This window comes from Saimiri boliviensis, chromosome 20 (genome assembly GCF_048565385.1).
Source record: "Saimiri boliviensis isolate mSaiBol1 chromosome 20, mSaiBol1.pri, whole genome shotgun sequence".
Lineage (NCBI taxonomy): Eukaryota > Metazoa > Chordata > Mammalia > Primates > Cebidae > Saimiri > Saimiri boliviensis.
In genome coordinates, this window is record NC_133468.1 from 19,617,383 (window position 1) to 19,761,561 (window position 144,179).

A 144,179-nucleotide genomic window follows, 5' to 3' on the forward strand; every position below is an offset into this window, starting at 1 on the left:
CCAAATTAAACTCTATGGAACAAGACTAGAATTGGAACTGATGTCAACTTACAGTTTCTCACACAGAGAAATGTCAAAAATGTCAAGACCCTGAGAGACAAACACTGGGGAACTATTCCATACTGAAGCTAAAGCAACATGGCGACAAACACGAGTCACTTGGACTACACAGACCTGTAAAGGACAACTGGGACAACTGATGAAACCTAAATAGGATCCTACAGAATTGAATGGTAATTTCTTCATATGATTACACTATGGGGTATGTAGATGTGTATCCTTATTTTTAGAAAATATACACTGAGATGTATACACTAAGTGGGTTATGAAGCATCGTCTTCAACCTACTCTTAAATAGTGCAGGAAAAAAAATAGTACACATATATAGTGTGCATGTAGAAAGAAAGAAAATGATAGGATAATGTCACTAAATGCTGACAACTGGGAAATCTAGAAAGGGAAAAATAGGCATTCTTTATGCTATCATGGCAACTTTTAAGACTTAAATTTTTAAATGAAGTTTTTTACAAACGACGTTCTTGGCTGGGTGCGGTGGCTCACACCTGTAATCCCAGCACTTTGGGAGACTGAGGCAGGCAGATCATGAGGTCAGGAAGTTGAGACCATCCTGGCCAACATAATACAACGCCGTCTCTACTAAAAATAAGAAAATTAGATGGGAATGGTGGTGCACGCCTGTCGTCTTGGCTACTCGGGAGACTGAGGCAGGAAAATTGCTTTAACTAGGGAGTTGGAGATTGCAGTGAGCTGAGATGGTGCCACTGTATACTCCAGCCTGGGTGACAGAGCAAGACTGCCTCAAAAAAAAAAAAAAAAAAAAAAAAAAAGGACATTCATTATAATTAATATACAACAAATTCCAAGTGAAAAAAATAAGTTCCAAGAATTACTGTTATTCTTTGTGTAACGAAAGGGTGGATGTCCTTAGGATAAAATCCCTTAAAAAAAAAAAAAAAAAAGAAAGGGCAGATTATCTGGACACGTGTTTTGTGATTACATTCTTCTCTATGGTGTGCTTCTAGAAACATATGCATGGAACTGATCGACATTGATTTCTTCCACAGATGAAAAATAGGTGGCTAGAGAAGAATAACACTTTTTACTCTCTGAAACTTAATTTTGCACTACACGAAATGTAGTAACTTAAAATGTAAAAAAAAATCCTTTAATTCAGTGGTTGCCAAATACAATCCCTGACTGGCAACCTTAGAACCACCTGGGAAACATTTAAAAATAAATTAGTAGGCCTTAATTCCCAAAACTATTTCAGTTAGCCCAGGACTCAGGTATCAGTAAAATTTCCCCAGTTAATTTCTTTAGCCTACTCAACGTGAAGAATAAGAACTTCATTATGATCCAGGCCAGGGGCAAAGGCTCATGCCTATAGTTCGAGCACTTTGGGAGACTGAGGCAGGTGAATTGCTTGAGGCCAAGAGTTTGAGATCAGCCTAGCCAACATGGCAAAACCTCACCTCTACTAAAAATACAAAAATCAGCTGGGTGTGGTGGCAGGCGCCTATAATCCCAGCTACTTGAGGGGCTGAGGGGAGAATCACTTGAACCTGTAAGGTGGAGACGGCAGTGAACTGAGAATGCACCCCTCTACTCTAGCCTGGGCAACACAGAGAAACCCTGTCTCAAAAAAAAAAAATTTATGATGATCCACTTCCACTTAAAAGAATAGTAAATATATTTTCCCTTCCTTGAGATTTTTTAAATAACATTTTCTTTTCTCTTGGTTACTTTACTGTAAGAAGTACAGTGTATAATATGCAGAACATACAAAATATGTTAATCGACTGTTTAATAAGACTTCTGGTCAACAGGTTTTTACTAATTATTTGGGGTGTCAAAAGTTACAGTAAATTTTAGACTGTGCAAGGTTGATGCCCCCCCCAAACCCACACTGTTCAAGGGTCATTGTATAAGGTAAGATTATATAGCTATTGATTTTTAGTTAAAAAAATCAGTTGGCGGCCGGGCGCGGTGGCTCAAGCCTGTAATCCCAGCACTTTGGGAGGCCGAGGCGGGTGGATCACGAGGTCAAGAGATCGAGACCATCCTGGTCAACATGGTGAAACCCCGTCTCTACTAAAAATACAAAAAATTAGCCGGGCATGGTGGCGCGTGCCTGTAATCCCAGCTACTCGGGAGGCTGAGGCAGGAGAATTGCCTGAACCCAGGAGGCGGAGGTTGCGGTGAGCCGAGATCGCGCCATTGCACTCCAGCCTGGGTAACAAGAGCGAAACTCCGTCTCAAAAAAAAAAAAAAAAAAAATCAGTTGGCACAAATAGATACAGTATCTTTAACATTCTAGAATCGGGTGGTAAGGTCACAATCTGGATCAAGTGTTAATTTTCCTGTGTTTTATTTCAATATAAACTATGTTCTTTTGTATGTATCAGATGTTACATCATAAGGATGTAATTTTTAAAAATTAAAGCAACAATGCCTGGCACGGTGGCTCAAGCCTGTAATCCCAGCACTTTGGGAGGCCGAGGTGGGTGGATCACGAGGTCAAGAGATCGAGACCATCCTGGTCAACATGGTGAAACCCCGTCTCTATTAAAAATACAAAAAATTAGCTGGGCATGGTGGCATGTGCCTGTAATCCCAGCTACTCAGGAGGCTGAGGCAGGAGAATTGCCTGAACCCAGGAGGCGGAGGTTGCGGTGAGCCGAGATCGCGCCATTGCACTCCAGCCTGGGTAACGAGCGAAACTCTGTCTCAAAAAAAAAAAAAATAAAATTAAAGCAACAAAAGAACAATTAGAAGTTTGGTCCTTACATTTAAAAAAAGAAGTAAATACAAGCAAACTAAGCGTTACATGCCAGCAGTACATATTTATTATTCATGAATGGTCAAAAGACTTACAAGGCCTGTTATTATGAGTATAACCACACATATGAAACATCACTTAGCAACATGGAATGAAAAGGACAGGTATATATTCATATTAAAAAAATACACGTTTGCATTCAATGTTTGCCTACAAAAAAAATACATGTACACACACTCTTTCAAGTGCTCCCCATAAACTGCTATAAAAGCAGGAGGCATCAAGCTGTAGAAGTTCCAATATACATAACATGTTGAAATATCTCAAGCATAAAAACTGTACGTAACTTGCAAAAATAAAGTTCCTTTCTTCAAACATTTTGATCTGAGCTCAAGCAAAGCAAATAATGAACACCAATGATTTTTATACTATTTCACACAATTTAAAATAATCAACGTGAAAAGGTCAACAGCTCCAAAAATCCTGAAAATATGGAAGTTATGAGAATGAACAATGCATTTCATATTAAAAGTATACAGCAGATCTGCTTCATCCTGGCTCTCAAATATTTAAGGATCATAATTTACTATACTCAAACTCCAAGTTTAGCCAGAACAAACAAAATGATAAAAAGAAAAATTACTGCAAACAGGGCATCATTGCCCTTTAGTTTCTTTAGACAATTTCACTAGTGCAAGAGCATCATTTACCTGAAAGATCCTAAGAGTCACAATTAAAGTACTCATACAAAACTATTTCCTTTGTTCTTTAAAAAGTGCCACATACTATGCTTTTCATTTAAAAAAAAAAAAAAAAAAAAAAACGAACACAAATAAACTAATGAAAGACTGTTTGTCTCCATCTCTTATCGACGAGGAAGGGCCAAAGTGATTCTTTGATTCCAATTCGAAATGGTGTTCGCTGGCCAATGCCCAAGGTCTCTAATTTAGAGCAGTCAAGCTGAGCATTTTTTGGACGTTGTGCTCCTAGGACAGGGCTGTCAGTAATCTTTAAAGAAAGATAAACACCAAAAAATAAAAAGTAAGTGAAGGACTATATTCTGAGTGTTTAGTCCCCCTCTGCCCCGCCCCACCTTCCACACATACACACACATTTTTGTTTTTGTTTTTGTTTTTTTGAGATGGAGTTTCACTCTTGTTACCCAGGCTGGAGTGCAATGGCGCCATCTTGGCTCACCACACCTCAAGGGTTCAGGCAATTCTCCTGCCTCAGCCTCCTGAGTAGCTGGGATTACAGACACGTGCCACCATGCCCAGCTAATTTTTTGTATTTTTAGTGGAGACGGGGGTTTCACTGCGTTGACCAGGATGGTCTCAATCTCCTGATCTCATGATCCACCCGCCTCAGCCTCCCAAAGTGCTGGGATTACAGGCGTGAGCCACGGTGCCCGGCCATATATATATATTTTTAAACAGAGATAAGATCTCCCTCCATTGCCCAGGCTGGTCTCAAACTCCTGGGCTCAAGGGATCCTCCTGCCTCAGCCTCCTAAAGCATTGGGATTACAGGCATGAACCTTTGCGGTTGGCCATTTTGAAGTTTTATATTTGCTACTTATTTTTGCTCTTATTGTAAGAAATCCGAGTTGATCATTCCTAGAAAAATAAACCAAATGCCTGTCACAATCAAGACAATAATACATTTTCTACTCATGATCTTCCCTACAGATGATAATTTAGAGAAAAGTAGCACTATGAACGGCCAGTAAGTCTACAAGCAAAGTTCACTTTGATTAGTACTGAGAAATAAAGTTATCTAACACATCAATAATATATACTATAGCGATGGATCTAAAGGTTTTTTAAAACCACGTACTTACAGGTCTTAAGTGACTGCTGGGGAGGTTGAAGGCATCTGCAATTGCACATGCCATTTCATACTTAGTCATCTGCTCATTGCCAGACCAGTGAAAAGTTCCCTTAATTGATGGATCCTAAGAACAATGACACAATAAATTCAATAGTTTCAACTTTTTGAGTTAAGTAGAATAATGGGTTTGACAAAAAAAAAAACTTATTTAAAATAAGGTCCAGGAACTAAAATGCAGCCTTCTTTTTCTGGAAGGCTCCCCTCCAGATATCTAAAATCAGATTCCCACCAATGTTCTCAGCAAAAGACAAAAGAGCAATTTCTAGAATTTAAACCTTAAAAATTTTTTAAATAAAAAAAAAGCTCCCATTTTACTTAGTGGGAATATCAAAAATTAGATATGAAAACACAGTCCAAGTTAATAAGTATTTCTAATTCTCCTAAGCTAAAACAAAAACTTAACAGAACCGGCCGGGCGTGGTGGCTCAAGCCTGTAATCCCAGCACTTTGGGAGGCCGAGGCAGGTGGATCATGAGGTCGAGAGATCAAGACCATCCTAGTCAACATGGTGAAACCCTGTCTCTACTAAAAATACAAAAAATTAGCTGGGCATGGTGGCGTGTGCCTGTAATCCCAGCTACTCACGAAGCTGAGGCAGGAGAATTGCCTGAACCCAGGAGGCGGAGGTTACGGTGAGCCGAGATCGCGCCATTGCACTCCGGCCTGGGTAACAAGAGCGAAACTCCGTGTCTCAAAGAAAAAAAAAACCTAACAGAACCATTTTTCAAGATGAGCTAATTAAACTTTCTTAAATATTATGGTGGTATATATTAAAAACCGTAATTCTCATCCATTAAAAAACTGTGGTCATACTATTATTAATACTGTAAACTATATCAGTCTAACCTTTCTTTGTACGGATATTATATTTAATACCAACTTTTTCAAATGTGCTGGGATTACAGGTGTGAGCCACCATGCCCAGCCCCAAGAAGAGCACCTTCTTAAAAGATATTAGGTGTAGTTGATTAAAGTTTTCCACCACTTTTCAATAAAAGAAATGATGGGGTCTATAGTACATAAGAAATAAATTCAAATAGAAGAGCATAATATTTTTATTCTTCATGAATATAGTGTACTATATGTAAACTACTTTTGTTTGGTGTCCTGGTTTTAAAAAAACACTTAGTTTTCACTCATTAACACTCCATATATAGCTATAAAGTTAAAGCATGGAAAAGACAAACTGGACCTTCATTAAAATAGGACTCAGGAATCTTTCTCACCAGCATTCTTTTCTCTGCTAGCTGCCGGCACACAGTGGCCACATCTTTGACATGTGTGGGGAACCTCTGCTGCCAGTGATCCATGTTTGCTGACTTATTGCTGAACTGCACTTTATCAAACATAACAGTCACAGCACTTTCTTCGAGCTTTTCAACTTCCCCATACAGAATAGGAATCCTCAAAACAGCAGCTCCTAGAGAAGAATAAAAGCAAATATTTTAAAGCTGACTGTTCTTAAATTTTGATGTAAGATACAAGTATGTGGATTTAAATAATATCAAAGTAGAAATCTTGCCTTTTAATTAAATATACCAAAATGACACAGTTCACTTGTGATAATGCAATGTTAAAAATAGTCAAGGCCAGGGGCAGTGTGGCTCATGCCTATAATTTGGGAAGCCAAGGCAGAAGGATCACTTGAGGCCAGGAGTTCAAGATCAGCCCAGGCATCATAGCAAAACTCCATCTTTACAAAAAATTAAAAAGAAAATTAGCTGGCTATGGTGGCACATGCCTGTAGTTTCAGCTACCTGGGAGGCTGAGTGAGGCAAGAGAATCTCTTGAGCTCAGAAGTTCCAGGCAACAATGAGCTATAATTTCAACAGTCAAAGGCTGAGTGTGGTGGGGCTCATGCCTGTAATCCCAGCCCTTGGGAGGCCAAGGAAGGAGGACTACTTGAGCCCAGGAGTTCAAGACCAGCCTGGGTAACATAGTGAGACCTCCTCTCTACAAAATATAAAAAAAATTAGCCATTCATGGTGGGAGGATTGCTTAAGCCCAGGAGGTCAAGGCTGTGTTTACCATACTGCACTCCAGCCCAGGCAGCAGAGACCCTGTTTAAGAAAACAAAAGTCTGTAATCCCAGCACTTTGGGAGGCCGAGGCGGGTGGATCACGAGGTCGAGAGATCGAGACCATCTTGGTCAACATAGTGAAACCCCGTCTCTACTAAAAATACAAAAAACTAGCTGGGCGTGGTGGCGCGTGCCTGTAATCCCAGCTACTTAGGAGGCTGAGGCAGGAGAATTGCCTGAGCCCAGGAGGCGGAGGTTGCGGTGAGCCGAGATCGCGCCATTGCACTCCAGCCTGGGTAACGAGAGCGAAACTCCGTCTCAAAAAAAAAAAAAAAAAAAAAAAAGAAAACAAAAGTCAAAACCACATTTGTTAAGTATCTTCTGTCATTTAGACTAGTTTTATATATATATAAATCCTATATTATTATGATCATTGAAAACAAAACCTATCATGACAAACACAACGAATAGTCTTTGACTGAATGCTAGATTAAAAAATAAAAGCAATAAAGGACAGTTTTGGGATGAGAAAATTCCTCAATAGATTTGTATTTGATTATAATCATACTAATGTTCAGTTTCCAATGTGTGATAACTGCACTGTAATTACGTAAAGAACATTCTTGTTGTTAGACTATATAAGGTGAAGTATTTGGAGATGAAATTCAACTCATTATCAATGGGTCTGGCAAAAACATGCGTATAAAACAAATGAGGCAAAACATTAACAATTTGTGAATCTATGTGAAGGGTATATGAGTGTTCACATTAGTTTTACAACCACTCATTATTATTTAGATTTTATAATGGTCCCTGCTGATGGGATAGTTAACACTTTAACTGCAAGTCAAGCATTTTCTTTTCAATTATATGACAAGAGAACACAGATATTGCTATGGGTTAAATGTTTTTGTCCTCTCCCAAAATTCATGTGGAGAAGGTGGGGCCTTTTGGGAGGTATTTAGGCAGTCATCAGGGCTCTGCTCTCATGAATAGATTCATACCATTATAAAAGGGCTTGAAGGAAAGAGTGCAACCCTTTCTGCTCTTCTACCATGTAAGAATACAGCATTCCTCCCTTTCAGAGGATCGGAAAGAAGATCCTCACCTGATCTTGGACTTCTCAGCCTCTAGAAATGTTTGAAATAAATTTCTGTTCTTTATAAATTACTGAGTTGTTGATATTGTTGTAGCAGCATGAAATGAACTAAAACAAAGGTATTCAAGGAGATTTCAACAGAATAATTTATAATTCAAGAAGACTTTTTAAAAAACTAAATGTCCATTAGTAAGGTATTCTATACTAGGGCTGCTTCTCAAGGCCATAGTACAGTCTAAGGCAGCAGTTTTATACAGGAGATCATTAAATTAAGTACTATGCAGCCACTGATAGAAGTAAGATACCCCAGAGCAGGCTCCACTCGTACTGAAATGCAGAGATGTTGGCGGGGGGCGGGGAAAACAGGTTATGAAACAACATGCATACATTTTTTGACAACATACAAAAATGCTTCCACACTTAACCACATTTGGTGTTTCTCTCTCTAAGGCAGCATTTATGAGAACTTTGCTTCTTTTTTTTTTTTTTTTTTTTTTTTTTTTGAGACGGAGTTTCGCTCTTGTTACCCAGGCTGGAGTGCAATGGCGTGATCTCGGCTCACCGCAACCTCCGCCTCCTGGGTTCAGGCAATTCTCCTGCCTCAGCCTCCTGAGAAGCTGGGATTACAGGCACGCGCCACCATGCCCAGCTAATTTTTTGTATTTTTAGTAGAGACGGAGTTTCACCATGTTGACCAGGATGGTCTTGATCTCTTGACCTCGTGATCCGCCCGCCTCGGCCTCCCAAAGTGCTGGGATTACAGGCTTGAGCCACCGCGCCTGGCGAGAACTATGCTTCTTAATAATTTTAAATTTTTTCTAAGGAGTGTATACTTTTTACATATGGAGATGTGTATTATACATAAACTCACATAAAAGAAAAAAGAAACTACGCATATAACAGAATCGTGATACATACAACATACATTACAGGACACAGGTAACAGAATAACATACATATAACAGAATATCTCACTCTAAGAGAAATTATATTGCCCTGTTTTTTGAAAACAAGTTAAACAAACTTACATTATCTGACTTGTTTTCTATGTGTAAAGAAGGGTATGTAAACACTGATAGTGGAAACTGTCTTAAAGTAGTTATCGCTCAGAATGTTTTATTCTTCTCATTATATTCCAATTTTTCTTTAATGATTCGTATTCATTGACATTTTAAATTTAAAAACATTTATATGTATATGTATAAATGATTTCTGAAGTCCTCAAAAATAATAAGGGGCTGAAGAGATTATGTCTTACCTAGATTGTTCTCCAGGACAGCCTTTTCTCCATCTAATTTTGTTTTGCCATACAAATTTAGTGGAGCTGGTATGTCTTCCTCTCTGTAAGGTGGATTTGTTCCATCAAATACATAATCTGAGCTAATGTAGATGAGAAATGCTCCAACAGCAGCTACAAAAAAAGAAGACAAATCTATTAAATTTTTACATTACGTTAGTCTTTCATGGAATTCAGAATGGTTTTTCATGACATATAAAAATAAATAACCATCTACAAAACTTTAATCTTTAAAAACTCAGCGATCACTTAATATTTTATGAAAATTTTATAAAGTCATCATTACCTGCTTCCTTTGCTAAATTCCCAGAAGCATCCACATTAAGTTGAGAGGCAGCATCTGGCTGATTTTCTACAACATCTGGTCTTCTCTCTGCTGCACAATGTACTATAACATGGGGCTGGAAGTTAAGCATTGACGTATTTTTAACTCAAAATAAAATAAAAAAGGAATTACAGCCTTCTTAGAGTAAGTTAATTCAGAGAAAAATGTGCATTAAATCAACATTCCTTCAACTAAGAATAAATCATTGTAATTTCAAATGTAGTTTTGTCATGCTGCTTCTTTTCCCTGCAAGGTTCAAACTTAAAATATTTATAGGCACTGAAAAGAGTAATTTCATAATATGTAGACAAAAACCAGAAAAAAACCTGTCAACAACTGTATTTCTATTCTGGTGTGATGGCTCATGCATGTTATCATAACAGCTGACGTGGGAGACTGCTTGAGGCCAGGAGTTCCAGATTAAGACTGGGCAACACAGTGGTACCCTATCTCTACAAAAAAATAAATACATTAACCAGGCATGGTGGCATGAGCCTGTAGTTTTAACTGTTGCGGAGGCTGAGGCAGGAGGATCACTTGAGCTCAAGAGTTCAAAGCTACAGTGAGCTGTGATCCATCTACCATATTCCAGCCTGGGGGACGGAGTGAGACCCTGCCTGAAAAGTTAAAAACCGTGTTTCTAGACTGGGTGTGGTGGCTCACACCTGTAATCCCAGGACTTTGGGAGGCCAAGGTGGGTGGACTTGAAGTCAGGAGATGGCGACCAGCCTGGCCAACATGGTGAAACCCGATCTCTACTAAAAATACAACAATTAGTCAGGCATGGTGGCGCATGCCTATAGTCTCAGGTACTCGAGAGGCTGAGGCAGGAGAATTGCTTGAACCAGAGAGGCAGAGACTGCAGTGAGCTCAGATTGTACCACGTACCACTGCACTCCAGCGTAGGCAAGAGAGCAAGACTATGCCTCAAAAAAAACAAAAACAAAACAAAAGTGTTCCTATATCAAAACAAATTTTATCCCCTAATTTGGATAGGAGGAAAGAGCTATCATTTACACAATTAACATGATTTAAATATCTGATAAATCCATGTCAAAGGGAGAACAGTATCAGTGATATCAATAACCTCTCTGAGCCTGCTTTCTCAGCTCTAAAATGAAAATACTATTTTGCAGTGTTGTAAGGTTTAGAATAACATTTGAAAACCATTTGCAGAGAAAGTATTACTTAGAAGGCACTCTATAAACATAAGTTTTTTATAAAATGCTTCATATTTTTCTTTGTCAACATGTCAAAATTTAACTTTAAGGATTACATATACCATGTGAAGCTAAATGAAAAAAATGCACGATACACTGCTACTGCAGAACAGGTTAGAGCTTTCAAGCACAGTAATTTCCTTGAGAACAAGGATATTTTCTATATCACCCAGATAACTCTTAATATTGTTCATGATATGTTAAAATAACCTAAATAATACCTGAAAATCATGAATGATGTGATGAACTGCATTAGAATCCAATAGGTTAACCTGTTCAAATTTTGGTCTTGCCCTTCTAAAACCACAGCCAACAGCATGCCAATTATTCTGCTGAAATTCTTTGTGTACAGCTCTGCCAAGAAGCCCAGTGGCACCAGTAACCAGAACCCTCCTATTGGGGATGTTAACTTCCTCCTAAAAGGTGAAGGGGGAAAGAGTTACTAACTTTGAAAATAGTTTTCTCAAATAAATTAGTCACCATCATTGTTCCCTAAATTTCCTAATTCTATGTATTTTGATTCATGTTTCATATCTGCAAGCTAATTCTTTAAAGTTAAGTTAGGGCCGGGTACCAGGGCTCATGCCTGTAATCCCAGCACTTTGGGAAGGCGAGGCAGGCAGATTCTGTTGAGCCCCAGAGCTTGAGACCAGCCTAAGCAACATAGTGAGACCCCAGCTCAATTTAAAAAAAAAAAAAAAAGGTAAAAATATACTTTGTAATAAAAGAGCAAATTTTTTAAATTAAAAAAATAGGCAGAAAACACAATTTAAAAGTGTAATAAATAAAGTTAGAACAATAATTAATCAAACCACATAACAAACTGCATCCCTTAAGAAAAAGTTTTTACCAGGCATGGTTGCTCATGCCTGTAATCCCAGCACTTTGGGAGGCTGAGTCAGGTGGATCACTTGAACCCAGGAGTTTGAGACCAGGTGGGGCAACATGATGCAACCTCGTCCTTATAAAAAAAAAAAAAAAAAAAAAAAATTAGCTGAGTTACAGGTGGTGTATGCCTGTATTCCTAACTACTTGGGAGGCTGAGTTGGGAGGATCGCTTGAGCCCAGGGGGTCGAGGCTGTGATAAGCAAAGATCACAACATGTATTCCAGTCTGGGGAACAGAACAAAACTCTTGTCCAAGAAAGAAGAAAAAGAAAACTTTTTTTTAATTAAAAAAAGTTATAATACTCTTACCCAAGGAAAAGAACATAAAATGATATGCAAGGAATTTTGTAGATTTATATTTCCCATGTTAACAAAAACATCTTATTTTTATAATAATGCCCAAATGAGTAATAAACAGCAACGTTTTTATACTTTTTCTCCAAGTACCTCAACAGTAAATAACATTACATGCTTTAGTTTACAAAACTTCACAATTTGTCTTGCTCCTAGAGAGATGATTGAAGGTACTCTGAGTCTCTAGAGAGAAGTTTGTTTTAAGTTTACTTATTTTAAGGCCTGATTAGTATTTGGGTCATATCTGCCAATATATTTATAAGTTGACAATTTTGATCTTCAGCTTTTAATCCCAAATGTTCTTTCAAATCTCAATGACTTATCACATTTTGATGGACCCAAGGAATTAATCAACCTTTCAAAGGAATTGATGAGGAGAAAAAAAAAAACTTGGTCCTTACACACTTAAATGTTTTCCAAGTTTAACCAAATTGGTAAATGTTCCTTAGTTAACCCTAAAATTACCTATCTAGAATAGTAATTGGCAGGGCACAGTGGCTTACGCCTGCAATCCCAGCACTTTGGGAGGTCGAGGTGAGCTGATCACCTGAGGTCAGGAGTTCAAGCCCAGCCTGGCCAACACTGTAAAACCCCATCTCTACTAAAAATATTAAAAATATTAGCCAGGTGTGGTAGCGGATGCCTGTAATTCCAGCTACTTGGAAGGTTGGGGCAGGAAAATCACTTCAACTCGGGAGGCAGTGAATCAAGATCGTGCCACTGCACTCCAGCCTCCGTGAGAAGAATGAGAAGACTCCGTCACAAATAAATAAATAAACAAATAAATAAACACATGATTTAAAAAAAAAAGTACTAAGCTGATCTGTGCTGCCACTGTGAAACAAATTCTTACACACAGAAATGCAAAAGAACCACTATTTAGGAAACAATTTAAAATTTCATGTTTCCAAGCATAGTCCCAAAAATGTCCCTTCTTCCCAAGATGAGTAACACCAAGTTTCCAACCAGGCTCTTGAATAAAGTCAACTTTCACTATTAAAAACAAACCAGTAATTTTATTTCAAGAGTTATTATAATCACCTAATTCAAAGCTGTCAAAAACTTTAAATACATATACAATAAAGACCGTATAAAGACCTTATAAAGCACTTAGCTCAATTAAATTACTCAGCAGAATACATACTTTTTTTTTTTTTTTTTTACAAAGACACCAAAATCAGGTATTTCTAGCATATGAAAAAACCTAAAATGGGCCGGGCGCGGTGGCTCAAGCCTGTAATCCCAGCACTTTGGGAGGCCGAGGCGGGTGGATCACGAGGTCAAGAGATCGAGACCATCCTGGTCAACATGGTGAAACCCCGTCTCTACTAAAAAAAAATACAAAAAATTAGCTGGGCATGGTGGCACGTGCCTGAAATCCCAGCTACTCAGGAGGCTGAGGCAGGAGAATTGCCTGAACCCAGGAGGCGGAGGTTGCGGTGAGCCGAGATCGCGCCATTGCACTCCAGCCTGGGTAACAAGAGCGAAACTCCGTCTCAAAAAAAAAAAAAAAAAAGAAAAAACCTAAAATGAAAAGACTAACAGGGAAAGTTCATATAAAGGTAAATTCTTAGGATTCTTTTTCCTTAGTTCAATCAATTTCAAGACATTTTAAAAGTTGAAAGCAATTTCATTCAGGCTCTGTTGCAAAACTTGGCTTTAAACCAATTGATCCATGAAAAACAAGGATTTCAGCCAGCAAAATATTTTCTTTGAAGTCTGGCAAGAAGAGAAAACATGCCAAGTCTAGTACAGATACAGGCAGAAAAAACAATTTACACAGGATAAATACTGTGAAGATTCCTGAAAAAAATACTACAAAAGAGAGATAATTTGGTTTCTTCCGAGTTTCTCACTTTTTACTTCAGTCTAGGGAAGCAAAGGAAAGGTAACAGTTCCTAAGGTCAGTGGTTCTCAGGCTTCACTGTGGGTGTGGATCAGAATCAGCTGGAGGGCTTTTAGATCAGGAAGGTCAGGGGTGGGACTTGATAATTTGCTTTCCTAACAAGTTCGCAAGTGATGCTGATCATCATGATTAGGAGACTGCACTTAGAGGGCCAGTATAATCTCAAACTCCAGGCAAGTTCAAAGCTTTCACAAATATCTGTTTCTCTCATTCAAACAAAACAAAAAGTGCCATCTACCTTTCTCAAAATGACAACAATATGTTTCCCCCTTAAAAAAGAAAACTAGAAATAGAAGCCAAAGCATTACATAATCCACAAAGGTTACTAAACAGGGAATTAAGATCTGTGTACTTCACTGATTCCGTGAAATACAAACTTGTTCCTTCATTTTAACATCTCTGTTAAATAAAAAAATATATAAATCTTATGAATTGTCATAGTTTGGCAAAATTTTTTGCTGTCTTACTGCAACTTAAATAAGAACCCAGATGATCTTATTACAGAGCTTCTTGGAGTTGATGCAGTATTAAGCATAAAGAACCAGGCTCTTTTGGGAATATAACACACTTAAAAAAGGAAGTAGAGGGGCTGGGCGCGGTGGCTCAAGCCTGTAATCCCAGCACTTTGGGAGGCCAAGGCGGGTGGATCACAAGGTTAAGAGATCGAGACCATCCTGGTCAACATGGTGAAACCCTGTCTCTACTAAAAAAAAAAAATACAAAAAATTAGCTGGGCATAGTGGTACGTGCCTGTAATCCCAGCTACTCAGGAGGCTGAGGCAGGAGAATTGCCTGAACCCAGGAGGCAGAGGTTGCAGTGAGCCGAGATCGCGCCATTGCATTCCTGCCTGGGTAACAAAGGCGAAACTCTGTCTCCAAAAGAAAAAGAAAAAAAAAAAAAGGAAGTAGAGTTGCAGGAAGAAATGCAACTTTATACCCTTATACCCTGGGGTTACTATGTTAGGCCCCTAGAAGAAAATATAAAACAGTGTACAGTACCCAGCAGTCAGATGTCAATGCTCAAGACTTTTCTTAAACAGTGAGGATCTGAAGTACAAGCACTTACTGAAATGGAAGTGATACTACACAACATTCTACTTGAAAACTAACATGTTATTTAAGTATATAATCATAGTTGTTTTTGTTTTTTAAAACAGCAGTTTGAGGCCAGGCTGGGTAGCTCATGCCTGTAATCCCAGCACTCTAAGAGGCCCAAGTGGGCAGATCACCTGAGGTCAGGAGTTCAACACCAGCCTGCCCAACATGGCGAAACCCCATTTCTACTAAAAATACAAAAATTAGTCGGGCATGGTGGTTGGTGCCTATAATCCCAGCTACTTGGGAGGCTGAAGAAGGAAAATCACTTGAACCAGGGAGGAATAGGTTGCAGTGAGCAGAGATGGAGCCTCTGCACTCCAGCCTGGGCCACAGAGCATAAAAACAAGCAAACAGCAGCTCGTTAGTAGAATAGATATTATTTCCAAAGTAAGTAAAAAGAAGTCCAGAATGTTAAAGGTTTTGTCTACAGTAAAAGAGGAGAAGCTAGAACCAGAACCTGAGTCTTTTTGTTTCTCTGGTCAAGTCAAATACACTGCATTTTGTTTCACTCCTTTGAACTAATATTTGGTTTCACGAATGAATCAAGTTTTATCTGTTCTGCCACAAACTGGTGTTAAGAAGTTATTCTATCTCTATTGATCTAATTCCTCATTGGTAAATGGGGGAGGCACTTAGACAAAATGACTAAGGCTCTTTCAGCTTTTAAGTTCTACATTTCTAACATTTTCCACATTATCCCTATCACAAGGAGTCAGTTTTGTACTTAAATAAGGTAACTTACCTCTGAGTATGCATTACTCAAATTAAAAAGATGCCAAACAAATATGCTTTCTGGTTCGTTCTTTAGAAAAAGAAATATCTCTCTAAAACCTATCTTGGACCTTCACTCCATAAATTACTTCAGTTGTGCACAACAAAGAAATGTCTAAACACTTTAAGAAACTCAGAATCAAAGAAAAAAATGCTAAATGCTATCTAGTTCACTCAAGGCACAATAAAGGGTTCATAATACTTTGTCTGCCTGAAGTCTACTTTTTCTCAATTTTTATTATATGGGGGAAAGTAGATCTAACATCAGTTTAAGTTACTCTAAACATATCTGCCTCTTAGTGTCTAAACTTTGAAGCATGGAATTCAACCACTCCAAGGGACCCGATTTATGGACACCAAAAAAAAAAAAAAAATCTTGAAAAATTAAGTACATATAAATAATCGTGAGGCTCCTGTTTCATTATCCTATCTAATCTAATAATACCAAATTGTACAGAAAATGGGAGATATATGGCCCTGTCAAAACGGTCTAACACAGTACTCTGGGACAGTGATTTCCACTTTAGCACATTTGCATTAATGTCTACTAAATATGTTCTAGAAAAGTAAAGAATGGACTACTACTAATATGTGGAGGGGGGTCGTCTTAAATTTCAGTGGTAAAAATGTACGCTGCTGTTTTCGAAACTTTAAAACTTGGCACAGTTTCATGTTTATTTTTTAATTCCCCAGAAACAGACCTTTAAGTAAACATTCCTGGGCTTTACTTTTTAAGATTTTCTGACTACTCAGGTGAGATTGGTCTAACTCCTACTGTGACCCTACTGTGCCCCACAGACAGTAATACTAACAGGAACTACACTCTAGGCTGCTTTTCTAAACTTAACCGTGAGACAGTTCTCCTTCACACGAGTCAGTGAGCTTTAATTCCCCAGGTTTGGAGAGAGCAGTAAGTCTGTACCAAGCTCAACGTTGTTTCATTTTTAATGAAGAAAAACAAGAAAAGCTATTTTCATTTTTTCTGCCCCCACCCTCTCAGCTATTTTGATTTTTATACTGAACTTCTATTTGTGAAAGATTAAGCTTTATATGCACATGTACACATACTAATGCATACATATAAATGTAAACATACAATATTTAACATGCACTCGGCACCGTCTGCAGGACCTAGGAATATAGAGGTTTAATAGACGATTTATCCTAACTTTACCCTCAAAGACCCAAAGTGATATGAAAACCTTAAGTACATTTGGAATCATGAAAACTTTACATTAACAAAAACAGCCATCTCCTATATTCTTTCTTCTTTCCAAAAGACACGTTCTGGGTATTAGCAGTGTTCTTATCCCCAGGGATAGATACGTTCTGTGGACAGATTAATGCTGGAGGCCCTTAAGTGTAATGAAGCAGGATGGGGCGCGGGTCATCCTACGAGTACCAGATAGATCTTCCAAACATACAATCTTCCTTCAGGCAAACTCCGTAGTGATTCAAAGCCCGAGACAGTCACACAAACCTGTATCTAAATCCCGGGCTCCAACCTTACGGAATGAACGTGGGCCGATGTCTATGCCTGTTTTCTCATCTACAAAATGAGGCAGTAACAGTTCTCTCTCACAGTGGAGAATTAAAGTCATGCCCGTCAAGTGCTTAACGGTGTTGAGAACTTAAAAGTTCAATAACCTGTCATCTCCTGCACTGCTATTTGTGAGAAGTCACCTCTTCCTGTTCTCAAACCAGCGAACTTGTAGATCGAAAAATACGAACCAAAGATGCAGAAGAAACGGGGAAAGACAAAATCAAAACAGAAACAACTCTGAAACACCTCTTCGTCCTCCGGAGCAGAGACAGAACTCGAAAGTAAAACCTGCCCCTACTTGCTTCCTGCCGCAGCGGCTGGAAGAGAAAACACGAGACCCCTGTGCGCCGAGATAAACAAACTCGGCGGCGCCGCCCTCGGAGCCCGGGCAGGGAGGGTGGCGGTGAGCGCACTCCCGGCCGGAGGCTCCGACCTGGGCGGGACACGCCCGGAAAGCCACCCGAGCCCCGGAGGCTCGTCCCCCTCGGCGACCCCGCTCCCACCGGAGACGCCAGGGCCGACTCCCTCACCTCCACCAGCCGGCAGCTCCCGGGAACAAAGTGTATAGAGAGCTCTTTCTCCCGCCCCACCATGCCCGCCGTCTTCACGCCGCAGCCTCAGCGGCCGCCACCTCCTCCACCCCAGGATCAACGCGGGCCGCAACTCAGACGCCCTCGGCCCGCCTCCCCTAGGCCCAGAACGACCCCGCTCGCCGCTTCCGGCTTCCGCCGCCACAGTCGCGCCCGCTGATTGGCCACGCTCCGCCGACGCCCAGAAAGAGGGCGGGCACGCGCGGTCCGCCCCCAGCCCACGCGCCTGTGCTTAAAGCCCTGCACAAAAGAAAGGCCCTGACCTTAGGCGGTGGGTTCAGGTTTTGTTTCGGAGATTTTTGCGTGCTTTTTCTTCTACTTTTTTTCCCTCTTTTTAACTCGAGTCGGGAAAAGATTGAACTGGCTCGCCTTGAGTTTCAAGTTTGCAAACTGCGCATTGCATGATCAGCTGAGCAATATATAAAGTAGAATAAAAAGCATTTTAAAGTCCTGGGGAAGCGGGGCGGAGGTGGGTGAGCACAATGGACTCTTCTCTAGAGCCCTATTTGTGGATTTTGGAAGATTCAGTAAAAGACAAGGAATGAAAATAAGAGGGTTGGCGTCTGAGCCATTTGTCTCCCTGGGATGCTTTTAAAAAGCCAACAAACCTATGTGTGAAATTTCAAAAATGTAAAACTATTTTTAACTAATTAAAAATAAGGTGTGGGGGAGAGGAAGAGGAACTACTTAGGTACCTCTCCAAAACGGAGTTTCTTGGACTTTACCGTAATTACAGAATGAGAAACTGGTAGGAGAGCCCAGGGTCCGACTTCTTAATGGGTTTAAACCCAGTCAAGCCCACCGTTTGAGAAACATAGCCTCGGGGATTGCAGGATTGGGCCCCGCCACAGAGAATTAAAGCCAGCGGCAAGTCATCCTGGGCATTCTCCCACCTTTTAAAAGTAAACCAGCACTAAGTGCTGATGCCGACTTATTTCCTTTCCAGTTCAAAACCGCAAAAAGTCCCCAGCCGGGCAGGACGCCTTTGAAATTTAGGCAGAAAGTAAACCCTGGCACAGGCCGTGTAGTTTTGTCAACTTTGCACCGAACAGCCCAAGGGTTCTTGTCTACCCAGGACAGCAAGCTCTAAACGTCGCCCACAAACATGACTACTGCTTGGATTTTCCTAGGCCTTTCCCCGTCTCCTAATCCCTTTTTATTTTCAAACTAAAGACTAAGCAGTCTTTTCTAAAGAAGTTTTTTCATGTCAGAACCCCGTGACTTTCCTTCCTCCCCAATCCCCAACAAAAACTCATTTTCTTATTCGTGTAAATATAAGTTTCTGTAGAGCAGTAGTCGAAGACACCTGGGCTCTCTTATTTTTCGTTTTTTGTTTTTTGTTTTTTAATACAGGGTATTACTGTTCATCAGTTTAGCATTATTTAGGGAATCCTTGAGGACTGCCCCAGCGCTAAACAAACATAATACTGAGACAACAAAGAAGAGGGCGGGGGAGGGCCCGGGGGAGCAGCCAAGATCATCTTAATATTCCTTTCTTAAAAACTGGGAATCCGGTTTAAAGTTTCTTGTCGCAACGCGTGATCCAATCTTACCTTTCTATGAGGAAAAAGAAAATTAATTCTTCAACGTGAAGGTTTAAGGGCAAGCATATACAATTAGCATTCTGATTCTCAGAGCCTTGTCTTGAGGAACAGAAAGAGTTTAACTTGGCTACTTTTGAGAATCTGGTATGATACTTCCCCATAAAAGTTGGGTACAGTTCTAGGGGCATATGTTTGGATATGGTTTTAAATTATTTTCTTTAATGATGGTAGGTTCTATGTAAATCAAACGCCATTCTTACATAGACAATATACAACTCGGTGTGATGGCTAAGTCTATATACATTTTAAAAGAGCAGCTTGAAACTAAAAGTTATGTTGGCGGATTCAATTCATACAAAGACAAAGAACATCTGGAACACACAGATAAAATCCTTATTTATGTAGAAACTTTTTATATCTAATTGCATTTAAAATGATAAATGAAATTGCAATTCTGTCTTGCATTTTATTTTTGTCAGCTAATGAGACTTAGCTCTTCAAAACCTGGTTCTCTAGGTCAGTAGCTAAAGTTGGCTTTTTCCTTCCGAGTCCCGAGGTTATGTTTTAAGGAAATGAATGACACCCCTTTCTAATTTCTTTACACACCAATTCTGTTTTTAGCAGTCGTTCACTGGAATGCTTTTAAAGCATCTCTTACTCTAGAATGCTTTATTTCTTGAATTGCTAGTTCTTACCTGCTCCATGTCCTCTGGCATTTCAGGCATGATTCCAGAATTCTTTCAGGAGAGAAGATACGGGATGGGTCTTAGCCTCTGCCTTCTCTTGCTGGGTCTTTGTCCGCTTCTGCCTGCAGAGAGCGCAGGCACGTCAAAACGTGAGGCGCAGCTTCACTTGACCTTATAAATTAGCATTTTGATTCCGATCCCGGAATCTCGTGCAGTTTTCCACATGGCAGTAAGCTGGTAGCTGATTCCCCGTGGTAGTCTCGAAAATACCCAATGAGAAGTTTCATGCTTAATTGCCAGTCAAACCTGGGTCTATTAGCAAAACTACTTGGTAAAACTAACTACTTAACAAAAACAAAAACAAAACCCCAGCAACTTCCTGTCAAGATTTGTTGCAGTTTTCTCTTGAAGAAAAGTGAGCCACACTTTGGGAAAGCACATAGATCATGCAGTTAATTCCTGTTCTAAAAGTCACAGTTTTTTTTTTTTTTTTCTTATTTTAGTTACACCTTATTGCAACAGATTATGTTTAGTAAAATTCTCCAATGCTTTCCCTTCCCAGTGCTTTTTAATTATTTCAAAGGCAGCACTCAGAAAGTAAAATGCAAGGGGTCATATCCATTAATACTATGCTGCTCTCTGAGAAAATGGTAGATGGAGTAGCCTTAAGTTTCACAAAGCATTAAGGACTTCTAGATAAGTGATTTCCAAACCTGCCTGCACCACAGAACCTAAAAAACGAAATCATTCTCTAGGAGCGAAGCCCAGTAATCTGTTTTCAAACACTTTCAAGGGTGATGAATGTGCCCAGTGAGCTTTGCACCATTGGATTACGGCTCTGTACCAATTTAAGAACATCAAAAATTGCCATTCGAATTGAACTAAAAAAATCATCTAACTTTCAATGTTATATGCACTTAGAGCACACAGCACATAGTAAACTCTTAAGAGGCATTCAGAGAAATCTATTAATATAAATTATGAAGAATTTTTTGGTGTGTGTTTGCATTTGTGAACAAATGTAAACCTGAAAAAGCCAGTCCTTCAAGATGGATCCCAAGTGGCTTTATTTTTATTGTTTAAAGACAGGGGCTCCCTCCGTCATCCAGGCTGGAGAGCACTGGTGCCATCATGGCTCACTGCAGCCTCAAACTCCTGGGCCTCCCAAGCAGTTAAGACTACAAACATGCACAACCACAACCAGCTAAATAAAAAAAAATTTTTTTTTTAGAGACAGGATCTTGCTATGTTGCCCAGGCTGGTCTGAACTTCTGGGGTCAAGTGATCCTCCTGCCTTGGCCTCCCAAAGTGCTGGGATTACAGGCATGAGCAATCAACCACTGTAACTGGGCATAAATTATTTTAAAATATGTATTTATTTGTACATAAATTCTTTTCTTTTTGCTTTTTTTTTTTTTTTTTTTTTTTTTTGAGCCAGAGTCTCACTCTGTTGCCCAGTCTGGAGTGGAGTGCGGTGATCTTAGCTCACTGCAACCTCCACCTCCGGAGTTATAGCAATTCTCCTGCCTTAGCCTCCCGAGTAGCTAGGACTACAGGCATGCACCCAGCTAATGTTTTGTATTTTTAGTAGAGATGGGGTTTCCCCATGTTGGTCAGGCTGGTCTCGAACCACTGACTTCAAGTGATTAGCCTGCCTCGGCCTCCCAAAGTGCTGCTGGGATTACAGGTGTGAGCCATTGCCCCCGGCCCATAAAAAAGTTCTTTAGTGGTAATTTCTGAGATTTTGGTGCACCCATCCCCCGAGCAATGCACACTGTTTTCAATGTGTAGTCTTTTATCCCTCACCCCTCTCCTACGCTTTCCTCCGAGTTCCCAAAGTTCATTGTTTTATTCTTATGGGCATAAATTTTAAATAGAGTCAAGTGGCCATTTGCTGACTAGGGGTCTGTATCTTTGCAGCTTTGGGACTCTCAGAATTTACGTGAACCAACCAATCATAGCTCACCAGCCTCAGCCAATCAGGACTCAGTTGCATTGACCAATCAGAACTAAGTGCTTTTCAATCCTTTAGTTATGGAAAGGGGCCTGATTGGGAAACCTGGTAGGAACTTTTGCTACAAGACTCTGAGCTTTCCCTTTGTTCTGTGGAATACACCTTTGTTTACACTGAAAGCTCTGCCTCCCCAGTTTGTACAGTGCCCACCCGAATAGGCGCTATCCTCTAAATTCATCTTCACATTTAAATTAGTACTTTAAAAATTAGCATTGTCAAGATCTGAAAGCTAGAAATAGAAATCTTAGAATATATAGACCTAAAAGCAAATGAATATTTCTTATCTACAATAGCGACATCAAAACTATATAATTTATCAAAATTGATGAGTAAATATTCATCAAAATTAAAATGATCATCAAAAGGCACCATTAGAAAATGAATAAACTGCCGGGCGCGGTGGCTCAAGCCTGTAATCCCAGCACTTTGGGAGGCCGAGGCGGGTGGATCACGAGGTCGAGAGATCGAGACCAACCTGGTCAACATGGTGAAACCCCGTCTCTACTAAAAATACAAAAAAATTAGCTGGGCATGGTGGCACGTGCCTGTAATCCCAGCTACTCAGGAGGCTGAGGCAGGAGAATTGCCTGAACCTAGGAGGCGGAGGTTGCGGTGAGCCGAGATCGCGCCATTGCACTCCAGCCTGGGTAACAAGAGCGAAACTCCGTCTCAAAAAAAAAAAAAAAAAAGAAAAGAAAATGAATAAACTTCAGATTGGGAGGGGAAATCTATCTATGTGAAAAGGACTAATATTCAGAACAATTAACTCCTACAACTCAGTAATTTGAAGAAAACAAGTTTTAAAAAATGGTTAGGCCGGGCGCGGTGGCTCAAGCCTGTAATCCCAGCACTTTGGGAGGCCGAGGCGGGTGGATCACGAGGTCGAGAGATCGAGACCATCCTGGTCAACATGGTGAAACCCCGTCTCTACTAAAAATACAAAAAATTAGCTGGGCATGGTGGCGTGTGCCTGTAATCCCAGCTACTCAGGAGGCTGAGGCAGGAGAATTGCCTGAACCCAGGAGGCGGAGGTTGCGGTGAGCCGAGATCGCGCCATTGCACTCCAGCCTGGGCAACGAGAGCGAAACTCCGTCTCAAAATAATAATAATAATAATAATAATAATAATAATAATAATTGTTTCTCTCAAAAAAGAGAACTGATTTTAAATAATTCAAATCAGTGGGCTCTATGTGTATAATTATTCATTATTATATGTTAAAGATAGAGTTTGCCTTTCACTCCTTTTCTTAAAAACTACAAAGTTCCAATTGATAAAGTGGTAACAGATTGGAAAATGGATGAACGTTACTGTGGCTAGAGATGAAGAGGCAAGGTATTGACCACACTCGCTTTGTGATGGGAGCATAGATGACTCCTAATTTAAAGGACTAACAAATAAGCTAGAGTTGGAGTATCAAGTAAAACCATCCTAAGGATAGATGTCTTGGGGTCCAGCTGCACCCACAAATAGGTTCTGGGGTCTTGTTTCATATTGTCACCACCTTTGTGGTCCTCCCCACCCTGTTTTAGGGGGTGTTCACATAGAAGTCATGAACAGCAGCAAGATGAGGCTCTGGAAGAAGGAGACTGAGGAAGGAGGCAGGGCATCCTGATCTCTGAAGGATCATCTCGTTAGCCATGTGAAACATGAACAAGTATTCAAGGTTAAAAGCTATTGTAGATATATAGGGCATGAGCTGGACTAGATAGGGCATTCAGTTCCCAAACCCAGTGTGATGTTTAATTTTTATACATCAACTTGACTAGATCATGGGCTGACCACGGGCATTATTTCAGGGAGTGTCTGTGAGAGGGGTTTTTGAATGAGGTTAATATTTGAATATCGTGGATACACTAAAGCTGATTTAGGGTCCATTGAGGGCTGAGTAGAACAAAAAACAGAGGAAGGGAGAATTAATCCCTTCATCCTGACTGAGCTCTAACCTCAGCCTTTTGCTACCATGAACGGAGACTTAAACCCTCTGCTCTGCTGGTTTTTAGGCCTTCAAGCTTGTACTGAACTACACCACCTGCTTTCCTGGGTCTCCAGCTTGCAAATGGCAGGTTGCAAGCCCTCTCAGTCTTCATAGTCATGTCAGCCAATTCCTCATACTAAATAGTTGATTTTCTATGTGTCTCTTACTGGTTCTGTTTCTCTGGAGAATCATGACTAATAAAGATTTTGGCACTGAGAGTGATTCTAGAGGGACAGAATGTTAAGGATGAGTTTCCTGATGGTTTCAGGGTTTCTGGAATTGGTTCTGTAATCTTATTAAAGATGTTAATGATTCTTTACAGTAGTAGAGTGAGCACGGAGTGCATAGCATTATCTGGCAATAGAAATACCCAAAATATTTGCATTGAGTACTCCTAATCAACCAGTTATAAAAGGCAAGAAGCTGGCTAACTATGTATATGATTTTTTTTTTTTGGAAAATTGTTGATGGGTATTATGAAACCTTTGTTCTTGTCTTCTTAGTCTAAAATAACTTAAAGAAGAGACACACAGCAAAGAAGATGCAGCATAAAGCAATTCATTGCAAAGGAGAAAGAATATTTTGAAAGTTAACGGTACAAAAGATAGTACATGCTTAGAGAGAGGATTCAGAGCAGGCTGATGATAAGGATGAAACAGCAAAGACTAGCACTAGGGAGATTCCCTTTCTTGGGTGGGGGTCTTACATGATTATTCATAAGTGGGTGGGAAGAGGTGTTACTAGTAAGCATGTTCTGGGTGGTCCTCTGGATGCACAAGAGCAGTAGCTGTACATGCTTTTTCATATATCGCATGTCTCATTAGCATCTTAAATCTGCACCCAGGGCTGGGTTTTTTACTATTATAATGAGCAAAGGGTCAGTTTGAGGACAGGTGAAATCAAAATGTGCATGCTGTCTACAGGGAAATTTCCTACTGGAGATAGCTTTGCTTGAATTAGCTTGACTAAATGTGAATGTTGGGGCTTATTTTGCTGAAGTATAGTAAGCCACAGTTGCTGCATACCAAAGGCATGTGTACTTCCTTGACTACCTATCCTGCCTCATAATGAGTATAATGAGGACAGTTGGTTGTTTCTAATGTCACTGGATAAAGTGGTACAAGAAAAGGTGAGTTTAGGGATTTCCATTCCCAGCTTAAGTGCTCCATAAATAATCTGAAAGCTTCTATGTGCACCCTGAAGAAGACCCATTGCCTGTGGCAGCAGAGCTGAGACTACTGAAAATCAAACACAGAATCTCATTCTGTGACTGACTGAATTACAACAGAAATTAAAATTCCAGCCTTGCAGAGTGACTATTGTTAAAATGAGGGCACTTATTGGGGGAAAAAAATGGGATTCTGTAAATTTGGATTGGGACATGTGGGAAGACCTTGATGAAGCTGAAGACATTAAGCTCCTAAATTCTGATGAGTCTTCTTTACTAGTGGAGAGGTTTCCCAAACCCAGTGGAAGCAGCTTCTCCATTTCCAGTGATAGTACCCCCCCAAGCCTGTCTGAAATGATTAACACTGCATTGCCTGAGGAAACTGTAATGGCCTCCCTTGAGGCAGTTGCTATGCAAGACAATGTTGATTCTCCTCCAGACACACCCTACCATCCTTCTTTGCTTCTAGACCTGAAACTAGACAGGAATAAAGTGTTACCCATGAAGAGATGTGCTGTACTCCAAAGAGTGACTCAAAGTCTCTAATTTATATAGACAAAAATCTGGAACACATGTGGGAATGGATAATAAAGATGTGGGAAAATGTTGGAAGGAACAAAAAGTTGGATCAGGTCAAATTTATTGACATGGGCTCACTAAGCAAAGATTCTGCATTTAACCTTGCAGCTTGGGGAGTTAGAAAGGGTGCTCACCGTTTTATTGCTTGCTGAAACATGAAAAAGATGAATTAGAAGTGCTGGACATGCCTTGGTTTAATCTAGAGGATGGGATTAAAAGGTTTAGGAATATTGGAAAATTTGATTTTTTATTTAAGAACTACTCACCCACACTGGGAATGTCAAGAAAGCATACCTTTCACCAATACTATGAGAAATAAATTTGTGAGGAGAACTCCAGCATCTTTTTCAGAGCTCTGTGATTGCTCTTATCTGCAGGCCAGAGCTCACAGTGGGAATTGGTCACTGAACTGGAAAATCTAAAAGTAATGGATGTAACGGATTCCAGGGTGGCGAGGCTCAGGTAATGGGACTCAAGGTGAAGTGGTTACCACAAGGACAGAGCCAAAGGAACAATCAGAATCATCTGAATTGTGCAGACCTATGCTTTGGTTAGTTGATCATGGTCTTCCTGGAAGTGAAATAGTAAGCCTACTAAAGTCTTATTTGACCTGTATAAGCTGAAAACTTCTAAGTTAAGTGACACAAGTTGAATGAGTCATGAAAACAAAGAATTGTGGTCCCTTAATTCCCGGACTTGAGCCACTTTATAGAGCCAAAATGCTTTAACTGAAGAGGAGGACCTCAAGGGGACCCTGGTCCACAACCAAACGTTCATACTGTTAGTCTTTCTCCTAGTCTTTCTCAAAGGGATGTACAGCCTTTTACCAATGTAGCTGTGCATTAGAAAAAGGAAATAATCAGATCTTTTGTGAACTAGTGGACACTGGCTCTGAAGTGACACTAATTTCAGGAGATCCAAAGTGTTACTGTCAGGGCAGCAGCTTATGGAGGTCAGGTGATTGACAGAGTTTTAGCTTAGTTCCGACTCACAATGGGCCCAGTGAATTCCTGTGGTTGTCCCCCAGTTCTAGAATGTATAATTAGAATATAGTCAGCAGCTGACAGAATCCACACATTGGTTTCCTGACCTATGGAGTGGTGGCTATTATGGTGGAAAAGGCCAAATAGAAGCCACTAGAACTATCTGTACTTAGGAAAATAGTAAACCAAAAGCAATGCTCGTTTCCCATAGGGACTGAAGAGAGAAGCGCCACCATAAATACTTGAAGGAAAGTGGGGTGTCCTACCATAGCTCCATTCAACTCGCCTAGTTAGTAGCCTGAGCAGAAGACAGATGGATCTTGGAGAAAAACAGTGGATTATCACAAACTTAACTAGGTGGTGACTCCAGTTGCAGCTGCTGTACCAGATTTATTGCTTGAGCAAATTTTATTTTATTTATTTTATTTTTTTTTTTGAGACGGAGTTTCACTCTTGTTACCCAGGCTGGAGTGCAATGGCGCGATCTCGGCTCACCGCAACCTCCGCCTCCTGGGCTCAGGCAATTCTCCTGCCTCAGACTCCTGAGTAGCTGGGATTACAGGCACGCGCCACCATGTCCAGCTAATTTTTTGTATTTTTAGTAGAGACGGGGTTTCACCATGTTGACCAGGATGGTCTCGATCTCTCGACCTCGTGATCCACCCGCCTCGGCCTCCCAAAGTGCTGGGATTACAGGCTTGAGCCACTGCGCCCGGCAATGCTTGAGCAAATTAACGCGGCCCCCGTTTCCTGGTATGCAGCTATTGATCTGGCAAAGGCCAATCAAAAGCAGTTTTAGCTGGCAAGCCTAGAAATGTACTTTCACTGTCCTACCTTAGGGTATATCAACTCACCAGCCCTGTCCTTTTTGTTCACGGGAATCTCAATTGCCTTTTCTTTCCACATCACCTTAGCCCATTACACTGGTGACATTTTAGGCTCACTCACTGGACCTAATGAGTGAGAAGCAGCAACTACTCCAGACCTACTGGTAAGACACTTGCATGTCAGAGGTGGGAAGCAAATCCAACAAAAATTCAAAGGCTTTTTTTATGTCTCAGTAAAATTTCTAGAGGTCCAGTGATAAGAGGCATGTTGAAATACCCCTCTTAAGGTAAGTTTTTGAATCTGCTGCTTCTTATAACCAGAAGCAGCACGGCACATGGCAGCCCTCTGGATTTTGGAGGCAAGATTTCATTTGCGTTTGTTAACTCTGGCCCATTTAATGAGTGACTTGAAAAGCTGCTGGTTTTGAGTAGGACTCAGAATAGGAAAAGGTTCTGCAATAGGTCCAGGCTATTGGGTAAGCTGCTTTGTTGCTTGGGACATAGGGACTTGCAGATCCAATCGTATTTGAAGTGTCAGCGGCAGATACAGATGCTGTTGGAACCTTTGGCAGGCCCATATAGATAGATCTCTGTGCAGACTCTTAGTATTTTGAAGAAAGGCCTGTTATCTGATGCAGATAACTACTCTTTTGAGAAGGAGCTCTTGGCCTCCTATTGGGCCTCAGTAGGGACTGAATGCTTACATTGGTCAACTAAGTTACCATGCCACTTGAGCTGGGTGTTATCTGACCCACAAACCATAATACTAGGTATGCACAGCAGGAGTACGTCATCAAAGAAAGTGTTATGTATGTGACTGGGCCCAGGCAGGACCTGAAGGCAAAAGTTAGTTATATGAGGAAGTGACCCAAATGCCCAAGGTCCCTGTTCCTGCCACCTTGCCTTTTTTCTCCTAGGCTCATGAGGAGTTCCTTATGATGAGTTGACAGGAAGAAACAACATGGGCCTAGTTTATAGACGGTTCTGTGTGATATGCAGGCATCATCTGAAAGTGGATAGCTACAGGCTAGATGTCCCAGCCCTTCTCTGGGACATCCCTGAAGGACAATGGTGAAGAGAAATCCTCCCAGTGGGCAGAACTGTGGGCAGTGCACCTGGTGGTTCATCTTGTTATTCCATCTTGGTTAAAAGCACAAGTCCTGAAGCATTTTATTATTTATTTATTTACATATTTTTTAGAGATGAGGTATCACTATCTTGCTCAGGCTGGTCTTGAATTCCTCCCTCCTCAGCCTCCCAAAGTGTTGGGATTACAGGTGTGAGCACTGTGCCTAGCCTGTTGAACCATTTTATTTTATTGGATCACTTTTCTAATTTCTACATTTCTTCTGAACTTAATTTTTAAAATTGCATTTTAAATTTCAACCATGTATTAAGATCTAATAAAATAATTATGAAAAGCAATTCTGACTGATAGTTTATGTTGGTTCATCAATGAGGACATATTATAAAAAAGGTAGCTTATAAATATCATACCAATGTGCAAAACAGACATTTTAGAGAAAGATTTGCCACTTTCTAAATGGTATCTTTTGTGATTCTGGGGACAAGGTAGTATAGGTAAGGCAGACACAATAAATACATTTTATATAGAAGCATTAATGTAACTTCATAAAATACAAGTTGAAAAATTAATTGGTTAAATGACTTACTGTATAACTTTATTTCATATTACATAAACATTAAGTGCTCAGTAGACATGCAGATGACAAGCAGTATATGACAAACTATACAGTAATAGTTACATGCAGAGTTTCTTGGATTTTTAGTGTATCTAAGAATTAACTGAAGACTTTGTTAAAAATGCAGGCTTAAAGGCCAAATTTAATACAAATAGGATGGAGCCTAAGAACCTGTAAATTATTAAACAACTAATTAAAGACAGAGAGGTTCCTATGAAGCTAGGCTTGTCCTTATTTCTTATTTGAACTGCACAAGTGGAAGGATAATAGGTAGGACATAGTGAGCATTATTGGAATCAAAGTAGAGGCCAGCATATGGCCAGGTGTTTTAGCCTAGCTAAAGAAGCTCAGACTAGAAAAGACCTCCAGGATCAAGCTGAAAAATCTGGGGATTAGACTCTTGAAATTAAGGTTTCAGAACAGGGGGATAATAATATGATACTGACTTTTAAAGGAATATTGAGTTGATCAGATGCACTGCAAGCTGGAAAGCCAGTGAGAGGGTTCAAAATGAGATGACAAAGGTGAGCATCAGGAAGGTGGTATTTATAAGAAAAAATAAAATGTCAAAAGACACTTTGGTAAAAAATGTTCCTTTCACATACTTAAGGATAGGCAGTTAAAATTAAATACAACATTATAAAATACCCATGTCAAATATAGTAACGATATGAATGAAATAATCTTCAACAGGTTTTTCAGATGTTTACTTCCATGATTCCTGACACTCCACAGGAGCTTAGTAACAGTTCGTATTGCCTAGAAGAATTATTGAAAAGAAGTATTAGTAATCTAGATTAAGATGAATTTATCAATCATTGTAAAGTAAAAACAGGTCTTGTATCTTCTCTAAAGTAGATGAAGCAATATATTCTGTAAGATAATTTTATTCGGCCAGGTGTAGTGGCTTATGCCTATAATCCCAGCACTTTGGGAGGCCAAGGTGGACAGAACATGACGTCAGGAGTTTGAGACCAGCCTGGCCAGCATAGTGAAACCCTGCCTCTACTAAAATACAAAAAATTAGCTGGGCATGGTGGTGTGGGCCTATAATCCCAGCTACTTGGGAGGCAGAGGTTGTAGTGAGCTGAGATCACAGCACTGCACTCCAGCCTGGGTGACTAAGTGAGACTCATCTCAAAAAAAAAAAAAAAAAAAAAAAAGATAATTTTATTTACATTTATCACTTCAACCAATTTTAATTTATTGTGAATGAAAAACATTCACAGTCAAGAAATAAGAAATTTACTTCTCCAAAACTGCAAATTAGGAAATGAGTAAGGACCTAAAAGACATTTAGGTTAAAATGCTAAGGGCATTACACAGGGAGTAATTTGGGGTGTGTAGAGGAGGACAAAATAGTCAAAGCTTCAAGGAAGATATAATTTGACCTAGCCTTGAAGAACAGGCAGAATCCTGATATATAAAAAAGAAAGCATAGGAGGAAAAAAAAAAGTCATTGTACACAACAATCTCAGTAAGAACTGCTTTTATATCAGAAGGTGTCAACAAATTTTCAGTTTGTAAAATGGATGACTTGCTAAATGCTGTGAAAGCAAATCCAAAGGAAGAGGACACTTCTATACATTTATTCATGTCTTACCTTCTTTTAATGGGGTTTTCAGGGCAAAATTTTCTTTACTTTCATAATGAAAAGCCTTTGAAGGATCAAAGCGTTTGATACCTAGGACTTTATTCAATTCATCTTGAAGTTTTTTCTCACTTTGTTTCTTTTTAGCAAGCAGACAGCGAAGTTTTGATACTTCCTAGGTAAGAAAAATAATAGGTAATAAACAATTATTAAAGATTATGTCAGTGAAATGTGTTACCAATGTTGTGAGCAAATTTCAAAGTTGTTTCTGTATTATCACACCCGACAGCAAAAATCACTACTAGACACAGCCTTTAAGACTGAATTACAAAATGAGTTGAAACACCTGTGACCAAGGAGATACAGTCTTTTAAATCTCCTTGCCCCTCTACAGCTACAAAGCTATTTTTCTGATAAAAGTTCAACTCAAAATAAATTGCTGAGATGGACTTTTGGCATGACAGCATGAAAGTTCTGCTGACCTGCTCCCTAGTGAAACTAAAAGTTACAAAATGTTGACCAGTTAAAGCGTCTGAAAATCAGCCTAAGGAAAAAACAGCAAATGAAGAAACATCTATTCAGGAAAACCTGCAAAAATTTGGTGAAAAGGATGAGAGTCTGCAGTATTTAAGCCAAAACTCCTTCCTGTCTTCCCACACCCAGCTTAGCAAGGCAGAGTCCTTGCCAGATGGCTACAGCCAAGAACACACGGCCTTCTTTTCCCCCAACTCCCAGTCAGAGGCTTTCCTCCCAGGAGGAGCAGGACATCGGATTTTCTCATTTTTGTCCCCAGCCACCTGTTGTTGTGGTTACATCTTAGACAAATGCAGTTGTAAGGTCGGGGATCCCTTCCTTTGCTCAGCCCCATTCGTGAAACAGGCTCACTCTGGGCACAGTGTGTTTAAAATGCAGGGCCCCTGATCACCTTTGGCTGATGAGGGGATGGTTCTACACCAGGAGAGGTGAGTTGAGAGGGCCTGAGGCTATTTCTCATCTCTTTCCCACAAGTCCAGTGAAAACTCAGCTCCTAGGGCAGAGATGGCACTCAGAGAGAAAAGTGCCATTGTCCCAATTTCAGCTTTAGTCCTGGCTCAGAGATATTGCTGGAGGGGAAAGAGGCGGAAAAGAGAAGTAGGCCATAAAACAGGTCTACTCCTCATTTCTTCTCAAAGGAACTGACTTCACTTGCAACAGAGCTTGGAGAAGCTGAAACCTAAGGGTGCTCTAAAGCAGGGGTCCCCAACCTCTGGGCTGCAGATGGATACCAGTCTATGGCCTGTTAGGAACCCCGCTGCACAGTAGGAGGCGAGTGGTGAGCCAGGAAGCATAAGCATTACCCACTGAGCTCCCCCTCCTGTTGGATCAGCTGTGGCATTAGATTATCATAGGACTGTGAACTCTATTGTAAACTGCACACATGAGGAATCTAGGTTGCATGCTCCGTATGAGAATCTAATGATTTGAAGTGGAACAGTTTGATCCTGAAACCATCCCTACCAACCCCTGATCTGTGGAAAAACTGTCTTCCATAAAACTGGTCGCTGGTGCCAAAATGGTTGGGGACCACTGAAGAACAGTGGAGGTTACAGAGAGAGAGAATTAGGAGGAAATTTAATATATAGGCTAAACAGTACACTGGTTAGTTTGCAGATGAAAACTAGGGAATAAGACAGCTGGGAGGAGCATTTCTGTAGTCAGAATAAATACCCAGCACTGCTCTCAGATGCAGTTCTTACAAAGGAGTCAGAAGTTGGAATTTATAGAGTAATTTATGCCCCAGGGCACTGTTGAAAATAAAGCAAGGAGTCAGCATCTACTGGAGTTTACAGCCACTATGTTCAGGGAAAGAGAGTAAGGCAGCCCTACCAAAGCAAGTGTCATCCCAGGATAATTGTGGGCATACCTAAAACTGTACCTCCCCCTCAACAGCAACATCAGAGGCGCAACACTGTTGGGGGCTGGAGAGGTAGTGGGATAAGCTTCACTAAAATAATTGAGCCACTTATTAAGCAAACAAGCAAATAAGCCTCAAAAGGAGGGGGAGCTGTGCCCAGAAATGCTATAATATATGATCTAAAAATTTACTTTCCAATAAAACATTACATGGCATGTCAATAAAAAGAAAAGCATAATCTATATATTTGGACAAAAGGAGAAAAAATGCCTTTGAGAGTAATTGGATGTCATGTTTTTCAACCATTAAACAAGGACTGAAAAACTACCTATTGAGCACTATTCTTACTACTACCTGGGTGATGGGACCAGTCATACCCCAAACCTCAGTATCATGCAAGACATCCATATAACAAATAAGAAATCCACATAACCCCACATCTAAAAAATGAAATAATAAAAAAGAAAAAGTTATTGGCCAGGTGTAGTGGCTCAAGCCTGACCTCAGGTGATCTGCCCACCTCAGCCTCCCAAAGTGCTGGGATTATAGGTGTGAGCCACAGTGCCTGGCCCTAAATGAATTTTTAATTGGGTGCTAACTCCATTAACTGGAGCAAGAATAGTCTCTTCAAAAAACAGTGTGGGGACTACATGTCCACATGTTAAAGAATGAAGCTGGATTCTAACCTCACACCACATACAAAATCAACTCAAGATCAATCAACAATCTAAATGTAAGAGCCAAAAAAAAAAAACTTCTTAGAAGAAAACACAGTTAAATCTTCCTGACCTTGAATTTGGCAGAGGAAATAGACACCAAGAAACAAACAAAGGGAAAAAATAGACACACTGGACTTCATATAAGTTTCGTGGGTCAAAGGAATCATCAAGAAAGTGAAAAGACAATGCATAGAATGGGAGAAGGTATTTGCAAATACATAAGAGACTTGTGTCCAGAATCAATGAAGAATTCTTACAACAAAGAGACAAATAATCCAATTTAAAAATAAGCAGAGTCTGAATAGACGTTTCTTTCATGAAGATACACAAACGGCCAGTAAGCACATGAAAAGATGACCGACATCATTACCAATTAAGAAAATGCAAGTCAAGCCGAAATGAGATACCACTTGATATCCACTACAATGACTAGGATAAAGAAGTCAGACAAATGTTTGTAAGGATGTGGAAAAATTGGAACCCTCATACACTACTGGTAGAATACAGAATGGTTTGAGACACTTTTGAATACAGTCTGATCTTTCCAGGGCCATACCACCCTGAAAACACCCAATCTCAACTGAATACAGTCTGATACTTCTTAAAATGATTAAACATAGAGGTATCAAATGATCTGGTGGCTTTCCTCCTATTATTTCTCAGGGAAATAAAAACAAACGTCCACATAAAAACTTGCATATAAATGTTTATGGTAGCATTATTTATAATAGCCAAAATGTATAAACAAGTGCTTATCAACTGACAAATGAATGCAATGTGGTATACCACATAATAAATTATTAATCGATTAAAAACGTACTCTCCATGCTACAACATAAATGAACCTTGAAATTATGCTAATTGACTGAAAGAAGCCAGTAACAAAAGGCCACATATTATTTGAATCCATGAATATGTCACGTCTACAACAGTAAAATCAATAGAGACAGAAAGTAGATTAGTGGTTGCTTAGCGCTGAAAGGTCGGGTAGGATGAGGAGATAGGAGGGTGTTAGGAAAAGGATAACAGGGTTTCATTTTGAGGTGATGAAAATGTCCTAAAATTGACTACGGTGATGGTTGCACAAATCTGTGAGTATACTAACAATCACTGAATTGTCCATTTTCCATGGGTGAATTGTTTAAGATGTCAATTATATCTCAATATATATTAAAAAAATTTAAACGTCCAACTATTTTTGAACACTGCTTGTCTTTATGGTTTTACATCAAGGAGTTTGCAGTTTTGCAAACAGAAATAGATATGTAAAGCTGAATGAATTCTTCCAATTACTCTAGTAATTTACAATATATTAAGAAGGTAGCTGGAAAATATTAGAACATGGAATGCCCATCTGGTCAACACTCCAAAATAAGCCCACTAAAATCACATACCAGTTTTCCTCTATAAACTGCTATTTTTTTCTGATTTTCACTTAAGTATTACCGTTGGAATAACCCCCACTCCAGTATCTTTAATTAAATGAAATGTCGTTTTACAAACCGATTTGAGTTGGCTATTTTCATCTTTCAACTTTACGACATGCTTGATTTTTTGTTTTAAATTCTGATGACCCAATAATTTAGCATATGAATCTCTTATTTCATTTAGCTGTTCCTGAGCTGCACCATGTTCATTCAACAATGCCTGTTTTTCTGCTTCGAAAGCATCTAGTTGTAGCTGAAAAAGATTTTTTAAATAAAGTTAAGACTTAAAACAGCTTGATCTTACTAGTTTCATATAAACCATAAACACTAAAGAAATAAAAAAGGGGTATGTTTACATATTCTCTGAACTCTCCAGAGATGCTCTATGAAAATCTTTTAAACTTTTGTGTTTTTCATTTGAAAGATCATTAAATCAGAGGAAAAGAAACAAGGAAAAAAAGCCAGCTGGCCAGCCTTATCTGTATCAGTTGGATCCCATTATAACCAATACTGTACTTCAATCCAAGTTCCAAGATCAGCATTTATTCTTTTTTCTCTTAAAAGATCAGTGTATTGAAAAACAATGAGTATTTGTGATGAGATAAATCATATCACAAATTAAAATAGGTTAATTATCAAAAGCCCATACCAGGCAAGCTCTCTGTGCCAAACTTTAAGTTCCTCATTACAAAGTTTTTTTGTTAAAACCATAAAAGGTCCACTGAAAACTCTGTCAATTAAATTTGTCAATTATATTTCAATAATGTGGGAAAAAATCATGCATAGTAATTTAATAAAATGTATAAACCTTTAATAGTAAGCTAAACTGGCACCGTAAATGCAGAGCAAAATGATCTTGCAGAAACCCTGAGTCACAGACTGTAACAGGGAAAAAAGTGAATTCCTAAAATAAACACAACTAAGTTTAACTCCTAACTGACAAACCTGGAAAGGTTTTGTTTTATTATACAGCTCTTCGTAAAGGAGACGCCACTTGTTAATTTCTTCAGTTAATTCTGCCATTGTATTTTCTTTTCCAGCTTTTCTGCATAGAAGAATTAAATTGAGAAAAACATAGTTATTTAAAAAATAACATCGTAACTCAGTCACAAGGCACTCCGGTTCTAATAATAGACTACCTTGCTTCTTCATCTTCCAGTTGTTTTCTAAAATCTTCCTCTTGTTGCTTGAGTTGGTTCTGCAAATCAGTTATTTTTTGAAAAGAAGAAACTGTGATTTCTTGAAGTTCTCTTTCTTTTAGTGCTGACTTGGTCTGTAGATCTAGAAGCATCCTTTGGTTTGAGAGAGAAGAGTTCACTAAACATTTTATAGCCATTTTCATTAATTTTTCCTTTTTTTTTTAATTCAAGGAACTCTTCAAGAAGTATCATTTTTTAACTGAGTAAATTCTCAATTTGCAATATAAGACGGACAAAAGCAAGTTACTAGCCGGTTTTCAACTTTAAGTTGTCTTAATTGTTCTAAGGCCATGATTTGTTCTACTTACCTTGCATATTCTTGATTTGAGCTCTCGGTTGCCAATATCTGACCCTGAATATCGTCTGCGTTTTTTCCAGCCTTGGCCATTTTTTCCTGTAATGATGAGTTCTGCAGCTTAAGGTCTTCTATCTCACTGGCTGTTAACGCTTTATAGCTTATTAAAAAGAAAAAAATAAGAGTCAAAGTAGTTTTCTAACTATTGTGTATGATAATCATAACTTATCGGTTTATATTTTATATACTTTAAGGTAAAACTAAAAAGTTTTTACTGTGGTCATGCATTTAACACAGCTAAGATTCAGTGTTCTGAGGTAAGTACTAATGTGTTTACATGGTATCTGCTGAATATTCAAAGAAAAAAAAAATCAAGTGTCAACTATGTGCAGGAAGTATGCATACAGAGATGGAAAAGAAACCAACTATCAAACATGAAAATTATTCAAAATCAAAAAATAAGATGTGAAACCAGAGCTTAATGAGTAAGAAAGGCTGGAGCCAAAGATGGTGGCATCAGAGTCATCATCGCAAGGTACGGCGGGCTTACCTGGGGGAAGGAGGGGAACCGTTAAAGGTGTCTAAGTCGGCTGTGCACAGTGGCTCCTGTCTGTAATCCCAGCACTCTGGGAGGCCAAGGCAGGTGGATCACCTGAGGTTAGGAGTTCAAGGCCAGCCTGACCAACATGGTGAAATCCTGTCTCTACTAAAACACAAAAAATTAGTTGGGCGTGGTGACAGATGCCTCTAATCTCAGCTACTCAGGAGGCTGAGGCAGCAAAATCACTTGAACCAGGGAGTGGAGGTTGCAATGAGCCAAGATCGCGCCATTGCACTCCAGCCTGGGTAACAAGAGTGAAACTCCGTCTCAGAAAATAAATAAATAAATAAATAAATAAATAAATAAATAAATGAAATAAAAAGGTATCTAAGTAAGTTGTAAGTGTGCAGCTCACTCAAGCTATAAGGAAGATTGATTAGGGCAGGGGAAAAATGGAAAGATCAAGAGCTGCTTTGGATAGGTTAATATTTAATATCTACTTGAAGATGTCAAGTAGGTAACTTGATACAATAGGTAGCTATAAAGAAAGGTCTGGTTTGAGGAAATAAATTTTAATGCCATGATCATATGGATAGTGAGTGAAATCCCAGAACAGATAAAAAACCTCCTGAAGTACTATTCTTCAAACTAACAAGGCCAATTCCTTTATAGGATTGATATCAGCAATAAATACATATGTAACTTATATTTATACAATTTATATGTTCTGATACAACAAAAATTATAAATAAAACACACATATAAATTATTTACTTATATATCTTTCATAACATATTACATGTGGAAACAGATCACTGGGGAAACAAGTTGCAATTTAATGAATTAAATTAAACTAGGCAATTGGTTATCCATATGGAAAACCAAAAATGAATTTGATCCCTATATCACTTGCAGAAATCTGTTCTAGGTAGAAAAATGGAAGGTGAAACTTCAAAACTTCTAGAAGAAAACTAGTTGAATACCTTTATACTCATGGGATAGAAAGAAGTTCTTAAATGAGAAGCAAAGTGCCCATATACAGATATATTATTTTAACCATATTGAAATCAAGAATTTCTACTCACTAGAAGAAACCAAAAAGAAAACAAAAACATAAGCCAAACTCTGGCAAAAGATACATGTAACCCATATGGCCGATTTAAAAAAAAAAACAAAAAAACAAAAAAAAAAAACCCCTTCACAAATCAATGAGGTAAATATGATAACGCTACAGATAAATTTTAAAAAGTCATAAACAAGCCTTTTATGGAAAAGGAAAAATGAGTTATCCATAATAAGAAGCCATTTTACACTAAATTCACTGGAAAAATTTAAGAAGTCTAACAAGCTTTGGCGAAGAAGATAATTGGAAACTTATACAACATTAGTGGGAGTGTAGATTCTTAGTCCCATGCGGGAAAGTGATTTGGTATTAAGTTTTAGAGTTGAGCATTCATATACCTTTGGCTTTAGAGAAAATTCTTGACTACATGTATACTAATAGTCACCAAATAACTACTAACAACTAAACAAATGGGAAACAACCCAAATTCCAAAGAATGAATAAATAAATTGTGGTACATTCATATAATAAAATACTCATAGCACTGACTATGAACAAACCATAGTCTCAGACAACACGATTCAATCCTGAAAATACACACAATGCAGAATGAAAAAACAAGTCCCAGGAAACGGCATATACAGATGACATTTTTTTTGAAGGAAAATTACACAATGCATTATTTGCATGGAAATACATGTCATACAATTATAACACACAGGAGAAGAAAGCAAGGAAATAATTAATGTAGGCTTTGGGACAGTGTTATCTGTTCAGTGAAAGCATGAAAATGGGATGGTAGAGGAATTTATATATGGATACTAAGTTGTTAAAAATCTTTTGGCTTACTGGTTGCCTTTTATAGGTTCATGCATATCAGTTTTATCTTCAAGCCTTATAATTTATGGACACATTATGCATTCTTTTGTATTTATTAAATAAACAAAGGAACCTCTCCCCCAAAATGATCTAAAGTACATGTGATAAATAAAAATGTTAACATTAATATACTTGTGGTGTGAGATGCATAGGTATTCATTATGCTGGCCTTTGTAATTTGTAGTTCCACCCAAAATAAATTTTTTATTTAAGGAGAAAATAAGTCGAAGGCATGGAAGGTGAGAAACTGGCTATAGAGAGAATCTTACCTGTCAAGAGAAAGAAAAGGACTGTGAAAAAGAGTAGAATTTTGGGTTAAGAAAGGAATGACTGGTAGTGATAGACAGCTGAAAAAAGGAGATTAAGGTCAAGAGTTTTTAAAACAATTTATGTATTTTATTTATTTATTTTTTTTTGCGACAGTCTTGCTCTGTCACCCAGGCTGGAGCGCAGTGGTGTGATCTTAGCTCAGTGTAGCCTGGAACTACTGGGCTCAGGTGATCCTCCTGCCTCAGACTTCCAAGTAGCTGGGACGATAGGCATTTGCCACCATGCCTGGCTAATTCTTAAATTTTTTTTTTTTTTTAAATAGAAACAAGGTCTCACTGTATTGCCCAGGCTTGTCTCAAACTCCTGGCCTCAAGCAATCCTCCTGCATTGGCCTCCCAAAGCACTGGGATTACCGGTGTGAGCCACAGAGCCCAGCTAATTTTAAAAATAGATGTACTTTAACACATTTTGATATTGAGATTGGAAAAACTCCAGTAAAAAAGGTTTCAAATTATGAGAGAAAAAAGGTAACTGACAGAATGAGGTCACTGAAGGTTAAAAGACCAGGACATTTCATCTGTCATAGGTAGAGCATAAATGTGGGTCTCTATGGATTTAATGAGGAGATAAAACTACTGAATTCTTTATGAAAATGATAACACCAAGAGAGTAAGGCAGAAGCACCAAATGCTTCTAAGTGCATGACTTGATCCTCCCAACTCAGCTTATGGAGTGGCTAGGACTACAGGCATGTGCCACCACACCTGGCTCAGTGCATAAAAGTTGAAGTGGATAGTAAGAAAGGGGTATTTCTATAAAGTGGAATTATAAATATAGTAAGTTTACTAAATGATGCTAAATGCCCACTTATGGTTGGTGATTATGGAATTTAAACTAATACTAATCATACTCTGTGTGACTGGTTTGTTCACAGATTTATGTGGGTAAACACCCGTTTCTGCTCACATCACATATTTTATTTTATTTTTTTTGTTTTAAGGAGAGGAGAGTTTCACAGGCAAGACGTGAAGGGAGAAGATAAAAGGAAGAAGCTCCCCTCTACAAATAAAGAGGGAGTGGGGGCTCCAAAGCCAAAAGAGGAGGTCCCCACCTGCCAGGATACCAGCCAGGAATATATTGCAGAGCTTGGAGGAGGCGGTGTCTGATTTGCACAGGGCTCAGGAGATTGGTTTGACCAGGCATGTATTCACATAGCCTTCAAAAAAAATTGGCCCTCCTACCGTACCCTGTTAACATGCAAATGCAAAGCACCATCAACCCTAGCCTGTTAATATGCAAATGCAGGGCACCAAGGATGTTTGACACACAGAGAGATATGTGGGGCCTGCCATGTTGTCAGGCACATGCTCACATTATATTTAAGAGTGCAGGCACCCAAGAAAAATACCTTTCAAATTCAGCAGTAACATCTTCAAGGCTTTGCACTGTACTGTTGTACTTCTCCTGCAAAAGCAGAGTGGCCTGGTTGTGAGCAGCACTACTTTTCTCCAGTTCAGTCTCCTTCCTAGGAGAAAAAAAAAAGAAAAAAAAGAAATTTACCTTTGAAACTGTGAATCATATAGCTCCTATCTTCAACATTGGATTACCTGCTAAATAGCTCAAATCCTAATTTATGACTTACCTTGAAAAGCATGTTTTTTAATGCGCTTTTCTACTAGTTTCAACTTATCCTTCCTGCTAATTTTACTTTAAAAATTTGGGGGAAAGAAGGTAGAGGACATAAAAGACTATAAAACAAAATCTTAAGATTTTAGTCACTACTAAAGACTGCAAAAGATTACCAGTTAAGGCCTGGTGCGGTGGTTCAAGCCTGTAATCCCAGCACTCTGGGGGGCCGAGGCGGGTGGATCATGAGGTCAAGAGATCGAGACCATCCTGGTCAACATGGTGAAACCCTGTCTCTACTAAAAATACAAAAAATTAGCTGGGCATGGTGGCACGTGCCTGTAATCCCAGCTACTAAGGAGGCTGAGGCAGGAGAATTGCCTGAACCCTGGAGGCGGAGGTTGCGGTGAGCCAAGATCGTGCCATTGTACTCCAGCCTGGGTAACAAGAGTGAAACTCCGTCTCAAAAAAAAAAAAAAAAAGATTACCAGTTAAAAAACATCTGGATTGAATGAAGTTTTATTCTCTGCATTTAGATACTTGAGAAATACTATAAACGATTAAAGATATTTCATTTTAAATTACAGAAGGAATTACAAGATTGTGGATTTCTTTTTTTTTTTTTTTTTTTTTGAGACAGAGTTTCGCTCTTGTTACCCAGGCTGGAGTGCAATGGCGCGATCTCGGCTCGCCACAACCTCCGCCTCCTGGGTTCAGGCAATTCTCCTGCCTCAGCCTCCTGAGTAATTGGGATTATAGGCACGCACCACCATGCCCAGCTAATTTTTTGTATTTTTAGTAGAGACGGGGTTTCACCATGTTGACCAGGTTGGTTTCGATCACTCGACCTCGTGATCCACCCGCCTCGGCCTCCTAAAGTGCTGGGATTACAGGCTTGAGCCACCGCGCCCGGCCGATTTATTCTGATTATATGAATAAGCCACATAATACACTATTACTCAAAGACTCAATAACTTCTTTAATGAATTACTTTGCATAGACAGAATGGATTTTAAGTCATCTTTATAAACATATACTATTAAATCCCGGAGATATTTTGGAAATAATATATTTCCAAAGTGGTGATAAAATTTTTAGATAAGTATATGAGCTTATGAGAGAGCTTTTAAAGAATATGCAGAACTAAAAATTCCAAATAAGCATTGTGTACTTGGGATCTTAGAGATCATCTCATAAAACTTATATCTAATGAAGTAGAAAATGAAAGCAACTAAGATTGTCTTGCTCAGAATCAACCAGCTAGCTAACAAAACTAGCAATAAAAATCCTATCTCTTGACCATTGGCCCACAGTTTGAGTTAGAATAAATAATTATCTCAGCTTTCTTTCATCTCTGAAAATGACATTATCTTAGTTTCTCAAGATTCCTGTTCCCTGAGACTGGCTGTAGCATAGAACACCCTTAATTACAATTCTGTATTGTTCCCCAAAAAGCAGAGGCATGAAAAACTTTGCTGTTCATTTTCATCACAAATCACACGAAAACAGAAAAGAATTTAGTAACTAAAGTATCCAACAAGAGACAGGATACACAGGTGTGAGATATATTACAATAACACAAACTCATCTAGCTCACAGTCCTTTGCCAAAGAGTGTTTTAATGATGAATTCCCAAGGATTTAAGTATTTCATTTGCAATCTGAACTCAAGATTCAAACCAGATGTTTTAACTTAAATAAATGTAGTAGGAGAATTTGTCACTGACCTGTGTTCCTGAACTATGAAACATGAATATGTAGGTTAAGGAATAGATTCTCTTAATAAATAAAAATTTAGCAAATACTGTGGACAAAACGAAATGAAGCAGAACAAAATGAAATACACATACTGGAGAAGGAAACATAATGTGGCAGAAGTTATAAGGAACTAGAGTCAGGGAAGAAAAGTGAGATTCATTCTTTCTACTTTAAACAAGCTTTTTTATTTTTGAGTGTTTCCCAGTCCAAATTATTTTTTTATCCTTTGCTTTTAATCAGTTACTGATTGAGATGGCATCTTGTTATGTTGCCCAGGATAGAGTGCCATGGCTATTAACAGGCACAACCATTGAGCACTATAGCCTCAAACTTCTGGGCTTTAAAGAGTCTCCTGTTTCAGCTTCACGAGTAGCTGGGACTTCAGGCATATGCCATTGTGCCAGCCCATTTTGCATTTTGATTATTATTTCTGAAGTTTTTGGGGTCCCTGAAAAATATGATTAAAAGTGTAACTTACACTATGTAAATGCATAGACAAAAAATGGGAATGCTATTTATTAACAGAAGGGATTCTTTATTTTTTCCCCCCCAAGGTCACTATTTGTTTGTTTGCTTTTTAGACAGAGTCTTGCTCTGTTGCTCAGGCTGAGGTGCAGTGACATGATCATGGCTCATTGCAGCTTTGATCTCCTGGGCTCAAGTGATTCTCCTCCCACAACTTTCTAAGTAGTTGGGACTGTAGGCACACACCACCATGCTCAGCTAGTTTTTATTTTTAATAGAGACAAGGTCTTGCTATATTGCACAGGCTGGCCTCAAACTCCTGAGCTCAAGGAATCTTCCCACCCTGGCATCCCAAAGTGTAGGAATTACAGGTATGAGCCACCAGGTTCAGCCCTGAGTTCATTATTGTTCTAATCCTGATGTCCAATACATTTCAGAAAATATCAGAGTAGTAAAGGAGTGCAAAACTTGTCATTTATTTATTAAAACTCTTTGGCCTTAAAAAAAGGGGGCAATACTTTTAACTTAAAAAAGCGGCTCTCTTACTTGTTTGCATGTACATTTTGTGTACACACTCTGTGTTTACTACTTAATTGTAAAATAACTACTACTTAATTGTAAAATAATTCCAACCTCACACACTCACATGATTGAGAATACTAAGAATATGTACTCGAAACAATTTTTGACATCTAAAGTGATATATAAACATGAGATCCTATTAATACAAACCCTGTCAGCTTTTCTTCTAGGAGTTTTAATTCTTCAGCTCTAGATTTTGTTTCCTCTTCCAATTGCTTGACCAGCCTTTCAGATTGTTCCTCCTTTTGCTGTAATTTATTAAGCTCATCCAGTGCTTGTTTTAGTTCTTCCTCAAAGAGATTCTTCTCTTTAACCATTTCCTCTTGAAAAGAACACAGCTTCTGATGAAGACTAGAAGATAATTCCTATATCCAAAAAGAAAACCACCAAAATAATTTGGAATGGCATTGTGAGGTTGTACTAGGAGACAAAAAGTACAGATAAAGAAGGATGAAACCTAAATTCAAGAGATACCAAGAAACTTAAAACAATAAAGAAACAGCATATTTGTTTTCATAGATTATTTCCTATGCCTTGTAAACATTGTGGCAAATATCATTTTAGGCTTTTTTCTAGGCAATGCATACGCACAAACTTCTTAAATGAAAATTATATTTTACATATATCTGTTTTACAACTGGCTTTGATATTAATATAATTTTCACATATTATATAAAAAGTGCTGTGATTTCCATATTAAATTTTTTAAGCTATACAATATACAAATATAACACCATTGTGAAAAAAACTGTAACATTACAAATGATGTTAATATTATCTTTGACAACTTTCCCCCTTAATTTTACTTTTTCCATTGCAGAAATAGCTACTAGTTTGGAATATATATGTCTTCTTGTCTTTCTCTATACATTTATATACATACATTTTGGGAGGGATATAAATGATATATATACTCTGTTGCTGAAATCTTTTCAGATTACTGTATACAGATCTACTTAATTCCTCGAGCTCTTGCAGGTTGTCCAACACTACAATATTTCACATTAGTGCATGTAAGTACCTGTTGGCTCAACTCTCACCAGTATTTTATATTATCAGATGTTTTAATTTGTGCCAATTTTATAAGTGAAAAAAATATATTTCTACTTCATTGGTTACCACAAAGGTGGAGCCTATTTTATGTTTACGGGCCATCAAAACTTCCCCTTCTCTATTTCTCTCCTAAGCCCATATTTTTTCAGTGGACTTTCTTTTTTTTCAGCGATATGTAAAATGTTCTTTACATAATCTGGATTTTAGAAATTGTTTTGTTTCTTCTGTAATTAGACGCTCTTTTACAAAGCAAGTGTAAATGTTTACATAGCCGAAATAACACAAGAATGAGCCAGAATTTTTTCAAAAAATTATTTCCCTATTTTGCTGTATCTGTTGTCATTTTCCCACATTATTCATAACCCTATGGTGAACATGTAGTGAAAATATGTAGCTAAATCCTCAGCATGTCCACAAGTATATCCTCAACATAAGACTCTAAAAATAGAATTGTTAGATCAAAGGATATACACAATTTAAAGGTATTCAGAGACATAGGGAAATGTATGACACAAAATAAACACTAAAATAAATATGGTAGTAAACTACTTTCTCTTGTTGCAGAAGTGAATTAACTTGTAATTCTTTTTGTTGAAGCTTTTCACGTTCCTGTTGCTCAAGAATAAACTTCTGTTTTAAGTTTTGCATCTCAGCATTTAGATTTTCATTGTGTTCTCTATTCCTGTTGACATGATCTTCTAGAAAGTGTAAAACATGAATACTGGAATTAGATACTAACATTAACATTTAGAAACCCAGAATCCCAGAATATTCCATTATACTGCTTTTAGTATGGTATTCTCAAAGAAAAAAAAAAAAACTGTCAACTTTGTATCATTACTCCATATAATATATATTATGTGCTACATAATAAAACCCACAAATCTTGTTCTGTGTATCTATTGTTTTTTAAATAGCCACCTAGTGGAAAAGTCATGAACTATACAACTGTATGTATTTCAATCAAGACAGGTAATACACTATATTGAAATAAATAGAAAACAAACATTAAAAGAGTGAAATATTCAAAAAGGCAGTACAGGTTTTTTGCCGTTGTATAGCTATATAGCTAATTATATTTAAAATGTTAATGTAGCTAATTATATTTAAAAGGTTGCTTTAGCATAGCAGTATTTTTCCTAAATGTTGTATGTAACACTTATCTGAAGAAAGTAACTATAAAACACTGTAATACCTTTTTCTTTTTCAAGCAGCTGACATTTGGCATTTAGGTCTTCTACTTGTTTAGATAACATAACAGTATTTTCCTCAAGAGACTGCTTAAGGCTTAAAATTTCATGATTCTTCTCTTTCAAATTTTCTTCTAACTGGGTAATATCTAGTTTGTATTTTTCCACTTGATCTGCAGCACAACTACATTAAAATAAATTATCTTAAAAAGCACATCTATTTAGGCACATGGAAAAATAACATAAAAATGATGAAAATTATTCATTATTCAAAAAAATAAGGTTCAATTTAAAGCTACTGCTTATATTACCTAATTTCTCGGATATATTCTAAGAGTTTTTCTGTTTCAGATTTTTCATCGATCTTTTCTTTCTCTATTGAAACACTAAAACAAAAAAGGTATATGTTAATACATTCTAGTTTATTTAATAATCATACATAATACTTATGTACCAGATACGGCTGTATCAGGCAGGCTGACTCCAGAGTCCCAACTCTTAACTATTATTTTACGTGATTTCTCAAATTCACAATTTATATCCAAATAGAAGACTAAAATTTTTAAAGTGAGAAAGTTTTCTGAATACTGACAAAAAAATTATGAAGAGAACAATCATTACAGCATCCCAAGTGTTAAAAATAATTTTTTTGTGTGGTCTTCCTGGTTTCCCCAGCCACCAAACATACTAAATAGCCTTTTGTGTGCCGTAAAGCTTTTGTCCCAGACTACCTGGTATTCAATTACTTATCTATTTCTCTCCTCCAAACCATCCAACGCAAGAAATGGACAAAAGACTAGACACCTTCAAAAGGTGATATGCACATAAAATGGCCAATAAGCACATAAAAAGATGTTCAACATTCATAGTCACACAATTACAGAGGAGATATCACTTCATACTTAGTAAAGAGGCTAAAATCAAACAGACTGACATTAAATGTTGGTGAGAATGTATAAGAACTGAAACTATCAAACATTGCCAGGGGGAGTATAAAAATGGCAAAACTTCCCAGCTCCCATCTTGTGAAGTAAAAAAAAAAAACGGCAAAACCACTTGGAGTTTTTAAAAACATTATACATATATTACCGTATTACTCAAGAATTCTACTCCCAGAAATTTCTAAAAACCTGTTCACAGCTGTCTTTTTTATAATGGCAGAAACTGGCAACAGCCCAAATAATCAAAAGGAGAAGAGTCAACAGATAGAGCTATACTCATAGAGTGAACTCCTACTCAGAAATAAAAAGGGAAAAATTACAGTACATAGAACAGTTTGGATGAATCTTGAAAAATTACTTCAAACAAAAGAAGCCACATATACATGCTCTTTCCCTTTCTCTCTGGCATGTCCTAAAAAAAGGCAAAACTGGCCAGGTATATGGCGGCCCTTGTCTGTAACCCCAGCACTCTGGAAGGCCAGGGTGGTATCACTTGAGTCCAGGAGTTTGAGATAGCCCGAGTAAGATAGCAATGCCCCAACTCTAAAAAAATAAATAACAATGATAACAATAAATAAAACAAAGGCAAAGCTAATTTCTGATGATGTAAGCAAGAAAGTAGTTGTGGGGATGGAGAATATGACACAGGCAGTAGCAGGGGAAAAAGTAGAGGTGCAAAGGAACTTTCTGAAGGGATGAAAACATTCTCTATCTTGTTTGGCAATGGTTATACAGGTGTATACAACTGCTGAAGTCACCAAACTGAATACTAACGATCCATGCATTTTATTATATGTAAATTAAAGCTCAAAATCAAAGGCTAGGATTGTGCATTAATCACAACTTCCTATACCAGTTTCAATCTAATGACCAATAAGATCATGAAACCATTCCTCATATACATATACATAATACAGAGAATGTATAAAGTCATGCATTCATACAACTTTCTAGCATAACATGTTTGTTAATGATTAGGGCTCAATTCTCATTTAAAAAGAGAAATAAGGCAACTGCAGGGAGGCACTAAGATAAGTACTAAGAGAAGGTTGAAGTCTCAGTAAACAATAACTTTCGAAGAGTCAAATCAAGAATTGCTTCCACTTAACAATTTCTTTTCACATTCAGTCACTTACAGTTTTCCCTCCAGTTGGGCTATTTTCCCCTGAGACTCTTTTAGACTCCTTTGGGTGACCTGCAGCTTCATCTCCACGCCTTCTTGCTTAACCATCAGATCCTACACAACAAAGGCATTTGTTTTAGGAAATGAGGAAATTGTTCTGATCCCCAGACCCAGGCACAGCAAACTTGGCAAAGCAGCACTCACCCTCATCTTTGTTTCTCTTTTGTTTCTAAGTTTCATCAGCTCCAAGCTTAGAATTCCGAAATTCTTCTGGTTACCATTTTCCAAAAACTAAGTAAAACAAACATGTTAAAAATTCAGAAATATTTTCTGCTAAGACATATTTAAAATAGACAAATGTTGATTTTTCTACCTATCACTGGGGTTATGTTTTTTATTGCAATATATTTTGGTAGAGAGAACAGTCTTTGACTGACACCATAATTACTGATTGATTTAATTTTTTTAATTTTTTTTAAGAGATCAAGTCTTGCTCTGCCATCCAGGCTGGAGTACAGTGGCATGATCATAGCTCACTGTAACATCAAACTCCTGGGCTCAATAAATCCTCCTGCCTCATCTTCCTGAGTAGGTGGGATCACAGGCATGTACCACCATGCCTAGCTAGTTTTTCAATTTGTTTGTAGAGAGGAGGTCTCAGTATGTTGCCCAGGCTGGTCTCAAATTCCTGGCCTCAAGCAATCCTCCAGCCCTCAGCCTTCCCAAGTGCTGGAAATACAGGCATGAACCATTGCACTGGCCTACTACTATTCTTATACCTCTTTTTCCTTAATGTGACTTGCTGCTTTATTTTTATTTTATTGTTATGAGATAGAGTCTCACTCTGTCACCCAGGCTAGAGTGCCATGTTGCTCAGTGCAACTTTCACCTCCTGGGTTCAAGTGATTCTCATGCCTCAGCCTGCTGAGTAGCTGGAATTATAGGCATGTGCCACCATATCTGGCTAATTTTTGTATTTTTAGTAGAGATGGTGTTTCGCCATGTTAGTCAGGCTAGTCTTAAACTCCTAACATCAAGCGATCCACCCACCTCAGCTTCCCAAAATGCTGGGATTACAGGTATGAGCCACTGTGCCTGGCCTGCTGGTTTATTTTTAAAAGGGTTCTAGGGTGGTCACTTACCTCTATATGCTGGAAAGTCCACTGTAAGACTCTAAAGCAAGTCCCTGAGAAAGGATTTCTTGAAATGTGTCTGCTTAACAAAATGAATCTGAATCACCTGGTATCCCTTTTTTTTTGAGACAGAGACTCGCTCTTTCCCCCAGGCTGGAGCACAATGGTGCTATCTCTGCTCAATGCAACTTCTGCCTCCTGGGTTCAAGTGATTCTCCTGTCTCAACCTCCCGAGTAGCTGGGATTAATGGTGCCCACTAATACGCCTGGCTACGTTTTGCATTTTTAGAGAAAGGGTTTCACCATGATGGTCAGGCTGGTTTCAAACTTTTTTATGAGATGAAGTCTCACTCTTGTTGCCCAGGCTGGTGTGTAATGGCACAATCTCAGCTCACCGCAACTTCTGCCTCCCGGGTTCAAGGGATTCTCCTGCCTCAGCCTCCTGAGTAGCTGGGATTACAGGTACCTGCCACCACGCCCGGCTAATTTTTGTACTTTTTTAGTAGAGATGGGGTTTTGCCATGTTGGCCAGGCTGGTCTCGAACTACTGACCTCAGGTGATCCGCCCGCCTTGGCCTCCCAAAGGGTTGGGATTACAGGCGTGAGCCACTGCCCCCGGCCCTGGTATACTTTGAAATATGCAGAATATAGGGTCTATGCCAGGCCTACTAAATCAGAATCTACCTGGGTGGGGCCTAGGAAGCTGCTTTCTTTCCCAGGCTTGGTTCTAATGCACACTTATTTCCTTTGTAAGCATAGAGCCCCACACATTACAGGCCCTGAATAAATGATCCTTATTAAACTGAACACTGATTTATATTCTTCTTCTGTAACAAGCAGAATGACTGTATTAGGTTCTTTAAGATTAGTATATTAAAGATGATAAACACAATTAAGGTATTAGAAATATTTAATCCATAGATTTACTTATTTCCCATTTCATTCCAGTAAGAACTTGAGATGGAAAATTGTTGTTATGTCATTATTTATTGCAGAGAAAGATCTTTAAAGTAATTTCTATATATTAGTTTTTAAATTTTTATTAATGGTCTTATTTACTGGTGGTGCTTTTGAGGGGTGAAAAAATGTCAGATATTACAACAAAAAGTAACTTGTTTTATTCATAACCACTTAAGTGCCAAGTATCCTAATATAGGCCAGGCATGGTGGCTCATGCCTGTAATCCCAGTGCTTTGGGAGGCCAAGGCGGGTGAATCACCTGAGGTCAGGAGTTTGGAGACCAGCCTGGCTAACATGGTGAAACCCCATGACTACTAAAAATACAAAAATTAGCCTGGCATGGTGGCGTGTGTCTGCTGTCCCTGCTACTGAGGAGGCTGAGGCTGGAGAATCACTTGAACCCGGGAGGCAGAAGTTGCAGTGAGCCAAGACTGTACTACTGTACTCCAGGCTGGGCAACAGTGAGACTCTGTCTCAAAAAAAAAAAAGATATAATTCCTATTTGAAGCAGCTTAATATTTAAGGTATGTTTAATGAAGGAAAAGGGCTAAATTAGAGCCTAGAACTCATAAACATGTTTATATTTATTAAATTGTAAATGTTATAATGAGGCTCAGATACCTTAGATTTTAGTAGTTCATTAATCCTGGTCAATTCAATAAGCTGTTTTTCCAGTGCAGCATTATTTGCAGAGAGAGATGTTTTTTCCCTGAATGCAGCATTTAGCCTTGCTTCCGTCTTTTCCAAATCAGTTTCCAGATCCTGGATCCGCCTGTCCTGAGAACCACGTTCCTGTATAAGAACACGAATCTGGACAAAAAACAAGGTGATAATAAATGATTTGCTGATAGAATGCCAACATAAAGAGATGCTACAAATAATCACCCCTGAAACTTCTGGAAAAATCTCTAATCTTGACATTTTGTAGATATTCTAATTTTACTAGCTGTACATTTTAAGAGCAGAACTTTAATTGCCATAAATTCCAAGTACAATTAAGCTCTTTAGTCACTTTTTTTTTTTTTTTTGAGACGGAGTTTCACTCTTGTTACCCAGGCTAGAGTGCAATGGTGCGATCTCGGCTCACCGCAACCTCCGCCTCCTGGGTTCAGGCAATTCTCCTGTCTCAGCCTCCTGAGTAGCTGGGATTACAGGCATGTGCCACCATGCCCAGCTAATTTTTTTGTATTTTTAGTAGAGACAGGGTTTCACTATGTTGACCGGGATGGTCTCGATCTCCTGACCTCGTGATCCACCCGCCTTGGCCTCCCAAAGTGCTGGGATTACAGGCTTGAGCCATCGCGCCCGGCCCTCTTTATTCACTTTTAAGGTATTTCCTCCTATAATAGTTATTTTCTCTAGCTTCAATTACACAAATTCAAATTGGCTCAAAATGCTAAATATTTTTTTATTTCAAGAAGGCAGAGCTGGGCTTCTGAGGATAATGTACTAGGCACTGGCAAGCCATTATTTTTGCTGCTATTACCAGATTAAAAACAACGAAAACTCCCCAAATCTAGTATTTGTCAACAGAAAATGTGGAAGTCAAAAGATAATGAAATGCTATTTTTAAAATAATATGGAGGAAAACCTGCCACCCTAAAGTTCTATACCGAATGAAGTCACTGGCATACGTTATTAGTTCTAATCCTGGTTCTACCATTCACTTACCAGGTATCTCACGGAGACTCAGTGATTATTCCTGTTAAGTATCAACTCCTACATGTATCCTCAATATAATGATAGCCAACATTATTAGAATAAATACAAAAGAATCAGAGCAACTGTGCAGACATTTGCAGTTACTCTGACACACTCTTGGTCCAAAGCCAACATTGGATTATAATCAAATGGAAGATTTTAATAAATCGAAAGAATATATCCATGAGAAAAAGAGTTGGTCAGCAATGGAAATAGGAAAAAAAAAAAAAAAAAAGGGTTACAGAGAAGCAAAGTTCACAGTGAGCTGCTTAGCACTGCTTGGAAAGTAAATGGGTTCTTTAGGTTAGTACTGTTCAATAGGAATTTCTGTCATGGTGGAAATGCCTTGTCTAGTATAGTAGCTGCTAACCACATGTGGCTATTGAAATGTGATTAGGGCAACTGAGGAACTGAGTTCTTAATTCTATCATATTTAATTTAAATAGTCACATGTGGTAAGTAGCTACCATATGGAATAGCATATTCCATATAGCTCTATGTTATTTCACCATGAGGAAGGCATATACCTACTATTGGGCAGAGCAGTGCATTGAGTTAGCCTGGCTTCACCACACTCTAACCAGCTGGGATTGCATGCTCACTAAGAAATCCTCTAGCTATGTTGTCTTAACGTAAGTAAGCATACAGGAAGAGTGTGAGAGATGGATAGACGTAAATATTTGATCCACATATCTAATTGCAATAAAGTGACATAATGATTTTTAGTTATCAGTTTTTCATTAAGTGGGCTATCTTGAATCTTGGCTTTGCCAGCATTCCACATTAACATGGCCTAGATAGATCTCTGAAACAGTGTAACCAAGCTAAAGAACAGTTTTCCTATAGGCACTGTTCTGGAAGGCATGTTTGTCTCACTGCAGGACTCTCATATTGCACAGAATCCTTGTCTCTTAAATCTGTGCAACTCTCTTTCTATCATATGTCCTTTTCAAGAAGTTGAAAGCACTGCTTACCTCTTTTTCTAATATCTTCAAATCTTTATCATTCTTTTGAGATTCCTTCTGTTTAAAAGTCAAAGAAAACGTATAAGCAAATTTAAATGTCAAGTATCACAGCCAAATTTGTGTTTTAGTTATCAGAAATGATTAAGGGATTGAAACAGTTTCTATTTTAAACATTACACCTGGTCTGCTAAAACGTGTGTAGGTCCCTCATCTGATAAATAAAGGATTCTAAAAATCAAGATATTTCAGGTTTAAAAGTTTTCAACCCAATAAATAAGGATTTTTCTAATCAGCCCAGTGAAAAGAACAGGTGGAACTTCATGAATAAAGCTGACTGCTCCCTCTAATGTTAAACAGCAACACATCTTGATTAGTTAATTATGCTACCTCCAAAAGAATCTTACACAGAGAAATCAACTTAAACTTTGATACCCAAAGAGGAAAACAAATATATAGATGCAAAGAGATAAAAACTGAAATAGCATAAGCTCTGATGCTAATTTCCTCGTTGGCTTTATTCTAAATAAGACATATAATTTTCACAGTATATCTTTTTATATCCAACAGCCTTTCTGACACAAAGGCTAGAAAAAGAACATCTTTGCCATCTAAAAATGCAAGAAAGGCATCAACATCTTGAATGAAATCTGTTTCAGATGTTTCTAAGTGGGGTGGCAGGTGGGCGTGACACCAGTGTCATGTTTATTGATTTCACACTCCATAAAAGGTTTCATGGGGAAGGACCATTTTGGGGACCCATACCAACTTGTATGTAATTTAGTTTTCTAAGGGGCTTTATAAATTTTATAGTTACTTCAAAATTTCAGAACATTTTCTTCAAGTAATTTAAGTCAAACCACTTACACCAAATTCTAAGAAAGGAGTGTCTATAATAGTCCTGCCCGATAAAAATAATGCAAGCCACATATGCATTTAAATTTTTCTAGTAGTGTATTTAAAAAGTAAAAATGTTAATTTTACTTAACCCAATATATCAAATAGATTATTTCAGTATGTCATTAGTATGAAATTATCAATGACATGTTTTATTTTTGTACTAAGTCTTTGAAGTTTTCTTTGTATTCTACACTTACAGCACATCTCAATTCAATGCTAAATTTTCATCAGACACATTTATGTATATTTAATTTTATAAAGCATACAGGAGAAAATAAATTCATATACTCAAATTGTTCCAAAAATATTAAGTGTTCCACTAACGAAATCAAGTATGCCTTTAAATATGCATTAAAATTAAGTAATATTGAAAATTTGGTTCTTTAGTAACACAAGCCACATTTCTACTGCTCAATGCCACATGTAGCTATGCTTCCCTACTGAACAACACAGCTCTATATTACAGAATATAAGGCTTAGCCAACTGCCAAATGAATGAACAACCTAAGTCTAACTTTTTCCAATTCTGAATCTTTTTCACATCAAAATACCTATTAATTTATACAACTCTTTATTTTTGAGACAGATCTTGCTCTGTTGCCCAGGCTGGAGTGCAGTGGTGCAATCTTGGTTCACGGCAACCTCTGCCTCCCTACATTCAAGTGGATTTCCTGCCTCAGCCTCCCAACTAGCTGGGATTACAGGCACCTGACACCATGCACAGCTAATTTTCTTGTATTTTTAGTAGAGATGGGGTTTCACTATATGGGTCAGGCTGGTCTCAAACTCCTGACTCCAAGCAATCCACCCGCTTTGGCCTCCTGAAGTACTGGGATTACAGGTGTGAGCCACCATGCCCAGCTGTCTTTTTTTTTTTTTTTTTTTTTTGAGAGAAGGAGTCTTGCTTTGTCACCAGGCTGGAGTGCAGTAGCAACATCTTGGCTCACCGCAACCTCCACCTCCCAGGCTCAAGTGATTCTCCTGCTTTAGCTTTCCAAGTAGCTGAGACTACAGGTGTGTGCTACCATGCCCAGCTAATTTTTGTATTTTTTAGTAGAGACGGAGTTTCACTATAAGTTGGCCAGGCTGGTCTTGAACTCCTGACCTCAGGTGATTTGTCCACCTTGAATCTCCCAAAGTGCTGGGATTACAGGCATGAGCCACCATGCCTGGCCCTGGCTGTCTTTTAAAAAGTATTATACTGCTGGGTGTGGTGGCCCACATCTCTAATCCCAGCACTTTGGGAGGCAAAGGTGGGCGGATCAACTGAGGTCAGGAATTTAAGACCAGCCAGGCCAACATGGTTAAACCTCATCCCCAGTAAAAATACAAAAATTAGCCGGGCATGGTGGAAAAATGCCTTTAATCCTAGCTACTGGGGAGACTGAGGCAGAAGAATGGCTTGATCCTGTGGGGCAGGGGCTGCAGTGAGCAGAGATCTTGCCACTGTACTCCAGCCTGAGTGAGACTCTATCTCAAAATAAATAAATAAATAAATAAATAAATAAAAGTATTATGCAGCTTACCTGATTATAAACTTATGAAAATAGTAATAGTACCTCTTGCACAAGCTGGAAGACTACTAAGAATTTAATCTCTCAGCACTCCTTAACAGCTTCTCAGTGGCAAACTTCTCCTAAGCATTGGAATTTTTACGTTGGGAGTGGTGGCTTTCACCTGTAATCCCATCAGTTTGGGAGGCTGAGGCAGGTGGATCATCTGAGGTCGGGAGTTTAAGAGCAGCCTGACCAACATATAGAAATCCCGTCTCTACTAAAAATACAAAATTAGCTGAGTGTGGTAGCACACGCCTGTAATCCCAGCTATTGGGAAGGCTGAGGCAAGAGAATCACTTGAACCCAGGAGGCAGAGGTTGCAGTGAGATCATGCCATTGCACTCCAGCCTGGGCAATAAGAGGGAAACTCTGTCTCAAAAAAAAAAAAAAAAAAAAAAACATATATATATATATATATATATATATATATATGTATATGTATATGTATATATGGATGAATTTGTTTCTCCTTTTTCTTCGAAAACACCCTTCCCCAAAAACAAAACAATTCAAATGGTGGTACTTAATAATTCAAAACATCATATAATTTTGAAATGTTTACTAGGTTATAACAAGTTATTTACACAGAAGTGACTGAGAATTGAAGACCATTGTAATTGTGAACTAAGGGCACATTTAAACATAATGACCTAGGCAGAAATATAAAACTTGCTGGAGTTCTAATGATAATTTGTTTCATTAATGTACAGATTTACTTACAGCCTTGATTCATACACTTAACCCATTCTAATCAAACACAGTACTTTCAGGTGTTTTGATGATACAGTTAATAAACTAGCTGGCATACAAAAGCTCCTCACCTTTGATTCTGAAGACTTAACTTTTCTAGCTGAAGCAGGCAAGGTAGTATCTTTGTCAACATTAAGATTTTGTTTAGAATCTGCAGAAAAATGAATTGTACAGATCATGGTTGGTGTTGATATGTTTTAACTACACACAAAACACAATTTCCAATTTTTTTTGTTTTTGTTTTTGATTTTTGAGACAGCCTTAATATCACCCAGCCTGGAATGCAGTAGTGTGATCTTGACCCACTGCAACCTCTGCCTCCTGGGTTGAAGCAATTCTCCCACTTCCCTCCCTAGTAGCTGGGACCACAGGCGAACCCCACCACCCCCGACTAATTTCTTTATTTTTAGTAGAGATGGGGTTTTGCCATGTTGGGCAGGCTGGTCTCGAACTCCTGAACTCAAGTGATCTACCCAACTTGGCCTCCCAGAGTGCTGGGATTACAAGCATGAGCCACCTTGCCTAGCCCCAAATTTCTGATTGCAACTATTGATTAAACAATATACTCTTCTCTTAGTTGTACATTTTCAAATAATTACACAATATTTTTACACATCTAACACCTTTCTCATTTTCCTAATATTCCCTGACAGATCAAGGTAATTACCAAAACGGAAGTTACATGAGTATCTTGCTTAATATTCCTGGTTATATAACAATGTAATAACAGCATTATTCTGTACTTGACTCTTTCATAAATCCATCAAAATTTAAATACAGTTCTAGCTTCCTATTTAAAAAATGCTGTAACATCTTTAAACTTAATTATTGTTATTCATAACTTTAAAACTTAAAAGATCACATGACCATTGTTCTTTGGTGATCTATTACCTTTTTGTTGTTTAAATCTTTGTGATTTCTGAAAGGATACTGGTCCTTTCAATACCTCTGAAGTTTTAACATCATAAGCACCTGGAGATGGTGCACAACCTAGAGGAAATAGAAAACATTAATATATCATCTAATGTTATTTATGATCTTAAGTTAAAGCATGTCATTATAAAGTAAATATCAATGTAAAATGTCATTAAGAAACTACTTCTATTTTATTAATGTAAAAAACTGCATCCATGTGATATTTAAAGAAGGCCTCTATATCTATTCATATTATTATTCTATTCATATTATTATTCTATTTATGAAGAACAATATCATCTTGTCCTTTATATCAATTAGGTCAAAGGAACACAGGCAACTAAGCAAAAGACAGTTTGGAGATGAATATCGTGTATTACAGGCAACAGGGCTTTCTTACTAAGGACTGAATATAGCAAATAAAATACCTGGTGTCAACTCTACTTAGAGTCACAGACGTAACTACCATCGGTTTCTGGAAATAAAGTAATTAAAACTGCCTGTCCCTGAATATTTAGCCTAGAATAAAAATTTACAGTTATATTCCATCTCTGGCTATTATCAACATATTAGACCTACTGATGATGTCAACTGCAATTCAAACACACAGAAGAAAAGCAACCACACTAGAGCAACTACAACTTTTTGAGCACTTACTAAGCCAGGCATTATGCTAAACATTCTACAGATGTTATTTTATTTAATCCTCAGAAGAATCCTATGTGATAATTTACAGATAAAGAATGTGAGGCTTAGAAAATTCAAAAAGCCAATGTTATGCAAAGTAAAAATTGTACTAGACTGTATTTCTATGTTCCAGAACGTTATACTGCATAATTTCACTTAACTGAAGTTCTAAATTTGAAGGCATTTCTGAGTAAATACACATAGCAGACTTGAGATGGGGCTCTTGGAACTTAAAATAGTGAGCCTAAAGCTTTAAAATAATTAAAATACTATGAGCCTAAAGCTGGTTAGGAACAAATAGATTAATATCGTTCTTTGAAAAGCAATTGATTTCCCTCTAGAGTCAAATAAGAAGAGCAAGGAGCTTTGACCATCCCCAGGCAACTACTGCTGTCCCCTAAATGTTTGTCAAATGGTAGAGGCTGGAGTGCAGTGGCGCCATCTTGGCTTACTGCAAACTTTGCCTCCAGCGTTCAAGCAGTTCTCCTGTCCTAGCCTCCCGAGTATCTGGGATTAAAGGCGTGTCTATCACACCCTACTGAGTGCCAGCTCGGTCGGGAGACCTCCACCCAGGCGGCGCTGAAGGTTATGAGAGGCAGACTCCCAGATACAACAGCAGAGTGGATCTATTTGGGTTGCGGGAAGGCCAGCAGCCTACAGCCGAGAGCCTCAGGGGCTGACAGCATTCCAGGCTGAAGGCCACGAGCAGATTCTCATCTACGTATTTATTCTCTCTTAAACAGGTGATTCTTATTAATATACAGGTGTTCTGTATTTACTCATAACTAAAAATATACCAAGTAGGCAGCTATTAACCCGCCTACCACTAAATACAAACTAAAAGGTATTCTCCACAAGGGAGTGAGCGACAGGGGCAGAGGGCAAACTTATTGTTTCTCAACAACACCGACTAATTTATTTTTTGTTTGTTTGTTTTAGTAGAGACGGGGTTTCGGTATGTTGGCCAGGCTGGTCTCGAACTCCTGACCTCAGATGATACGCCTGCCTCGGCCTCCGAAAGTGCTGGACAGGTTAGCATTTTATAAAAAGTAAAAATAGAAAAATCAGCATGACTCATATGCCGCAAAGCATTGTTTTGTGAAACTTTTCTTTCATGTATATGTATGGGTATACCAAAATACATCCTTGGTAGAAATATAAATTTTGAGGTTTTTTTTTTTTTTTTTGAGACGGAGTCTTGCTCTGTCACCCAGGCTGGAATGCAGTGGCGCCATCTCCGCTCACTGCAACCTCCACCTCCCAGCTTCAAGCGATTTTCGTGCCTCAGCCTCTCGAGTAGCTGGGACTACAGGTGCGCACCAGCATGCCTGGCTTATTTTTTTTTTTTAAAGACAGGGTTTCACTATGTTGACCAGCCTGGTCTTGAACTCCTAACCTCAGGTGATCCACCCGCCTCAGCCTCCTAAAGTGCTGAGATTACAGGCGTGAGCCACCACGCCCGGCGCCTGGCTAATTTTTGTATTTTATTTTATTTTAAAGTAGAGATGGGGTTTCGCCATGTTGAAACTCCTGGCCTCAAGTGATCCACCCAAAATGCTGGGATTACCGGTGTGAGCCTCCACACCTGGTGGCCCTTGGGTCTTTTGACTAAGAAATTAAGTATGTACTGATACATTTGCTCATTTGGTCTTCTGTGAGTAGCTGTGAACATTTTCATTCACACGTTGGCTGATGGAAATTAGAGATGTAATGAGTAACCATGAAATACTGTATTGTAGTGGATAAATCATAAGCTTAGATATTTAGCTCTACCACTTAACTGGTTGTGCAATAGTTACAAAACCCGTTTTCTCATCTGTAAAATGAGGTCGGTATCAGTACCTTCCTCACTTGGCTGTTGGAAGAAATAAACAAGATCTAGTAGCACAGTCCCAGCATCTTTAACGATGAGCGCCTACCAAACACTTCTAGGGCTTCCTGGTAACTGTGCTTACACATTGCAGTGTTCAAGAGCACATGATGGGGGCTGGGTTCATATTCCAGGCCTGCCACTTTGGTAGTGTAACACTGAGCAAATTTAAGACTCAGTCTTTTTATCAATAAAATAATGAATAGGATTACCCCTTAGAGTTGGTGGGAAATTAACATAATAATCGATGTAAAGCCTTAGTATGATGCTTGGGGTGTAAGTGGTAAATATCAGCCATAATAACTTCCTTGTTTATGTTTTCAGTAAGTGCTACTACTTTAATTTTACACCCACAGATTGCCTTTATCGATCTTCCTTATTTTATGGTCGAATGGAATAAAAGAAATCCACAAGTTCAGACTAACATTAATACTCCAATGTTTTTATCACTGAGGCCCTCTCGGATTTGAAAATCAAGTAGCTACCAACGCTTCGCATCCTTTCCCTTCGCCCTGCTGTAGTTTCTCCATAACCGCTGTTTATTGACAGTACTCCCCGCTTGAATGTAAGCCCCACGGGGCGCGGACTCTGTTTCACTCACTGCGGTATCCTTAGCATGCTGCTTAGTGCTTGGCATGTAACAGATGCTAAGCGCATAAAAATCAATCAAGTGAACGAACCCCAGCTGGACCCTAAAATCGCCTCCTGCTTGCCTCCCAGGAATGGAACCGAAAGAGGAAAAGGGCGTTAGGGCGCCTCCCGTCCCCCAGCTCCTTACCCCTTACGTACCAGAAGGGTCATTGAATCGTTTCAGGGGCGCCTTAGGAAAGGACATGTTGACGGCCAGCTCCAGACACCGAAAGTCATTGGCACTCCTCCGCAACTGAATGCGGATTATCACAGCCTACCGGCTTCAAATTCAAATCTCCCCACATTCCCCTCCCATCCCGGCGTTGGCCAATTGGAAAGCCAAACCCCTGGGCACACCAATCCTGCACAGGAACTCGAAGAAAGAATGCTGGGTTCTGACGGCGTCGAATCAGCTGGCCTGTGAGTTTAGGCCACCAGCCAATAGGAGACCTCGCCCCACCCATACGCCCAACCCACCCAGTCATTCCCGGCGTTACTCAGCTGTGACCTAGGAACCATATCATTTGCGCAAGCGCATTTCACTCCGTTTGCGCAAGCGCATTTCACTCCGGAGACGGTTGAAAGCGCATTTTTGCGACACTTACGTGACGGTGTGGTGAGTTCCGGTTTCGCTGGTTCCAGTTCTAGCCCATCGTTCGTTGCGTGTGGACTTTTCTGGATTTCAGTTCTTTCAGCTGGGTTCCGCCGGTGCCGTAAATGGTCGTTCAAAGGAAAAAAACGAAGACGGACACCGAGACGCCAGCTTGCTTTCCTGCGCATGTGCGGTGACCGGAGCTAAGGGGCCATACCCTGAGCGTGGGATTCCGCGCGTGCGCTTGGCTCCGCCTGGTGCGGCTGTGGCCGGGAGGCGGCTGGAGTATGTCGGCCCCGTTTGAGGAGCGGAGTGGGGTGGTTCCGTGCGGGACCCCGTGGGGCCAGTGGTACCAGACCCTGGAGGAGGTGTTTATTGAAGTTCAGGTGCCGCCAGGCACGCGCGCCCAGGATATCCAGTGCGGCCTGCAAAGCCGGCATGTGGCGCTGGCGGTGGGCGGCCGCGAGATCCTCAAGGTAGCGGCAGTTCGGGGCTTGTGTTCAGTTTCCTCTTCCCAGCCGCCCCCAGCCCCCGAGTCCTAAAGTTCATGGTTTCCCTGAACGACTGTTGGGTGTCGGGACTACTCCTGTGGCTGGCAGGAAGAGAAAGGATAGATAACATTGACCAGGTTTGGGTCTGGTCGGAGCCTTCCTCTTCAGGGCAGGTGCTGAATTGTGGAAATTTGAGGAGATCGTTTTCCAGCTTAGTTTTCAAACCAAGTCAGACTGCTGCTTCTGCTTTTTCTTTTCTTTTTTTTTTTTTGAGACGGAGTTTCACTCTTGTTACCCAGGCTAGAGTGCAATGGCGCGATCTCGGCTCACCGCAGCCTCAGTCTCCTGGGTTCAGGCAATTCTCCTGCCTCAGCCTCCTGAGTAACTGGGATTACAGGCACGCGCCACCATGCCCAGCTAATTTTTTTGTAATTTTAGTAGAGACGGGGTTTCACCATGTTGACCAGGATGGTCTCGATCTCTTGACCTCGTGATCCACCCGCCTGGGCCTCCCAAAGTGCTGGGATTACAGGCTTGAGCCACCGCGCCCGGCTGCTGCTGCTTTTCTAAGGGGCTTCAGCTGCGGACAGACTAAGTTGCTAAAGGAACAGATATTTCTTCCGGTCACTGAAGACAGGAAGGAAGGTGGCAGGAAGACGACAAGACAGATAAGTTCCCTGCAGTGGAGAGGTTAAGCTCTTGTAGGGGGGAGTATTAATAAATAGGTAAATATAGGAAAGAAAAAAGACACTAGCTATAGGATAACGGGCAGAGGATTCAGAGATGATGTTAGGTGATTAGTTTTCTAATCTAAAAATTTAAAAATCTTGCTTGTTTTTGGAGTGGTCAAGCAGGTGGTAAAGAGATGTGTGCATAAAATTAGTAGTCCCCCTTTTGTTTCTTTTCACCAATACTCTTTGGATCTGGACCCGCTTTTCCTTATTAAGTGAATAGTTAAATTTAATTAACAGTTTGAAATTAGATTTTATTCTTAGGTTAGATGCCCAAGATGTTTGATAGCAGTGTAAGGTGGTGAAGGGAGACTCCTTGTTTCCTGGTTTTGTAAACTTGGGCAAGAGATTGTTCCCTGTCCACAAGATTCGGTAGTTCTAGTACCCTTCTCATAGGATTGTTTTGAGAATAACATGGTATTCATGTATATGAAGAGCTTAGAGTATTCACTGGTGTGTAATAAGTTCATACTATATGTTAGCTATTATTATATATTATAATATGTGGAGGTGCTTTGAATGCCTCCAGATTCCTGTGAAATACATTGATTTACGTCAGCTTGGATCTAAGTGACTTCTGAATTGTTGTACAATTCATAGTTCCCTGAACAATGCTTTTAGATTACAATTTAAATTTAGTAAATCCAGCAACTGTAGGAATTTAGCCGTAACGCTGGGATTTTTGATGTACATCTACATCAGTTTTTTTTTCCACTAGGTTTGACATTTTAAAATGTGGGTTTTTTCTAGTGACATTTCAATTTCACTATCTATGACTTAAATTTGGCAACAAATTAAAACGGATTTGAGCTTATCCCTTCTTGTGGTTAATTTTAATAGTAGAATTAAAGCATTTCAGATATTAATTTCACATTTGGCAGGTGGCCAGTAATCAGTATTGCTGTGTCTTACAAAAATTAAGGAATCCTGATCTTTCTTTAGAGGGCTCTGTGTTCTTTGCCATAGTGAATATTCCATGCAGTATAAACTAGTTTCCATTTTACCTGCTGGGAGAAAATTTAGGGTTGTGCACCTATAAATTTCATGATGAAGTGGTATAAGATGTGGATTAGGTAGGAAAGTAGGTAAACTTAAATGAAATTCTCTATTTTTAGCACCTTGTCTGTTTACTTTTCAGGGCAAACTCTTTGATTCTACAATAGCTGATGAGGGAACATGGACTTTGGGTAAGGGTAATTATTAAATTCATCAGATCTTTTTTAAAACTTAATTTGTCTTGGAATTTACTTTCTTTTTCCCTTTTGTATTAGGTCTTTTTTGTCTTTGTAGCTTTGAAAGATAAAGCAATAGAAATGTGTTGAAAACAATTGTATGTCAAACTTACCTAGTTGGGGGAAAAAAGATTACCTAATGGTTTTTGAAAATAAAAAATTTAATGAGGAACTTTTTGAGACCAGCCTGTCCACAACATTGCAAAACCCTGTCTCTACTAAAAATAAAAAAGTTAGCCAGGCATGATGGTGTGTTCCTGTGATCCCAGCTACTTGGGTGGCTGAGGAATGAGAATCACTTGAACCCAGGAGGTAGAGGTTGCAGTGAGCCGAGATCGGGCCACTGCACTCCAGCCTGGGTGACAGAGTGAGACTGTGTCTCTCATGTGTGCGTGCGTGCACATGCACGCGCACACACACACACACACACAATTTGATGAAGAACTCTAATTTCTTTGTGTTTTTTTCTTTATTTTTAGAAGATAGAAAAATGGTTCGTATTGTTCTTACCAAGACAAAGAGAGATGCAGCAAATTGTTGGACTTCTCTACTAGAATCTGAATATGCAGCTGATCCTTGGGTACAAGACCAAATGCAGAGAAAGCTTACATTAGAGAGATTCCAAAAAGAAGTAAGTCAGATGAAGTGTGTCAGTATGTATAATTAAATATATAAAAATCATTGAATAAATATTTGAGATTAAAACTCAAATGTCATGAAAAGTTACATTTTTTAGAAGAATTTTTTAAGTGAATGGTTAGAAAAATGGCCTTTCTTTTATGGATTTGATTTTTTCAAAATATTTTCTTGAGTGGAATTTATTTGTATTGCTATGATTTGTGAATTTAGGCATACTTTTATGTACATCAGTAATGCATGAATAAACTCTTAATATAGTTGAACCAGTATAGACTTACCTAGTATAAAAAGTGAAAGGCCCCTTCACTACTATTCTCTCCATTTCATGCATCTATCTCATTTTTGTCTTATATGTTGGCTCTTGTTTGTTTTGTTTTTAGCATAAATGGAGGATCACAGGTGTGTATTGTTCTTCATGTTGCTTTTTTATTTAATAATATGCTGTGGGTCTCTTTCCCTTTTTCTTTTTGTATGTCTTTTTCTTTTGGTAAGTATGATATTCAGTAAACTTGTCTAAATAGGAATTGTGTACCCCTTTGTCTAACAATTCACACAAATTATAGTGCTAAAAACAAGAAAGGAAAAAAGTCCATAAATATGTTTTGAATAAATTAAGAGCTAATAAAAATGTATTCATTAGAATATGATTACTTGAGGGATTACTTTAAAAATAGTTTACAAAAGTCAAGAAGTTTAAAAATAAAAGCCTAACTATACCTAACTTTTAGGTATAAAACTCATTCTTTTTACTGCCTCAGAGTATTCTGTAGTTTGGATATGTCATCATTATTTAGCTCTTTGTCTTTGATGTGATTTAGATTTCTTCGTTTTTCTCTATTTTAAACAAAGCTGTGTTTTCATCTCTGTATGTCTTTTTTTTTTTTTTTTTTTTTTTTTTTTTTTTTTTTTGAGATAGATTATTGCTCTGTTACCCAGGCTGGAGTGCAGTGGCGTGATCTCAGCTTACTGTAAGCTCCGCCTCCTTGGTTCAAGAGATTCTCCAACCTCAGCCTCCTGAGTAGCTGGGATTACAGGCTTGTGCCACCATGCCCGTCTAATTTTATTTTTAGTAGAGATGGGGTTTCACCATGTTGGTTAGGCTAGTCTTGAACTCCTAAACTCATGATCTGCCTACCTCGGTCTCCCAAAGTGCTGGGATTACAGGTTTGAGCCACTGCACCTAGCCAGATAATGTGTCTTTATGATAATGGCTTCCAGATGTATATCTGTAGCCTAGACTTTTTTTTCTCAATTTAGGACCTGTATATCCAATTGTCTATTCAGGATTTCCACCTAGCTATCTAATATATATTAAGGTCAACATTTCCAAGTTGAACACTCTCATGTCCTTCCATATTCTTACCTCTAGCCTTCTCATCTCAGTTGATGAAAACTAGTAGTTCAGGTCAAAAACATATTGGGACTCATCCTTGATTCTTACATTTCTCTCATAACCTATACAATGTATTAGGAAATCTTATGGATGCTACCTTCCAAATATGTTTAGAATTTGACCACTTCTCACCACCATCTCTACTACCATGCTGATCTGGGCCACTTCTGATAATCTTGCCAGGATTACTCTAATAACCTTCTAATTGGTCTTCTCACTTTTACCCTTGCCATAGTCTTCCCAAAATAGCAGTCAGAGCAGTTCTTTTAAAATGTAAGTCATATCATGCCACTTCTCAGAATTCTGCACCTCTTGTCTCTATCTCTTAAAGGGCCCTATCTGATCACTTATTCCATTATCTCTCTGACTACTTCCTCCCTTACTGCTCTCTTTCTCAGTGATTCTTCTGTGCCATACTGGCCTGTTTGCTTTTCTTTAAAGAATATGTCAGCCCATCCCTTTGCTGTCCTTCTGACTACAATGCTCTTCTCCCACAGCTTGGCTCACTTTTTTGTTTTCATATCATTGCTCAATGAAGCATGCTTTGATCATCCTATTTAAATATTATACCTTTATTTCCCTTATCCTGTTCAATTTTTTTTTTCTGTATTACCAACTTTTAACAGTCAATCAGGGGTTGGCAAATGACAGCCCTTGGGCCAGATTTGGCCCACTACCTGCTTTGTAGCTTTTCAGTCATACATAGATGCTCATTTGTTTGTATACTGTCTTTCAGACAGTTGACTATTTGTGACAGAGACTATGTGGCCTGCAAAGCCTAAAAATTTACTACCTAGTTCTTTAAAAAGTCTGCCAGCCCCTGTACTTGTTGATTTATGGTTTGTTTCCTCCTGCTAGAATGTTAAGTTCCACTGGAGTAGGGATTTTTGTTATTTTTCACTCTTGAATTCTACATACATCTAATGGTCTTCCAAACAGTAGGAGAGCTCAGCAAATGTTTGTTGGGTAAATAGCCCACCAAAAAGACTAAGGCCTGACATAGTACTTCCCAGGATTGTTATGAGGGTTAAATATCTATGTATGTGTACCTCTTAGAAATTTGTGGGCATATAGAAAGCTATCAAAAAATGCTAGCTATTAAATCTACAGACTTATATTGAAGTATATATGTTTCCCCATATACTTGCCAACATCATAGTAAACATACGATATTCTAAATATTTGTAATTAGGAAAGTTGAAAAATGCCTCATAGTTTTAAATATGATTTTGGTGATAACAGTGAAGTCTGTTATATTTTCATGTATTTATTGATTATTTAGATATCCTTTTTTATCAATTGCCTGCTTGTACTTTTATTTTTCTTTGTAAGTTTTATTTCATTATATGTGTTTTTATATCTTTTAGAATCCTGGTTTTGACTTCAGTGGAGCAGAAATCTCAGGAAACTACACTAAAGGTGGACCAGATTTCTCAAACCTTGAGAAATAACTGCTTTTTCTCCTGCGTTCTGTGGATCCTAGCAGATATTGCCAACTTAATCAGAGGAACGGATTATGTGATGGAAGAAAAATGGGGATGCCTACAGTTAACAAATTACAAAATATATTTTAAAATGGTTCTAAAAATTGGATTGAAACATGATTTATGTAGGAAACATACTATGGGGACTATTCTAGGGATATATGGTAAAGTTTTTTTTGGAGTTGTTTTTGCTTAGCATGAAGTTTTATATGCTGCATTTTACTAATTCCATATTTAACCATATTTTTAATACAAAAGAACATTGGAGTATAGATCATGTGAAATGAAGGGTGCCTTCAGGGGAAATTAACTTTTTCTTTTGATAAATACAATATTCAATAAAATTTTCTAAATAGGAATTGTGTATCCCTTTGCCTGAGTACAACAGTTGACACAAAAAAAGTATAGTGCTAAAAACAATTCTAAGGAAAAAGTACCTAAATGTATTTTAAGTAAATTAAGAATTAATGAAAATTTCTTAATTAGAATATTATTTGAGGAATTACTTTATGTCAAGAAGTTTAAAAATAGTTAAAAGCCTAACAGTAGAAGTGGATTGATAAAAAAGAGAAGTACCTAAGTGAACATGGTAATTAGGTCAGTCCTTTGTGGCAGAAAGTGAAGTAAGGTCACTAATTGTGTATCAGTGGCATCGTTTTGATCTTAAGTGATTTAGGTATATAGGTAGGAATTGTCTATAGACATTTTATTCAATATCCTATTTATGTTCTTTTTATTTCTTGTCCTTTTTAATTCTTGAAAAAATTTTAAATCTTGTTCATGGAAAAGTTACAATTTCTTTCTGAACCATTTGTGAATTAGTTGAAGACATATTGCCTCATTACTGAAAACTATTTGCTTCAGATTACCTTACATGACTACAATGCAGCCATTAAAATCAGAAAATTTGCCTTGACACGTTACTACCCTCTAATCCTCGGACCTTCACTTAATTCACATTGAACTGATTGTCCCAGTAATGTCCATATAGCAAGATGATCCAGTCAGAATCATGCCTTCCATGTAGATATTAGCTATCTTTAGTCTACTTCATTCTGGAACAAGTTCTCATTTTTTCCTTAAGTTTCACAACTTGGTACTTTTGAAGATTACAGGCTAGTTTTGTAGAACACCCCTTATTTTGGATTTCGTCTGATATTTCATGATTACATTCAGGTTATTCACCTTTGGCAGAAATGTGATAGGAGTGCATCCTGTCATGGTTTAATAATTTCAGTTTGTCTCATTTCTGATGGTTTTTCTTTTTTTTTTTTTTTTTTTTTTTGAGACCGAGTTTCACTCTTGTTACCCAGGCTGGAGTGCAATGGCGCGATCTCGGCTCACCGCAACCTCTGCCTCCCGGGTTCAGGCAATTCTCCTGCCTCAGCCTCCTGAGTAGCTGTGATTACAGGCTTGCGCCACCACGCCCAGCTAATTTTTTGTATTTTTAGTAGAGACGGGGTTTCACCATGTTGACCAGGATGGTCTCAATCTCTTGACCTCGTGATCCACCCACCTCAGCCTCCCAAAGTGCTGGGATTACAGGCTTGAGCCACCGCGCCCGGCTTCTGATGGTTTTTCTTAGGTGACCGATTAAGGTAGTATCTGCTAGACTTCTCCATTGTAGTTATTTTTATAATTATTTTTTGAGAAGATAGTTGCAAAATACTATCTTGTTACCAGACTTTAAATTTGTTGTATCTCTATTATATAGACTCACGATTTTCTATTCATTGGGTTAAAAACCTATTCTCAGTACTTTGACGCTCAGATTGTACATTTGGCTGGTATAAGACCATTCTGGGTGGCCTCTGTGTCCTTCTGACATGTTCCCATCATTATTCAATCGTTTGTCACTCTCTGGCATAAGGTATACCAGGCTTCTCATGCTCTCCTTGACTAGCCCAAGAATCAGCTGTTTTTCCGTAGAGCCTGGGTTCTCTTTAGTGGGTAATATTTAAAAACCAATATCTGAGGTAGTGTGCAATTGCTGTTGGTGTGTATATATAATGCATGTCTTTACATCTGTATTTTTGTATCTATGTATATTGAAAACCATGAGTTCACATGTAAGTTATCTCATGGGCTTCATTTTCATTTTTTCCCTTTCCATATTTATAACTCCCTTTAGTAGCGGTGAGAAACCTGATTTCTATTTGATTTTCTGTTATAGATCATCTCCCCACATGAATGTCTTCCTCACCCTGCTTAGGCTTTGCATCCTATGCTAAGCAGGAATGTTCTCACCTGGCCTGGACCCTAACACATCACTCCAGGCCATAGCAGTCCATTCACCCTATGATGCCTGTCTTGCTCATTTTAGGAATGAATTGTTGGGGAAGAAGCTATTTTTCTTTTAATTTGATTCTCTTTGACATTAAAAAAAATTTTATTTTGAGTAAATAAAGTAAAATTAACTTTTTTGGTGTTTAGTTTGGTGAATTGTAAGTATAGATATGTGTAAACATCTCCACAGGATATTGAAGTGTTCAATCACCATAAAAACTCTGATGCTCTCTGTAGTCACACCCTTCTCCCAGCCCCTAAATGGAAACCACTGATCTAATCCCTGTCTCCATGTTATTGTCTGAAAGCATGTCATAAATGGAATCACGTAATTAAGAAAAACATCTTTATTGTAACAGCATACATTTCACCCATTTAAAGTGTAATTCAGTAGCTTTTAGTATATACACAGATAAATGCAACCATTCCCACAATTAGTTTTAGAATGTTTTCATCATCTCAGACAGAAACCGTGTATAGTTTAGCTTTTATCCTTTCTTCATCCCAGGCCATCCATACAACCACTTTTCATCTCATAGATTTTCCTATTCTGGACATTTCACATACATGGAATGATAATATGTGGTCTTTGATTACTAGCTTCTTTCACTTAACATGTCTTAAGAGGTTTGTCTATATTCTAGCATGTATCAGTACATTCATTAGTATGTCTGAATACTTCATTGTATGGCTGTGTCACTTTGTTTATACATTTGTAAGTTGAACATTTTGGGTATTTCTACTTTTTGGCTGTCATGACTAGAGCTGCTATAAACGTGTACAAGTTTTTATGTGCATATGTGTTTTTGTTTATTACCTAGGAGTAGAATTTTTAGGTTATATGATAACTATGTTAATCATTTGAGGACCTGTCAGATTGTTTCCCAAAGCAGCTACATCTTTTTACTTGCCCACCAGCAGTGTAGACAGGTTCCAGTTTCTCTGCATCCTTGTCAATACTTGTTTACCTGACTTTTTAATTTTAGCCATTCTAGTGGATATGAAATTGTATCTCTATGGAGTTTTGGTTTGCTGTTTTCTGATGACTATGTTGAGCGTTCTTTCTTGTGCTTATTGGCTGTTTGGGTATCTTTCTTGAAGCAGTGTTTATTCAAATCCTTTATCCATTTTTTAGTTGTTGTCTTATTGAGTAGTAAGAGTATATATTCTGAGTACAAGTCCCTTATCGGGTGTATGATTTGTAATTTCTCATATTTTAAAAGGAGAAATTCTCCTTTTGTTGATAGTGTCTTCTGAAACACGTTTTTGGTGTCATGTCTAGGAATCTTAACCCCAAGTCATGAGGAATTTTTATTTTGTGTTTTCTTTTTTTGAGACAGACTCTTGCTCTGTTGCCCAGGCTGGAGTGCAGTGGCATGATTTCCGCTTACTGCAACCTCTGTCTGCTGGGTTCAAGTGATTTTCGTGCCTTAAGTCTCCCAAGTAGCTGGGACTACAGGTGTGCACCACCACTCCTTGCTAATTTTTTTTTGTATTTTTAGTAGAAATGGGATTTTACCATATAGGTCAGGCTGGTCTTGAACTCCTGACCTCAAGTGGTCTGCCCGCCTCTGCCTCCAAAGTGCTAGGATTACAGTCATAAGCCACTGTGCCCAGCCTACAGCTTTTTTCTTCTAAAAGTTTAATAATTTTAAGTTCTATATTTAGAGCTGTGATCCACTTTTTTATGTAAGCTGTGAAATTTAGGTAATTTTTTTTTTCATATGGATGTTGAGTTTTAAAATTATTTGTTGAAAAGTTGTCTATTCCCCATTGAGTTGTCATTTCACCATTGTCAAAAATCAGTTGTTATTTATGTGAGTCCGGTTTTGGACTCTATTCCATTGATATACATGTTTATCCTTTCATAAATACCACACTGCCTTGATTATCATAGTTTTATAGTAAGTCTTAAAACTGGGCAGCATGATTTCTTCAACTTTATTCTTTTTCAAAATAGTTTTGGCTAATTTAGTTTCTTTCCCTTCCATATGAAGTTTGGAATTAGCTACTCTGTATCTACCAAAAATCCTACTGGGGTTTTGAATGCAATTTTGTGTCTTCCAATCCGCTAACATTAGGTATCAATATAGGACCTCTTTGATTTCAGTCATCAGCATTTTCTGTTGTTTTCAGCCTATATGCCACAGTGTTCATTTTGGGGAAACTATCGTATTATTTTTGAAACGTGGGGATCCAATTGCACATTGCTAGTATATGCAAACATGTTTGATTGTTTGTTGACCTTGTATCCTGTGTTCTTGCTAAACTTTGTTAGTTTTGGGAGTTATTTTGTTGTTAACTCATTAGTTGTCTACATAAACTACAAATTGGAACAGTTTTATCATTTTTAGTCTGTAGGCCTTTGATTTTTCTTGCCTGATTGCAGTGGCCATCCCAGTCTTGTTCTGGATCTTAGGATTTTGAAAGCATTGTCATTGACCATTAACTATGCAAGCTGTATAGTCTTTTCATCAATTCCCTTTGTCATGTTGAGCAAGTTCCTATCCATTAATTTGTTAGCAGTTTCATGAGTGGATGTTGAATTTTCTATAATCTTTCTGTATCAATTTGGTCGTTTTTTTTTTTTCTCTTTGGACTGTTAATATGATGGATTTTATTGATTCCAGAATTTTGAAACAGCTTATTTTTTCCTCCGAACCCCAAACTTGGTCATGGTACATTATTCAACTTATGTATCTGTATTTTATTTGTTGAGGAGTTTTATGTCTGTGTTTATTTTGGATATTGTGCAATTGTTTTTGGGCTTTTTTCCCCCACCTTGTATTATCTTTATCTTGGTATGGCATCATGTTAATTCTGGTCTTATAAAATGAATTGACAAGTGATTCTTATTTCTGGAAGAGATTTGTAGAATTTGTGTTAAATCTTCAAATGTTTTATGAATTTGCTAGCAAGGTTTTAAACAGTTCAATTTTTAATGAGAATTTATTGAGGTTTTAGTTAAGTTTTGGTAGTGTATACCTTTCAAAGAATTGGTTCATTTCATCTAATCCTTTGTGCATAGTTGTTCATGGTATTTTCTTTGTGCCCTGTGTCCTAATGAGGATCTATACTGTTATCTCTTCTTTAATTCTGAAGATTAGCAATTTCTCTTTGTCAATATTGCTAGAGATTTATCAATTTTACTGCTGTTTTCCAAGAACTAGTTTTTGGTTTTGATTGTTCTCTATTAATTTGTTTACACTTGCATTGATTTTCTGCCTTTTTTTTCTGCCTCCTTTAGGTTTAGTTTGGGCTTTTTTTTTTTTTTTTTTGTAGTCAGGTCTCACTTCATCACCCAGGTTGGAGTAGTGGTGTGATCATAGCTCACTGCAGCCTCAAACCCATGGGATCATGATCCTCCTACCTCAGCCTTCTGGGAAGCTGGGACTATAGTGGTGTGTCACCACACCCCATTAAATTTTCCTAGTTTCTTAAAAGTAGGAGCTTATTGATTCACAACCTTTTTCTTCTAATTTAGTAAAAGGCAGTTGGTTGATATAAATTGCAGCACCAGTATGGCTGCATTCCAAGCACTGTGATATTTTCATTTAGTTTAAAATATTTTTTGAGACTTCCCTGTAGAATCATGATTTAGAAGTGTGTTGTTTAATTTCCAAGTGTTTGGAGGTTTTCTTGCTGTTACTGATTTCTAGATGATGGTCAAAAAATACACTTTGTATGATTTTATCACTTTTAAATTTAAGGTTTAAGACCTACGATGTGGTCTATCTTGGTGAGTGTTCCATGTGTACTTGAAAAGAATGCTTATTCTGCATCTTTGCTAATTTTCTTTTCTTTTTTTTTTTTTTTGAGACGGAGTTTTGCTCTTGTTACCCAGGCTGGAGTGCAATGGCACGATCTCGGCTCACCACAACCTCCGCCTCCTGGGTTCGAGCAATTCTCCTGCCTCAGCCTCCCGAGTAGCTGGGATTACAGGCACGTGCCACCATGCCCAGCTAATTTTTTGTATTTTTAGTAGAGACGGGGTTTCACCACGTTGACCAGGATGGTCTTGATCTCTCGACCTCGTGATCCACCCGCCTCGGCCTCCCAAAGTGCTGGGATTACAGGCTTGAGCCACCGCGCCTGGCTCTTTGCTAATTTTCTATTAATTCTGTAGACTACTGAGAGAGGAATGTTTTAAGTCTCCAACTGTCAATGAAGATTTGTCCACTCCCCTTTTTAATGCTACCACTTTTTGCTTCATGTTTTGTTTTGTTTAGTCTTACCCTGTCACTCAGGCTGGAGCTCAGTGGCTCTGTCATGCTTCACTGCAGCCTCAAACTCCTGGGCTCAGTCTTCTCACCTGAGCCTCCTCAGTAGCTATGACTACAGATGTACATCACCACACCCAGCTAATTTTAAAATTTTTTGGTAGAGATAGGGTCTCCCTATGTTGCGCAGGCTGGTCTTGAACTCTTGGCTTCAAACAATCCTCCTACCTTGGTTTCCCAAAGAGTTGGAATTACAGGCATGAATGAGCCTCTGCACCTGGCCTCTTCATGTATTTTTATCATTATATGTCCCTTGGCAATTTTAATTGCTCCTGTTCTTTGATGAATTAATATAAAAATAGGCTTTTTATTTTTTGGGACAGAGTCTCACTCTGTTGCCCAGGTTGCAGTGCAGTGCCATGATTTTGTCTCACTGCAACCTTTCCGCCTTCCACTTTCAAGCAATTCTCCTGTCTCAGCCTCTGAGTAACTGGGACTACAGGTATGTGGCATGACACCTGGCTGATTTTTGTATTTTTAGTAGAGACAGGTTTTACCATGTTGTTTAGGCTGGTCTCGAACTCGTGGCCTTAAGTGATCCACCCACCTGGGACTCCCAGAGTGCTGGAATTACAGGCATGAGCCACCATGCCCATGTCCGGCATCAAAAATAGGTTTATTTTTTAATTCATCTTATTTGACTCAGATTTACTGTTTCTGGTTTCTGAAAAATAGGTTTCACACTTAAATAATAACACGTTTTATCAGTGTTATTCTATTAGTGTAAAGAAATAGAGTGTTATTCTATGATCATGATGATAGCCCAGAAGTTAATGTGGCCAGAATTTAGTTTTGACTGGAAATTATACAAGCAATTTCATTTAAGTCCAATTAGTCTTCTATTTTCAGAGGTATCTGTACAGAGTGGTTAAGAGCACAGCCTCTGGAGTCAGAACTGCCTGGCTTTGAATCTTACCTCCCAAGTACCAAGTATAGATCAGGGCCAAGTTATTTAGCTTCTCTGTCTCTCTAGCTCATTTGCAAATTGGGATAACCTTATTCAGGTGAGAGGGTTACATGGGATAATTCATAGTACCAGACAGTAAAAATTATCATTGCCAGCCATAAATGTCAGATTGAAAACATGTATTATTTTTAGATAGGATGTCTCATAATTGGAAGTACGTACAAGGTTCAGATAATACCTTTTTTAAAAAGTACTATGAAAAGTTACCAAATAAGTCTAAGGGAAGTCAATTATAAAAGGAGACTTCTTTTATGAACAATTTGTCTTTCATCAGTAATTCCTTGCAATGTCTACTTTATGTCTTATTAGGGCTGGTTGCAGTGGCTCACGCCTGCAATCCCAGCACTTTGGGAGGCCAAGGCAGGCAGATCAAGAGATTGAGACCATCCTGGCCAACATGGTGAAACCCCATCTCTGCTAAAAACACAGAAATTAGCTGGGCGTGGTGGTGCCTGCCTGTAGTCCCAGTTACTCAGGAGGCTGAGGCAGGAGAATCGAATAAATCCAGAGGTTGCAGTGAGTCGAGATCACACCACTGCACTCCAGCCTGGTGACAGAGCAAGACTCTTATCTCAAAAAAAAAAAAAAAAAAAAAAAAAAAAAAAAAAGTCTTGTTAGTTTGAACATGAACAGTTCAAAATCATATTTATTGCTTCAATTCCAATAAGAATTGTAATTGGTCCAAGCAGGGAAACATAACACATTGTGGTTACCTGGCATTAGCAACCACACTGTTGAAATGTTCTATAATTAGGTTAAGAGGGCACAAACTTCAAGTGGGCTGAAACTAAGAGTAAATATGTATTAAGGATAGCATCCATAGCAGTGATGAATCTAAGTGATAAAAGGGATTAATAATGCATAAACACCAACTTTTAATGCATATTCAACACTCTTTTTGTCTGTTAAAAAAACACTAGACGCCAGGCGCGGTGGCTCATGCCCGTAATCCCAGCACTTTGGGAACACGAGGCAGTCAGATCACTTGAGCCCAGGAGTTTAAGATCAGCCTGAACAACATAGTGATACCCCCATCTCTTTAAAAAAATAAAAATAAAAAGCCAGGTTCCAGGGCATGTGCCTGTAACCCTTGCTATTTCAGAAGCTGAGATGGGAGGATCTCTTGAGCCCGGACTGCCGAGGCTGCAGTGAGCCAAGATCACGCCACTGTACTCCAGCCTGGGTGACAAGAGTGACCTTGTCTAAGAAAAAAAACAAAGTATCAGCTAATACTCATACTATTTTTAATATGGATTTTATTGTTTCTGGTACTTGCATCTAACTTTAGTACTAAATTTAAACATAGTAGAGAGAGCTTTTTATAATGTTCTGCTACCACATTGCTAAAACAGATAATTAAATCAGGAGAAACAAAACCACCCAGCAAAGGATTGCATTTCAGTAACTTTATTGAAAGGTATATCCCTTAGTACTAAAATGTAATGGTAGTTGGTTAGTTTACTTCTGCCAACTCAAAATTAACAATGACATATTCAAAATATTGAGATTTATCAGCCTTTTGGGAAAACTAAAAAGTTACCCATAAAACATGGTTTATAAAAGTTAAGATATACTGTGGTTCTTTGGTTTTTCATTGTGTATTGATCCATAACATGATGTCAAATTGGTTACAGCCATTCTGGATGGACTCAGGCTATACATTGCACTGAGTAACTGTTTACAACACTTTAACACTGTATTTCTTACATTCACTGACATGGAGAATCCTAAACACTACCTCAGCAGCCTCATTCATAGTTATGAAGGTGTCTACTTGCTTTCTTAAGACTTTGTTTTAGCACAGTAAGGGCATCAGTGGAAGTACATTCTCTTTATAAAACTGCCATCACTTCTAATTTAAAAACAGTCTTTAGTCAAAAAAAACTTCTGGAATGTTGAATCTAGCCTGAACTTACCTTGGTGTGGGAAAGCAAATTTTCGAAGTGATAATTTATTCTGAGTTACTAATACAATAGAAACTAATTTTCTTGATGGGATTCAGTTTGAGGCAGTAGGTTCTGTATAAAAATTTTATCGTAGATACAAATGTCACCTGTTTTCTAGAAAAAAATATTAAAGATACCTTAATGAATATGCCAAATTTTCTAGGTCTGTATTTTTCTTTATATAAAATGCCCTCAAATTTAAATGTAATTCCCATATAGCAATAAAGTCCACATTTCTGGATTATCTATTACTTACATTATGGGGTGTGTTTATACTGCCTAGAACGTTAACCCTTATTATGCCTTAAAAGTGCATTTGTGAAATGTTGCTTTTGACGTAAACTTCATAACTTAAAATTTAATATTTAAATTAAGTAGGAGTAGGATTAGAATAATGAAAGTGATTGAAGCTGTGGGAAGACTGATAGTTGATGGTATTAGTGTGGCTCCTCCAATACCATTTTCAATACCACTTAAAGATAAATGATCTAATACCTAAAGTTAGATCAATGATAGAAATGAAGATTCACAGTTTACCTTCTCAGGCTTGTCATTAGCGTTTCACATTTAGGCTTTTAGCTTTGATTTGAATGCTTCACAGATGAATTCAAATCTAAACATAATTCCACTACAGCATAAACATTAATAGGCAGTTTTCTGAAGTCTGAGAGCATCATGCTTATCTCGTGTTTTGAGGCTTCATAGCTTAAATCCATTGTAACATTATGGAATCCATAGAACAAGGTTGCGGAGAAAGGCTTCAAAGAAGTTTTTTGGTGCTGTAATAATCCTATTTAAATAAAGAAAACAAACAAATTCCAACTTAACAGAAGCCAGTCTGCCTAAATACTAAGAAAACTGAAATGTTCATATCTAGTGTTTATAATCATATGTAGATGTATTAAATGTTAACATTTAGTTTTGAGTAGAATAAGATAAATCATCACTGAGTTAGGAAATTTAGATGGCAAGAATGTGTATCACATATGCAGAAAGCAAGTCGACATTTTTTATTCATAGAACTACTTTTTAGTAGTCCAGCTGCTATAGCAATGATAGGTTACTGTAGTGTTGACACTCCCTGGCAGTTTCCAGATACCTAATGTAGAGAGCATCTATCATATCCTACTTTTTCTTTAAGTACAATATCCAAGTTCGAACTAACTTTACTTATAAGCTAACAGTCTCACATTAGTTCATACATGGACCAGACTTCTGGTGCTGCTGTCTTGCTTAGCTTATGTAATTTTAAATGAGTCAGAGTTTCGGTCTACATACAGCAAGATCATGTGCAACTAAAAAAAAAAAGCACGATTTTATTGCTACAAGGATGCTGTTATCTAAGCTGAAAATTTAATCCAACAGCTAACGTATGTATCAGAGGTTGGGTAATTCCTTACTCTTAAGGTCGTGTACCTGTATATAGTAAAGGCCTTCAAATACTAGCTGACTAGATCAGCGATGTCATTTTCCCCGTTACTATTCCAGCTCCATTTTGTTTATTTTGAAGATAGTTACTATTCTTTAGTTGAAGAAAATTATGGCATTGGAAAATTTTCTTAAGAATTTGCCAATTAAGGAAAACATTTACCAATTAAGGAACCATTTCAGGAATTGTTGGAAGGTGAGTTATTCTGTAGTAACTATGCTTCAATTGCCGTGCAGTACGCCCAGAAACAATCCATTTCAACTTCTGAACATTTGGTTTGGAACACTTGTTTGATGAATATTCAGTTAAACACTTGGATACAAGCTCTTGCCAGAAGGTCAAATCTCTGCCATTTATCTGTATATAAATTTTAAAAAATTATTAAAAGTAAATCCCACCTTATTTAACTACATTAACAAATGCAATCCTATGAACATGTGTCTTTACTCATTAAAAAAATGTGAGGATAGCTACTTAAGTTTCAAATAAACATGACATCTCATTTTACTTCAGGAGATAGAAGAGGTTTAGTTTCTTTTACAGCTGTTAATAGGATTTAGGCTATGTCCTTGACATACCTTGGAATGTTTCTGAAGACATTCTACTCCTTCTGTTAACTCTACACACTTCTGTGCTTGGATCTCTAATGCAATGATAGACAATGCCAACACAGAAGGCTAAAAGAGAAATTTAAAGTAAATGCCACATATAATAACAAGTCACATAAATAGGTGTAATCATCATCAAATATTTACCTTTGCTTTAGAAAAAATGATCCTGCAATGACATGCCTTAAGTTGAGCTTCTAATCTTTCAAAATTAATGCTATTTCTCCTTTAAAAAGAAAATGGTATTGTTTTTATTAGATAATACTACTCGTAGTCAAAAGATATTTTTAGAAAAACATTGATGTCAATTTCTAAAGTGAGGCTTACATATATTTATCATACCAAATGAACTATTTGAAGGAATTCCCCTTCCATCAGTGATACTAACTTCTTAAGGGTACCATATGGCTGTTTTAAATAATTTGGGCCAAAAAATTAAAATGAACAGTACTATGCCACAAATATCAAGATTTATTTTCTTTTAGTGTTTTTTTTTTTTTTTTTTTTTTTTTACCTGCAACCATCTTTTTGTATAACTCGATCTTTTAGTTTTAATAAATATTTCAATATCTACTGAAGGTCCTTTTTTCCATAAATTTGTTTTAGATGCTTTTCTACTAGGTTCTATAAAAGTTGAAATATACTTTAATCCCAAGAATTAGCTTTAATGAAGCTATTGACAATGGAACATCTTCCCACTTATGCTGGACATTAAAGTTCAAGGAGCCACAGCTGTCATTTTACTTATTTTTATTAGAATTCTATGACGATACTGATTTTATGCAATATCCATACAATACCATTCTGATTTCCAAATCTGTCTTGTTCAAAACAAAGGGTACTTACCTTTCAAATGGCAAGTTCTCTTGCAGGAGTGAATAATACAGTTGCAGAAATTGAAATGCAGTAGTAGCTTTGACTTTCCAACACACCTTCTCCAATACAATCTTTTCCATTCGCATCAAGTCTGAAACCGTAAACCTGTATTGACTTATTCGGATTAAGTCAGTTGCCAATGGGACATTCCTTTCCTCTTCTATTGATTTTACAGCCAAATAGAAGCAGCTCAGTCCAACACATCCAAGGTGCTTGGGCTGTACCTAAAATAAACAAAACCAGTAAGTCCATGACTCTACCTTATTTCAATTAAAACATAAAGGACAATCTAGAACTGAGACCCAAATTTAAAATGCATATTTGAGGTTTATTTCTCAGCTGTGAGGGACTTAACACAATCCACTCATAACTAAAATATAGCCTGTCAACACTATGGACCCTACTTGGAACCCATTTTTGAGTAACTGGACTGAGTTTCAGTATAATGTTTGTTTCAGCATAGAAAAATTGTATGTGTGTGTTTTTTTAATCACTGTAAAATTACAAGTAAACATTGTTCTAGTCTGACCAAATAAGTTAACTAGTCAAAGACATAGGACTGAAATACTTTATGGCTTATTTATAAAATAAGCCATTTCTTTCCAGGATGCTGGATTTTTTCCAGGCTCTTGTTTTTGTGGGAACACATATAAAACAGTTTTAAAATACTATAGCATATACTGTTTACTCTGCCTGTAAAGTTCTATTCACTAATTAATCTTTATCATTTAGTATTCTGAATGTCTGCAGTATGAGGCGCAGTCAAAACTTTACCCAGTCATTTACTTCCAGTTTAAATGAAACTAAGTTTTTACCAGTATTACTAACTCTGTGCTCTTTTTTCTTATAACCTCTTCAGCAGTACACTTATGTCTCTTTAAAGGCATAATGTAGTTATTTTTCTTATCATGACTTGTACATAAGAGCAACGATCTTATTCTCACTTAAGAGTGAATTATACCTGAGGGACAGCTGTATATTATTCATTTGTGCAACATTTACAGAATCAAAGGTAGTGCCTTCACTTATGAAACGTCTAATGAGTTTTATTAGGCTGTTGAACACATTTCTTGAATCTTCAACAAATACTGAAGTCCTTCTTTATGATGCACTGTGTTAGATACAAAGGACTAAAATATGAGTTTCCTTGTAATTGTCACATCATCTTATTTTCCTCCAGTAAACATGGGTGTACAGGAAAGGCAGATGCATTTGTAACAGTTAAACTCTGAAAGCTGCATAGTCTTGTTTATCTAGCATAGTTGTTCCTCCTGCAGATATACTCTCCTCTCTAATGCGCGTACACTGAAGCTGGAAATGCCCAGCATAACCAAGTCTTGACTAGGTCTAAGGCTAAAACATTTACAATCTTATTTATGGGCAGTGATTAAGAAATATATCTTAATTCTTAGCCATAATCTAGCCTCTAATAAATTTTTGCGACTAATAATTTCTAAAAATAGTAAGTTAGTGGACAAATCCAACCTATCAACAGGGTTTATTTTTAAAAAACAACAGCCAACTTTCTTACTAGGAAACTGTAATTAGTTACTTGATACTAGACTTTTTCATTTCAGAATTTAAGTCTAATACTTGATGTACTACTCTTGATTATGATAAGAAATCATATTAATGCCATAGTAGACAAAACTAATGTTTTGGCTACTTGCTAGAAATAAAAAAGGTCAAGTTTATGAATATCAGCTAAAAGGTAACAAGTCCATCTCCAAAACAGACTGAGCAAAATTAAGAAAGTGTAGCTTCAAACATACCTTCATTTTCGACAGGAATCTGTCCAGTAAATTCACAGCTAGAGAAAATGTCTCTGTGTCGAAGCCAAAGAACTGAGTTAAACTAAGAAGATCTTTTACTTCAAAGTCCCTTAGTCTTGCAGTCATTCTGAGGCCATTATCGTGTGCAGATTCAATTAGTCTCAAGCCACAGACCTTTGGCTGACATCTACACTCCTGTTCCAAAAGGGCATTCAGCTGGTGTAGCAGTTTCTGAGAGTCAGTTGTTGTCAGTACCTCAATCATCTATATATAGAAAAAAAGACCAGAAAAGAGTGTAAGAGTAGTCCTTCCTGCTTTCTTTGGCCATCTTTGCACTGGTCCAGAAAGTAATTTATAAGTCTCCCATCCCCCAATGCGGCTAGTGCATCTAAGTCACTGCAAAATGCAATCTGTTATTTCTTCTACAAGTTGGTCACAACCTAAATTGAGTTCCTAGAGGGAGGGAACCATGCTTTTCGAGTTATTTATTGTCAACAGATAACCACGAATAGACACCGTAAGATACAGAAACCGAAAAGCAAATAGTAGTATTCTACCATACATTAACAACATCAACTGTTCAAGTTACTTAATAATTGTACTTAGTTCCTCATTTACGAAGTAGGGATAAGGTTTACGACCTACCTCACAGATTTGTGTGAGTTGAATGAAATCATGTAAAAGAGCTCAGCACGTTATGGTAGGTGCTTAAAAAAATACTGAACAATAATGATGAGCTTGAGCTTATTTCTAGATTTATAAAATGAGGGTAACAATAACTGTGGCTGAATGTGAAGCCTGAACAAGATGATTCATCACTTAGAGTACAGCACAGTGCCTGGCACACAATACTCAATATTAACTAGCTAACTTTTATTATTGCTGGTAAAGGACACTTAAAAGGTGGCTTTAGGAGGACGTATGGGGCGGGGGTGCTAACCTAGTCTGAAAGATGAACCTGGGAATTCCACTGATTTAATTATGCATAACACAACCTTGTCCCGGGCACAAGCTAAGCCCGGGTTACAAGGAAAATCCCTCCCCAAACCAACTTAAAGAGAGGAAGGCAGGAGGTCTTCCGAGTTGGTCACGTGAGGAGCCTCTAACTGCAGGGGTTCCATTCTTTCTCCCCGGACTAGTCCCTGGGGCTGGGCCGGGAGACACTAAGGCACCTCGCGAGGCCGGATCCGGCTCCGCCCCTCCAGCCACGGGCTAGCCTGGGCTTGTATTCACAGCAGCGGTAGAGTTAACTGCGAAAAAGGGCGCGGGCTAGACGTACTCCGCGCCCCGCGCCCCGCGCCCCCAACCCCACTCCCCAACCGCACCTAGCAGTCAATCCCCCCGCAGTCCACTCACCTCGACGGCGACTGCAGCTCCTCAGCGGTAACCACCCTCCCCGGGCCTGCTCACCTCACCCCACGATATCAGATCCGAGAGGCCTACGAGGAGAGGGGACTCGCAGGAAGGTGGAGAGAGGCCCGGGGAGGGGGACTGTCCAGGGTGGAGGTCTCGGCAGCGCAGCCGAGACGACTCGGCCCAGATCAGGGTCAGCTCGGAGCCGAAGGGGCCGCGGCGGCTCCGCCAAGAAATATATTGGAGGGCGGAGCTTTCTCGCGAGAAGGGGGTATTTTCACCGCTGATTGGTGTAATTCTTTTGATGGATGGCCTCCGCGATCCGTAAAAGGCTGGGCGGTGGAGTAAGAAGCCTGGCCAATCAGCTCACACTTCCCGTTATCTGGCGTCAAATTCCCCGCCCCCTTCCACGCCCCTACCTCTAAGCGTTTCTCACAGGAGAATTTTCCACAGCGTCTTCATTCACAGGCGGGCCGAATTAAATGCTCTGCCTCAGCCGTTGCCTGGGTCTGCCGGATTGGCCGGGGTTTCGTTCCAGAACGTACTGTGTGTTCTGTGGGGTTTAGAAGTTTGTACAGCGGTTCTGCCCCGACTTTCTAAAAAGACAGTGAGTAGTTAAAAAAGAAAAAGTCAGGCTTTGATTTTTCGTTACAGATAAAGAGGTGGTGGAATTTCTGTGAGGTGGTTTATCAGCTTCCAGAATGCTCTCTTCGTGAACTTTGGAAGACAGTTGATCCTTGCCTTCGTTGGCTTTTTGTACAATTTATCAAATAATGGAGTTGGACTGTGTCACGTCTTGACCCTCTATCAATTTTCTGAGCAAATTCAGAGAAAAGTGAGGAAAGTCCGTGAGTCAGAGGGCCTGAAAAACGGTGCACAGGGAGTCGGTTCTAAACTTAGGGGTTACACAGCGGTTGGGTATCTCTGTTCTCATGGCCCCAGTTCAGTTTCTCTTGCTTTGAAAAAGTGGAAATTTGGGAGGTTTGCTGTTTCCTCTGCTGTTTGCCCTGCCCTGTACTTACCTAAGGCAGTGCTACGGAACAAAGCTCTGGAAACGGGGGAAAGGGGTGGGGGAGGAAAGGGGAAGGAAAAACCAGAGAAAACATTGATACCTCACAATAATACCTCAGCCACATAATCAGGTCAGTTTGAGAAATGGGCTGAAATGGGGAAGAGGCCTTGGTTCCTCTTGAAAATAAGCTTACTTAGTGGATATAAATTGGCAATTTATACCCTTTAACAAGTCATTTTATTTAAAAATACTTTTTGCTATAATGTGTAAGTTTATAGATGTAGTTTTTCCTTTTGGCTTTTAGTTCCTATTATTCCTAATTCCTAAAATTAGGAATGTATACGCACAATTTTAAAAACATGGCTAAAGAATCACAAAATCTTTATGGCAGGCCGGGAGCGGTGGCTCACACCTGTAATCCCAGCACTTTGGGAGGCCAAGGCAGGCGGATCACCTGAGATCCGGAGTTTGAGACCAACCTGGCCAACATGGTAAAACCCTGTCTCTACTAAAAATACAAAAATTAGCCAGGTGTGGTGGCCACACAGCTGTAATAATCCCAGCTGCTCAGTAGGCTGATACAGGAGAATCGCTTGAACCCAGGCAGAGGTTGCAGTGCCACTGTACTCCAGCCTGGGCAACAAATAAGGCTCCATCTCAAAAAAAAAAAAAAAAATCTTTATGGTTGTGAAAAGCATGCATAGATTCACTAATATTTATTGAACATGTAGCATAGGCCAGTGGAGAACAAACTAGACTGGTACCTGTCCTTGTAGAACATGTAATCTGTGGGCAATATAAACACATAGATTTTAGAATGAAATACTTATTTTCATCTCCAGGAATAGCTAATAACTAGTTATGTGACTTTCAGCAAGTTATTTAATCACATTTTCTTTTCTCAACAATAGGAAGTAAAAGTACATTATTCATGGGGTTATGAAGAGGATTAAATAACACAAAGCACATAGTCACTATTCCCCACTACAGATCACAGTAGATTTCTTGATAAATGGTAGCCCTTGTTACTAAATTACTATTTCTTTTGAAATGTCTTACTTAAACAGACTTCAATTGTGTTTTCTCTGTTGTCAGACTTAGTCCTCTGTTTTCAACCTAGACGGATAATCAGAGTGTTAGAATTGTTTGTTTAACATTGATAAAAGTATCTAAATTGCATGTATTTCTATACCTTTTTATACTTGAAATTTTCACTTGAGGGCTTTCAGGTAATATATCATTGTTTATGTAATAAGAATATTTTATTTTACATTATAATCTTTCACTTTTTATTAAAATCTCAAATTTCTTACATAAAAAATTATTTCACTAGTACTGGAGAGGCATTAATTACATATAAATCAAGTCAAATTTATATTCTTTACTTTTCTTCCTCCCCAACCCCATCTGCCATTTTCATTTCAAAATGTTAGAATATAGACCATCATTTAAATAATTGAAAAGACCTAATTAACAGAATATGGAAATGTAATACTCGATTATCCACTCTTATAAAATAGAGATAATGAGCCCTTCATTAACTATGATTTTATTTTTAAAGAAGTGTGGATTTAATCATGAATTCCTCTTAAAAATTTGTTAAATGACTGACTTCTGGGGATATAGTCTAGGCTCAATGATGTATTCGATTCCTATCCTCACACTTTCTTCACTAACAGTTAAGTACAACAAGAACTAATGGGCAGAATAATCAATGGCCTTGAGGCTGGGCAAGAATCCAGGCAGTAACTGAAAGATTTAATCATATACTCCACATGGTAGACTGTAGACATGCCTTTGAACACCAAAGATTATAACAAGCAGGTATAAAACAGTGGCGGTATGTCCAACACTGCCCTGACTCACAGGGAAGTTCCTAGTTGGCTTTGTTTTTGTCTTGGAGGTGTGGGAGTCTGTGCCTTCCCTCCTGCACACAATATCCAATCACCTTTCCCTTTTTTCAGGCTTCCTGAGAAATGTCCAGTACTTTTGTGTGTAGCCTTATCCAACTATGATAAGGGCCAAGGAAGTAAGGGTCAAAAAGATCTCAGCTGAGTCTCCTACTTTCTGATCCTTCCTGTAACTACGCATTTACAGCCGTCTCCACTTTTCTAGCTGCTCTCTGGTGCATCTAGTCTGACTTATTCATCTGAAGATAACTTGTTTGGCAGTGACTTCTTTGATTCTTTATTAGTTCCTGGGATACCAGTGAAATTAAATACGGCTGGGAGGAGACAGAGAGAGAAAGATACATCAAAAAACATAGATTAAGAATTGCATGTATATCCTTCTACTCAGATTCTAGCTACCACTTCTATACTCAGATAAAATAACCCCTTCCAATTAATTGAGGTTTTACTATATATTCCATGAAAAACTAAATTTTTGACTTGTTCAGTAACCACTGCTATATAAAGGCACTGGGTGACATTAGAGAGGGATCCTCTGTTCTCTAATGGCTTTAGACTGTTGAGTACAAAGCTCAAAGCCAAGACCAGCCAAAAAGTAGGATACAGGGTTTGCATTTATTATATATCTCCCATGTGCCAGGCCATTGTGCAGAACTTAAACACACGTGACTTTGACAACTCTGATATTATTATTATCTTCAGAAATGTGGGATATTTTACATATCTCATGTTTAGTAACTACTATTTATTAAATGTACACATAACTTGAATTTGGATTTTACTGCATTTTTTAAAAAAAGTTTCTATTTCAGAACATTTCAAACTCATTACCCAGCTTCAGTAATCAACATTTTGCCCATGTTGACGATTTACTTTGTTTGTCCATCAGCAAGTATTTCTTGAAAACTTCCACACCATGGTATTTTGTGATCCCAGATAAAAAATGCTACAGCTTTTGTGCCATAGGGTGTGTTGGCTACTGTTCTCTGTGAAGGTAGGAGGGCAGAAGGATCAGCTGGGTAATTATCCTCCAGCTGATATTTATCAGCTGTTACAATGATCAGAAACCAGCACTGCAGGTGTTTCTGTTGTCTCCTGCTTTGAAAGGAGAAGGAATGGGAAGGGGAGAACTATTTCCTTTCTTATCCAGGTTTCTGCCTAGGCTGCTAACTTCCCTCCCCCAAATGCAAACACACGCATACCATGTACCCAAAATGTTTCGGTGGAGTCGAGAATTGGAAAATGAAATACTGCACTTAAGGCCTTCCTTGTTTCAGGTTACTACTTTCCTTTTCTTTCTAGCCTTTTAACTCTTATCCCCACCTCTGATTTTGCCAACCCTTTGCTCTCCCTCAACCTCAGTTTTCTAATAATTAGTACATCCCAAGGTGGTTTTTCACTGCCTCTGCTGTTGGTGGGGTCAGAGCTTCTCCCTTGCTGCCAGGTTCTGTGGCTGGTAGAGGGCAGTGAGGAGGCCTCCCTTGGCATTCCAAGGGTTGGTGAAGGGCATTGCAGACAAAATCAATATGTGCAAAGGCACAAGAGAAAGAATGAAATATAGATTACTCTGGCTAAAGTACAGAGGCTGTTGAGGGAGGTGGTTTAGCAGTGAAACTGGGGAGAGAAGCAGTTGCTCTTGTTGAGAGGCCATGTATACCATTCTTGAAATGTTGGACTTTGCAGTCTTTGGGGAACCTACCATGGAATTTAAAAAGAACACCACAATTGGGTATGTGATTTGGGATGACCACTTGGCATCAGGGTGAAGATTGGAGAGACGAGCCAAGATTGGAGGCAGGAAGAGCAGTTTAAAGGCCATTTCCTTAACTTAGGAGGAAAACTGAGAAGGTTGCAATGAGTTTTAGCCAAAGTTTGAATTGGGGTTCTATTTATGTATTTATCAGGGAATACAGGAAAAAGATCAGGTTTGCTGGAGGAAAACTTAAGTTCAAGTTGTCTAAGGGACTTCCAGGTGGAGGTGTCGAAAAGGCAGCTAGAGAAACATTTGGTGCTACAGATAGCTTTGAGACTAATCAGTAGGAGATGATTTGAGTCATGGAACCAGATCAGTTCAGGAGAGTTGAAGATGATAAATCTGAAGAGATAATCTAGGGAAAAGGAGTCTCTAAAGGGAATCTAGGAGAAAAGAGAGGGAAGAGGGAAATAAGAAGAGAGGATGTTATAGGAATCAGGAGAAAGTTTCAAGGAGAGAGTGAGCACTGGTATCTGATGCTGCAGAGAGGATGAAACAGTATAAACAAGGAGAGAATATGAAACCAACCAAGTATATAAACGATTCTTACAAGGAACTTGACTATAAGAGGTAGAGGCAATGGACAGAGGGTGGACATGGTGATGAGAAAGAGAATTTGCTTTTCAAAGATGAGCGAGATACATGCCTGTTTAAATGATGTCAGGAAGGAGCCAGCAGGGTAAAGATGTATTTGACTGCTGGAACAGTCTGAGGCCTCATATGACACTGGTCGATTTAATTGACACTAGTTGATTTATACTCAGTCAGCTGTATTGTTATAGAAGCTTCTAGGCAAATACAGACTACAATGGAAGGAAACAACACAAAAGAGCAGACATTCTATGTATTTAGCATGCTTAAAATTCTCTGAGTAGATGTTAAGAATGATCACAAAATGCTTTATAAATGTTTGTGTTTTCTGGCATATAAATGTTTTATATGCCTGATTTTCAGTATCAAATTGTTCGAAGGGCTCTTCCTTATTTAAAATATTGTCACTTGTAAAGTTTAAGAGTTTTACATCAGTGTTGAAGTGAGAGTAAGAAATAAGTAAGAAATAAGGGACTGACTACAGTCTGGGTCTGTTTCTCTACTTACAAGCTTTCAGCCTCCAGATCTTCATATTTTGATTAACAGTACTACCCAAAAGGTTGTTGTCAGGATTAATTGAGCTAATACATGGAAAAAAGTACATGTTAAGTTCTCAATAAATGTTAGATATTATTATTATCTGTAGACATAAGTCATCTTTTGAGAGACAAATAAATTACCACCCATGGCACTGCTGACATCAATGACTGGGCAATTTTATCAGAGTCTTTGTCCTTACAATAACATTAGTCTTCATATTGTTCTGATCATAAAGTGGACTTCACCTCCTAAGACCACATAAACTGGGAGAAATAGAAAAATATAAACCAATATTTTTTTTTTTTTTTTTTTTTTTTTTTTGAGATGGAGTTTCGCTCTTGTTACCCAGGCTGGAGTGCAATGGCACGATCTCGGCTCACCGCAACCTCCGCCTCCTGGGTTCAGGCAATTCTCCTGCCTCAGCCTCCTGAGTAGCTGGGATTACAGGCATGTGCCACCATACCCAGCTAATTTTTTGTATTATTAGTAGAGACGGGGTTTCACCATGTTGACCAGGTTGGTCTCGATCTCTCGACCTTGTGATCCACCCGCCTCGGCCTCCCAAAGTGCTGGGATTACAGGCTTGAGCCACCGCGCCCGGCCAATATTTTTAATTTTTCTTTGGTCTTCTGTTTTTCCTTAAGTGGAGTAAGGTGATACTGCATTGTGGTTTTGATTTGTGTTTCCTTGATCATTAATGATGTTGAGCATTTTTTCATATGTTTGTTGGCTATTTGTGTATCTTAATAATTGTCTATTAATGTCGTTAGCCCATTTTTGAAGGGATTGTTTGTTTTTTTCTTACTGATTTGCTTGAGTTTGTTGTAGATTTTGGATATTAGTCCTTTGCCAGATGCATAGATTATGAAAATTTTCTCCTACTCTGTGGGTTTTCTGTTTATTCTGCTTACTATTCCTTTTGTTGTGCAAAAGCTCTTTAGTTTAATTAGGTCCCAGCTATTTATCTTTGTTTTTATTACATTTGCTTTTACGTTCTTGGTCATGAAATTCTTGCCTAAGCCAATGTCTAGAAGGATTTTTCCAATGTTATCTTCTGGAATTTTTATAGTTTCTGGTCTCAGGTTTAAGTCCTTAATCTATCTTGAGTTGATTTTTGTGTAAGGTAAGAGAGGAGGATCCAGTTCCAGTCTCCTAATGTGGCTTGCCAATTATCCCAGCACTGTTTGTTGAAAAGGGTGTCCTTTCCCTATTTTATGTTTTTGTTTACATTGTTGAAGTTCAGTTGGCTGTTAGTATTTGGGTTTCTGGGTTCTCTATTCTGTTCCATTGGTATATGTGCCTATTTTTATACCAGTGCCACACTGTTTTGTTGACTATGGTATAGTTTGAAATCAGTCAAGTAGTGTGATGCCTCCAGATTTGTTCTTTGTGCTTAGTCTTGTTTTGGCTATGCATGCTCTTTATTGGATCCATATGAATTTTGTAACTGTTTTATTCTAATTCTGTGAAGAATGATGGTGGTATTTTGATGGAGATTGTATTGAATTTGTAGATTACTTTTGGCAGTATGGTCATTTTGACAATATTGATTCTACCCATCCATGAGCATAAGATGTGTTTCCATTTGTTTTTGTCATCCGTGATTTCTTTCAGCAGTATTGTGTAGTTTTCCTTGTAGAGTATTTTTGACTCCTTGGTTATGTATATTCCCAAGTGTTTTATTTTATTTTATTTTATTATTATTATTTTTTCAAAGAAGGGGTGTTACCATGTTGGTCAGGCTGGTCTTGAACTCCCGACCTCAGGTGATCCACCTGCCTTGGCCTCCAAAGTGCTTGGATTACAAGCGTGAGCCACTACGCCCAGCCATGTTTTATTTTATTTTTTGCAACTATTACAAAAGGGATTGAGTTCTTGATTTGATTCTCAGCCTGGTCGCTGTTAGTGTATAGACGAGTGTATACTAATTTGTGAACATTAATATTGTGTCTGGAAACTTTGCTGAATTCTTTTATCAGCTCTAGGAGCTTTCTGGAGGAGTCTTTCTGGTTTTCAATGTAAATGGTCGTATTGTTAGCAAACAGTGAATTTGACTTCCTCTTTCCTGATTTGGATGCCCTTTATTTATTTCTCTTGTCTGACTGTCCTGGCTAAGACTTCCAGTACTATGGTGAGGAGGAGTGGTGAGAGTGGGCATTATTGTCTTGTTCCAGTTCTCAAAAGGAATGCTTTAAAATTCTCCCCATTCAGTATTTTGTTGGCTATATGTTTTGTCATAGATGGCTTTTATTACATTAAGGTATGTCCCTTGTATGCCAATTTTGCTGTGAGTTTTAATCAAAAAGGGATGCTGAATTTTGTCAAATGCTTTTTCTGAAATGCTTTTTCTGTATCTATTGAGCTAATCATGTAGTTATTAATTCTGTTTATGTGGTGTATCATATTTATTGACTTGCGTATGTTCTTTTTATCATTTTTTTTTTTTTTTGAGATACAGTCTCGCTCAGTCACCCAGGCTGGAGTACAGTGGTATGATCTTGGCTCACTGCAACCTCTGCCTTCCGGTTCAAGTGATTCTCCCACCTCAGCATCCTGAGTAGCTGGGACTACAGGCTTGTGCCACCATGCTCAGCAATTTTTTTGTATTTTTATTTATTTATTTATTTTTTATTTTTTCCAAAGGTGGGGTTTCACCATGATGGCCAGGCTGGTCTTGAACTCCTGACCTCAGGTGATCCACCCACCTCGGCCTCCCAGAGTGCTAGGATTATAGGTGTGAGCCACAGCGCCCGACCTAATTTTTTGTATTTTTAATAGAGACAGGTTTTCTCCAAGTTAGCCAGGCTGGTGTTTAACTCCTCTCCTCAAGTGATTCACCTACCTTGGCCTCCCAAATGGTGGGATTACAGGTGTGAGCCACCGTGCTAGGCCCCTTGATTATAATATTTTCATAGCATCTTTAGAGTTTTCTACATATAAAATCATAACACTAAGATAATTTTACTTTTTAATTTTCAATTTGTTTTTTTTCATTTGCTTGTTTTTGAAACAATGTTCCCCAGGCTGGAGAGCTGGGGTGCAGTTTTGACTCTCTGCCACCTCTGCCTCAGCCTCTTGAGAAGCTGGGATTGCAGAAATGTACCACCACGCCTTGCTAATTTTTGTATTTTTAGTAGAGGTGGGGTTTTACCATGTTGGCCAGACTGATCTCGAACTTCCAACCTCAGGTGATCTGCCCACCTTGGCCTCCCAAAGTGCTAGGATTACAAATGTGAGTCACTGTACCTGTTGTTTATTTCAATTTGAATGCTGTATTATTCAGGCTTTTTTTGTTTGTTTGTTTGTTTGTTTTCAGGGGAAATCGTGAATGCATTCCCCAACTACCACAAATTATGCAGTTGAGTTTCCCACATTTGGGGAAATCACAGGCGTCAGCACGTCCGGAGTGCAATGGATAAGCCTCGCCCTGGGAAAACCACCTTCGTGATCATGGTATCTCCCCTGCCAAGTAAGTATTAATCAGGGTTTTTTAGAGAAACAGTACTAATAAAGTATATGTGTATATATATGTAGAATGAGAATTGGTTCATATGATTATGGAGGCTGAAAAGTTCCATGATCTGCTGTCTGCAAGCTGGAAAGCCAACAAAGCCAGTGTTGTAATTCAGTTCATATCTGAAGGTCTGAGAAACAGGGAGACTGATGGTGTATCTCGCAATCTGAATCTGATGGCCTGAGAACCAAAGATGGGAGGAAAACTGGTGTAAGGCTACAGTCCAAAGACTTGAGAACCAGGAGCTTTGATATTTGAGGGCAAGAGAAAAATGGATGTCCCACCTCAAGAAGAAAGAGAGAATTGTTTTTCTGTTTTTTTTCTGTTCAGTCCCTGAACAGATTAGATGTTGCCTACCTGCGCTGGTAGAGCAGATCTTCTTTACTCAGCCTACTGATTCAAATTGTAATTTCTTTCAGAAATACCCTCACAGAAACACCAGAAATAATATTTTATCAGCTATTTTTGTATTCCTTAGCTCAGTCAAGTTGACACATTAAATTGACCATCACAAATGGCTTCTATTTATTTTTCTTGTCTAATTATTCTTGCTAGGACTATGTGAAATATTGAAAGCAGACATTATTATCTTTTTTCTGATATTAGAGAATAAATTTTTAGTCTTTCAACCATTGAATATGATGTCAGCTATGGGTTTTTATTTATGGTTTGTTATGGTAAAATAATTTTTTAAATTTCTAGTTTGTTCAGTGATTTTATCATGAAAGAATGTTGAGTTTTGTCAAATGCTGTTTGCCTCTATTGAGATGATCATACGTTTTTTTTCCTTCATTTTGTTAATGTAGCGTATTACATTTGATTTTTACATAATGAACCATCCTGGTATTGATTCTTTTTTAAATGCTTGATAGAATTCACCAGTGATGCCATCTCAACATGGACTTTTCTTGTGGAAAGTTTTAAAATTACTAAACATTCTAATTAATTATTATAAAGTTATTCAGATTTTATATTTCTTTTTGAGTTAATTTAAAAAGTCTGTATGTTTCTAGAAATTTTTCTATTTTATCCAAGTTATCTAAGTTGTTAGCCTATAGTTATGAATATTATTTCTTTGTAATTCTTTTTATTTTATTGAGGTTGGTCATTCCTGATTTTTATAATTTGAAATGTATTTTTTTCTGGCCAATTTAGTTAAAAGTTTGTCTTTGTCTTTTTTTTTTTTTTGAGATAAGGTCTCACTCTATTGCTCAGGCTGGAACACAGTGGCATGATCTTGGCTCACTGCAACCTCCACCTCCTGGGTTTAAATGATTCTCGTGCCTCAGCTTCCCGAGTAGCTAGGATTATAGGTGCATACCAACATGACAGGCTAATTTTTGTATTTTTTTAGTAGAGATGGGGTTTCACCATGTTGGGCAGGCTGGTCTCCAACTCCTGACCTCAAGTGATCCCCCCACCTTGGCCTCCCAAAGTGCTGGGATTACAGACGTGAGCCACTGTGCCCAGCCAAGGTTTGTCATTTTAGTTCATTTTTGCAAACTAACAATTTTTGTGTTTAAAAAAATTTTTTCTCTGTAAACAAAGTTGCTGGGAAGTTTATACACATACACACACAAAATTTTCTCAATTGTTTTTCTCTTCTCTTTTTTATTTATTTTTATTTTAACTTTTATTATTTCCATCTTTGGTCTTGCTTTGATTTTAGTTTGCTCTTTTCTAGTTTTTTAAGATGGAAGATGACATTGTTGAGTGGAGATTTTTTAAAAAAGCATTTAAAGCTATACATTTCCCTTTGGGCACTGCTTTAGTTGTGTCTATAAGCTTTGGCATGTTGTTTTTATTTTGATTCATCACATGGTATTTTCAAATTTAAATTTTTTTCCCTGTCCCATTGGTTGGTTGAGAGTTTCTTGTTTAATTTTCAAATATTTTGTAGATGTCTCAAACTTTCTCTTATTGTTATTTTCTAATTTTGTTTCTTTGTAGCTGGAGAATATATTTTGTATGATTTTAATTCCTTTATATTTATTGAGACCTGGCATATGACCTAGTCTATGGTTTATTATGAAGAATGTTCTATGTGTGCCTTAGAAAAATGTGTACTGGCCAGGTACAGTGGCTCACACTTGTAATCCCAGCATTTTGGGAGGCCATAGCAGAGAATCACTTGAGCACAAGCGTTCAAGACCAGCCTGGGCAGCCTAGCAAGACAACATCTCTCTAAAAATAGTAATAATAATAATAATAATAATAATACTAGGAAGAAGAATGTGTATTTTGCTGTTGTTGGATAGAGTACATTAGGTCTAGTTCACTTATTGTGTTGATCAAGTCTTCAGTTTCCTGTTAAATCTTCTGCATAATTGTTTTATTCATCATTGAAGGCAGAGTATAAGTCTCCAGCTTTTACTGTGACATTGTCTATTTTACCCTAAAATTCCTTGAGTTTTTGCTTCATGTATTCTTTTTAGATCATTTTAAGGTTCTTTATAGTAACTTTTCTATTTTTTTTTTTTTGAGACGGAGTTTCGCTCTTGTTACCCAGGCTGGAGTGCAATGGCGCGATCTCGGCTCACCACAACCTCCGCATCCTGGGCTCAGGCAATTCTCCTGCCTCAGCCTCCTAAGTAGCTGGGATTACAGGCACGCACCACCACGCCCAGCTAGTTTTTTGTATTTTTAGTAGAGACGGGGTTTCACCATGTTGACCAGGATGGTCTCGATCTCTCGACCTCGTGATCCACCCGCCTCGGCCTCCCAAAGTGCTGGGATTACAGGCTTGAGCCACCGCGCCCGGCCTATAGTAACTTTTCATGCAGTATTTTTCCTTGTCGTGATTTTTTTGGATGGATTTCTAAACCCCCACATTTTATAATCGATTTATCTCCAGGGAAATTATGCCATAATGACATTATTAAACTAAATAGCAATTAGTAAGGTAAATCATTTGCTAGTCCATATCCCATTTATTATTTTGTAATACCTTATTGTATTCTATCATTATTGAAGTAAAAAATATGTGTGTATAGGATTTTATATATATATATATGGGATTTTATATATATATAATATGTATATATGGGACTGTGTGTGTGTGTGTGTGTGTGTGTGTTTGTGTGTGTGTGTGTGTGTAGAGAGGAGAGAGTTATATACCAAGGGTTGTGTGTGTGTGTGTGTGTGTGTGTGTGTGTGTGTATATATATACAGAGAGAGAGTTATATACCAAGGGGTGTGTGTGGGGGGTGTGTGTGTGTGTGTGTGTATTACACAGAAAGAAGTCACAACAGTTTCCTGAGAACAGTGAGTCATATGCATAAAGTCTGTGAATCACTTGAGCTTTCCTGGGGTATAGGAAAGGGGTTGTAGAAGGTTGTTTTCCTCTGAAATGCTTGTTATATGTGGAAGTGGTAGAAAAAACTCCACTGTGAATAGTTTGGAGTCCTGGCTAACTCATAAAACAGGGAATGAAAAATTGGTCTTGAAAATTAATGATAATGGTAAGTGTAACTAGGTATTGCATGTTTATTTTTAAAAAGTCTCATTGCTCTAAAATATGGAATGATAACCTATACTCCCATCCAAAGAATTTGTTTCTGGAAATTCTTACTTATATTCTCCTCTCGCCCTCCTGCCATCTCTCTTCTCTCCTGCCATCTCTCTTCTCTCCTCCCCTTCCCACCCTGTCAGGTTGATTCACCATAAATGGAAAAAGTCTTGCTTTAGATACAGTAGTTCCCTCCTTCCCTTTTCTCTTCATTAAATCTGACGAGATCAGCATGTTCAGGGTGGTATGCCCATAGACTCTCTTCACTAAATCTTACATGTACCATGTTGTCATCCCCGTGGTTCTTAGATCTGCTACAAAATAGCTAATCTAAAAAGTAACTCGTACCAATATTAATGTATTAGTCCTGTTTTGGTTATCTATGGCTACATATAAACCAAACAAAACACCAAAAATAGAAAAACAAAAAAGCCCCGCAACGAAGTGACTTAGAGATATGATGTCATTTGCTTTACTAACAATTCTGTAATTTGGGAAGACATGTAGACAGCTAATTTCTGCTATACTCAGCTAGAGGTGGCTCAAGTGGCTTGGAGGCTGGTAACTGGAATCCTCCGATGGCTTCACTTGCTTATATATGTGGCTTTAATGCTGGCTGTCACTTGGAACTTCAACTTTGATATGGCCAGAATACTTACATGTGACCTTCCAGTGTGGCTACTTGGCTTCCTTGCATGGTGTCTGGGTTCCAAGGATGAGTGCAAAGATAGAGAGAGAAAGAGAGAGACAAAGAGAGAGCATGCCAGGCAGAAGCTTTATTGTCTTTTTTTTTTTTTTTTTTTTTTGAGACGAAGTCTTGCTCTGTGGCACAGGCTGGAGTGCAGTGGCATGATCTCAACTCACTGCAACCTCTGCCTGATGGGTTCAAGAGATTCTCCTGCTTTAGCCTCCCAAGTAGCTGGGATTACAGGTGCGTGCAACCATGCCCAGCTAATTTTTTTGTATTTTTAGTAGAGACAGAGTTTCACTATTTGGCCAGACTGGTCTCGAACTCCTGAACTCAGATGATCTGCTCGCCTCAGCCTCCCAAAGTGCTGAGATTACAGGCATGAGCCACACGCCTGGCTTGCTTTATTGTCTTTTAGGAACTAGTCATGAAAGTCATGCAGCATCTCTTCTGTTGTTTTCTCATTGGTCAAGGCAGTCCAAACAGGCTACCTCAATTCAAGGAAAATGAAAAGAGGCTCCAAATCTTGATAGGAAGTGGTAACATTCTGGTAGAGTGTGTGAAAGCAGAAATACTGTGGTGGGTGTTTTTGGAAAATACAGTCTGCCACATTTCTCAATGGTAGTATACAAATTTTAATAAGACAACATTGGGATCTAAAGGAATGCATCTCAAAGTGGGAATTTTAGACAATAAAGCATACTTCTCAGGGAGATATTTAGGCAGCATGTTCAATAACTTTCAAATACTATGTAGGCAACCACATAGTGTACAATACATGGGCCAGTTCTGTAAGGAAACAATCAACTTTTCTAAGGATAAGTGCATTCAGCTTTCCATGCAAAGTAGAATTTATTTTTGTAAATTCACTAATCTCAGAATATGAAGAGAGTGTTCTAACAAGTCTGTTGTCACCACTGCTTCAACTTTGACATATATGTTGCCATCCAAAATGATCAAAATGTTATCAGTATAGGTTCTTTTTTAAAGCTCTGAAACCACCTAATTATAAAATTAGGAAAGATTAGACAATTTGTAAGATGAATGTGAAAACAGTAATATGTCAAGGAAAGTCAGAAAAGGAAATGGACTTGAAAGTCATCTAAAATTCTATAAAGAAAGAATGATTCTGTTGCAACTGATCGCCAAGAATATCAGCAGTGCCTTCCTCATGCTATGTTTGAACTAAAAGCCTAAGTGACTGACATTTGTATAATCAGGCCTTATCATTTCCATGGTCAATACATGCCCGCTGAGAAAGTTCCACAGCCGGTGGGGAAAATAACTACTCCAAAATTTTATTGTTTGTCCCTTTGCCAATCAGAAAGTTCTAGAAATGGATACATTTGACACTCTTATGCAAATATCAGTCTAATTACTGGCACCAAATACAATTACTGGAATAGAGCACCAAGTGAATATTGGGTTGTGAGAGTTAGTTATGATTCTGATTTGAGAAGAAAGAGATTGTTGCTTCGTACTCTTCGTGATGGCTGTTACAGTCTATTGTTACTCCATTTTACTCCCATGAGTTGTAGGTTAAAGGTTAGGGAAACCCAAAATTATCAGTTAACCAGAATATTTGACTAATTCTACTTCACCGTTCTGGACAAAAGGCCTTTATATTATACGTAAGCTCGAGACTATTGTAATAGGCACAGTTCTTGTTAAGTAAGTGCTAAGGCTCCACTCACTTAAATAAATGTGTAAATGAAAGTACTTACTAGTGAACCAAACACTTATGATATTAGTCTCATCTAAGTGATTCACTCATTAGCACTTGTGTTTAGCCCACCCATTAGGTCAATGTCAAGCAGAATATGTAGTGTAAATAGAACCCAAATAAATTATACCATAAATTTGCAAACCTTGTAAAAGGATGATGGTAGCTGGGTGTGGCGGCTTACCCCTGTAATCCCAGCACTTGGGGAGGCCAAGGTGGGCAGATAATGAAGTCAGGAATTGAGACCATCTTGGCCAACACAGAGAAACCCCGTCTATGCTAAAAAATGAAAAAAAATATTAGCTGGGTGTTGTTGCATGCACCTTTAGTCCCAGCTACTTGGGAGGAGGCAGAGGCAGGAGAATTGCTTGAACCTGGGAGGCGGAGGTTGCAGTGAACTGCAAATGAGCCACTGCACTCTAGCTTGGCAACAGAGGGAGACCCTGTATTTAAAAAAAAAAAAAAGATGATGGCAACACAGATAATTCAGAAAGGAGGGATTTCAATATCAAAGGATAAGGTAAAGTCCTTGGGAAAATTGATGAAACTGTAGAAGATTTTTCAAAAATCTGAAAATGTAATATGAAAGAAAGACTGACATAGGTGCTCTTATATAGTTTTATCAAAAGCATCATGCCAAAAGCAAAAAGTCAATCCTTAATTCTATTTTTGTTTATTGTAGGAATTAGGACATAATTGTAAGTATAAACAAATTTTTAAGTTTAACATTGATTTTTTAAAATAGTCTTTAGTTTCTCTTCTCAATATGATTGTCCCTATGAAATTTTTCCATTATTTAATAGGAAATGATATTCCCATTTTTAGTGGCTTCAATGTTTCTTTTATCAGTTATCCTCAAATAATGACATCATAAACTGATACTTTTCATCTTGTCGCAATCTCAAAGGCCTCGATGTGAATATATTCTCTCTCCAGGACTAGAACCCTAAAGATACTTCCTAATTCTAAATACTGGGTTGTTATCCCCCTTAACAATTTTTAGAATGACTATAGATTCAATTTAGACATTCTTTTTTTTTTTTTTTTGAGACAGAGTCTTCCTTTGTCTGCAGGCTGGAGTGCAGTGGCTCAATCTCAGCTCATTGCAACCTCCTCCTCCCTGTTAAAGCGATTGCCCTGCCTCAGCCTCCTGAGTAGCTGGGATTACAGGTGCGTGCCTCAATGCCTAGCTAACTTTTTGTATTTTAGTAGAGACAGGGTTTTGCTATGTTGGTCAGGATGTTCTCGATCTCTTGACCTCATGATCCACCCGCCTCAGCCTCCGAAAGTTCTGGGATTACAGGCATGAGCCACCACGTCCAGCCCAATTTAGACATTCTACAGTAGATTGCAGTTGGACATTCTAGTTAGATGTTCTAGTTAGTAACATTCTAGTTAGAGTTTGACATGACCTTGGGGATTTTCCACTGGAGCCCTCCTGTCTTTCCATTGAGGAAACTCAAATCCGACCCTGGTTTCCCTGTTACTGTTCTAGTGACATTGATTCTGTTGTCTCCGTATGCTTGGACCCTTCCTAACTTGCGTGTGTGGTCTCATCTAAACAGAATTCTTCCTGAAATGTTTTTCCCACCTGACACTTCCTTCCACCCTTCTGAATTGTTACCAGCCCGTTAAGATCATTCACTCTGTCTCTTGGGTGGAGGCATCCCTACCCACTTCCTTAGAGAAAAATAAGTTTTTCTCTTTTAAGTTTTTATGTTGCTTGTCTGTGTACACATTTGGCAGTGTGTGTGTGATGGTGTCTCACTCTGTTGCCCAGGCTAGGGTTCAGTGATGCTATCTCAGATCACTACAAACTCCGCCTCATGGGTTCAAGTGATTCTCCTGCCTCAGCCTCCAAGTAGCTGGGACTACAGGTGTGCACCACGCCTGGCTAATTTTTTGTATTTTTAGTAGAGATGGGGTTTCATCATGTTGGCCAGGCTGGTCTCAAACTCCTGACCTTAAGCAATCCACTCTCCTTGGCCTCCCAAAGTGCTGGGATTATAGGCATGAGCCACTGAACCCTCATTTTTGAGACAAAAGTACTTAGTGTTTTAACTGCTTCTTACATTATCTCCATATTTTTATTTATTTTGTTCTGTTTTTTTTTTTTTTTTTTTTTTGAGACGGAGTTTCGCTCTTGTTACCCAGGCTGGAGTGCAATGGTGCGATCTCGGCTCACCGCAACCTCCGCCTCCCGGGTTCAGGCAATTCTCCTGCCTCAGCCTCCTGAGTAGCTGGGATTACAGGCACGTGCTACCATGCCCAGCTAATTTTTTTGTATTTTTAGTAGAGATGGGGTTTCACCATGTTGACCAGGATGGTCTCGATCTCTTGACCTCGTGATCCACCCGCCTCGGCCTCCCAAAGTGCTGGGATTACAGGCTTGAGCCACCGCGCCCGGCCTATTTTGTTCTTAATAACTTTTTTTTTCTCATGGACAATTTTAAATATACACAGAAATACTCCCAGTCTGATTTTTAAGAGTTTCTTTGGTTGGTTGGTTTTAGTTCCGTTGACTGCTCATCATTAGAAGTGAGTAATTAGAAAACTGATTGGTAGCTGTGTGTATGTTTGTGGTATTTGTTGACTAATGGGCTAATGGGTTTCCTTGTAGGATGGCAGTATTTATGTGGGCCTTAAGTTTTTTCCCCGGGAGACATTTGGCACTGTTTGGAGACATTTTTGAGTGGCCACCACTGACATTTAGTGGGGGAGACCAAAGATGCTGTGAAGCATCCTGCAGTGCACAGGACAGCCTCAGCAACAAGGAATTCTAGGGTCCAAAATGTCAGTCATGCCAAAGTGACTGGACATCATCACCTCTGGCATATTGATGATTAGACAAATGAGAGAGCTATTCACAAAACTATTTCACAAAAGTTATGTAGAGAGCTTCTTGAGGGGCTTCATTTTTTCCACCAAGGGATCCTCTGATATTCTGTCAGCAGAGATTTTCTTAAAACTAAATTTATTCTAAAGTGTTTTGAGAGTGACGTAGGGAAGGGATCTGGGATTCTTAGAGCCCGTCTTTAGTTAGATGCCTTCTCCTGCTTTCTGGGTGCCTAGTGTTCCAGAGTCTAGGGTCTCTCTGCTGCAGTGTCCTTTGAGAACAAGCACTGCATTATGCTGTGGGGGTTGGGGAAGAGCAATTACTTGGCTGTGATGAGGGCATGGGGATCTGAGAGCTTAACTGCTTCTTATACAGATTTTCAACTGATCACCCACATATCAGTCTATCTTCTAGGGAACCTGGAGCCTTCAATTTCTGTGAGCTTATCTCTCTCTCCTCCCTCCTTCCCTTCCCACCTTCCCTCTATCTCTTCCTTCTTTTTCCTTCTCTCCAGCCCTTCCCTCCCTCCCTTCCCTCCCTCCATCCCTCCCTTCCCTCCCCCATCCCTCCCTCCATCCCTCCCTCCTTTCTTTCCTTCCTCCCTCCCTCTCTTTCTTTCTTCCCTTCCTCTCTTCCCTCCCTCCCTCCCTCCCTCCCTTCCTCCCTCCCTCCCTCCCTCCTTTCCTTCCTTCCTTCCATTTTTACTTTCTTTCCTGAATAGGATATCTTTTTTGGAAACCTCTTTCCTGAAGTCTTGTTTTAAGCTTTGTCAGCTCTGGTAAATCAGTTATCATTTCTATACCAACTTTCCATCTCAAAAAAAAAAAATCATGTTAATTTCTTCTTCATTGTCTCCTCTCCTGTTCGCTTTATATTTTGAATTTAGACTTTTTACATTTATTTTACTATTGCTTCAGTGAATTTTTATTGAACTAGAGTGACAACAAACCATATTTAGCATGCCTTGTTAAAAGGCAGTTCAGATATGCCCATAATCTTTTTGCATGGCTTTAGAGTATCAGATAATTTTAGAAAATGATATAAAATATAATGAAGTGATTCATAACTCCAGAGACTCATCAGCTCCTTTTCTGGGATAGGGCATCTGTACGGGCAAATGACCAGGGGGCGCATATATCAGGCCTGAAACAGCAGTGTTCACTGGAGAAAATTCAGACTGTAGGGGTTGCAGGCAGGGGGAACCTTTTTATTCTGTTTATTCTAGGCCAGCGTGGAGTTCTAGCAAAGCCAGACTTTAGACTGCCTGAGAGGGACTTTCAGCTGCGTGATTAGGAGTGGTAAGAGGCCATGATACAATAGCAGTCTGACGTGATGGAATCCTGGCAGCAGCCCTAGCCCCCACCTAGAGAATGGCAAAGCTACAGAATAAACTGCCAATAGCATGCTCAACTCCAGGAGACTGAACCCCCAGGCAGCTTGGCAAAGTGCCTTGCGCCCCAATGTCATAGTTGCGGTGGAGTCACCCATTTCAAGGGGCCTGCAAAGTCAGACAGTGGGGATAGTGGCAGCAATCACAATGGGCTCAAGATTAAATAACTTTTGTTGATTTTTCAAGTACTTACAAGCTCCCTGGATTCCCATGGAACTCTACAGAAGGACATAATAAGAAAATAGGTTTAAAGAAAATAATACGTGTGAAATTTCTTACATACTTGAGTTGGTGAGTTAAATGCCATGTAGTCAATATGTGGTTTAAATGTTGTCCCACTGTCTCATTATGGCCTGATATAAATTCGTTTGAAACTAGAATATTTAAAAGCTTATTGGGACAGTAAAATAGAGTTGATTTATTCCCTGGAAAGATTATGGAGACCATTAGTTGCTATGAACATTTCACTATGTCGGCTCCTTGACATTCCAACCCCAGGGAGACCGTATAGTGATGAAGATGAAGAAATAGAAGTTGAAACAGCACAATTTGAAGAGGGGGCAAAAGCAACACTTTGATGATCCTAGATCATATAGACCAGTATTAGGTCAGAAAAGCCTGGTGGACCATGGGCTCTTTCCCTAGATTGGACCAGGATCCCAAGCTATAGTTTTAGGAACTAGCTCAGAGAGCACTGACTTAACTCACCTGTGACATCTTGGGCAGATCAAGTGCTTCTCTGGTCTGCTGGCTGCTCTCATAGATGGAGGATCACAGGTGTGTGAGCACCTATCCCGCTTGGTCTTGGAGATGGATCAAATCCAGATTGGTGGGTTCTGGGAACTTGGGCAAAGTGTGGATAGAGTTTCTGAGGGTAGGATGATGAGGACATTTGGCTTGGGGACTGAGAAGGACCATTTTTTTCTTACAAAATTAAATCTTTACTAAGACTACTGCCATTAGAGGCAAGTACTGAAGAAGATTGTGTGTTTCAAAGTAAGTAGCCTGACAAGATCTTGTTTGGGTTAAAAATACATATTTATCTTATTTTCATTTCCAATATAATATTTTACAGGGTTATCTATTAAGAGATGCTATGAGTGGCTGGGTGCAGGGGCTCACGCCTATAATTCTAGCACTTTGGGAGGCCGAGGTGGGTGGATTGCCTGAGGTCAGGAGTTTGAGACCAGCCTGACCAACATGGTGAAATCCCATCTACTGAAAATACAAAAATTAACTGGGCATGGTGTGCATGCCTGTAATCCCAGCTACTCGGGAGGCTGAGGCAGGAGAATCACTTGAACCCAGGAGGTGGAGGTTGCAGTGAGCTGAGATCATGCCATTGCACTCTAGCCTGGGTGACAAGAGTGAACCTCCATTTAAAAAAAAAATGCTGTGAGCAAACAGCATTGCACAGTTGAGTAGTTTACAGGATCTGTGGCAGAAGACAGGGAGTCTCTTACCAACAACAAAAGGCGTTCCAACGCCTGAAATTCAACCATATGGATACACAGTATGTTCTAGTTATAAAGTGACTGATTTTAGGTGAAAAGAAAAAATAAGGGAAAAAATCCTCTAGTGAGTGGGAAATAATAAATACCTACAAGGCAGTCCTCAGTGTTCCTTGGCCTGTCACTCCAGTCTCTACCTCCAGCTTCCCATAGCCATCTCTGTATTTCTCCTTTTCTCAAATCTCCCTCTCATTTCTCTTAGAAGGATGCTAGTCATTGAACACAGGGCCTTGTAAATCTGTATAATCTCATCATAAGATTCTTTTTTTTTTTTTTTTTTGAGACGGAGTTTCGCTTTTGTTACCCAGGCTGGAGTGCAATGGCGCGATCTCGGCTCACCGCAACCTCCGCCTCCTGGGCTCAGGCAATTCTCCTGCCTCAGCCTCCTGAGTAGCTGGGATTACAGGCACGTGCACCATGCCCAGCTAATTTTTTTGTATTTTTAGTAGAGACGGGGTTTCACCATGTTGACCAGGATGGTCTCGATCTCTCGACCTCGTGATCCACCCGCCTCGGCCTCCCAAAGTGCTGGGATTACAGGCTTGAGCCACCGCGCCCGGCCAAGATTCTTTACTTAATTACATCTGCGAAGCCCTTTTCTCCAAATAACATCACCTTTACAGATAGGTTAGGGTCTGGATATATCTTTCAGGGGCCACTATGTAACTCACGATAAAGGCATTCATTTTTCCTGATTAGCCCACACTGCTCTCCCTCCTCTGGGATTCTGCAGTGCTGTTCTGTTTGTGTGCCTGTCTCACAGGAGCAATTAGGAGATCTTTGTACTTGGTTTCTCTAGCACAACGCCTGATATACCATAAGGCTTCATTGTGTTTGCTGAACTTAAGCAAAGCATTGCTTGCATCACGTCCTGAGTATAAGCCTGACTTGAAGCAGCGATTTGTTATTCAGATCATAGCCACTCACCATACCCTGGGAAGTCAGCACGCTCCTACCAAGGCTATACATTTCTGAACTGGAAAACACTTTACACAGAGCTAGTCATCTTTTTTATGTCTTATATAAGGGGTCAAGTGGAGAGGGCAGCTACTCAAGTACTCATTTTCATTCATTCATTTGTTCGTCCATTTGACAAACACTGAACACCTCTCCCGAGCCAGGCCTTGCCCCTGCATTTGAGATACAATGTGTGTATGGTAAAACCCTCAGCATCTGGGCTGGGACTGGAACCAGTGAACACTCAATTTACATTTATTGTGGTCATGGCTTGAGTGTGGAAGGGAGTGTAGGGTGCTATGAAAGTCCTAAGACAGGCCCCTGAACCTGGACTGATGGTCAGGGAGATTGTCCTGCAGGAAGTGACATAAATGCTGAGACCTGGAGAGAGGAGGTGGTCACCTCAAGTGCAGTGGTGGCAGTGGAGATGGAGAGAATGAATTTCAGAAATTTAGGTGGTAATGTAGGAAAGGTTTTTGTTAAAAATAATTATTTTTTGAGGTGGAGTCTTGCTGTGTCACTCAGGCTGGAGTGCAGTGTCACGATCTTGGCTCACTGCAACCTCCACCTCCTGGGTTCAAGCGATTCTCCTGCTTCAGCCTCCTGAGTAGCTGGGATTACAGGCACGCACCACCACGACCTGCTAATTTTTGTATTTTTAGTAGAGACAGGGTTTCACCATGTTGGTAAGGCTGGTCTTGAACTCCTGACCTCAAGTGATCCTCCCACCTTGGCCTCCCAGAGTGTTGGGATTACAGGTGTGAGCCATTGTGCCTGGCCAGGAAAGGTTTTATCAACCTGAAAGCAAGGGGCTGAAGCACAAAATATGATTTAAACAGTTTCTTGAACCAAAGTAAGGACAGCATCCTGAAAGACTCAGACTCAAGTAACCTTGGATATGTGAGCTCCATTTGGCGTTTGTTACAGAAAGGTTTTTATTTTATTTTTATTTTTTTTTTGAGACGGAGTTTCACTCTTGTTACCCAGGCTGGAGTGCAATGGCGCGATCTCGGCTCACCACAACCTCCGCCTCCTGGGTTCAGGCAATTCTCCTGTCTCAGCCTCCTGAGTAGCTGGGATTACAGGCATGCGCCACGATGCCCAGCTAATTTTTTTGTAATTTTAGTAGAGACGGGGTTTCACCATGTTGACCAGGATGGTCTCGATCTCTTGACCTCATGATCCGCCCGCCTCAGCCTCCCAAAGTGCTGGGATTACAGGCTTGAGCCACCGCGCCTGGCAGAAAGGTTTTTATTTTTATTTATTCTTATTATTTAGTTTTGAGAGGGAGTCTCACTCTGTCACCCAGTCTAGAGTGCAACTGCACAATTTCAGCTTACTGCAACCTCTGCCTCCCAGATTCAAATGATTCTTCTGTCTTGGCCTCCCAAGTATCTGGGATTACAGGCACCTGCCACCATGCTCAGCTAATTTTTGTATTTTTAGTAGAGATGGGGTTTCACCATGTTGGTCAGGCTGGTCTCAAACTTCTGACCTCAGGTGATCCACCCACCTCAGCCTCCCAAAGTGCTGGGATTACAGAAAAGATATACAAAATTTATTAACGTGTACATGGGAAGGACTACAGAGTGACTGCCTAACCCCCAATGGCGTGCATCTTGAGCTTACAGAAATAATGAAGGCTCACTGCATGACCAAAACCAGGTTATGGTGGTAAAGCAGGTTATAGTGGCAAGACAGGTTATGGGAGGGGAAGAACAGGCTTGGTTAGCAAAAGTGGTCTTGTTAGATAGCAAAGTAGCAGCCTTCAGAGAGAATAGATGGTAAATGTTTCCTTCAGACATTTAAAGGTGTCAGACACTCAGGTAATCTTTCCTAGGTCTGAACAAGGGAGGACCTTCCTGCATGAATGCAGATTCTCTACAGATGCAAATCTTCCCCACAAAAAGCAGCCTTGCAGGGCTGCTGCTTTTTGCTAGTTCATTGACAGCCAACTCAACATATGTCAAGTAAATATACTTTGGGGTAAAATATTTTTACTTCCTTCACTAGTACCTGGGAACTCATTAGAAAGTCACATTTTCAGAAACCGTAGTGATGTGGCCCTGTATTCTTAGCTTTAAAAAGCCCTCCAGAATATTTGGATGCACTTTGATGCAGTTTGAGAGACACTGCCTTAAAGAATTGCATCCTTAGCTAAATGCATAGTAAAACAAAATGCAAAGCCAAATAGTGTCTAAATGAAATCAAATGAAAATGCAAATCCCCATGGGGTTACTTTGCAGCACGACTTATTTTTTTAAATTAGATTACAGTGTAAATAAATCAGATTCTTTTTAATGTAACAGCTGGCTGACAGTTGGCTTTGACAGGGTGGAAGCCTGTGGGACCACAGAACAGCAAGGCCTTGGCTGGGAATGTGGGCCACACAGTGGAGGAGAACTCGAAGAATGTGTTAGTAGTTTCATTGCTGTGATTAAGGAAGCTGGCACGTTGCTGCCACTCAAGTCTTGTGTTGAGGGGGTGTTTTTTAAAATTAGAGGTGCCTTTTGGAAAGATTCTCTAGCTCTGGTTCCTGAACACGAGGGGTTTGGTTTTCCTCCATATAGCCACTAGATGGCAGTCTCACGCCATTTTTCAAGCAGCCGCCCTGTCTAAATTTAGGGGGGAAATGAGCCTAGGAGTTTGAAAAGGATGCCAGCTCATTCGTTTTTATCCTGCGCGTGGTTTTGACATTCTATTTTTTTGGACTTCATCCATTAATTATAACACTCAAAGTTTTTTGTTCACTGAGAGGCAAAGAGCCAAAGCTTTAATTAAACCCATGGGGGCACTGCCTTGCAGCAGAGAAGGGTAACTATCATGCGCCAGCACTTACATAAATTGTTTCGTTTAATTTTCACAGCAGCCCCATGAAATAAGCGTTGTTATCCATAATTTTACATAGGAGAAAACTGACCGTTGGAGAGGCTTAGCAAGAGCCCAAGACCACCCAGCAGAAAGGTAGAAATGAATTTGCCGGTAAACCATGCTCATTAAATTCTTGAGGAATAGTCATTGCAGTTAGTAGGTTTATTGCAGTCTTGGGAAAGTACAGATAGATGCAACCCAGGTTTTATGATAAAATAACAATTATACACAAGGTTTTTTTTTTAAATAAAAATATATTCTCAGTATTGCAATATTATAAGTTCCACTGGCTTTATTTGCAGGATGGCAAGTTAGCCTTTTCTAGATTTATTATAGAAAATAAATCAGTTTAGTTTTATGTTTTTTGAGACAGAGTCTCACTCTGTCACCCAGGCTGGAGTGGTGCAGAGGCGCTATCTCGGCTCACTGCAGCTTCTGCCTCTGGGTTCAAGTGATTTTCCTGTTTCAGCCTCCTGAGCAGCTGGGATAACAGGCGCCAGCCACCAGCTAATTTTTATAGTTTTAGCAGAGACGGGTTTTTGCCATGTTAACCAGGCTGGTCTTGAACTCTTGACCTCAAGTGATCTACCTGCCTCAGTCTCCCAAAGTGACGAGATTACAGGCCTGAGTCACTGTGCCCAGCTGGAAATAAATCAGTTTTAATTAGGATTTAGAAATTAAATACCTGATTCCAACTGAATGTTAGAATTGTCACCTCTTAGCTCCAAACTGTAATCCATTTGCATAGAAATTTAGGTGTGATTTCTTATAGCAGGCACCACTTTCTACTTTGTATTAAAGTTGCGTCCGTACCTAAAATCCTCTACTTCCTTGTGAATCCAGGAAGACAGACTCCTTGCCTGAGTCATTTTTAATATTCTTGGCTTACATTGCCTTTATCGATTGTTTCTCTACAGCATTCAACTTAGTTTTCATAGAAATAGCATCTTTTCTCCCTTTTTGCACTAATTTTTCTTTGCCTTATATATTAAATTTTACTATCTAGTTGCAAACACACTCTTAGTAAGCATGCATCACAGCTGGAGGCAGCAGAAGTGTGTATGACATTCCAGGAGGTCACGTACAAGCCTCAAACATTCAGCCTAGCCTGGCCACCAGTCAGTAGGTTTTGCAGAGGAGATCAAGAATTTCCACTAATCGGCTGGCTGCAGTGGCTCACGCCTATAATCCCAGCACTTTGGGAGGCCGAGGCAGGTGGATCATGAGGTCAAGAGATCGAGACCATCCTGGTCAACATGGTGAAACCCCGTCTCTACTAAAAATACAAAAATTAGCTGGGCGTGGTGGTGCGCGCCTGTAGTCCCAGCTACTCAGGAGGCTGAGGCAGGACAATTGCTTGAACCCAGGAGGCAGAGGTTGCGGTGAGCTGAGATTGCGCCATTGCACTCCAGCCTGGGTAACGAGTGAAACTCCACCTCAAAAAAAAAAAATTTTCATTAATCTACTGAGTCTAGTAAGAGAGATTCTACTGTATCTGTATTGTATCTATCAGACAAGCTGACAAAACCACCAGGTGGAAACCATGAATTGTATTAGTCTATCTCAATAATAAAGCAACATTTGGCTGCCATGTTTTCTGTCTGACTTTTCTGAATCAACTGCTATCTTGGCATACTATAGAGGCAGCTGCTGCTGCTGCTTTTTTTTTTTTTTTTTTTTTTTGAGAAAGAGTTTTGCTGTGTTGCCCAGGCTGGAGTACAGTGGCCTGATCTTGGCTCACTGCAACCTCTGCCTCCCAGGCTTAAGTGATTCCCCTGCCTCAGCATCTTGAATAGCTGGGATTACAGGAGTGTGCCAGTAGACCTGGCCAGTTTTTTTGTATTTTTAGTAGAGATGGTGTTTTGCTATGTTGCCCAGGCTGTTCCCAAACCCCTGAGCTCAGACAGTCTGCCCAAGAGGCAGCTTCTTGTTGGGAGAAATAACCAACCAGCTTGAATGATAGATTCTATATAGATTCGTTGGTCTTCTTGGAGCTAAGGGGTTACAATTCTGACATTCAGTTAGAAAAATTAAATAAAATAATTAACCATGTAAAGAAAAGATTTAATAGATACTTCTCTTGTCAGGCAAGGGAAGTAATATTTATTGAATACCAATTTTATGGTGTGCACTGAGTCAGACTGCACACGTGTCACCTGATTCACTCCTTACAATAGTATGATAAATTAAAAATTCTTATTCCCATTTTGCTGATGAGGAAACTGAGTCTCAGAAAGCTTTCAGTAACTTACATGTGATAAAACAGCTAGTAAGTGGCAGCTAGTAAGTGGCAAGAAAGTATCAAGAGCATGTGTAATCAGGGCTTGGGCAAGATTGGTGCAAAATAATTTATGATGAGTGAAACAGCTACATTTTTATAAGAATAGGATCAGTAATAATGCTGTGCTGAATCATATTGGAGCCTGAGGCCAAAGGAGTTTTTTGATGCCTCTTAAATTTTGTGCCAAGACAGGAACCTCATTTGCTTTGCCGGAGGCCCAGCCCTGGAAATACTACAAAGTTCTTGTTCAAACAGCTTTTTTCCAACATCTATCTAATAACAATTTATTGAGTGGCTACCGTGCACCAGTCACTATGACCGGGTTTTGAAACAAAACATTAAGTAAAAATATACCTGATTTCTGCTTTCCCGATACTTGTGGAATACCCTGCTCAAAGCTGGAAAGTATTACTATATAATGGATGACGCGTAGACACTTAACTCCTTCATTGTAGATCAGGAAAATGTGGCAAACTTGAGCCATGGAATTGGACTTTCATGGCCCCTATTTCTCTGCTGAATTTCCTAACTTCAGAAAACAATTTGTAGATTGAGATCATGGAGTATTACGTTTGATCTTTTGGGAGTAAACCATGTTCTTCAGGATCTCCTCTTTCATTAGTATCCTCTGACCAGGCAGATTGGAATATTGTCCTAATCATGGAGTCCATCCATTATCTTTCAGTTTCATAGTGATTGCAAGCATGAGTTTTAGCAAAGCCAGACTTGAGCCTGTGAGTTATTAAGAACAACTGGTATCCCAGTTCTACTGGTAACTTTGGAGAACTTATTTAACATCTCTGTACTACTGTTTCATCGTAAATGGTGGACAATAAGGGTAGTAAGTGAAACTATATCAGGTGCTTAGAACAATTCATGGTACATAGTAGATGCATAATATAAGTGAGCTTCTGCTATTATAGTAATGGCAGCAGTAGTTCTGTCACTAACTCTGTAATCCTGTGTAAATTACTTGGCTTATGTAAGCTTCAGTTACCTCAATTGACAAATGAAAGAAAGTTAAAAAAAAAAAAAAAAGTAATTGTACCTACATCCTGAGGCTCTTGTGATGACTATGGTAGAGAATAAATGACGATCACTTGGCTTGGCATATAAATGCTTGGAAAAACGTTAGCTCTTTTGTTTTTTATATGACTCTTTTTAACTAAAGATCCTTCAAAATTCAATGGCAGTTACAGATCATTTACCTTCTGTACTTGGTATTGTTCATAGTGTAAATAACAGTACATAACAGTACTCAGTAAATCTTTGATTAAAGCATACAGAAAGAAATAACATTAGAGTCATAAAAGCCCATAAGTAGCTGAGGTGTGCATGCAATGGTGAAGTAAGGGTCATTTTCGGGGGGGGGGTGTGTGTGTGTGTGTGAGAGAGAGAGAGAGAGAGAGAGAGAGAGAAAGAGAGAAAGGGGAGAGAGAGAAAGAGGAGAGGAGGGGAGAGAGGGAAGGAGGGAGACAGAGAGGGAGAGAAAGAGAGAGATAACATATAAGAAAGTAATTGAATTGTCTTGGCTATGCGGGCTCTCTTTTGGTTCCATATGAAGTTTAAGGTGGTTTTTTCCAGTTCTGTGAAGAGGGTCATAGGTCGCTTGATGATAGCGTTGAATCTATAAATTACTTTGGGCACTGTGGCCATTTTTACAATATTGATTCTTCCTAACCATGAGCATGGAATGTTTTTCCATCTGTTTGTGTCCTCTCTTATTTCTTTGAGCAGTGGTTTGTAGTTCTCCTTGAAGAGGTCCTTTACATCCTTTGTTAGTTGAATTCCTAGGTATTTTATTCTCTTCGTAGCAATTGTGAATGGCAGTTCGTTCCCGATTTGGCTCTCTTTAAGTCTATTATTGGTGTATAGGAATGCTTGTGATTTCTGCACATTGATTTTGTATGTATGCAACTGTAACATGGTAAAAGCACCATAAAACTGCATACCTCAACCATACCTCAGCTTTCTGTTCAAATTGCTCTCTGTAACCCCTAATGTGACAGGCAAGCAGTCCAAACCCATGCCATCTTGGTCCCTGCAACTTGAAATAAGTAATTAAGGTCTGTGATTTCCACTCTACCCAGAAAATGTGTAAACAAATGCTTATCTTGACTTTTGTGAACCACTTAAGTAACAATCAGAATGTCAGAAGTCCCCTGGCCCTCAGAATGTCCCGAGCCCCTCACCCTCATCTTCACCCAGGAATCCACTGGAATGTCCAGAGCCCCTCACCTTCATCTCCGCCTAGGAGGTGATTTACAGAATCCACTAGCCCTCAGAACATCTGAAGCCCCTCACCCCCACCCCTGCCCCTCACTCTCACTCCCAAGGTGATTTTACAGATATAAAAGGTCTTGACACCCTCCTTTCAGGGCCACGGGTTGGAGACACTTGAGTCCTCCATGGCCGCTGGCAGTAAAAACCCTGCAATTTGGCATACTTTTGTCTTGTGTTGACTTTCTATGCTCGGGCCAGTACAATACAACAATCCTGCATGTTCTGCACATGTACCCCAGAACCTAAAGTGCAATAATATGTATATCGATATCTATATCTATATATATCTATCTATATATTTTATTTTAAAAAAAGAAAGTCAGTGAGATACTCCATTGAATTTTGGTGAATTTTGTGCTTCCCTTGCTTATGTTTAATAAAGATTACACAGAAGGAAGCTTCAAAAAGACAATGTGGATTTTCACAAGTGGAAAAGAATATTCACAGTTTTATGGTTATCAGTTTCTCTGACAAATCACCCAAGTCCAGTGGAGTTATTCAAATATATATCAGAACAGATTATTAGTTCATTGGAAAAATGAGCCAAAGAGCACAGAACAGTGGAATTATATTTTTTGATTCTCTCCTTGATCATGTTCTCGGTTTTCCATATCTTTCTCAAAAGTTAGCGAAAAAAAAAATACAGGTCAATCAATATTGACTTTGAAGATGAAAAGCGCTAACTTTCTTAGAGTACATCTTTTAAGCTGATGCCGCTGAAATGAGATTACCTGAGCCTTCCACCCCACATTCAAAAAGCTTTTATCTTTATTTACTACCAGTTAAATTGTTTTGAATAATTGAAGATCAGAAATAATCAGCTCAGTTGTTGGGAGATCCAGCTGTAGGTTTTTGTCATCACAATGTCAAAATTGTTGGACTAATAAAAAATATCATCATCTTTTTGAATTTTGCTTGTTGTTATTAAACAACCAGTTGGATTAAACCATCCACTTAAGAAAAAAGCTAGTTAGGAGTGGGAACTTTTGGGTCACACTGCCTGGCTTTGAATTCCAATTATACGGTCTCTCATTGGTGAGATTTTGTAGTTTATTTAAATTTTCTGAGCCTCAGCTCCCTCATCTATAGAATGGAGATAGTAATATCTGTCTCTTGTTGTTGTTGGAGAAATTAAATTAAATAATGCATGTGAAGTGCTTGGCAGTGCTGGTGTATTGCAAGTGCTCAATGAATAATAATTATCATCATCATTATGCAGCTGATTGGGCATCAGAGAGCTGTAGCCACTGATGAAGTCACTTCTGTAAGGGGAAAAGTCAGAGTGCATGTTTTTTCAAGGTTGCTATTTTGCAAACTTTAATATTAATGCACTCAGTTCAAGATGAGCTTCAGAAAAATTGGATAGCTGAAGAGGAAAATTACCTAATCAACAATGCAATTTAAAAAGGTTGCTTCAAATTACACCAAATGCTAAAACTGAACAGTTAGGGAATAAGAATATGAATATGTCATGCTCTGGATTATTTTATCTTCTCATTTGCACCCCACATACACTTGCTTAAAAAAATATTGGTGACTAGAAGTTCTTTCAGTGATATGGGAAAGAATGTTTTACATGTAAACTATCTCTTTGAAACTGATTACAACTTTTTCAAAGAGATTTAAACATATCAGAAGTTTCCAAACAGTTGAACACAAAGAAATACAAGTTCAGGGTAAAATATTTTAATATAATCACTTCTACCATCAGGTAAAGATGTGTAGGTATTTGATTTAAGGGGAAAAAGTGATGATATTTCTGAGCCATTCTAAAGAAACTCATATGAATAAAAGTATTTGAGGGCCTACTATTTGATAGATCTTGTTTTTAGGGCTGTCAAAAATATGCTTTATTTCTGAAAGAGATCAAGAGCCTATTCATTTCTCTATTTCATGAAAGTTATTTATTTTACTTTACTACATATTTTCAGGATAATCCATCAGCAGTTTTCATATACAAGATGGTTATAGAAAGTGATCAGTTCTCACTCTGACTTTTCCAGGAATTAGGCAAGTATAAGGCTGATTTTTCTGCTTAGGCACTACAGGCAGACAGATTAGGGTTTTACAAGCTTTGTAAGAATTGTGTTTGAGACCTGAAAAAAAATTGTTTTAAGTGGCTCAAAAATACAAGAAAAATGCACAAAAAGAATGAATATTAAATCAAATACTCATGGAACATATTTTATAAATTTTAATGATTCTTTAATATCCTAGTCATAAGAATTCAATTTAAAATCTTGTTTTAATTTTCTTTCCTTGAAGTATTGGGGATGATTGCTTGTATAAATGAAGTATATTATGTTACTTAGAGTCAAATAATTTAGCAAATAAAATTTATAAAATGTTGAAGGATGTTTTTACAGCAAAGAAAATTTTTAATGAGGGATTTGAGATGCATTTTCCCATGATTGATATGATGAAAAGGGGAATGTTGTAGATGAAAGAGTGATTGCAATCATCTCAAAAGATCCCTGGGCTGGCTTTATGCTTAGCTGGATATTTCTCTCTACATGACCAGTATGATAGTGGTTGAGCACCATGACGGGATTAAGGGCTAAAAGCGAAGACAGCAAGCCCTGTTTGTGCCTGTCTCATCATTAAGTCAACAGAAAATAAACAAAGTAGTTGCTTTTTGGTCAATAATGTCAGCGGGATACTGCACTACTCTAATGGCCTGTCAGCTCGGATCCACTTATATATAAAGATGATTGAGGTGGGGGGAGATGCCATTTTCATCATTGCCCTGAGAATCGACCTGCTCTTTCTCTGTAACCAAAACAAAAAAACTGAAGCATAAGTGCTGATTTCTTGAATAACCAGTGGAGCTCAATTATGGAAAGAAACACGAAATCCCCAATGTAATAACCAGTTTTAACTTTAGAGGATATAATAGTTGCCTAGAATCAAGCTAATGCTTCAGATTGGGGAGTGATGATTTCAGAACACACCAATGTGCTACATTTGCACACTGCAATGAATTAAATTAATTAATTAATTATTTTAATAAAATCAAATGCACTGAGTCCATATTTTCTAATTCTAACATAAGACAAGTAGGAGTCAGCTCCTTTATTCCCAGTACTAGGTAAAAAATTCATTCTGGGTCTCTTCTTTGCCTTCTTTTCTCCTTTTTTCAGTGATTATCTATTGAGCCTTTTTAAGTCTCTAGCACAATGCTTGGAATATAGCATCGAACCAGTTAGTTAAGCTCCTGTGTTTTATGTAGCTTACGTAGAACACACCACTGGTCATTCACCCTGTGATGGGCATAAGCAAACAAGCCACCAGGGTGTAAGATAATAAGTTGCTTGGGTTCATGATGGATGATCCAGGATGCGATGCCCCTGTTGAGGAAATGACTCATAAGCCAAAAACTGAAGGCCAAGAATAAGCTGGTCAATTGAAGAGATGAGTAAGAGCATTCCAGGGAGGGGAACAGCAGGTACAAAGATTCAGAGGTGGGAAAGAGTAGTTCTGTCTTTGGTGAATGGCACAGTAAGGAAAGAGTCAGGAAGAGTAGGGAAACAAAGAGAAAATATCATTCTCTATTTATTTATTTTGCAAATACTCGTTAGGAGACATTTTACAAAGCACTTTTTTGGATAGAAAGAAGATTAAGATGTAATCCTTGCCTTCAACAACAGAAAAAGATGATTATTTCATTCGCATAGATTAATTCTATAAATCAGTGGATAAATATATTGTAGCTTTATGTATGGGGTTGATATATATTTCATTTTTTGGGGGGGATTGAGACAGAGTCTCTCTCTGTCACCCAGGCTGGAATGTAGTGGTGGGACCTCAGCTCACGCAACTTCTGCCTCTTGGGTTCAAGCTATTCTTCTGCCTCAGCCTCCTGAGTAGCTGGGATTACAGGTATGAGCCACCATGCCTGGCTACTTTTTGTATTTTCAGTAGAGATGAGGTTTCACCATGTTGACCAGGCTAGTCTGGAACTTTTGACCTCAGGTGGTCCACCCACCTCAGCCTCCCAAAGTGCTAGGATTATGGGCATGAGCCACTGCACCTGGCTATGTATCTCAAATTCAATTTGTCTAACAAACAAAAAAAAAATCTTTTTAAAGATAGAAATGATTAGATTTTTAAAAATAAAGTTATAGCCACATGAAGAAGCTGAGCAGTTGCTCCCAAATGCATAATTAGTTTTGATCTCATGGTCTTAAAAATCTCAGATTTCCACTGTTAAGTGACCTCTGAAAGGGGGCTTACTTTCTGTGCTTTATATACATCATCTGAAAAATTGAAAGATTTGTGTGGAACATAGCTGTTTATTCAAACTGATTCTGGAATTGAATCCACTTAACTGTTGCCAAATAATTACGAAAAATAAAAGGACACATTTTCTAAATGTACTTTGTTTCTGCTTGCTGACATTTTGTTGGGGAAAATTGAAAGATTAGAATAGACATAACAATAATAAAAATTTGTTGATCTACTACTTTGTCCAGCTGCTGTGGAAAGCGCTTTATATGATTTACTAGAGATTTCTTCTATTACTATCTTTTTCTTTTCTTTTTTAAATTTTGCTTTAAGTTCTGGAGTGCATTTGCAGATCTTGCAGGATTATTCCATAGGTATACACATGCCATGGTGGCTTGCTGCCTCCATCCCCCCGTCACCTACATTAGGTATTTCTCCTAATGTGATCCCTTCCCAATCTCCCCACCCCCTGCTATCCCTCCCCTAGCCCCCAGCCCCCAACAGACTCCAGTGTGTAATGTTCCCCTCCCTGTGTCCATGTGTTTGGTTTTCTGTTCTTGTGTCAGTTTGCTGAGAATGATGGTTTCCAGATTCATCCATGTCCCTGCAAAGGACATAAACTCATCACTTTTTATGGCTGCATAGTATTCCATGGTGTATATGTGCCACATTTTCTTTATCCAGTTTATCTCTGATGAGCATTAGGGTTGGTTCCAAGTCTTTGCTATTGTAAACAGCGCTGCAGTGAACATATGTGTGCATGTGTCTTCATGATAGATCGATTTATAATCCCTTGGGTATATACCCAGTAATGGGATTGGTGGGTCAAATGGTATTTCTATTTCTAGATCCTTGAGGAATCGTCACACTGCCTTCCACAAGGTTGAACTAATTTACACTCCCACCAACAGTGTAAAAGTGTTTCTATTTCTCCACATCCTCTCCAGCATCTGTTGTTTCCAGGTTTTTTAATAATCGCCATTCTAACTGGTGTGAGGTGGTATCTCAATGTCGTTTTGATTTGCATTTCTCTAATAACCAATGATGATGAGCTTTTTTTGTGTGTTTGTTGGCCACATAAATGTCTTCTTTTGAAAAGTGTCTGTTCATATCTTTTGCCCACTTTTTGATGGGGTCGTTTTATTCTTGTATATTTGTTTTAGTTCTTTGTAGATTCTGGATATTAGCCCTTTGTCAGATGGGTAGATTGCAAAATTTTTTTCCTGTTCTGTTGGTTGCTTGTCCACTCTAACCATGGTTTCTTTTGCTGTGCATAAGCTCTTAAGTTTAGTTAGATCCCATTTCTCTATTTTGGCTTTGTTGCCATTGCTTTTGGAGTTTTAGTCATGAAGTCCTTGCCTATGCCTATGTCCTGAATGGTATTGCCTAGATTTTTGTCTAGGGTTTTTATGGTGTTAAGTCTTACGTTTAAATCTTTAATCCACCTGGAGTTAATGTTTGTATAAGGTGCAAGGAAGGCGTCCAGTTTCAGCTTTCTGTGCATGGCTAGCCAATTTTTCCAACACCATTTATTAAACAGGGAATCCTTTCCCCATTGTTTGTTTTTTCCCAGTTTGTTAAAGATCAGACAGTTGTAGGTGTGTGACGTTACTTCTGAGGCCTCTTTTCTGTTGCATTGTTCTATATCTCTGTTTTGGTACTAGTACCATGCTGTTTTGATTACTGTAGCCTTGTAGTATAGTTGGAAGTCAGGTAGTATGATGCCTCCAGTTTTGTTCTTTTTGCTCAGCGATGTCTTGGCTGTTCGGGCTCTTTTTTGATTCCATATGAAGTTGAAGGTGGTTTTCTTCAGTTCTGTGAAGAAGGTCAATGGTAGTTTGATGGGGATAGCATTGAATCTATAGCATTGAAAATGGTAGTATGGCCATTTTCATGATACCGATTCTTCCTAACCGTGAGCATGGGATGTTTTTCTATCTGTTTTTATCGTCTCTTATTTCCTTGAGCAGTGGTTTGTAGTTCTCCTTTTAGAGGTCCTTCACATCCTTTGTTAGTTGTATTCCTAGGTATTTTATTCTCTTTGTAGCACTTGTGAATGGGAGTTCAGTCATTATTTGGCTCTCTGTCTGTTATTGGTGTATAGGAATGCTTGTGATTTTTGCACATTGATTTTGTATCCTGACACTTTGCTGAAGTTGCTTATCATATTAAGGAGATTTGGGGCTGAGAAGATGGGGTCTTCTAAATATATAATCATGTTGTCTGCAAATAGAGACAGTTTGACTTCCTCTTTTCCTAATTGAATACCCTTTATTTCTTTTTCTTGCCTCATTGCTCTGGCTAGAACTTCCAATACTATGTTGAATAGGAGTGGTGAGAGAGGGCACCTTTGTCTAGTGCCAGTTTTCAAAGGGAATGCTTCCAGTTTTTGCCCATTCAGTGTGATATTGACTGTGGGTTTGTCATAAAAGCTTTTATTATTTTGAGATACATTCAATTGATACCTAGTTTATTAGGAAGTTTTGGCATAAAGTGCTGTTGAATTTTGTCAGAGGCCTTTTCTGCATCTATTGAGATAATCATGTGGTTTTTGTCTTTGATTCCGTTTATGTGGTGAATTATGTTTATAGATTTGCGTATGTTGAACCAGCCTTGCATCCCTGGGATGAAGCCTACTTGATTGTGCTGGATAATCTTTTGATGTGCTGTTGAATTCAGTTTGCCAGTATTTTATTGAAGATTTTTGCATCTATGTTCATCATGGATATTGGCCTGAAGTTTTCTTTTCTTGTTGAGTCTCTGCCAGGTTTTGGTATCAGGATGATGTTGGTCTCATGAAATGAGTTAGGGAGGATTCCCTCTTTTTGTATTATTTGAAATAATTTCAGAAGGAATGGTACCAGTTCCTCTTTGTACATTTGGTAGAATTTGGCTGTGAACCGTCTGGGCCTGGATTTTTCTTAGTTGGAAGATATTAATTGCTGTCTCTACTTCAGACCTTGTTATTGGTCTATTCAGGGATTCAGCTTCTTCCTGGTTTAGTCTTGGGAGGGGGTAAGTGTCCAGGAATTTATCTGTTTCTTCTAGATTTACTAGTTTATGTGTACAGAATTTTTTTGTAGTGATCTCTGATAGTAGTTTGTATTTCTGTGGAATCAGTGGTGATATCCCCTTTATCATTTTTTATTGCACCTATTTGATTCTTCTCTCTTTTCTTTTTTGTTAGTCTGGCTGGTGGTCTATTTTGTTGATCTTTTCAAAAAACTACCTCCTGAATTTATTTTTTGAAGGATTTTTTTTTTTTGTGTGTGTGTGTGTGTCTCTATCTCCTTCAGTTCTGCTCTGATCTTATTTCTTTCTTGTCTTCTGCTAGCTTTTGAATTTTTTTGATCTTGCTCCTCTAGCTCTTAATTTGACGAGGCAGTGTTGATTATAGATCTTTCTTCACTTCTCATATGGGCATTTGGTGCTATAAATTTCCCTCTGGACACTACTTTAAATGTGTCCCAGAGATTCTGGTATGTTGTGTCTTCATTCTTGTTGATTTCAAAGAACATCTTTATTTCTGCCTTCATTTCATTATTTATCCAGTAGTTATTCAGGAGCAGGTTGTTCAGTTTCCATGTAGTTGTGCAGTTTTGAGTGAGTTTCTTAATCCTGAGTTCTAATTTGATTGCACTTTGGTCTGAGAGAATGTTTGTTATGATTTCCGTTCTTTTCAATTTGCTGAGGAGTGATTTACTTCCAATTATGTGGTCAATTTTAGAATAAGTGTGATGTGGTGCTGAGAAGAATATATATTTTGTGGATTTGGGTTGGAGAGTTCTGTAGATGTCTATTTGGTTTTCTTGGTCCAGATCTCAGTTTAAGTCCTGGATATCCTTGTTAATTTTCTGTCTTGTTGATCTGTCTAATATTGACAGTAGAGTTTTAAAGTCTCACACTCTTATTGTGTGAGAGTCTACATCTCTTCATAGGTCATTAAGAACTTGCTTTATATACCTGGGTGCTCCTGTGTTGGACATATATGTATTTAGGATAGTTAGCTCTTCTTGTTGCATCGATCCTTTTATCACTATATGATGCCCTTCTTTGTCTCTTTTGATCTTTGTTGGTTTAAAGTCCATTTTATTAGAGACTAGGATTGCAACCCCTGCTTTTTTTTTTCTCTTTCAATTTGCTTGGTAAATCTTCCTCCATCCCTTTATTTTGAGTCTATGTTTGTCTTTGCACATGAGATGTGTTTCCTGAATACAGCATGCTGATGGGTCTTGACTTTATCCAATTTTCCAGTCTGTGTCTTTTGACTGGGGCATTTAGGCCATTGAAATTTAAGGTTAGTATTGTTATGTGTGAATTTGATCCTGCCATTTTGATACTAGCTAGTTGTTTTGCCCATTAGTTGATGCTGTTTCTTCATTGTGTTGGTCTTTAACATTTGGTACATTTTTGCAGTGGCTGGTACTGGTTGTTCCTTTCCATGTTTAGTGCTTCCTTCAGGAACTCTTGGAAGGCAGGCTTGGTGGTCATAAAATCTCTCAAGAATTGCTTGTTCATAAAGGATTTTATTTCTCCTTTGCTTGTGAAGCTTAGTTTGGCTGGACATAAAATTCTAGGTTGAAAGTTCTTTTCTTTAAGGATGTTCAATATTTCCCCCACTCTCTTCTGGCTTGTAGAGTTTCTGCCAAGAGATCTGTTAGTCTGATGGGCTTCCCTTTGAGGGTAACCTGGCCTTTCTTTCTGGTGCCCTTAGCATTTTTTCCTTCATTTCAACCCTAGTGAATCTGATGATAATGTGCCTTGGGTTCGCTCTTCTTGAGGAGTATCTTTGTGGTGCTCTCTGTATTTCCTGGATTTGAATGTTGGCCTGCCTTGCTAGTTTAGGGAAGTTCTCCTGGATAATATCCTGAAGTGTGTTTTCCAGCTTGGATTCATTCTTCCCATAACATTCAGGTATACTGATCAAATGTAGATTAGGTCTTTTCACATAATAGTGTATTTCTTGGAGGCTTTGTATATTTCTTTTCACTCTTTTTTCTCTAATCTTGCCTTCTCATTTTAATTCATTGAGTTGGTCTTCAATCTCTGATATCCTTTCTTCTGCTTGATTGATTCAGGTATTGAAACTTGTGTATGCTTCGCAAAGTTCTCGTGAAGTGTTTCTCAGCTCCATCAAGTCGTTTATGTTCTACTCTAAGTTGGTTATTCTAGTTAGCATTTCATCTAACCTTTTTCAAGGTTCTTAGTTTCTTTGTATTGGGTTAGAACATGTTCCTTTAGCTTAGAGAAGTTTGTTATTACCCACCTTCTGAAGCCTGCTTCTGTCAATTTGTCAAACTCATTTTCTTTCCAGTTTTGTTTCCTTGCTGGTGAGGAGTTGTGATCCCTTGCAGGAGGAGAGGTGTCCTGGTTTTTGACGATTTTATCCTTTTTTCACTGGTTTCTTCCCATCTTCGTGGATTTATCTACCTTTGGTCTTTGAAGCTGGTGACTTTCAGATGGGGTCTCTGAGTGGACGTCCTTTCTGCTGATTTTAGTTTTCCTTCTAACAGGCTTTTCTGCTGCAGGACTGCTGGTCGTCCACTACAGACCCTGCTTGCCTGGGAATCACCTGTGGGGGCTGCAGAACAGTAAGGGTTGCTACCTGTTCCTTCTTCTGGTATCTTTGTCCAAGAAGGGTACCTGCCAGATGTCAGCCAGAACTCTCTTTTATGAGGTGCCTCTTTGGATATACGGGGGTCAGGGAGCTGCTTGAGGAGATAGTCTGTCCCTTATCAGAGCTCAAGTTCTGTGCTGGGAGCTCCGTTGTTTTGGTCAGAGCTGCTGGGAAGGGATGTTTAAGTATGCTGCAGCGGAACTGACAACTGCCTCTTTTCCCAGGTGCTCTGTCTTGGGAAGGTGGAGCTTTATTTGTAAGTCCTTAATGTGCTGCTGCTGTTTTTTAGAGATGCCCTGCCCATCAAGGAGGGAGTCTAGTCACAGTCTGCCTGAAGAGGTGCTGCTGAGCTGCTGTGGTCTCTGTCCAGATGCTGTGTAAACATCCTTGCTGTTTTGTTTACAAGCATAAGGTTAGAACTGCCTTGGTAATGGCAGACTGCCTCAGTAATGGCAGACTCCCATGGTAATGGTGGACTGTCTTGGTAATGGTGAATGCTCTTCCGCCCAGGGAGTTCAAGCATCATGGTCGAGCTCAAACTGCTGAGCTGGCTGCAATACTGTCAAGCCAGTGCATTTCAGATTGCTGTTCTTTGTGGGGGCGGGACCCACTGAGCCAGATCACGTGGCTCCCTGCCTTCAGCCTCCTCTTTTTTCAGGTGAATGGGCTACCCTATCTCTCAGGTATTCCAGGCACCAGTTAAAATGGCCGCCCAGAGTTGTGCAGGTTTTTATGCAGGAAACCCATGGCACTTGTCAGCCAGGAGGAGTCTCCTGGTCTGTGGGCTATAAAGACTGCAGATGAAGCACAGTATCTGAACCAGAGTGCTGGAGTGGCTGGAGGGCCCCTACTGGCCTCTGTTGGGTAGGAGCGGGTGTCCTCTGGTCCACTGCACATCCCAGGTTAGTCAGCGCCCCACCCTGCCTCTGCTCGCCCTCTTTGGGCTACACCCACTGTCCAACCAGTCCCATTGAAATTCACCTGGTACCTTGGTTGGAAATGCGGCGATCACTCTGTGCCTTTCGCTCTTTGGGAACTGTGCCCTAGAGCTGTTCGTATTCAGCCATCTTGGTGGAGCTCCTAGTGCTATCTTTCTGAAGAAAAACCTAAATGGGATACTTGTAGTCTGGAATTGTTGCTAAGGGGAGCTCTGAGGCCTTTAAAACTCAAAGCTATTTAGCCAGAGGTTAAAAAGGAGAAATCAAGCAAGGCAAGATACTAACATTTATCGAGTGTGTATTTTGTGCAGATTCAATACTATGCTCTTTTTTTTGTTTTTGTTTTTGAGATGAAGTCTTGCTCTGTCACCCACATGCGGGTGCAGTGGCATAATCTTGGCTCACTGAAACCTTTGGATCAAATGATTCTTGTGCCTCAGCCTCCCAGGTAGCTGGAACTGCAGGGACACACTACCATGTCCGGCTAATTTTTGTATTTTTTGTAGAAATGAAGTTTTGCCATGTTGCCCAGGCTGGTCTCAAACTCCTGGGCTCAAGTGCTCTGCCTGCCTCAGCCTACCACAGTGATGGGATTACAGATGTGAGCCACTGTGCCTGACCCAATGCTGTATTCTTTATTTACGTCTCATTCGATTCTCTTAAAGCTGAAAGGCTTTAAGAGGGAAGTGTGATCATTCCCTTTTCATGAATGAAGGTATCAATTCTGATTAAGAAAGCAAACCAATAAGGAGGTTAAGGAACTTGTCTGTAGGCACACAGCTGGTAAGCAGCACAGCTGACATTGAAACTCCTATTTCTTAGAATCACAAATGTGGGCTATTTCCATGAAGAGAAACCAAGTTTTGGATGGGAAGATAAATGATTTCTAGATGTTTTTATAATTCTTGCTATTTTTGGTTTTACTCTTCGGCCATGTTTTAATTTTTTATCCCTACATCTGTATTTTTCACATATACAAAACATTATTGGTATGTTTGCTTCTTTTGAAGTTAAAAATCATTTTTATTTTTTCATTTATTTTTCTTTTTTTCTTTTTTTTTTTTTTTTGAGACGGAGTTTCGCTCTTGTTACCCAGGCTGGAGTGCAATGGCGCGATCTCGGCTCACTGCAACCTCCGCCTCCTGGGTTCAGGCAATTCTCCTGCCTCAGCCTCCTGAGTAGCTGGGATTACAGGCACGCGCCACCATGTCCAGCTAATTTTTTTTTGTATTTTTGGTAGAGACGGGGTTTCACCATGTTGACCAGGTTGGTCTCGATCTCTTGACCTTGTGATCCACCCGCCTCGGCCTCCCAAAGTGCTGGGATTACAGGCTTGAGCCACCGCGCCCGGCTTTTTCATTTATTTTTCTTATGATTATTATTTTTGAGATGGTGTCTTGCTCTGTTGCCTAAGCTGGAGTGCAGTGGCATGATCTCAGCTCACTGCAACCTCCACTTCTGGGTTCAAGCAATTCTCCCTGCCTCATCCTCCCAAGTAGTTGGGATTACAGATGTGTGTCACCACACCTGGCTCATTTTTCTATTTTTAGTAGAGATGGGTTTTGTCGTGTTGACCAGTCTGGTCTTGAACTCCTGACCTCAGGTGATCCACCCACCTTGGCCTCCCAAAGTACTGAGGTTACAGGTGTGAGCCACTGTGCCTGGCCTCTTTTTTTTTTATTGACAAATAATAACTGTGTATGTTTATGGGATATAATGTGATGTTTTTTGACCTATGTATACTTATACAAAGGTTCAATCAAGGTAATTAACATATCCATCACTCACCAACTTAATCACTTTTTGGTGAAGAGAATGTTAAAAATCTTTTTTTTTTTTTTTTAGCAATTTTGAAATATATAATACATTATTTTTAAGCTGTGCCATGCAATAGATCATTAAAACATATTCCTGTCTAGCTGAAACTTTGTCCTGTTTGATCAATGTCTTCCATTTCCCCTTTCCTTCCTTTTTCCAGCAGACTCTGATAACCAGTGTTCTGCTCTCTATTTTTAAGTGAGATCATACATTGTTTGCTTTTCTGTGGTTGGCATATATTTCTAAACTTACTTTACTTTTTGCTTAGATCATTTAAATATATCTTTCTTTTCCTCTGGTTTTCCCTTTGCTGTTTATGACCAAAGGCTGATTGATGAAAGGTTAACAATTCTCTAATTAACATATTAAATAGACTTTTATTCCTTCTGCCAATGTTGAAGCAACTAATTATCATCCCTGTTTGGGAGCAGAGAAAATTGACCTCAGATAGACCAATAGAGCTCATCAAAGAGAAAAATGAAGAAGTGGGGTCTCCCACCTCCCTCAGTTCCAGGCCAATCTGTTATAATTGCTTAAGAACAAGAACTCAAATACTTGGAGTCTTCACTGATGTAGAGCTTCAGAAAAATGATTACAGCAAATCAGGGCTCATGAATATGCAGCTAATTTCTGCTTTGAGACACTTGAGTTATCTAAATTAAAAATACAAAATTATGGATTGCAAAGAAAGCAGCAGGGACTTTTTTATTTTAACAATTGGAAAATATCACTGGAAATGAAGTCTTCCTGCCAACATGAAGCACATAATAATCATGCCAGGAAAAGGATGTTTTTCTAAATACTTGTTTTAAATAGATTTTCCCCCCAAAATTCTGTTTAAAGATAGACTACGGAAGCTCTAATTCATGTGATTTTTCTCTTTGTGGGTTTCAGTTTCAGGGTTATCCATTTTGGGACAGAGTCTAACACCATCTCATTCACAAGATGTTCCTTAGAGTCAGCTTCTACCTTCAGAAATCCTGAAATAAAGAGGCTTGATTTTGGTGTTTTTTCCTTTTCTGTTTTTTTCAGAATCCCTTCCATGTTCTTAAGACTGGTCTGTCAAAGACCTTCCATTCTACTAGGCTTAAACTTCCAGATCCTACCCTCATGTTTTAGACCATATCTCTCCCCATTTCTGGTTTATCAAGATGATTTATTTAGTGCTCTCTTTATTCAGAATCTTTTGAAGCAATATGGATAATAAACAAGTGTGTGTGTGTGTGTGTGTGTGTGTGTGTGTGTGTGTGAGAGTGTGTGAATATTTATAATTTTTCAGGTTACTATTTACTTTTTACATGTTAAATTAGCAAACCCCATTTTCAAATATCTGAGCTTGCAACACGAGGTGGTTACCCCTTGGATAGAATTGCCTTGATCACATGGCAACTATCAAATATAGGAACACATGACTGTAATAATTCTTTTAAAATGAGGCATATGTATGTATTTGAGGAAATAATTAAACCAAAGCATAGAATTTAGTAATACAGAGGAGAGTTGGCAAATATATAGCGGTTATTTTTTCATTCCTCTTTTCAGTGACTACGGCTGATATTGCTGATATTGCTGATATTCCCACTAAGATCTCAGAACACTTTTTAACATAGGACCTGAGCAGCATCTATCAGTTAACAATGAATGGCAATGGGGATAAAATCACATATTATTCTTAATATAGAGCAAGTTTAAAACAGTAATACACTGGAATAAGACAAAGATGCTTACTTTCACCACTCTTATTCAACATAGTATTGGAAGTCCTAGCTAGATCAATGAGAAAGAGGAATAAATAAAAGTCATACAAACTGGAAAAAAGGAAGTCCAATTGTTCCTCTTTTTGGATGACATGATCTTAATATGTAGAAAAACGTAAAGATTTCTACCAAAGACATCACCAGAAAACTCTTAGAACTGATAAACAAGTTCAGTAAAATTGTAGCGTATAAAATCAACATACAAAACATCAGTAGTTTCCTCAGGAGAAATCAGTTGGGCTGGGAGTAATTAGTAGCATTTTTTCTTCTTTTTAAAGAAATAATTTCAATTATTTTTTAGGTTTAGGGGGGTACTTGTGCAGGTTTGTTATATGGGCATATTGTGTGACACTGAGGTTTGGGGTATGAATGATCTTGTTACCCAGGCAGTGAGCATAGTACCCAAAAGGTACTTTGTTAACCCTTCCTGCTTGTCTGTTGTCTACCCTCTAATAATTTCCATTGTCTATAGTTCCCACCTTTATATCTATAAAGGATCAGTGTTTAACTCCCACTTATAAGTAAGAATATGCGGCATTTGGTTTTCTGTTCCTGCATTAATTTACTTACAATGATGTCCTTCAGCTCCATCAATGTTGTTGCAAAAGTCATAATTTTATTCTTTTTTATGGCTGCATGCTATTCCATAGTGTATATGTACCACATTTTCTTTATCTAATCCAGTATTTATGGGCACCTAGGTTGATTCCATGTATTTCCCATTGCAAATACTGCTGTATTATACATACGTGTGCATGTTCTTTTTGGTAGAATGATTTATTTTTCTTTGCATATTTACCCAGTAATGGGATTGCTGGGTTGAGTGGTAGCTCTTTTTTTTTTTAGTTCTTTGAGAGATTTCCAAACTGCTGTCCACAGTGCTGAACTAATTTATATCCCCACCAACAACATATACGTGTTCTCTTTTCTCTGTAGTCTTGTTAGGATCTGTTATTTATTTATTTTTGTCTTTTTAATAATAGTCATTCTGACTGGTATGAGATAGTATGGCATTGTGGTTTTGATCTGTATTTCTCTGATGTTGAGTATTTTTTCAAATGTTTGTTGGCTGCTTGTATGTCTTCTTTAGACAGGTGTCTGTTAATGTATTTTGCTCATTTAAATGCAGTGATTTGTTTTTTTGTTCCTTCAGTTGTTTAAGCTCCTTAAAGGTTCTGGGTATTAGATCTTTTTCAGATGCATAGGTTTTAAGTATTTTCTTTCATTCTGTAGGTTGTCTGTTTGTTGATAGTTTCTTTTGCTGTGCAAAAGCTCTCTTTTTTATTTCAGTAAGTTTTTGGGGGCAGGTGGTGTTTGGTTATATAAATTAGTTCTTTAGTGGTGATTTCTGAGATTTTGGTACACTCGTCACCTGAGCAGTGTACACTGTACACAATGTGTAGTCTTTTCCTTCACCCACCTCTCACCATTTCCCCCTAGATCCCAAAGTCCCTTGTATCATTCTTATGCCTTTGTGTCTTCATAGCTTAGCTCTCACTTAAAAGTGAGAAAGATGATGTTTGGTTTTCCATTTCTGGGTTACTTCACTTAGATTAATGGTCTCCAACTCCCTTCAGGTTGCTGCAAATGCCATTATTTTGTTCCTTTTTATGGCTAAGTAGTATTCCTTGGTATATGTATATACACCACATTTTCTTTATCTACTTGTTGATTGATGAGCATTTAGGCTGGTTCCGTATTTTGCCATTGTGAATTGTGCTGCTGTAAACATGAGGTTGCAAGTGTCTTTTTCATATTATGGCTATTTTCTTCTGGGTAGATACCCAGTTATGGAATTGCTGGATCATATGGTAGATCCACTTTTAGTTCTTTAAGGAATCTTCATACTGTTTTCCATAGTGGATATACTACTTTACATTCCCACCAGCAGTGTAGAAGTGTTCCCTTTTCACCATATCCAAACCAATATCTATTACTATTTTTTTTTAAAATTTTTAAATGATGGCTGTTCTTGCAGGAGTAAGGTAGTATTGTATTGTGGTTTTGATTTGCATTTTTCTGATAATTAGTTATGTTGAGCATTTTTATATGTTTGTTGGGCATTTATATATCTTTTGTGAATTGTCTATATCCTTAGCCCACTTTTTAATAGGATTATTTGTTTTTTTCTTCTGATTTGTTTGAGTTCCTAGTAGACTCTGGATATTAGTTCTTTGTTGGATGAATAGTTTGCAAAAAAATTTTCCCACTATGTGGACTGTTGGTTAACTTTGATTATTTCTTTTGCAGTGCAGAAGCTTTTTAGTTTAATTAAGTCCCATCTATTTATCTTTGTCTTAGTTGCGTTTGGTTTTGGGTTCTTGGTCATGACGTCTGCCTTAGCCAATGTCTAGAAGGTTTTTCTGATGTTATCTTCTATAATGTTTATGGGTTCAGGTCTTAGATTTAAGTCTGATTTATCTTGAATTAATTTTTGTATAAGGTGAGAGATGAAGATCCAGCTTCATTCACTACGTGTGCCTTGCCAATTATCCCAGTACAATTTGTTTGAAAGAGTCCTTTTCCCATTTTATGTTTTTGTTTGCTTTGTTGGAGATCAGTTGGCTGTAAGTATTTGACTTTATTTCTGGGCTCTCTACTCTGCTCCATTGGTTAATGTGCCTCTTTTTATACCAGTACCATGCTGTTTTAGTGACTATTAGCCTTATACTATAGTTTGAAGTGAGGTAATGTGATTCCTCCAAATTTGTTCTTTTTGCTTAGTCTTGCTTTGGCTATGCAAGGTCTTTTTTGGTTTCATAGGAATTTTAGGATGATTTTTACCACTTCTCTGAAAAATGATGATGGTATTTTGATGGGATTTGCATAAAATTTGTAGATCGCTTTTGGTAGTATGGCCATTTCGACAATATTGATTCTACCTATCCATGAGCATGGGATGTGTTTCCATTTGTTTGTGTGGTCTATGAGTTCTTTCACAGTGTTTTGCAGTTTTTCTTGCAGAAGTCTTTTACCTCCTTGCTTAGGTATATTTCTTTTTTCTTTTTTTTTTTTTTTTTGAGACAGAGTTTCGCTCTTGTTACCCAGGTTGGAGTGCAATGGCGCGATCTTGGCTTACCGCAACCTCCGCCTCCTGGGTTCAGGCGATTCTCCTGCCTCAGCCTCCTGAGTAGCTGGGATTACAGGCACGCACCACCATGCCCAGTTGATTTTTTTGTATTTTTAGTAGAGACGGGGTTTCGCCATGTTGACCAGGATGGTCTTGATCTCTTGACCTCGTGATCCACCTGCCTCGGCCTCCCAAAGTGCTGGGATTACAGGCTTGAGCCTCCGTGCCCAGCTGCTTAGGTATATTTCTAAGTATTTTATTTTCAAAAGCTCTCTGGTTTAATTAGTTCCCACTTAACAATTTTTGTTTTTTTTGCAGTTGCTTTTCAGGACTTAGTTATAAATTATTTGCTGAGGCTAATGTCTAGAATGGCATTTCCTACATTTTATTTCTAGGATTTATAGTATGATGGTCTTACATTAAAATCATTATATTAATTTTGAGTTAATTTTTATATGCAATGAAAGGTAGAGGTTTCGTTTTACTCTTCCACGTATTGATATTCAGTTTTTCCTAAATAGGAAGTCCTTTCTCCATTCCTTATTTTTGTCAACTTTGTCAATGATGAGGTGGTTGCAGGTGTGCCACTTTATTTCTGGGTCCTCTGTTCTGTTGATCTATGTGTCTGTTTTTGTACAAGTATCATGTTGTTTTGATTATTGTAGACTTACAGTATAGTTTTAAAATTGGGTAATGTGATGCCTCTAGCTGTGTGTGTGTGTGTGTGTGTGTGTGTGTGTATTGCTTAGGATTGCTTTGGCTATTCAGGCCCATTTTTGGTTCCATATGAATTTTAGAATACTTTCTTCTAATTCTGTAAACAATGATGTTGGCAGTTTGGTAGGAATAACACTGAATTCATAGATTCCTTTGGGCAGGATGGCCAGTTTCACAATATTAATTCTTCTAATCCATGAGCATGGAATATATTTCCATTTGATTATGTCATGTCTGATTTCTCTTAGCAGCATTTTGTACTTCTCCTTGCAGAGATCTTTCATTTCTTTGGTTAGATGTATTTCCTAGGGTGTTTTTTTTTTTTTTTTTTTTTTTTTTTTTTTTTTTTTTGCCTCTGTGGGAATTGTAAATGGGTTTGTGTTCTTGATTTGGCTTTCACCTTCAATGTTATTGGTGTATAGAAATGATTGGTAGCATTTCTATATGCTAATATTGAATTAGCTGAAAAAGAAACCAAGAAAGCAATCCCATTGACAGTCACTACCAAAACAAACAAACAAAAGGAAACAAAATAAACCTAAGAATAAATTTAACCAAGGAGATGAGAGACTTCTACAAGAAAAACTATAAAACTGATGAAAGAAATTAAGGAGGACACAAATGGAAAAATCTCCCATGCTTTTGGATCAGAAGAATTAATATAGTTAAAATGACCGCACTACTCAATAGCATCTATAGATTCAATGCAATTCCTGATAAAATACCAATGCCCTTTTAAAAATACAAAAGTAGAAAAAAAGTGCTACAGTTTATGTGAAATCATAAAAAAAAAAAAATGAATAGGCAAAAGAATACTGAGTAAAAAAAAAAACAAAACGCTGAAGGCATCATGCTACCTGACTTCAAAATATGCTACAAAACTATCATAACCAAAACATCATGGTATTGAAACAAAAACAGACACATAGACCAACAGAAGAAAACCAGAGAACCCAGAAATAAGTCCACATATTTACAGCTGAATGATTTTTGACAAAGGCACCAAGGGCATACTTTTTTTTTTTTTAATAACCCTCTGCATTAAGACACCTGGGGATCGCATGTGTGACGCCGGCCACATCAGCCAGTCTTCCTTCCTGTGGAGACCACCAGCCCTTGGGGCAACCAGCCTGGTTTTAGTCGTGCCAAAGTCCCGCTGTTTGGGAGGGTGGTGTTTGGAAGCGTGGCTGTAGGGCCTTGGATTCCTTTTCCTTCCCATGTGTTTTGTGGAGAGGAGTAACACAGACATGGGCTGTGCCCAGTTGGAGGTGATGTTAGGAAAGCAGACGGGAGCTCAGAGCAGGGAATGTTTGTGGACATGCGTTTGCTGAAGGGCCTGGCTGAGTTCCCCAGAGGCTGGAGTTCGTGTTCAAGTTCTGATGCTTCAGACCCGGATGCCTTTGGAGGTAAAAGGATGTGACCTCTTCAATAAGTAGTGCCAGGAAAACTGGATATCCATTTACAGAAGAATGAAACTAGATTTCTTACCAGAGGGAGGTTATGAGGAGTGAGAGGATCATGAAAAATAACTAACGGGTACTAGGCTTAATACCTGGGTGATGAAATAATCTATACAACAAACCTCCATGAAATATGCTTACTTAAGTAACAAACCTGCACATGTACCCCTGAATTTAAAGTAAAAGTATAAAATACTTTTATATTATATATATTTAAAAGCATATATAAAGTATATGTAAATATATATAGTATATTTGTCAAAACATGTAGAGTATACATAGAGTATCTATTAAAAAAGAAACTAGACTTCTATATCTCATGATAGTAAAAACATCCTCAAAATATATTAACGAATTAAACATAAAACCTAAAATTATAAAATTACTAGAAGAAAACAGGAAAACACTCCAGCATGTTGATCTAGGTAAAGATTTTGAGGCCAAGACCTCAAAAGTACAGACAACAAAACAAAAAGACAAATGTTATTAATTATATTAATTATGTTAATCATATGAATTATGTTAAATAGACAAATCTATTAAACTAAAAAGTTTCTGCGTAGCAAAGGAATCAATAAACAGAGTAAACAGAAAATGAATAGAATTAGACAAAATACTTGCAAACTATTCATCAACAAGGGACTCATATCCAGAATGTGTAAGGAACTCAAAGAACTAAACAGCAAAAATACAGGTAATTCCATTAAAAAATGGGTAAAAAATCTAAATAGACATTTCTTCAAAGAAGACATATAAATGGCCAGCAGGTATATAAAAAATGGCTCAACATAACTGATTATCAGAGAAATGCAAATCAAAACTACATGAGGAAACGATCTTACCCTGGTCAGATTGGCAGTTATCAAAAAGACAAAAAAATACCAAATGCTGGCCAGGTTGTAAAGAAAAGGAAATGCTTAGACACTGCTTGTGGAAATGTAAATTAGTATAGCAATTATGGAAAACAGTATGGTGATTTCTTAGAAACTAAAAATAGAACTACCACAGGATCTAGCAATCCTGCTACTGAATATCTATCCAAAGGAGAAGTCAGCATATTAAAGGGATACATGCACTCCCATATTTATTGCAACAGTATTCACAGGAGCCAAGATATGGAACCAGCAGTCCCATCAGCAATTCAATAGATAAAGAAAATGTGATATATATACAAAATGTAATACTATTTGGCCATAAAAATTCATAAAATCACCTCATTTGCAGCCACATGGATGGAACTAGAGGTCATTATGCTAAGTGAAATAAGCCAGGCACAGGAAGACAAATATTACATGTTCCTACTCTTATGTGGAAGCTATAAAAGTGACTCTCATGGAAGTAGAGAATAGAATGGTAATTACCAGAGACTGAAAAGCATGGTGGAAAGGTACAGAGTGGTTGGTTAATGGTTATAAATGTACAATTAGATAGAAGGAATACATTCTCATATTTAGTAGCTCAGTAGGATGACTATAGTTCTAACAATAATTTTTTGAATACATCAGAAGTGGGAAAAGATTTGAAATGTACCCAACACAAATAAATGATAAATGTTTCAGTTGAAGGATATCCTAAATCTTCTGATGTGATCATGGTACATTTTATGCATGTATCAAAATATCACATGCATAGCAGAATAATTACACTTATTATTTAACAATTAGAAAAAAAAAAGAGGATGAGGTACAGAGGACATAGACACTTATGGGGGAAGAAGGCTATGTGGCCAAGGCTATAGATGCTCATGTCTAGCATCAGAGTGAGCCTGACCTGCATGTGAGACATGGAGTCAAAGAGACCCAGTGCAACGTAATTGAATTGTAGGGGTGGTTACCCTCATGCTGATCTCATGATGGTGAGTGAATTCTCACAAGATCCGATGGTTTCATAAGTGGCTTTTCCCCTTTTTTGCTGGGCACTTCTCCTTGCTGCCACCATGTGAAGAAGGACATGTTTGCTTTTCCTTCCACCATGATTGTAAGTCTCCTGAGGCCTCCCTGGCCATGCTGAACTGTAAGTCAATTAAACTGCCTTCCTTTATAAATTATCCAGTCTTGAGTATGTCTTTATTAGTAGCATGGGAATGGACTAATACACCATGTGAAAATAAAGGCAGAAATTGGAGTTAAGATGCCACAAGCCAAGGAAAACTTGGGGATTTAGAAGCTAAGCGAAATATGGAAACATTCTTTCCTAGAGCTTATGGCCCCTGTTGACCTTGAATTTGGACTTCTAGCCTCCAGAATTGTGAGAGAATAAATTCCTGTTGTTTTAAGTCTCCCCACGCCCACTCGTCAAAAACAACAAATCAAGGCTTTGACTGACGTGGCTGGTGGACCTGGTGCTGTGCTGTAGGAATGAGACAGAAGATTCTCAGCTATAGGAGTGGGGCTGAAGTAGGAGTGAGGAGGTAGTATAAACAGAGAAATTTAGTGGAAGTGAGTTCAAAATCAGTAGGTAAGAAAATGAGTTCAAAATCAGTAGGTAAGAAAGTTTTACTTTTTTTTTTTTTTTTTTTTTGAGACAGAGTTTTGCTCTTGTTACCCAGGCTGGAGTGCAATGGCGCGATCTCGGCTCACCGCAACCTCCACCCGCTGAGTTCAGGCAATTCTCCTGCCTCAGCCTCCTGAGTAGCTGGGATTACAGGCATGAGCCACCATACCCAGCTAGTTTTTTTGTATTTTTAGTAGAGACGGGGTTTCACCATGTTGACCAGGATGGTCTCGATCTCTTGACCTTGTGATCTGCCTGCCTCGGCCTCCCAAAGTGCTGGGATTACAGGCTTGAGCCACCGCGCCCGGCTAGAAAGTTTTACTTTTATGTGACTCTCAGGAGTATAAAGCAAATTATTTCAGAATGTATTACTTTAATGTGACTCTCAGGAATATAAAGAAAAATTTAAAATGTTGGATGACTGCCATTTTTCTTTGAGACAGGGTCTCCCTTTGTTGCCCAAGCTGTACTTAAACTCCTAGGTTCAACTGATAATCCTGTCTCACCCTCCCGAATAGCTGGGACTATAGGTGGATGCCAGGGTGCCTGGCTCTCCTGTGATTTTTAAATGTAACATCACTTGATGCAATATGTTTGTAGTTTTAAATGAAACTTTACTCCTTAAAGTAAGGGGAACACTTGACTTCTTAAAGTTCATATAATTTTCACTGGACACTACTTTGCTGTTCAAGTGTTCGTTTGTGTTAACATATATAGAGTATTAAAGTGTGTCTACAATTCGTCATTTTGTTGAGTTTAAACTGACATCTAAACTAATATAACTATAAATACCTTAAATAACAAGCACAATTAAGTACAGCACAGTTAGTTAAATAAAATGCCAGTGGCTAGAAAGTATAATGTTGACGGGTCATTGTCATGGGAATCAGAATTCCTGACATGGATGTTTGACCTGGAGCAGACCACCTAAAGTTTCTTTTTGGTCTCAGTGTCTGCATGTAAAATAAAGGTATTGGGCCTAAGAACAAAACAAACCAAAAAAAAAAAAAAAAAAAAAGGCAATGTGTGGAGGGTCAAATCCTAAAGGACTGGGGCATGCAGAGAGGCAGTAATGAAACCTGAAGTGAAAGGAATGTGAGCTAGATGGATTGGGCAGATTTGGGAGAGTAGAGGGGCTAAAATTGAAAAGATCTCTGGAAGCTTTAAACTTTTATTTCTGCTGAGAACACATGCACCTCAATGCCTTTTCCAAATGTTCCTTATACCATCTACCTATACAATATAATTTTGGCATTTGCCATTTTGAACGCATAGGTTGGCACATCTACCATACTCTTTGCATTCTTCAATAAGCTTCTGCAATTGACAAACAGCCACATTTTGTAACAAAAAGATAACAGAGACAAGAACAGGACCACAGGCTTCTCCTAGAATCTTTGGTTTTTGAATGATGCAATAATCCCGAACCCAGTTTTATTTCTGTACCTGTTAGTGATTCCAGTGGAGGTTGGTATGGCAACAAAGTCTAGGCTTTCCAGGGTTAGGGCCAATTGATAACTGCCTTCACTGCATCCTGCTTTCTTGCTACCTGTTGAAGAAACAATTGAATTTCATGATCAGATTGGCCAATGAATAAGCGGCTAGGGACCATGTAATTCTGTCAAAACTATACACTGACCTATGAAAAAAATGGATTGGAGTCATAGTGTCAGGTACATAATTTATAACTCCTCATTAAAGTTCTGATTTATTTTCTTGGCAAGGTGGCAGACTAATACATCTGAAACAGAAAAGTTGAAACACCTTAGTCTCCTAGGCAGATACTGGATCCCAACCCTACCTGATATACATACTGTTACAGAAAGTAAGGAATGCTACTCTTGCACTTCCAACATGATCTTTCTTTCCCTACCCCCAACCACTTGCATAAGAAGAAACATGAACTCACATAGAACTGAGGAGGAGGATTAGGGCAGTCAATAAATCTAGGGCTGATTTGGTTAGCAGGCAGTCACGGGTCAGCAGAGGAAAACCTAGCCTTTTTCTGGTCTCTTCTCTATGGACCAATAAACAGAGAGAAATGAAAGTGTCGTCTTTTTTGGTGAAAGGTGGTCTAAACTCCTTTAGTTGAAATCAGGCTTACTTCACAATAACTAGCCAAAACTGAGGGCTGAGACTGTTATCTGCATAATTTAGGGACCAGGAAGGAATCTAACTTTACTTATAAAATGTGGTAGAATTTTGGGCCTGTGTTGTGAAGACAGTAACTTCAATTTCTGATTATTTGGTCTGGAGAGAATAGACTAAACTCTTTGTTAGAGTAAATGTAATAATAAAAGATTAAAGTTGTTTTCAGAGGGAATAATAAAAGATTCAAGTTTTTTTTCATTTCTTACATGATGTTTCTTAATGTATTCGTTTTCTCTGGCTGCCATAGCAAAGTACTGTATACTGAGTGGCTTATGCAACAGAAATGTATTGTCTCACAGTTCCGGAGGTTGGAAACCCATGATCACATTGTTGGCAAGGTTGATTTCCCCTGAGGCTTGAGAGAGAGACGCTCGCCTGGCTTCTGGTGGTTTGTTGGCAATGTTTGCTGTTCCTTGACTTGTAGAATCACCACCTTGCTCTCTGCCTAAATTTTCATGTAGCATTCTCTCTCTGTGTCTGTCTCAAAACTTCCACTTTGTATAAGAATATCAGTCAGATTAGAGCCTACCCTAATGACCTTATCTTGACTTGTTTACCTCTGTAAGGGCCCTATCTCCAAATAAGGTCACATCCTGCAGTACAGAGGGTTGAGACTTCAACATGTGAATTTTTTTAGGAAACAAATGTATTAACACTTAAATATATTGTATGGATTCCTGATATTCACACTGAATATATAATTATAAAACCATAATCCTATAATCTAAATGCCATTGACTTCATTAAAAGAGTCTAGCTGAACAAGTTTGTAAAATATATTTTCCTCTTTCTAACTTGAAATGAGAGAACCAGAATTTATCAATATCTATCCAGCATCATGTTGAAACTGGGTTGTAATGCTTTTTTCTATCTGGGAAATAGAACTGGATGGACAGCTGGCTTTAGAGTTTGCATGAAGAGTACATAATCCTACTTATGTAACCCATCGTGTTTGCAAAATCTGCACTGCAGTTTTTTGGGAGGGAATGAGATGTTTGGAAATAAAATCTGCTGTGCAGGAGTGGAAAATTTATCCACTTTCCACATTATTTTTGTTGCCTATATTTTTATTTTGCATTCTCAAGAAGTATGTATCCTTGCTTGAATGTTTTGCCGTTGCTGTACATGTCAGGAATGCAGAAATGGTGAATTCTGTTGCAAGATCTATTCATTGACCTTTATGTGATATGAAAGGTGTTTAGCTCCTTCAGCATTATGATTTCTTAAGTTTAGAGTCAATTAGCCTAGACTGAGGTAGAATGGGGAAAGGAGGGCATGAGGAATGAATACTATGGAGCTCTTAAAAGTGTGAGGATCCATTGTTCACACTATAAATCTGCAAACGAAGTCAGTCATATTTGTGTGCTGGACATCTTTATTTTTTATTTTTTAGACAGATTCTCGCTCTGTTGCCCAGGCTAGAGTGCAGTGGCACAATCATAGCTCACTACAATCTTGAACTTCTGGGATCAAGTGATCCTCCCACCTCAGCTACCCGAGTAGCTAGGACTACAGGCATACCTCACCGTGTCCAGCTAATTTTTAATTTTTTGTAGAGAGGGGTCTTGCTATCTTGAGCAGTCTGATTGTGAACTTCTAGCCTCAAACAATCCTCCTGCCCTTGTTACAGGTAATGAGTCACTGCGCCTGGCCCATTTGGTTTTATTTTTCATCAGCCCTACAATCCTTCATCCTGATTCTGATTTATAGCACTGTTCTCTCATTGTTAGTAGGAACTGTCATTCTTTCATAATAAGTGATCTTTTGGGGCTGCAGATGATATTAACTCAGTTAATACAATTATATTAACTCAGTGATCTTTACTCACTGCAACCTCCACCTCCTGGGTTCAAGTGATTCTCCAGCCTCAGCCTCCCGAGTAGCTGGCATTACAGGCACCCACCACTGCATCTGGCTAATTTTTGTATTTTTAGTAGAGACAGGGTTTCACCATGTTGGCCAGTCTGGTCTTGAACTCTTGACCTCAAGTGATCTGCCTGCCTCAGCCTTCCAAAGTGCTGGAATTACAGGCGTGAGCCATGGCACTTGGTGAAACTTTCACTCTTCTAAGGTTTTATTAAGTTAGAATGACTTCGTCCTGTCTGAAGGCATGGTCAGCTCCACTTTTTAGGGCAGAAATCTCTACATGTTAGGAAAGACTAAGACAACACACAGAAGGAAGGAGAATAAAGGAAGATATCATTTTAATTCTTGGAGAAGGTCAGTTTCGAGTCTTAAGTTTAAAGTTTGATGAGTCAATAAAGCTCTCCCACTGCTTCTGCTTTTCAGTTATCATTCTGTCAGTTTTGACAGAAAGTCTTTTTCTAATGTAGTCCATAAACAGCAAAAGCAATAATAAATATATGAAAAGTTCAAGTTCTCTTTATGCCCTGGCAAGGAAAACTTTCTGCAGGCATCAATATTTAAAATGTATTGGGAAAAATGTAGTTTTCATTTTTCTTTTTTTTTTTTTTAGAATTGAAGCTAACATTTTCAATGCAGTTACTCTTCTTTCCCACTACCACCTGGGATTTGGCTTCTCAGTTTATTCTTGGATCTCCCCATAATTTGGGGGATCTTTAGACAGTTTCTAGGACTCTCAAAAGCTCTCTGAAAGAAGTACTTTAAGCTTGTGCTATACACTACCTGAAGTTTTTCTTGTTTTCTATTTATCCTTTAAAACCAGCTGTCCTTGTGAACTCTTCTCTAATTTGTTTAGTTAGCAATGAGTCTCCACCTGTGTCCTATATAGCCCTGTGTCTTAATTATACCAATTCCATTCTGCCTTCTGTTATGTGTTCCAGTGTTGTCATAATTCACCGAAAATTAATGGGTTAAGACAACTACTATTTTATTATATCTCATCATCTTGGTTAAAGGTTTAAATAGAACCTAGCTGGGGGCTTGCTCCTTTTCACCTGTCATTTGATGGTCACTTGATGGTATTTAGTTGGTCTCATCTAGAAGGTCCAAGACAGCTTCACTCACCTGCCAGGCTCCTTGGAAGGGTTGCTGTTGCTGGTATATTCTCTCTGTCCTTTTGGGTTTTGTTCTCCTTCCTTTTGGGTTCATGCCTTTAAAAATTTCTATCCTGTTATTTTAGCAGGGTTTCTGGAGGGAGCATGTGTTCAATCTAGTATTTTTACCCGGAAGTCCCCAAAACCTAGTTTGTAAAGTACTTTCACATTTAGTTTCTATTTTCTCTTTACAAGTGCCTTGTGAGTATTACGCCTCCATCTTTTAAGACAGAAAAACTGAAACAGACACGTGTTTTGGCAGTCAAATCTTTTGATTGCAAGGAAAGAAACTCACTCCAGCCAGGGAGGGTAAATACGATATTCTCATTTAAAAAAAAAAATTCTCATCAGCCCCCAGGCTCTTGCTTGTGGTCTTTGAGGGTTGCTCTGGGTGCACCATCTAGATTTTCCTGATTTTTGGAGTCCAGGGCATGCTGCCTCATACCTGTAATCCCAGCACTTTGGGAGGCTGAGGTGGGTGGATCACTCACCCACCTCAGATAAAATACAAGATGAGCAATTACATTTGCATTTCAGACATATAACTAATAATTGTTTAGTAAAGATATGTTTCAGGTATTTCATTGGAATTCTGTACTTATACTAAAAAAACATTGTTTATGTGAAATTCAAATTTAATTGGGCTTCCAGAATATTTATTTGCCAAAACTAGTAACCCTAGTCTACCCTGGGTCAACAAAGGGTTCATGAGTATGAGGTATGACTGAGTTTTATGAGAATAGCTAAAAAAAACACCCTTTGGCCTTAGCTACAGACTGTTTCTAAACCTGGAATCATTCTTCAGCAAAATCCTAAAGAATGGGGAATGTTGTTTACTGTTTTCTTTTTTTAAAAAACTTTTTACCTTTCCCTTTATTTCTCACCACATGTAAGCTGATTTGAGTAATTTTCAAGTTATTTTTCAGCAACACATCATTGTCATATACTCAAAATAATAGCTGTCATTTTTTGAGATCTTATTTCATTCTAGGCATATTGCTAAATGCTTTACATGTATTATCTCATTTAATTCTCAAATAGTAGGTAATAGTAGCATAATCTTATTTTGTAAGTGTGTGTGGGGAAGCTGTGTTGATAAAGCTTAAATGACTTGCCTAGTAACTTGTCTAGTTACTAAGCGATTGAGGGGACAGTGGAACAGTAGTGGCCTAGTTTTTCCCCCAAAAGCAAGGGTTTTGTTGAAAAAGAAAGGCTGTGAAATTAGTTCATTGTATTTTTTTTTTTTGAGACGGGGTTTCACTCTGTCGCCCAGGCTGGAGTACAGTGGCATGGTCTTGGCTCACTGCAACCTCTGCCTCCTGGGTTCAAGCAATTCTCCTGCCTCAGCCTCCAGATTACAGGCATGTGCCACTACACCTGGCTAATTTTTGTGTTTTTGGTAGAGACAGGGTTTCACCATACTGGCCAGGCAAGTTTTGAGTTGCTGACCTCAGGTGATCCACCCACCTTGGCCTCTCAAAGTGCTGGGATTACAGACATGAGCCACTGTGCCCAGTCTTTTTTTTTTTTTTTTTTTTTGAGATGGAGTCTTGCTTGTTGCCCAGGCTGGAGTGCAGTGATGCAGTCTTGGCTCACTTCAACCTCCGCCTCCTGGGTTCAAGCAATTCTCCTGCCTCAGTCTCCTGAGTAGCTGAGATTACAGGCACTCACCACAATGCCCAGCTAATTTTTTGTATTTTTAGTAGAGATGAGGTTTCACCATGCTGGCTAGGCTGGTCTTGAACTCCTGACCTCAGGTGATTTGCCCACCTTGGCCTCCCAAAGTGCTGGGATTACAGGCATTAGCCACTGCACCTGGCCGGTTTATTGCATTTTTTTGTGAATAAGTTGGTAAATTTTCTTTTTACCAGCCTTTGGGATTTCATGTGGTTTTACCCACAGAAGGAATCCAGGTCTCTAAGTTCCTTGTTGTTCGTGCCTTCATGGCACCATGCCAATTCTCCTTTTCTCTTTGTTGCTCATTTTTATAGGCCTGCTGGACAAATTTAAATTCCAAAACAGAAAATAACTCACAAACTCAGAAGATATTGACTTACATTAATCCTTTCACAGAACAATGATGAGTGGTACTATTCTACAGGATAAAATCTGAAAGAACTCACTACCTTCATTGTTCAAAGCAGTTGGTTCACTCTTGAGAAAGCAGGCTGGTAGTTGAAGTGTGTTTACACAGTGACTCAGACTTAGCCCAGATTTAGGTAACGGGTCTTCATTATCTTTCCTTTCTTTCTTAGAAAAAAAATTGACTTAAGTTTTTACAGTGGAATGATTGCAGCATTTGGAGGTCTGTGTAAAAACTTTAGATATTGTTGTTCAGTATTTTTAAAGAACCCCATTATGATTTAGTCCCCGTTTGAGCCATTTGAGTTCTTTCTTACCACAAGAAAAAATATGCAGTTTTTCTTTCTTTCTTTTTCTTCTTCTTCTTCTTTTTTTTTTTTACTGGCAACTGTCTTTTGGTATTACTCAAGCAGTTTTTATTTCTTACTTAAATCTCTCAACTAGGAGTCGTGTGTGTGTGTGTGTGTGTGTGTGTTGTGTGGTGTTGTGTATGTGTGTTGTGTGTGTTTATACAAATAAACTCAAAAGATACTAATAGGGCCTACTGGGGGTAATATTTTCCAGCCACATTTCTTTCTTCAAATCTTTTAAATTTAATTTTATTTTAAGTTCCGGGGTACATATACAGGACATGCAGGTTTGTTGCATAAGTCAATGTGTGCTATGGTGGTTTGCTGTACCCATCAACTCATCACCTAGGTATTAAGTGCAGCATGCATTAGCTATTTTTCCTGATGCTCTCCCTCCCGCTGCACTCCACGACAGGTCCCAGTATGTGTTGTTCTCTTGCCTGTGTCCCTAGGGTCTTTCTCCAAATTTTAATAAATAGCTTTTCTTCAATTTGAAGCTGTGATTGAAAATGGGGGAATAGAAGAAGCTAGGAAGTCTTTAAACAAAGGACATTCAAGTGTGTCCAAATGAGTGGGAAACTGGGCCTCTTTATAATAGGCATGCCATGTAGTTTGGTGTTGAATAAACACAGCTATTCTGAATGCATCCCTGCTTGCAGAAACACACTTCAAAAATGTTAAGGATACCTCAACCTCTGCTACCAATCCCTTTTGTGACTTTGAGCAATTCCTGTAGCTTTACTAGATTTTAGTTTTCTCATTTCCAAAGAAGACTGATTAGTTCAATGTTTCCTGACTTCAGTTAGGTGCTTATCTTCCGATTTTTGGTCATATCCCATTATTATAGATGTGGTATAATATTTGTCTATTTCTAAGCTAATATCATTTTAAAAGGCTCTCTCTCCTTTTAACTGAGGTAAGCATATGAGGAATGAATGTCAGTGGTGAAGACAAGGGCCAGGAGAGAATAAGGTGCAGCCTGTGGAGAGGCCAGGGCAGAGGATGCAGTTCTGAGGCTGTGGGGTCAGGAAAAATAGAGGGAAAAAATTTGTGGGAACAGGGAAGAGGGAGACAGAGCTGGGCTTTCTGCCACTTCTTTTGAAAGAAAGAGTTTAAGCCCAGGGATGGAAGGGATGAAATCTAGAGAGTAGGAGGATCTGAGAATAAGAGGGTGCTAAACTGAGGGTTGCCAGTAAGGACTTAGGGAAGAGGAATCTAGGAAGCAGGGTTGGTGCCTGCTCCCTGGGAAAGCAGTGCTTTCCCTCAGCCTCTTCTTTTCCTAAACACCAACCTGCTGGCACATCCAGCCACAGCCCTGTGCCTTCTTCCTGCCTGCGGGTCTCAGAGCCGCCATGTGCTACAGCCCCTCCTTAGGGAAGGCTGTGACATGGGAGTTTAGGCCCAGGAGGAAATCTGAGAAGGTGAAGGGTAGAGAAGTTCAAGCGGGACCCAGAGGTGAGAACCCAGGTTTTTGGAATAAATGTGAACTCTAAGGAAATAATGCTTCCAGTTTTACTATTTTATTTCTCCACAGACTATTGCGAGTCACTGAAGGGGAAAAATTTTCTTAATGACGAAGGCCAACCTGTATGCCCCTTGTTTCATGCCCTTTGTTTTATAAACTATTGAATCAGAAGGGGCGGTGATGTGGAGGAAGACTTGCATATCTTTATTTTTGGCAGTTTTATTTATCATAATTATTTTAAGTAACCTAGTTCTTTTTTCATTGTGCTCTTACTTTCAAGTGACCAGAAAGCAGGTTATAGAATTAAAGAATGGCTCAAATAGAACTTGAGGTTTGTGGTGGAATGTGCTCAAGTCTTGGAATTAGAAGGCATCGATATTAGTTTTGGGGCTACCGCTTGCTGTCACCTGGTCAAGCTGTTGTGTATCTCCAAAGCCAATGTATAATCATCATAATAAAATAACAATATTGATAATACCAAATTATTAAAAAGAGAAAGAAAAGATTAAGATTGTCTATGACAATATTTTATTAAGAGGAAGGCAGTTGCAGAAAGCTTTATTTTGTGCTAGGCACTGAAGTGGTTAATTAGGTCTTTCTCCAAGATCAAAACAGAATTTTGATATTTATTGTATTTGTATGGCCAGTGCCTACTATCACACTGCATTTGAATAACAAGTCTCGTTTGGTAATCTTTCCTTAACAAATGAATTCAAAGACTGTCAAATATCTACTCAGTTTGTACTTTATTATTAAAAAATTCTGATATCTGAGTTTTCTAATATTCTACCAATATTCAAATAATATTTCGTCAATATTCTGCTGCTATAGGAACTACTTGTGAATTAACAAGTATCTATTGAGTGTTTGTTCTTGGTAGAGCATTTTTATAAAATGGAGCGTGTGTTTGCCTGAGGTGAGGGATACTGCACACAGGCATGCAGGATAGCCCCAGAAACCTCATTTCTGGGTACTGAATACCATGATGCTGCGTGAAGTTAGGCAATGTAGTGGCCTGCTGGAGATCGAAATACATATATTTTTTTGTTGAGCAATTAAAGTATAAAAAAATTTGAAGCTGTGTCCCAAAGGGCTTTTGAAAGCAAAGATTATAGCTTGTATTGGGAAGTTCATTTCAAGGAAAGTTTACACTTTAAATGCGGGATCATCTAGTAGAGATTTTGTACTCTGATGTGAAATTCATGAAGGAATTCAAAAGCAATATTTTGTTTCAAATTCATCAAACCTCTCATTTCCTCAACACAATAATCTTACCTTGAAAGGGCTTAAACAAAAGGCAATTGCCTAAACTTTCTCAAAATTCTAAATCTGATTGTGATTATGTTTTTCCTAAGGCAGAGCAAGGAAACAGAGATATTTCTAAGAAGTTAAAAACTTTAGAATCAAATTCCACTTTCTCTCAGATCTGACATATTTTAATAGGTACAATTATTGACAGGTTGGTTGATTATTTGCAATTAAGTGGGTGAAGTACTCATATTGAGTAATCAAATCAGATAATTGCAATTTTATTTTTTAAGGTAATTAGTTCCTTACACAAATATTTTAAGATTAAATATATTTAGAGTTGTGGTTAATTACATCTGCCATG

The 144,179-nt window shown here is 38.6% G+C and overlaps 4 protein-coding genes and 1 non-coding gene across 8 annotated transcripts; 1 reads left to right on the forward strand and 4 right to left on the reverse strand.

Moving 5' to 3' along the window:
- Window positions 1-2,844: 2,844 nt before the first annotated feature.
- Window positions 2,845-20,308, reverse strand: MAT2B (methionine adenosyltransferase 2 non-catalytic beta subunit). 3 transcript variants are annotated; one of them, XM_010345322.3, is made up of 7 exons: window positions 20,040-20,308; window positions 10,873-11,067; window positions 9,393-9,507; window positions 9,068-9,220; window positions 5,917-6,110; window positions 4,641-4,754; window positions 2,845-3,808 (listed from the first exon to the last, which is right to left on the reverse strand). In XM_010345322.3, exons 1-7 carry the CDS (start codon window positions 20,067-20,069, stop codon window positions 3,638-3,640), a joined length of 972 nt encoding a protein of 323 aa, XP_010343624.1. In that variant the 5' UTR covers window positions 20,070-20,308; the 3' UTR covers window positions 2,845-3,637. The 3 variants fall into 3 exon arrangements, with proteins under 3 accessions (XP_010343624.1, XP_003934782.1, XP_074246766.1); XM_003934733.4 differs by lacking the exon at window positions 20,040-20,308 and adding an exon at window positions 17,741-17,925; XM_074390665.1 differs by lacking the exons at window positions 10,873-11,067; window positions 20,040-20,308 and adding an exon at window positions 17,741-17,927.
- Window positions 20,309-29,727: 9,419 nt separating this feature from the next.
- Window positions 29,728-60,741, reverse strand: HMMR (hyaluronan mediated motility receptor). 2 transcript variants are annotated; one of them, XM_074390506.1, is made up of 18 exons: window positions 60,567-60,741; window positions 56,751-56,849; window positions 55,931-56,010; window positions 52,666-52,713; window positions 50,612-50,800; window positions 48,102-48,188; window positions 47,911-48,011; window positions 46,145-46,219; window positions 45,839-46,017; window positions 45,193-45,341; window positions 43,741-43,955; window positions 40,569-40,685; window positions 36,421-36,567; window positions 36,053-36,205; window positions 35,859-35,958; window positions 34,990-35,166; window positions 30,886-31,048; window positions 29,728-30,041 (listed from the first exon to the last, which is right to left on the reverse strand). In XM_074390506.1, exons 1-18 carry the CDS (start codon window positions 60,739-60,741, stop codon window positions 30,022-30,024), a joined length of 2,274 nt encoding a protein of 757 aa, XP_074246607.1. In that variant the 3' UTR covers window positions 29,728-30,021. The 2 variants fall into 2 exon arrangements, with proteins under 2 accessions (XP_074246607.1, XP_003934784.3); XM_003934735.3 differs by lacking the exon at window positions 60,567-60,741 and adding an exon at window positions 60,121-60,289.
- A 99-nt stretch (window positions 60,742-60,840) lies between these two features.
- NUDCD2 (NudC domain containing 2) lies at window positions 60,841-66,882 on the forward strand. The gene is made up of 4 exons (XM_003934737.3): window positions 60,841-61,029; window positions 62,914-62,962; window positions 63,487-63,638; window positions 66,407-66,882. The coding sequence occupies exons 1-4, from the start codon at window positions 60,841-60,843 to the stop codon at window positions 66,488-66,490; spliced, it is 474 nt and encodes a 157-aa protein (XP_003934786.1). The 3' UTR covers window positions 66,491-66,882.
- Window positions 66,883-72,026: 5,144 nt separating this feature from the next.
- On the reverse strand, window positions 72,027-82,278 carry CCNG1 (cyclin G1). The gene is made up of 8 exons (XM_039460554.2): window positions 82,044-82,278; window positions 80,688-80,951; window positions 78,886-79,139; window positions 78,187-78,265; window positions 78,010-78,108; window positions 77,664-77,788; window positions 77,594-77,614; window positions 72,027-76,792 (listed from the first exon to the last, which is right to left on the reverse strand). The coding sequence occupies exons 2-8, from the start codon at window positions 80,949-80,951 to the stop codon at window positions 76,726-76,728; spliced, it is 909 nt and encodes a 302-aa protein (XP_039316488.1). The 5' UTR covers window positions 82,044-82,278; the 3' UTR covers window positions 72,027-76,725.
- Window positions 82,279-91,159: 8,881 nt separating this feature from the next.
- LOC120360452 (U1 spliceosomal RNA) lies at window positions 91,160-91,323 on the reverse strand. Its single transcript, XR_005576947.1, has one exon. It is a non-coding gene; the product is annotated as a U1 spliceosomal RNA (small nuclear RNA).
- Between the last annotated feature and the right edge of the window lie 52,856 nt (window positions 91,324-144,179).

Coding starts and splice junctions, on each gene's coding strand:
- NUDCD2 (XM_003934737.3), top strand. CDS start 60,841: ATGTCGGCCCCGTTTGAGGAGCGGAGTGGGGTGGTTCCGTGCGGGACC. Junction 62,963..63,486: donor TGAGGGAACATGGACTTTGG/GTAAGGGTAATT, acceptor CTTTATTTTTAG/AAGATAGAAAAATGGTTCGT. Junction 63,639..66,406: donor TAGAGAGATTCCAAAAAGAA/GTAAGTCAGATG, acceptor TATATCTTTTAG/AATCCTGGTTTTGACTTCAG.
- CCNG1 (XM_039460554.2), bottom strand. CDS start 80,951: ATGATTGAGGTACTGACAACAACTGACTCTCAGAAACTGCTACACCAG. Junction 78,109..78,186: donor TCATTTTTTCTAAAGCAAAG/GTAAATATTTGA, acceptor TTTCTCTTTTAG/CCTTCTGTGTTGGCATTGTC. Junction 76,793..77,593: donor CTGAAATGGTTCCTTAATTG/GTAAATGTTTTC, acceptor TTATTTAAATAG/GATTATTACAGCACCAAAAA.
- MAT2B (XM_003934733.4), bottom strand. CDS start 17,803: ATGGTGGGGCGGGAGAAAGAGCTCTCTATACACTTTGTTCCCGGGAGC. Junction 9,508..10,872: donor ACATCATTCATGATTTTCAG/GTATTATTTAGG, acceptor CTTAACTTCCAG/CCCCATGTTATAGTACATTG. Junction 3,809..4,640: donor CCAGCAGTCACTTAAGACCT/GTAAGTACGTGG, acceptor CTTTCTTTAAAG/ATTACTGACAGCCCTGTCCT.
- HMMR (XM_074390506.1), bottom strand. CDS start 60,741: ATGCGCAGGAAAGCAAGCTGGCGTCTCGGTGTCCGTCTTCGTTTTTTT. Junction 46,018..46,144: donor GAATATATCCGAGAAATTAG/GTAATATAAGCA, acceptor ATTTTAATGTAG/TTGTGCTGCAGATCAAGTGG. Junction 35,959..36,052: donor CTGGAAGATGAAGAAGCAAG/GTAGTCTATTAT, acceptor TCTTCTATGCAG/AAAAGCTGGAAAAGAAAATA.